We start from the raw sequence: 140,915 nt of genomic DNA, 5'->3' as shown, positions 1-140,915 counted from the left end.
CTGCCTGGACCCTTCTGGAAGTTGCCAGCACTCAGGGGCCCCTTCAGAGTGGCCGGGGCGGGCTCCTCAGACCAGCACCTGTGGAATGAGCTCCCCTTTTCTTCCCTCCTCACGCCCCTGGAGCCCTTCCTGGCTGCTTTCTGAGGGACCACGGTCCCCCCTGCTCTCCATTCAGAGCTGGGAAGCCTCCATGCTGCTCCTTGGCTTCTTCAGCAGCGGCTGAATGTCCTGGTGACTCAGATGCAAGGTCAGAGTGTGTTTCCATTCCTAGCGACGAGAAAGAAGCAAACCGTTGATTGAATATCCTGATTGCGTCCTCAAGGACAGAGCACCTACTGTGTGCAGGCCACCACTCGAAACAGACTCAGACGCTCACCCTTGGCAGAGCCTACAGTCCAAGAAAAGAAATAAGAGAACTGCCTGGCAGGCAGAGGACCACGGTGCTTGGAGAAAAATAAAGTTAAGAGTCGGGGTAGGGGGCTAGGGAGGGAAGAAGGGATGAAATATGCTATTTCAAAAGGTGGTCTGAGAATTTGACATTTGAACAACAAAGAGGGAGTGACTCATGGGACAGAGAGATGCCAGGCAGTGGCAGCGGTGGCGGAGGGTGGGGGATGCAAAGGCCCTGGGGTAGGGCTGCAATGCCCACAGTGCCCTCATCCCAGCAGCACCCTGGGGCTGGCAGCACGACGACACGGTCTTTACAGACAGAGACTCAGGGAGGCTGAAAACCAACCAAGTTCAGCGGACGAGACGCTAAGCCGGGATTTGAACTTGGGCTCTCCAGGTTTCGCTTGGTCGCCAAAGAAGTCTAGATTGGCCCCTCCTGCAGGTTAACAAGCATCCTCAAGGTAACCCCCCCAAGTCTTGCAGACTGTGGGGGAGGGAGGGACTGAGGGAAGTCCGGCTGTGGGGCGTGGGTGGGGGCCTTCCTTTCTTTCCCCACATTCCCCAGGGGACATCCTGGCATTTCTCCACCCAGATGCGTCCTTTGGGTGTCAGAGCTCCATCAGAAGGGGTGGGGGCAGGTGAGCCCCCAAGAAGGGACGACTCTCTTCTCTCAGCACCTCCTGCAGGCCGGCCTTCTGGTTGAACCGCATGGGAAGGAGGAGCCTTTGGGTTCTGAGGTTGCGCCTGGCCCCAGATGCCACCACACGCGGTGAGGAATGAACAGAAAATGCGTGACTGGCCCTCGGAACCGGCTCCCACTCCAGAAACCCCCAAGCCAGGGTGTCCTCAGGCTGCTCGGGCTGGAGGCACCTGGCCCAGGACCTCCACCTCAGAAGGGCGTCCCCATTGGCCCAGAATCCTGGACGGGTGGCATCTATGGGGAGGATGAGCAGGCCCCAAGCAGGCCCTGAGCCTGTCCTCCACCCACGCCGCACCTGGGCGTCACTCTGGAGGTAGAGGGGAGACCCCCAGCGTGGCAGCCCCAGACCCGCCTTGGCTGGCAGGCCCTCTGCCCCGACTCTGGGAAACGGGGAGAGAGCGGTCAGCCCAGAAATGCCAGTCCCTGTCACCAGCTCCACCCACCTGCCGTCAGACCAGAAGAGCTAACAGACGCCCACTCCAAATCCCCAGTGGGCATCTGGCCCATTGTGACTGTCGTGGAGCCGGGGCAGAGGAGGGGGCAGGGACAAGAAGGGGAGGGGAGAGAGGAGGAGTGGGGAGAAATGAGCTAAACGGAAAGGAGGGGGGAAGAAGGGAGGGGAGAGAGAGAGGAGGAGGAGGAAGCAGGGCTCCCTCCATCACCCCTGGGGATGCGGGCTCCTTGCCTGTCTCGGTTTCGGGGGCTGGTGGGGGGAGATCCCTAACGCAGCCTCCCCTTACAGAGCAGATGGCGGGAATGAAGCACCTGCCCCAGGGATGCTGAGGTCTCATTTGCATATGCAAAGAGGCTCCTGGTCCAGAGGCCAGGCCAGGCCAGGGTCTGGCAGCTGTTGGGAGGGTGGGCCAGGGATCATCCACCCCCACCCCTCCCCCAATGTTTGGCCTCACACTCAGCCTGGCCCTGACAGGCTGCTTGACCTTGAAGCCAGGCCCGCCCCCAGAGCCCCCTAAGGACAGAAGGGAGGAGGGAGCAGGGGCAGGAAGGAGAGATGAAGAGAAGAAGGCGTGGTGGCAGGAGGGCCAGGTGACATCAAAACCACTCAACAGGAGTTCTCGTCGTGGCGCAGTGGTTAACGAATCCGACTAGGAACCATGAGGTTGCGGGTTCGATCCCTGCCCTTGCTCAGTGGGTTAAGGATCCGGCATTGCCGAGAGCTGTGGTGTAGGTTGCAGACGCGGCTCGGATCTTGCGTTGCTATGGCTCTGGCGTAGGCTGGCAGCTACAGCTCCGATTAGACCCCTAGCCTGGGAACCTCCATATGCCGCAGGAGCGGCCCAAGAAATGGCAAAAAAGACAAAAAAAAAAAAAAAAAAACACTCAACAGTGAAGGGCAGGGACGCGGGGACCTGAGCATCCCCTGAGGGCTAGGCTCCACTAACCCCACCCTGCGCTCCCCCTCCGAGGCAGCATCTCCCAGGTCTACACGAGCACCTGTGAGGCAGGTCGCCGTACCCATTTCACAGATGGGGAAACTTCCTCCTGTGGGAGAAAGAAGACAGAGAACCCAGGAGGTGGACACCGAAGCCGAGAACACTCAGAAATCGGGCCACAGCCCACATGTGCATCTCAGGACAGTGCCAGCAGCCAGCGGGGCACCACATTGGCAAGACCAGTTGTCCATCCTAGGGCTCTGAGGCCACTCAGAGGCAGCGTGTTGAACTCAGCTGTTGCAGGAAGGGAATATGCAAAATCGAAGGCAGCTGAGACAGCCTGGTGGGGTTACAGTGCCAACCTTGATTAAATGTCCTTAAATTTGCTGGCTATAATTTATTTCTTTTTTTATTTTTTTGCTGTTTAGGGCTGCACCTGCAGCATGTGGAAGTTCCCACGCTAGGGATCTAATTGGAGCTGTAGCTGCCAGCCTACACCACAGTCACAGCCACGCTGGATCTGAGCCGCATCTGCAACCTACACCACAGCGCCAGGCAACACTGGATCCCTAACCTGCTGAGCGAGGCCAGGGATTGAACCCACATCCTCGTGGATACTAGCCAGGTTCATAACCTGCTGAACCACAACAGGAACTCCTGCTGGCAACATTTTTTTCAACAGAGAGAGAGATTTTGAGACACTGAGTTAATTTGAAGGGAGAGGCATTTCAACAGAAGGGAGAATCTTTCAGCTGGGATATGACAGGGTTTCTAAAGGGAGCTCACACCCCCCGCTGAACTTCTGGGCCGCCAGAGTTCTCACGTGTGAAATGAGAGCTTCAGCTGAACTATGCACCCCACCCCTGCCAGGGACCAAGTCAACCCAGGGCCACAATTAATTCAAATGCCTTCTGCGCCAGGCAGGTACAATGAGCGAGAGGCAGGAACTGCATTTTCATGGGAGCCTTGCCCATGCTTCTTACATAGTGGGCACTAATTTGCAATTTTTAGAAATGGTTCCATTTGGCAGAAGGTGCCGTCTGCAGCTGGATTTGCCCGTGGGCCTCCATCTCTGCACTCAGCTGCTCTGGGTTCCCTCTCATCCTTCCCGGAACAGTGTGTCTCTCCGAGGCTTTCCAGGACCCGAAATAGCCAGGAGCAGGCTATTTTTACAGGCCCCTGATAGCACAGGTCTGCAGCCTGCAGGGCCTGGCCAGTGCAGGGGGTGGATTCCTTTATCGGCCTGTATCGCCCAGCTCTGAGCCATTGGAGTAGCCCAGGAATGTTCCCACTGGCCGCGTCTCGGGAGAGTCCAGGCAGCACAGGGTGGTTATAAGTAGGACACCCATGCAGGTGGGGGCCCAGCCGGCAGGCCGCAGGGAAAAGCAGGTTTCTGCCCCCAACCATTCTCTCTCTTCCTCCGCCAGAGCCTCGGGGCCCATTTCCCTAATATTTGCATGGCGGTTGCCTAGGTCCTCAGTCAAAGTTCATATGCAAATCCAAGTTCCAGGCCAGCCTAACTCTTGATGGACACTGTTCCCAGGAGAGCCCTGGCCAAGATGCTGGCGGGGGCTGGGGGGCAGCTGGTCCTCTTTCAATCCCCAAATACACCCTAGGTCCCTACTCTGTGCAGGCATTGTGCCAGGGGCTGGGTACCAGAGTGGCCAGCCAGCCGGGCTCCCGTGGGGCTTCCCATCAATGGGGAGACAGCCCTCCAGACCTGTCGGATGCCTAATGGGATAACTGGGGATGGAGGTGAGGTGTGAGGGGGTGATGCCTAAAGCAGGATTGAGCGAGAATGTTCTTAGCAGCATTATTTAGAAGAGCCTCAAACCAGAAATAATCCAAGCCCATCAACAGGGGATAGAGAATGAAATATCTGACAGTGGATAGTCCAGATCCCTGAGCACAGACAGATGAGGCACCAGGCCCAGGAATGCCTCTCCATGTGAGAAAGGAGCCAGACCAGCAGAGCACGCTACGAGCTTCCATGCATACATCCGGGGCAGGAAGGGTCAGCGCACAGAGCTGAAAACGAGGACAGTGGTCAGCCCGGGGTGGGAGAGAGCCGAGCACAAGGGCACAAGCAAGCTTCTGGGGTCACCCTCGCTTCCTAGATCTGGTGCTGGTTACCGCTGGGTGTTCTCTTTGTCAAGATTCGTGCACCTGGTCAGTTAAGACGTGGGCCCTTTTCCATTTGTCTATTTCACACCTCAATAAAAAGTCGCCATCAAATAATAAAGGAAAGTAGGGGAGGGGCGGTCCAGGATGTCGGATTGCCGATAAAACACAGGACACCCAGTTAAATTTGAATTTCAGAAAAACAAGGAATCATTTTTTAGCAGAAGTATGTCCTGAATGTCGCCGGAGCCACTGGGCATGTTCCTGGGGACCACAGCCCCGGGAATGGGCTCCCTCTATCCCCGCCATGGCCTCATGAGGTTTGCAAATAGCACAACTGCTCCCCAATCCCAGGGCTCTGGGGACTCGCCCTTCCAGGGCAGCCCAGCTCTGCACCAAGACCTGGAATGGGGTCCGGGAGTGGAAAACACCAGCAACCCCCCCAACAAGGGCATCCATGCGTCCAAATGAAAACACAAATCGGGCAGAACTTCTGAGCTTTGGAGCCTGAGGGTGCCCTACATGTCCAGCATTAGGGGCCTCTGGTCTGGTGGGCAGCGGCACTGATTAATGCTTAATGTGTGCCCGCACGTGTGTGGGCGATGCCAGCACGAACCCAGAGGAGAGCCTTTTGCAAAGATGGTTAATCGAACCGAGCCCTTCTGTTGTCACAGCCATCCTCCTGGGGGCTGTCATGCCCCCCCGCCACCACTCAATGGGGCTTTGGAATCCTCCCCTCCCTCGTTCAGCCTCAGTTTCCCCCTCAGCAAAACTGAGAGGATGGTCGTGGCTGGCCTGCCAAGCAGGGGCTCAGCCTCGGCACTGCGGCCATTTGGTGGGATCATCTGCCCGCCCGTGGGGCTCAGCAGCACAGGGTCTGAGCTCCACCCTCCAGGTGCCAGCAGCTGCTGCTCCCATTTGTGACGCCAGTGTGCCTCCAGACATGGCCAAGTGACTTCTGGGGGACAGAATCACTGGGGGAAAGCCTCTGGGTTCTTGTGAAGATCAGGGAGATGAAGTCTGCCAAGGAATCAGCAGACCCCCAGCACTGCATCGTTGCCGTCCAACGGAAGAGCCAGAAGGTGCCAGGACGAGGAATGGAACTCGCGTGGGTCTGACCAAAAAGCCTGACTGTGCCCCCAGATGGCTGGAGGTCTTGCTGGGTGTAGACCAGATGCGGCAGGTCTGGGGCAGGCCCAACTGGTGGCCGTTGAGTGAGCGCATGTGCCCCTGGGACCCCCTTGACCTTGGGGACCCCCTTGACCTTGAGGCGCTTACTGTCCAGAGCGGGAGATAAAAAGGACACACAGCGCAGGGTTCTGTTGAATTTCCCTCTTTGACCTTTTGTGCCTGCTGGCGAGTTTACATAATAAAAACCCGCTGGTGGTGGGGAGGAAGCACACACATGAAGACTTGAATTTGAAAATTCAAATCGGTAAACTGTGGCCCACAGGCCTGCGTCTGTTTGTGTCAACAATGCTGCTTGGCCCTGGGGCCCAGCCTAGGGCGAGGCGAATGGGGCAGGAAGGTGCCCAGGCAGGACTGCAGTCTGTGTCAACCATTTCCATGTTCTGAACTTCATGGGTTTTTTGACATTGACTTTGACTTTTTACAATGCTGCTTTCTATTTATGTTGATGACTGTGCCCAGGGACATGCCTCAGTCATAACACCAGCCCTGCCTGAAGGGCCCAGAAGAGCTCCGTGTCACCAGATGGAACCAACGGGGGCTCAGACAGGACACTGCCCTGTGTCTACACCCTGCTCCTGTCCCCTGCTGGCTGTGTGGCCGTGGCCTGAGCTCCAGGGCCTCAGCTTCCCCCCTGGGACATAGATCCAGTGACACGCACACACCCCACCCACCTGGCAGGGATATTGCAGAAATTAAAGGAGCCAATACAGGCAGAAGCTTTTAAGAGGGCTGAAAAATACTCATCACTGCCAGCTCGAAAGCCAAGTCAAGGTCAAATCCACTCCGTGGAGGCCAAGAAGATCCAGGGAGACCCGTGAGGGGCTGAGCTAGGCCCTGACACGTGGCTCTGGAAATGGGTCTGGAAGAATAAGGAGAGTCTCAACCCAGAAAGACATTCAGGTGAGGGAACCCTCAGGGGATGAGGCTCAGAGGAAGGAGCCTTCCCGCCAGGCAGGACCAAAGGCCACGACGTGCAGCGGGCACCCAGAGCCTGGAGAGCTTGGCCTGTGTGCACATCAGTGGCAGAGGTCCATTCTCCATAACCAGGAGGAAGGGGCAGTGCCCGCCCGTGTGGATGGCAGAGGAGAGCAGTCACCACGCCAGCACCCACCATCCCACGTGCCAGAGCCCTGGCAAGCAGGCAAGCAGGCAAGCCCCTGCCCAGCACAATCTCCTTCGCCATGGATGCCAGGTGCCATTTGAAAGGTGAGAACACGTGCTTCCGCTGGTCCAGGCCTGGAGGGCGGGACACAGGGACCACGGGGACCTGGAGGCCGTGGGGTCCAACCTCAGAATTTCAGCTTCAGATGCGCTGAGTTTCTAGAACCATGCAGTCGCCGTATCAGAGAGACACAGGCTCTGCCAGCTTGGTCCCTGGACTGGAAAGCAGGAGATTCCGCAAGGGGAGGCAGAGCCGGGTCTGGGGGATTGTGTCCCAGCCTTCCCCACAGGTGGCCCCGGGAGGCGTCCCCTGAAGTCACCCAGGGTTGGGGCACCCAGGGTTGGGGCCTTCCCTTTGTGTCCATCGCGACAGGCTGCACAACCCCGGGGCACCAGCGTGAGGTGTCCCTTAGAATGTCGGTCTTATCTCCTTGGTCTGTGTTTCAAGACCTGCGTTACCCCCTTTGCAGCTGAACAGAGTGAGGCTTGGGGATGGGGTAGGATGAGCGGGTACAGGTGGAGGGGGATTCATGCCCAGCTCTCTCCTGTTCCAGAACAAATGCCTCTCCCCTGAGGACATAATTCTATCCAAATGGCCTCAAAAAAACACAAAATCTTCTCCTGTGCCCTCCAATTTCTCTGCATGGGAAGGAAGCCCCAGGACGTAAGCTTTCTTGAAATTGGAAGAAATTGCTTCCCCAGGACAACACACCTGAGCCTTCTCCGCGGCCTTGCACCTGCGCCTGCGGTCTTTCCAAAGAGCCTGTGGGGGAGGTGCCGCCTCCAGGAAGTGGGGGGGGGAGGTGTGGGGGTTCGGTGTTGTGACGAGGTCTGATTTCAGCAAGGAAGTTGGCCAAGTCAGGTTGCAGGACGTCCTAAAACTCATGTAGCAAGAGAGGTATCGAGGCGGGCGTGACGCCCTCCAGGGAGAGGCCGGGAAGGCCTGGGGGAGGGGATGCCTACCGACTCCGGATATTCATCCTCGGGCAGCTCCAGCCCAGGAATCCGCACATGACCTAAACCCAGACAGGGCTGCGAACTTGGGTCGAAGGACAAAGGAGAAGAGGAACTACAATCGCGGCAATTATAGCATCTGTATGCCCTTCCCTGTGTCTGCTGCTCGGATGTGCCACGAACGGGGTGACTTAAAACAACAGAAGTTTACTCTCTCCCAGTTCTGGGGGTCAGAGTCCAAAGTCAAGTTGGCAAAGCCTCTCTGAAGGCCCTGGGGGAGGGTCCCTCCTGACTCTTCCCGCCAGCTTCTGGTGGCCCCAGGCATTCTAGGCTTCTCCCTGGGTGTCCTCCCCCTTCTCTTCCAAGAACACTTGTCACTGGATTTGGGGACACACACACACACACCCCACCCCAGATGCAGGATGACTCAGTCTGAGATCCTAACTTGAGTATATCTGCAAAGATCCTTTTCCCAATAAGGTCACGGTCGTGGGCTCCGGGTGGACATAACTTTTGAGGGGCCACCCTCAACCTCCCGCAACGCTCTTCCCCTGTGCCAGGTGCCGAGCGGGCAGGGAAGGGCTTCGAGCAGAGTCTCACGTGAAAACATGAGCTTCCGATGGAACAGTGAGCTGGCTGGGAAGCTGCACCTTCTTCGGCCAAAGTCATTGCCTGGGGTTTCCTTGTCACCGAGTGAGAAGAGGAGGGAAGGGGAGCTTGCAAATGGCACAACCACTAACCCTTTTGAGATATTTTATATGCGAGGGAAAGGGCTGCACAACTCACACACATACATACGTGCACACACACACACAGGTTCAAAAGCTAAGCATCTGGTCATTTCACAGACGGGGAGAGCGAGGCTCGGCCGGCCGGAGGGAGGCTTGCGGGGTCAGGCAGCCGGCGGAGGAGCAGAGCGAGGGCCTCCGAGCCCAGGTGGGGTCGCTGACCCTGGGAGGCCCCCTTCAACCTGCCTTGAGCCTGGTCTCAAAAGGACATCCTCCAACAGCTCCCAGCACTTTGGCTGAGCGGCTTCCAAGAGAAAATCACACCTGAAGCCCTTTTCCTCACACGCCTGGGCTGAACCCGAGCAGCCGTCCCTCCTCGGAGCAGATCCAGGCCTGCTTCTCGGAGCAGAGCCGAGGCAGGCTCTCCGCACGTGTCTGTTTGCACTCCTGGAATAAGCTTATCTTGCAGAGATGAAATCCGCTCTCAGGGCTGAAGGAAAGATAGTTCCTAATGCCTAGCTGGCCTTCCAGAGCCCCGTGGGAGACAAAGTCCTTTACAATCCCTTCCCATGAACCCGCACTTGCCCCCAATCAAACAGCCACATCATCCAAGGCGGGGAGCACCTGAGGCCACCGGAGGAAAACCTGAGTTTTCTTTCGGTGGAAAGTTTGGCATCTCCGCTGCTGGGATTAAACTCCTGGCCCTGCTTCAGACTCCCTGAGGAGCACACGCTATTTTCACTCATTCATTCATCCATTTGTTCATCCAACAAGTATTTATTGAGTGCCTACTTCGCCCCGGGCTCTCCTGAATTCACCATTCAGAGGAAAGCGGACGTTAAGCAAAAAAACCACACAAATGACCACATGAGGTCAAGGAGGCTCGGGGTGCTGCAGGACGCGACCGGCAGATTTGACGGACCCTGTTGGGAGGGAGATGCTTCCTAGAGGAGATGCCACTTGAAAGGAACCTTTAAGGACAACTAGGACAGACTGGGGGGAAGCGGACCTGAGGAGGCAGGAGCCATCCAGACAGAGGAACAGCATATGCAAAGGCCCTGAGGTGGGCGGACACAGAGGTGGGAGGGCCTGAAAAAAGGCCACGGGGGTGGGGGATTGGGGACCACAGGTGACAACCCAGGTATGCGCTGGGGTGGGTGGGACCAGAGCGTGAAGGGGCTTGGATTTAATTCTGGACAATCGGAAGTCTCTGGAGCATTTATTTTGAATTAAACTTTTAATTTTGAGATAATTATAGATTCCGACGCTGTTCTAAGAAATAATGCAGCAGTTCCCATGGACTTTGACCTAAGTTTTCCCCAGTGATAACAGCTGGCAAACATGTAACATCACAACCCCGATATCACCACGGATACAAGCCACCCATTTTAGTCAGATTTCCCCCAGGCTGCTTGCACCTGTGTGTGTGTGTGAGCGTGTGTACATGTGTATGTACGTGTCACCTGCGCGTGTTTAGTTCCGTGCCGTGTGTAGATGCGTGTATCCAGCCCACAGCCCCACAGAGCACTGTCGGCAGATAAGAGTCAGCGGACCTGCCTGATAATTGGGAAAGATACAGAGATGCCAAGGGAGGCCCAAGAGCACGAGGAGATGGGCAAGGAGCCTGCGTGGTCCGCCAGGAGGAGAGGGAGGTGGCCTGGACCAAGGGGCCATGACAGCCATGGGAGAGCTGGGGACTCAGAAGGTTTAAGGGAACAATCCAGGGGCTGAGGGATGACCTCAGGTGGGAGAGAGGGAGTCAAGGATGTACCCAGGGTTCTGGGGTTTTTTCCTGGGCGGCTCTGAGTCCTGCTGGGATGAACGTCCGTTGCTACTTTCTTTCTCTCGCTCCTGCCCTGCCCCCTCTCCCCCGACCAGCAGCATCGACAGCACCAGCCCATCATGAGAGGAGCCTGGGGGTACCAGGGAGCTCATACAGTCCTGAGAGGTCAGCTGAGAGCATCTCCCCTCAGAAGGGACCCCAGTGAGAGGTGCCCAGGCCCACGTGACTCCAGAAGCCAAGCTGTGACTGGGCTCCAGGACGTTTGGGTCTCACGCTTCAGCCAGGCACTTAATTGGCATCGTCCTCTTTCTAGTCCAAGAAATGGCTTTTAAAAGCTCCTTAGAACCCCTCAGCCCTGGGAACCCTGGCTCGGTCCAGTGCTCACGTCCCCAGGGAGGCCAGTCTGCCAGCTCAGACGAGGCCCAGGCTGGCTCCTGGTACCAACTATATGTGGCCCCTACGGAGAGGTCCCGTGGTGGCTGCCCTCCACCCCAGTGATGCAGCCGCAGCCGCCGAGGATTTCAAACACCTACACCGTCTCCAGCACAGAGCAAGCGTGGAGGAGGGGACGCCGCAAGGGGGCAGGGAGGGTGTGGACGCTGGAAAACGCTGGAAGCGCGCCTCTCCCTCTGCCCTCTGGGGGCGGAGAGCGTCGGCTAAGGGTCTGGGCTCCACAGCCTGGCTTCAGCACAGTCTCAGCCTGTTGCAAGCCTCCCAGCCTCCCCGTCCCCACCTGTAAAGTGCATGGACCATCATTCGCATGGGCCGGCGGGAGGACTAAGTGAGACGGCGCAGGAAAAGAGGTCAGGCTGGCACCGGCTCAGAATCAATGAGTCTACTGCCGGAGAAAGGTCCAACATTAAAGAAAAAGCTAGCGGATCAAAAACGGGGCTCAGCCAGGCAGCTTGGAGGGGCCCTGAGCCAGAATGAATGGGCCACGAGGAGGAGCCGCCTCTCAGGAGGAAGCAGATGTTCCCGAATGTGTGTGGAAAACAGGCGCTTGTCCCCCGGGGGAGCAATTTCAGGGCCCCAACCAGCCCTATAATCCAAGGGCAGGGCCCGGTGAGAAATGGCAATTCGGAGCCCTTGTTCAAAAAGTGCTGAGAATTTCCAAAAGGTGACAGCAGAGCATTAAACCAAGCGGAGGGTCCTTGTGTGACTCGCCGGGTCACGTGCCCGTGAAGCCAGCCTTGCTCAGAGGTCTCTCTGCCTTGGGACAGTGAAATCCCCAGACCCTGTCAACAGATGCCTTTACCCAAGCAGCTGGCCCCTCCCACCTCCCTCGGTGGCTCCCTATTGGTCAAAGTGCACTTGGATCTGGAGGTCAGAGTGGCCCACGCCATTATCAAGAGGAGCAGTGGGAGGAGGGAGCGAGTCTCTGGGAAAAGTCAAATTGTCACCACGCAGCTCCTGCGAAGAAGCCAATCAGTGGCCAAGAGCCAGCAGCTGCCAGATATTTGCCACGATGCCAGCAATGGCACATCTTGGGTTCCTGCCGTCTTGGAAAAAAGTCTGATCACACACAGGGGACACCTGCTCCATTCCAGGCAGCGGGTGGGCTCCTTGAGCCTAAGCACACTGCAGGAGGCAGCCAGCATCCGATGGGACCGTGGAGCACAGGGACCACCTTCCCGGAGCATTCTTGGGGCGACTCTGGCCACTGGCAGCCAGGGGAACAGGCCTTGAACCTGCAGACTAGGGGAGTGCACTGGGGAAGAAGGTTCCTGCCTGGGGACCCTGGATCCGCTGGAGGCCTTCAGATTGGGGCACATGGGAGAGGGGGAGGAGGTGCACCCCTCAGAACAAGACAAAGGACACCGCAGAGGCGGTCAGGGCCCTGTGGGCAGGCGGCCGAGTGCCAGCAGGAGAGTCACGGGAGTGCAGGGGGGGGATTAATTCCTCACCTCACACCCGAGGCAGTGCCCGCAGAGGTGGCCACAGACAGAGACCAGGCCCTGTTCTCAGGGTGTCCAGACTCCGGGGTGATTACAGATGGACAGCTCGCCCCCACTCCAAGCAGGCCCCACACCCTGCAGAATTCTCCTGATAGACACAGTGACCAGCCACAGGGCCCAGCCCTGGGACCACCCCCAATGCTGCCCCACGTAGGCTCAACTAACCTGGCATTAACTAGGTCCTACAGAAGAGGAGCCTGAGGGTCGGAGAGGAACTGCCTCTCTGCGGTTACGCTGCTGATCGGTGGCAAAAGCGGTATTTAACCCAGATTTGAGTCACATTCGGGTTCTTCTGTCTTTGAAAGGAGGCTTTGGGCCAGCAAGGGCATCTGCCCCCTCTGCCACTGGCCAGCAGAGTCTGTCTCTCTTCTGCAGCCCAGAGAGGGCATGGGTCCAGGCAGAGTGCCTGGGGAGCAGGAAGCAATAGGGGTGATAGGAGGCATCGCTTGACTCAATTCTTTTAAGTCAAATAGAATTTGATTTTTGGAGGGAAATGCCAGGCCCCTCGCCCACTGCTGGGCAGTTCCATGGGTGGGTGAGGCCTGGCAACCACACAGCCCTGAGCTCAGAAGGGCTGCATTGGGTTTACTACTCGGCCCTTGGGGTTCCTGCTATGGCTCAGCAGTAATGAGCCTGACTAGTATCCGTGAAGATCTGGGTTTGATCCCCGGCCTTGATCAGTGGGTTAAGGATCTGGCGTTGCTGTGAGCTGCAGTGTAGGTCACAGACGCCGCTTGGATCCCACATTGCTATTGCTGTGGCGTAGGATGGAGGCTATAGCTCTGATTGGACCCCTAGCCTGGGAACCTCCATATGCCACAGGTGTGGCCCTAAAAAGCAAAAAAAAAAAAAAAAAAAAAAAAAGCTAAACACTATAGAATTTCAAAAGAGTAGAACACTCTCAAACACAGTGCCCAGGACTTGGGTTTTTGTTTTTGTTTGGCTCTTTAGAGCCACACCCGCAGCATATGTAGGTTCCCAGGCTCGGAGTCCAATCAGAGCTAGAGCTGCCAGCCTACACCGCAGCCACAGCAATGCAGGATCCGAGCGACGTCTGCGACCAACACCACAGCTCAGGCAACGCTGGATCCTTTTCTACTGAGAGAGGCCAGGATTGAACTCGCCTCCTCATGGATACTTGTCAGATTCGTTTCCACAGCACCACAACGGGAATGCTGTAACCCCCTAAGGAGGCAGATCTGCAGCCTCTGCTGGGCTGGAGCTGGGACTTGGCTGGAGCCAGGCCTCTTCAGGAGCCCCAAGGAGACAGATTCCCCCACCCCTGCTGAAGTCCTGCCGTGTACACCTCACCGCTGTGTACCCCCCTTCCCAGTCTTGGGAGGTCCCCCCTCCCCCAGGGACGGCTATGTCCCCTTTGGCCCTAGTCCTTCACTCACCTCTCAGGCAGGGCCCTTTAATTCACACACACCACACACACACACACACACACACACACACACACACACACACACTGGCCTTAGATGTTCCCCTTTGGTGGTGAGGGGTGGGAGTTGTTCACACCCCTCAGTTTCTGTCTCACCACGTGTGGAGACAACTATAGCTTCGCTGCCACTCTCTGTCCCTGCCCCCGCCCCCCAGGGTGCACTCCTACTGCTTCCAGAAACAGCACTTCGAATTTCTCACAGGATTCCCTATCGTACCCCATGCCTTATTGTTTGGGCAGGGGAAGCCCACTCCTGGAGTCCAAGGGTGGACGTGTGACTCAGGCCTGGCCCATCAGCTTATTGGTTCACAGATGGGAACATGGCCCAGATCTACCCAGTCTGAGTTAATTCTGTGAAACTATTGGAAAGAAACAACCCAAGTTTGTACTGGGAGGGGTGGTGGGAAGATAGAAATCTTGAGTTGCCAGGGGCTGACTGGAAAGGAAGAAAAAGCCAGAGATGGAGGGAAATCAAGCCCTGATGATCATCTCCTGGATCCAGCTGTGCCTGAAGCCACCCCCAGACCATTTCAGTTACATAAAAATGGTTATTCTTCAATCAGTTGAGCCAGGTTCTGTGCCACTCATGATGGAAAGAGACCTGAGCCATATCCTGTCTCTCTCTGCTATGAAGGACACAGCCACACAGGAGCAGAATCCACGCTTGGCTCTCAAACACAGTGCCCAGGTCTTGGAGAAACTCCCAAAGCTGGCAAAAGGAAAGCTTTGGAAAGGGGCCTGTGCGTCTTGCTGCCTTTTCTTTCTAAGACAGTTCAGCCGGGAGTCCTTCCCCAGAGTGATCTTCTCCCTTTACAGCACCGAAAAGCCTGCACCCCTTGCAAGAGGCAAAATTCTGCCCCCTGGTGCCAGCATCAGAATAATTCCCTTTCCTTGAATGTAGGCAGGACTGTGAATATGATGGAATATCACTCCCCCAAGGAAGTTACCAATTAATTGACCTGGAGTTTATCCAAAGGGAGATCACCTGGGGTGGGCCTGACCTAATCAGGTGCGCTCTTAAATCAGAGCTTGAAAATGGGAGAGGGCCTAAGGAGGGGGTCATAAGGTAAGGACCTAGGCATGGCCTCTAGAAGCTGAACGCAGTCCCCCGCCAGCAGGCAGTGGGACAATAGCATCTCAGTTCTGAGTTTGCCAACATCTTGAAAAAACATGGAGGTGGTCTTTGGCTGAACCTCCAGATGAGAACACAGCCCAGCTGACCCTGTGGCTGCAGCCTTGTCAGACCCCGAGCACAGAGCTCAGCTAAAATGTACCAACCCCAGCCCCATGGACATCCTGAGATAATAAGGGGGTCCTCTTTCAGCCGCTGAGTTTATGGCAATTTGTTACCCAGCGCTGAAGACCAACGAACCTCTCCTCCGCTTGGCTCACCCCTCTCTTCATTCAGGTCTTTGCTCAAATGTCACCTCCCTGGAGACCTTCCCTGACTGCCTTGTGGCAGGTAGACCCCTATCCCATCAGCCTCCAGGCTCTTATGCCCTTGAATGATCTTTACAGACCTTCCACCTGCCATAGCTGGACACGACATGCTTGCTGATTTATTACCAGTCTGCCCTTCAGACCCGGGACTCCAGGAGAGGGGCATGGCCTGACTGCTGCCCTGGGCCAAGAACCCGGCACAGCAGAAGGTCTCAGTCAACACGAGGTGAACAAACAAATGAGCGAGTGAGTGAATGAATGAACGAGCAAGGGAACGAAGAACCACCGACTTGAGCTGCTCAGGAGCCCTGCCGCGTTGAGCACTTGTGGGGAGCCGATAAGAATGTGGTTTCCAAAATTTCCCCTTGAGCAGCCGGGGCGCACCCCGTGAGCTCTGTGGCCGGGCTGAGAATCCCCTCCCCAGACACGTGCAGACACAGGGACCACAGCCTTCCTCCCAGAGCCCAGGGTGCTCCAGCCGCTGCTCCCAGGAGTGCGGGGCACTGTCAATGGAGCTCCTGTGCCTTGGTCTTCTTATCCATAAAATGGGTGCAAAAGTTTAGCTGGCTCCCAAGGCTTTTTGAGGATTAAATGAACTCTTACGTATCCGGGTTGAAAAACGGCCCTTCACTGGTGCCCAGTAAGCGTTAGCAGGTGTTATCATGGAAGCACATTTGCAGTGCTGCCCAGAAGGGCGGCCTTCCCTCAGGGCCCTCCACCCCTTTCCTGGGGCAGGCTGCAGGGATACTCAACCCTGCCGAGGGCATGGCCGAGCCAGAGCAGGGACCTGGCACTGTAAGGCCTCCAGGCCGTGGGTGGAGGGGCTGTGGTAGCTGTCGAAGGCGTCGGCTCACCAATGATGCCTCGCCTTTCAGACGGTCCCCAGGGAGGAGCCCGGTCCTCCCCTTTCCTGCCTGAGCAGACCCTGGGTCTCCCCACCCCCACTGCCAACTTCACTGAGCAGGAAACAGAAATGCCCGGGCCCCCAGCCAAGAAGTGAAAGAAACACAAGCCTTCGGGGAGGGTGAGGAGGCAAGTGCCAGGGACAGGGGGCTGCTGGCCCGGGGCTGCTGTGGCTGCGGGGGACCCTGGAGACAGGCAGACACCTGCCAGGCCCATCTCTGGGCTTGTGTCCCAGCAGGGACCACACCTTCCAGTGAAGGAGGCACGGCCGTGGGGTCCCGACCTCACACCAGGACAGAGAGGAGCCATGAGCTCTCCCTACAAATGGTGAAATGCGCCAGCCGCATCCCGTCTCTTGCTGGCTCCCACCCGGGCTCCTGCAGGCCACCGCGTCCTTCTTCCCTCCACTGGGTCGCAAGGCGCACACAGAACAGAAGCGTCCTGGAAACCGGATGTCAACAGCGCATTACCCCAACAGCCCGCGATGCCCTATCTCACCCTGGCTGCCAGGCCCAGCCCCCAGGGCATTTCATCACCTGCCCCACAAAGGGAGCTGCCCAGACTTCGGAAGCTGCGCTCAGCATCCTCCGAGGAAATAATTCCCAACGAACATGCCGGCAGATGGACCGCAGCCAAGCGAAACTCAGGAGCTGGCCACCTTTAAGTGACACCCAAGCAAGGGATGCCCTCCGGGGCGGCTTCCCCATGCAGGCCGGCTAATTGGCTGCAGGAAACCCAAGAGCCGGGCCACAGCCACAGAGAGTGAGGAAACAGAGGCCTGTGCGAGAGGAAGGCACGTGTGTCACCAGCCGCTGCCAGCCTGTTAAGCAAAGATAGCTGAGCGGGCTCCCATCCCTCTGTGTTACGTAACGCTCTCTCTGACCCTGCAGAGGGAGGCTCCCACCACAGCCCAACCTTAGAGTCACCTAGAGAGCCTTAGAAATGCAGATGCCTGGGTCCACGCCAGAGAGTCTAAGGTAATTGATCTGGGGCATGGTCTGGGCATCAAGAATTTGAAAGCCATTTGGATGATTCCAAAGCCAGCCAGGGCTGAGAACACAGAGCAGAGCCCTGGCCCACGGGCCTGAAGGCTGGACCTCACCCAACCGCAAGGACCACACAGTTTGAGGTGTTAGCCGAGCCCTGGAGTTGTGCGGTCCACAACCTGTGCAACTGAACACCGCAGTCTTGATGGAGTCAGGGGAGAAACCAAGCATCCAATCCTCTTTGTTGATAAGTAACAACATGGAAGTGCAGGTTCAAACTCTGGTCCTGCCATTTGTTCAGGGGATTTGTACTCAGTATCTCCAGCCCTCAGTCGTGGAGCTAATATTCTGGGGAGGAAAATGAAAAACAAAGAATCTCACAATAAACATATAATGACAAATCTGATAAATGCATGTGATGGGAGAGCTCAATTACATAACTGCAGGAGGTTACATTATTTTTTTATTTTTTTTAATTTTTTTATTTTTTTGTCTTTTTGCCATTTCTTGGGCCACTCCTGTGGCATATGGAGGTTCCCAGGCTAGGGGTCAAATCGGAGCCGTAGCTGCCAGCCTACGCCAGAGCCGCCAGCCTATGCCAGAGCCACAGCAACACGGGATCCGAGTCGCGTCTGCGACCTACACCACAGCTCACGGCAATGCCAGATCGTTAACCCACTGAGCAAGGGCAGGGATCGAACCCGAAACCTCATGGTTCCTAGTTGGATTCGTTAACCACTGCGCCACGACACAGGTTACATTATTGATGGTCCCCCAAAGACGTCCCATCCTCAATGCCCAGAATCTGTGAATATTAGGTTATTTGGCAAAAGGGAAATTAAAGGTATGGATGGAATGAGGTCATTCAGCAGCTGACCTTTTTTTCCTTCACATTTCACATTCGAGCTTTTTTTTTCTTTTAAATGTTAGATGTAATTGGTATATGTGACAATTTCACATGCACAGGTCGGAAGCTCTTAAAGCCATGTAGTCACTTAGACAGAGAACAAGATAAAAAGATGTATGAGAAATTAGAAAATGAATGAAAACATCCAGGCAAATTAGAATGGCACACTTCTAAAGGAACAAGTCAATGACTTTAAAAATTTCTACTAATTTTATGTTTCAGTTTACATTGAGAATATTGTTTTTATTTTTTAGTAATTAATTTGTATTGAGGAGTAATTGGCAAATATTATATTAGTTTCAGATTGTACAACATAAGGATTCAATATCTGTGAACACTGGGAAATGATTGCCACAATAACTAACATCTGTTCCTACACATAGTTATGGAAAAAAATTTTTTTCCTGCTGGTGAGGACTTCAAGCTAATCTACTCTCTTAGCAAATTTTGTGTGTTTTTTTTTTTTTTTTTTTCCTTTTTAGGGCCGCACCTGCAGCATAAGAAAGTTCCCAGGCTAGGGGTCACATCGGAGCTGCAGCTGCCAGCCTACGTCACAGACACAGCAACACTGGATCCAAGCCACATCTGGGACCTACGCCACAGCTTGGGGCAACACCAGATTCTCAACCCACTGAGCGAGGCCTGAAACCAAACCTGCATCCTCATGGATACTAGTCAGCTTCTTAACCCCCTGAGCCACAACAGGAACGCCTCTTATCAACTTCTAAATATGCAATTTAGTATTGTGAACTATAGCCACCACGCTGCACCTTCCAGCCCCATGATTTGTTTGGCTAAACGGCTGACCTTGAGATGAAGAGATTACACGGACAAACGTTATATGTCAATTACCCCTCAAGGGGAGCAAAATGGAAGAGACTTGAAAGAGAGAAGCAGAGAGAGAGCCGAGCAAGAAAGACCTGGCCTTGACATTGGAGGCAGGGGACCCCCAGCCAAGGCTCTCAATTCTGCCAGCAAGCCCAGTGAGCAGAAAACACGTGCTCCCCAGAGCCTCCAGGAAGGAGTGCAGCCGGCTGCCACACTGAGGGGGCTTTTGGAGACCCTGAACAGTGAGCAGGTGGAGCCCGCTGCACTTCTTTTGGGGGGGGGGCACACCCATAGCATATGGAAGTTCCCAGGCTAGGGTTCTCATCTGAGCTACAGCCACCAGCCTACCCACAGCCACAGCAATGCCACATCTACAAACTATGCCACAGCTTGAGGTAAACTTGCGATCCTTAACCCGCTGAGCAGGGTCAGGGATGGAACCTGCGTCCTCATGGGTGTTAGTCGGGTTCCTCACAACAGGACCTTCCCCACTGCACTTCCGACCTGTTCAAACTGAGCTATAAAGGCTGTTTTTTTTGTTTTGTTTTTTTTTTTTTTTGTCTTTTTGTCTTTTTTGTTGTTGTTGTTGTTGTTGTTGCTATTTCTTGGGCCGCTCCCGCGGCATATGGAGGTTCCCAGGCTAGGGGTTGAATCGGAGCTGGAGCCACCGGCCTACGCCAGAGCCACAGCAACGCGGGATCCGAGCCGCGTCTGCAACCTACACCACAGCTCACGGCAACGCCGGATCGTTAACCCACTGAGCAAGGGCAGGGACCGAACCCGCAACCTCATGGTTCCTAGTCGGATTCATTAACCACTGCGCCACGACGGGAACTCCTAAAGGCTGTTTATACGTCTGTGGTGATGGGTTACAGCAGCAGACAGAAAATCCACCCAGGTTGAGTCTGGATTGGGGGTCAGAGAGGCTTCCTAAAACAGCAGGCTTCTGAGGCGAGAGGGGAGACAGAGGGACTAGAAGGTGCGAGAGCCCTGAGGCAGGAGGAAACCAGGGACAAGTGAGGGGAGGAAGGAGGCCCAGGGTGACTGGCGGGAGGACCCCCCGGAGTGTCATCACACTCTCTGAGCCTCAGTTTCCCCCATTTTAGGGCAAAGTGGAAACCGGGTAGTGAGGGAGCTGGGAGGGTTGGGCTCTGCAGTCAGACCAAGCTGGGTTCGAACTCCAGGACGTCTGGCTCCCCCTGTGCAGCTGCAGCCCTCTCTGAGCCTGCGTTTCCACCTGCCAGATGAGAGCAGGCCAGGCATGAAGTCCCAGCTGTCCCCGTCCCGATCCCTGGGAGACTGGGACTCAGACGGGAAGGAACCGGCTCAGGGGCACACGGAGACCCAGCAGCTGCCCCTTCTCGCCCCAGAGTCCAGGTGGGGACAAAGCACGGGCCGCAGCCTCAGGTGCCCCCACGCCTCCACTCCGACCAGCACCAGCCCCGCTCACTCGCCAAGTGCGCTCAGTGCTGGCACAACGCACCCGAAGCTTCTACCGGAACATCTCAGCGGCTCGATGAAAACCAGCTGCGAGATTTTAAAATAGCCTCCGAGGCTTCCAGGGATGCCAGGTCCCTGGCCGGGGAGGAAAATCCACCCCCAAGACGGGGACACCGACTCCAGAGAGAATAACAGCCACCACGAGTCCAGACCTGGAGGCTTGTCGGAGAGAAGAGCTGAGCTGGCCCCTGGAGAGGCAGGGGGAGAGGAAACGAGGGAGGTTCCAGAAAGTCCCCCAAAGCAGGGCAGGTCTTCCCCTCGTCAGGTCCCCCTTCCCCCCACCCCACCTCTCCTCCCTCACCATCAGGCTGGGGAGGGACACAGCCCAGGCTCCACCCTCACGAGCCTGTGACTGTAAGCACGTGACTTGAGCCTCAGTTTCCTCATCTGTCAGCAGCATCTCGCTTCTCTGGGTGGTCCCGAGGGGCCACAGGACCGTGCGGAGAGGCAGGCTGGCCGGCAACAGACTCCCACCCTGGAGAAGGGTGATGGTGGTGATGACGCCATGTGCCCCACTTCTGCCCAGCCCGAGCCCTGCTCCCTAGGTCTCCTGACTGGCTCTGCTGCGCCCAGCTCTGGCTGGAAGAGGGACCAGGGCCAGGCCTGCATCCCCTTCAGCTCTCACAGTAGCATGGGGGCTGCTTGGTTCACGGCTGCATCCGAGCACCTGCACAGGTACATGGCACACAGTAGGTGCTCAATAAATATTTGTTGAGTGGCCGAGGAATGAGCAATGCTTTTACCCTCTCCATTTTGCAGGTAAGAAACAGGCTCCAAAATTCGGCCTGCATGTAGCCCAGTACAGCTCCCAGAGGTCGAGGGGACCCAGGTCTGGAGGGGAAAAGTCCTGCCAAAGTTCCCAGAGGCAGGATTTGAACCCAGTTCCACTGGCACCAAAACCAGAGTCTTAACCACCCAATGATACCCCATTTCCCCATCTCTTCTAGCCAACCTCTGCACGCTACTTCCTTGAAGGTCAAAACCTGCCATGAACATGCTGTGTGACCTTAGGTAACTCACACAGCCTCTCTGAGCCTCCATCTCTACATTTAAAGAACAGAAGACAGACTTCTCTGCCCCCAGGCAGAATTTCCTTCAGCTCATTTTTCCTCTGGGTTCTCAGCATCCAGCATTGGCTCTGGCACGCAGTCCACGCCCAATAAATCTTTGTTGATTAATTAATTGAAAGGACACGTTTACTTTAGAGCATTGAAGCCTGCCCAGAAGCTCTCTGGTTGGTTGCCTCTGTGAACACATTCCTGCTCTCTCCACTTTCCAAAGAAAGAGAAACTGCAAAAAAGCAGATGAATCGGCGTGTGGTTTATGCAAGAGAGACATGAGCTGTTGGCAGACCCCTCAGCCCCTTGGAGAAAAGACTTCTTCCTACATCAAAAAAATAAGCCAATGAATGTGAATCACCAGGCTTTCCATTAAAATAAAATGTCAAAGGATGCGATATCACCTTGGCTGTGATCCCAGCCTTAGAGGAGGATTTTGACGAACACCAGCGCCTGGTTCTGATGGCGTGGGCTCTGCTCTCCCTCCATGGGATGGTGCTGTGCCAGGCTCTGGGAGACCCCAGCGAACAGGCCAAGCCCAGTCCCGACCCGGAGGGACCTCAGAGCTCACTGCTGGGGGGCGGGGGAGGGCACCGTGAAGCTTCTGGGCAGAATCCGCAAGTTTTCCAGAGGGCACATTGAAGCACGGGGCGGGGGCTGCTTTCTGGAGATGGCACAGAACTTTCCGGGAGATGGGGAAACTCACTTCTCCAGCAGAGTGTAGCCCTCGGGCCAATGTCAAGCGGCAGCCGTCAGGGGAGCCCCAGATGGCAGCCTACGGTCCTCGTGCCAAGGAGGGACTCTGGGCTCTCAGGACATCCTGCCTGCCCCCAGGCCCCCAGGTCCAGGGCACCCCCGGCTCTGCCCCAGCTCCCGGTCCGACAGAGCCAATGAGTGTCCCCCTCGCAGACAGCCTCACCCACAGCATCCTGCCAGGCAGCTAAACGCAGGAGCTGCGCCAACTTGCTGGCCCCTGGTCCAGGGGACCACAGCTCACTGGACTTAAGCAGAAGGGTTGGGAGGGCGCTTCTCCCCCAGGGCTCCGGGGCCTGACCTGGATGCGGGCTGCTCCCATGATTGGGGCATGGTGGGGGCGGGGGGGGGGCGGCCCTTTTACAGACTTTACAGACCTCCCTTCTGATCCTGCCTCCACTGCTAGGCTAGAGCGACCACAGCCCAGCCCAGGTCACGCACACTCACACTGGCAGGGTGAGGGAGGGGACAGGGCCATGGCAGTCACACAAGGTCCCCACGCTCAGAAAGGCCCCACGCTTGGTTTAATGCTCTGCTGTTGCCACTTGAAAGATGTGGTAGTTTCTGAACAAGGGTTTGCATGTTTTTCTTTTGCACTGGGCCCCTAATTTCACAGCCAATCCAGGGAGGGGGGCTCTGGGGGGCCAGGAAGCGAGCCGCACCACCTTGAGATTCGCTTGTGAAAAGGGAATGGAAATCAACAGAAACCACAAATAGCCCCTGGCATCTGTGCACCCACCCTAGGGGTCCGAGCACCCACGTTCAGTCACACAGCTATGCTCAAGGGGGCTCGTGGGGGCCCCCACATTCTCACACACGAGGCATGTTCACACGTGAACAGAGGTGTCACCCCCAGCCACAGGCTTTCTGCTCTGGGAGTGGCTTCGGAGATCTCAAAATGCCACCCCCGCTTTCCTGGGCTACAGGGAAGGCAGTGAAGATCTTGGGGGGGGGGCGTCCTGGCTCCCCCATCTCCCAGGCAAGGAGGATCTTCTCCCTCACCCAGGACCCCACGTAATCCTCAAAGAGCTCTCCGCAGAGCTCCCACGCATTTTATCCTGTTGAATTCCCGCAGCCACCCCTGCAGCAGAGCATGTATCAGGCCCATTCTGTGGATGGCAAAACCAAGGTTCCAAGAAGTGAAGCTGCTGGCTGGATCCAAGGCAGGCAGACGGGGGAGCTCCACGCCCAAAGTGGCTCCTGAGACATGACAAGCCTCCCAGCACCCCCCCCACCCACGGCGGGCTCACCCCGTCTCTTCCCATTCTCCACCGGCAGGTGCTGAGTGCTGCTCAAGGTGGTTCACAGGGATACAGGCCTTCCACTTAACCAGTGCTCACACTCTGTCCTCACCACAGGCACAGGTCACTGCCCAGGACCTTCAGTTTGCTCTAGAGCCGCTCGCCCACTGCCCTAGCCCCCTGGCCAGCCTTGCCCTTTGACCCCACAGACCAGGGACCTGGAAAAGGTTGGCTGGAGTGATTAGTGACCCACAGAGAATGCCCATCAGCAGAACTCCATGGGGGCGTGCGGGCAGGTGTGGGCATGTGCATCGCATTGCGGGGGGGGGGGGCAGGTCACGACCCCTTTGGCCTAGTTTGGGGACCTGGGGCTGCAGCAGGAGTTCCAGGCATCTTTCTGCACCTTGACTTATCTGAGCTTCCAAATGGAACATTCCAAAAGCTCTAAATGCAGGCTTCTTTCCTGGGGATGCTGAACAGTCCCCTGGGGTTTCTTGGGGTGGGGCTGTCCTGAACCTCGGGGACAGCACTCTGCGGGGCCAGCTGGCTCCGTGCTCTGGACAGCGCAAGAGGAGGAAGAGGTAAAGCCGCAGGCCTGCTGCCTCCCGCCTCTCGGCCCAGAGTTTGAGCCTGTCCAGGCCCCGCAGCCCAGGCCTTATTTGGTAAGAGCCTGCGCTGCCAGCCACTCGGGCTGCAGGCTGATGGGGCACCAGGAGGCCCTGAGCACCGAGCTCTGCCGGGCCTGGCAGCCCGCTCCCCCCAACCTGGGCTCTGCCCCTGGCCCCTGGGCCAGAGGCTGGCGGATCTGGAGGTGCGAGATCCCGGGGTGCAGGCCAAGGCTGTGGCGGCCTCCCTCGGTCCAGTCCAGGGCCGGGAGAGGGATTCCCCGGCTTTTGCCTATATATGGCCGAGGAGAGGCGGTGCTCGCTAGGGACGGGCCCACAGGCCGCAGAGGTATTGTCTTAAGAGGGTGTTTGGCATCGGGCTATGAAGCCTTGGATTCTTGTAAAAACCTGGCAGGGACATTGTTTGACAGCTCCGACAGTGCGCTGGAATCTCCGCGGGAGCCTGCCTGGGGGCTGAGGGCATGTGACCGTCAGCTGCCTGCCCAGTCCTGGCAGGAGGGAGGCCAGGCCAGGCCACCAGGTTCCTGTTCGGGGGAAGGCAGGGGGCCCAGGGCTGCCCAGCTCGGGGTGACCAGACAGGGGCCCCTTCTGGGACTCAGTTTCCTGGCCTGAATGGTGGCACTGAGGACGCGGGGAGAAGGATGTGTGTGGATGCTTGTGGGCCATTGCAGGTGGAGCCACCAGTCCCTCTGTCCCACTCCACGCAGCCACAGCGGAGGACTGGTCCGTCTTTGTCACCGCACCCATGCTTCGCAAACCACGAGGGCTGGATGGCCCCCTCAGCCCTGCTGACAGACGCGGAAACTGAGGCTCGGAGAAGGAGAGAGATTTAAAATTCTGGACTCTTTCCCCAACCCACTGGGGACATTTATTTATCCTTTTTTTTTTTTTTTTTTTTTTTTTGGTCTTTTTTTTCTAGGGCCACACCACAGCATACGGAGGTTCCCGGGCTAGGGGTCTCATCAGAGCTGCATCTGCGACCTACACCCCAGCTCACGGCACCACCAGATCCTTAACCCACTGAGCGAGGCCAGGGATCGAACCCGCAACCTCATGGTTCCTAGGCGGATTCATTAACCACTGAGCCATGACCGGAACTCCCATTCATCCCTTTTTTAAAAAGTATTTTTTCTTAAAGGATAGTTGATTTACAATGCTGTGCCAATTTCTGCTGGACAGTACAGTGACCCAGTCATACATACATGTACATTCTTTTTTATATCCTCTTCCGTCGTGGTCTAGCCCAGGAGGCACAGTTCCCTGTGCGGTACAGTGGGACCTTGTGGGAAAATGGTCTGGGGTCCCTCAGAAAATTAAATATAGAACAACCATATGATCCAGCAATCCCACTCCCGGGCTTCTATCCGGACAAAAGTTCCATTGAGAAAGATGGATGCGCCCCCGTGTTCATAGCAGCACCATTCACAATAGCCAAGACATTCACGCTCCTGACCGAGGCGTCCTGAGCTCTGCACTGGGCCAGGCATCATCCGACGGCCTGAGGCGGCAGCAGTGAACCAGCCAAGAAACATTCTGTTCCCAAGGAGACAAACAGCCCTTCAAATGAGGGAGACAGGGAAGGCCTCTCGGTGGGACACCCCTTAATCCAAGGCCCAAAGATGAGAAGAAGCCAGTCCCAGGAGAGAGGGCGGTGGTACCTCGGGCACAGGAAACAGCACATGCAAAGGCCCTGAGGCAGAGAGGAGGGTGGGGCAGGTTTAAGCCACCCGGGAGGCCAGCACGACTGGAGCAGCCAATGCCAGGGGAGCAGAAGATGCGGTCAGAGGTCACGGGCAGATCACAGGAGCTTCAAAGGGCCATGGGTTGGGTTTTATTCCAAGAGTGGTGGGAAGCTGGGTTTCGAGCTGGCATCTAGTAACATAATCAGACATGCTCTCTCGTATCACATGTCGACACTCCGCTAAAGGCAGTTACGCTTGTTTTCTCATTTGTTGTCCCTGTGAGGGGAGGGGGAATCTTATCCCCATTTTACATACGAGGAAACTGAGGCTCCGAGGCCAAAACGACTGTCGAGTCCTCATTATGGGATGGGACAGGGAGTCATTCCTCACTCGGCTCTGCCTGATGTCAACGCCAGCCCCATACCCAAGCCTGCAGGCAGGAGGCCAGAGGGGAGCCAAGCAGTGTCCTTGGGGTGCCTGATCCTGTCCCTTGTCCACCTGCTAGCTGGCCCCCTGCCCCATCACCCAGGGCGGGTCCCAGTTGGCCAGGACGTGCCTGGCTTTAGCACTGAAAGTCCAGCTTCCCAGGAAACCCCTCTGTCCCAGGGAGACCAGGATGGTTGCTCACTCACCCTGCAGGTGGCCCAGCCTCCAGACACCACCAGGAACTTAGACAGAGAGGAGTGGGCTGTTAAGTCCTCCCCCCCCACCCCCGCACACCTGGCCCCATTCCCACCTCGCGGAGAGGAAAGCAAATAGCAACCTGCGTGTGGCCGCCTTCGCCTCCCTCGGGTGCCAGGGCAACCCGCCTGCCCCCGGGGCAGCAGAACAAAGGGAGGGCGGGGCAGGAAGCAGAGGACAAGGGCAGACCCAGGGACTGGCAAAGCGGGAAGGGCTCAGCCCCCAGGCAGACTCGAGTCCCAGAGGCCTTTGCATCCAGAGGCACTCTGACCTTGAGGCTCTTCCGGCCCCAGCGGCCTCATCTATAAAACGGGAGAGAGACCGTGGCCAGAGGTCTGTTTATTTTAAAAGGAAATTGTCTATCCCCAGTGCAAATGGAACACCAGTATCGCTTGCTGATAGATACTGAAATAAGTCTCCTTGGGGTGGCTGATCCTGTCCCATTTAATAGAGGATAACCAATACGAGTTCCCGCTGAGCTGCAGCAGAAATGTATCCAACTAGTATCCATGAGGAAGGGGGTTCAATCCCTGGCCTCACTCAGTGGGTGGGGAATTCGACGTTGCCGTGAGCTGTGGTGTACGTCGCAGACAGGGCTCGGATCTGACATTGCTGTGGCTGTGGTGCAGGCCGGCAGCTGCAGGTCTGATTCAGCCCCTAGCCTGGGAACCTCCATATGCCGCGGGTGCGGCCCTAAAAAGAAAAAGAAAAGAAAAGAAAACGAGTATAAGAGAACTCTGAAAGTGAGCACGGCGAAGGCAAATCGTGGTATTAAATACTGCTGCTGCTCTCTCTCTGTCTCTCTGCTACAAGTGGGGACAGGCAGGCGGTGGGCGGCCACGAGCAAGACCAAGCTGAACTGAGGACAGAACTTCTGGAAAGGGATAGCCTGCCCCCCTCCTGCCCCACACGGTGCATCCCACGGCCCACGCTGGGCCCACACTTTCAATACACTCGTGTGAGCCAGCCCCGCTTTTTAGAGATAGGAGGAGGACCCCAAGAATAGAAGCCACTGTTCCCTGAGAGTTCTCCGCATACCAACATGCACACCAGCCTCAGACGTGCCACGGGAGTGTCCCCTCCTATCCCCTTCTCTGGAGGCAAAGGATCCGAGCCCTGCCCTGGGCCAAGATCGTCTCCAAAATTTCATGGCCTCCTTGAAGCCTCAGGTGCCTGGAACTGTCACCATCCCTCCAGCCCCTCCAACCATGAGGCCACTGGCATTTCTGCCCAAGCGGGAAACACAGGGGTTGTGGCATCAGTTCAACTGCTCAGCATCTATCAAGGCAGCGTGAAGGGTGTTGGCTTGATTCCTTGGACAAACACACAGTGTGTGTGTTGGGTCTGTGGGCTGGGCCTGCTCCACTAACACCAGCCACCAACGGCAGGTCTCCGGGTGGCAGCTCACCAGCATTCCAGAACAAAAGGCCGGGGCACGCCTGCCAGGCAGAAGCAGAAAGAAGATCTTTTGTCTTCCGGTCGCACCCTGGCGACAGCATACCACACCCCCCGCCCCCATGGAGCCACACACGGCCGTCTCTTAAGTGGACAATTCTGCCTTCATGTTACAGAGCAATAGTGTGGGGTGGGATCCCCACGGTTCTGGTGCGGCAGCCAGGGTTCAAACCTCAGCTCTGCCGCCTACCACCTGAGTGAGCACAGAGGGACGGATGGACTCCCTGGCCCTCCGGGTCCTCACCTCCAAAATAGGGTTCACAAAACACACACCCCACGGAGCAGCTCTAGGGTTAAAGAGGTAATGCATGTTCAGCATCTCAAACAGTGCGAGCGCTCCAAAGACGTTAGCAGGGTGCATCTGGGTTTTTTGGCTTTTGTTTTTTTTTTCCATTTCCCACTTTTAAATAAGGCCACATTTTTCCAGAAGATGAAATGCTCGGTCAGAGCATGTGTGCAGTTTCTCAACACTTATTTCATGCAGACAGATTGATCTTCAAAATCTGAATCTGTTTACAGCAAAGCTGATGTGTCGCTTTCCCTGCATCCCTGCCAGCACTGGGCTTTATCATTTTATAATTGTTTTCTAATTGAATCAGCATGTCGCAGGGCTGTTGTTTGCATTTCTTTCTTGGCCTACAAGGCTACGTATTCTTCCGTGGATCAGCTGTCTATATTTCCTAGAGGATAACTGGTTTGTTCACCTCTTTTGAATGAGCGGCTCTGTGACATCCTTTGGAGGGTCCAAGAGCGAAGCATCTTCTGAGCAGGAAGGGCAGTGGGAGAGGCTGCAGCCTGACAGTGAGAGTCTCTGCCCCACCCACCCCATCTCCACCACCTTCCCTCCACCCGAGTGTCTTCAGCGCTTCCCCAGCTGAGGAAATCCTTCCCCAGGGCTGGGACTGCAGGCAGCTGGGCTGGGGAGGAAGAACCAGGGACCAAAGGAACTGGTTGCATTCTTGGAGCCACAAGCCAGCCAGTGAGGCAGAGGTGTAACAGGCACTGTTCCTGGCCCAGCAACCACCCCTTCTCACCCCAGGTCTCCCAGAGCCCCTAAGTATCAGGAAACTTTCCTTCCAAACAAATGACGTCAGAATAAACTCCTCCAAGGTATGATCCTGGGATGACTACATGTCTTTGTTCTTTAATCACTCAAGCTCCCAAGTGCTGTGTTAGCAAGATGCCCAGAACCTCCTTCTCTGGTCCTCTCACACCCTTGAATGGTCAAAGGACCCCAAGGTCATCGTCCACCCACAGTGGGGGTGGGGCCTATTCCCTGTTAAACTTCCCCGTGGCCATGGCGTCTTACCACCACATGAGGTCGCTGTTAAAGAGGAGTCTGGAACAGTCCTGTGGACACCTGTCCATTTTTCAATGATGCCCAGATTGGCTGGACCCTTGCCTGGGTCTTGTAAATCACTCAAACCTGGGACTCAAGGTTACAGCTCCCGTGGGTCATTCTTAAACACTTGGAGCAAAAGGACAAGTCACCTCCCCATCCTGTGTCCCAATACCCAGCACCTCACTGACAGCCCAGCAGCCCCCTGGGGGGAACAGATGGTAGCACTGCTCCTACCTAGAACTGGTGCCCCAAAGAGTAATTTTTCCAAAGTCACCTGGCCAGTGAGCACCCAATTCAAGCTGGAACCTAGCCTCTAGACTCCCGGTCCAGAGCTCTAGGCACCTATGCATTTAGAGGCTGCCAGTGAAACTCCTTTTTCTTAGCCTAGGAAGCTCTGCAGGAATGGACCCCTCCTTCATCTCACTTCCTCACCCAAATTCTAAGTCCCTTCCCACCAGTCTTTGCACCTGTCTCCCTCTTCCTACAAATCTCCCCCCAGATCTTCCAGACTATTGCTCCTCACTGCCTCCCAAAGGCCGTCCTCATGTCCCCTCTGTCGCGCCTTCAGAATACACCCCAAACCCTGCCCTCTCCCCTCCTCCACCCCAGCCTCCTGGTCACCACCTCCTCCTCCTCCCAACTTGGGCCACTGTCATAGCTGTGGTGGGGCCGTCCTGGGCTTGGTGGCCCGTGGGGCTGCTTCCCTGCCCCCACGCACTAGATTCCAGGAGCCCCCTCCCCAGCTGGGACCCTGACCCCCCGTGGAAAACCACTGTGCTAAGACTATGGCAAAACCTGTGTCTCGCATCCTAGAACTGGATCTTGTCTGCCCGCATGACTGTAGGGGGTGGGGGGAAGCCTGCTGGGGAAGCCAGAGGAGACCCCTTTCTGTGGGGCCTGAGCACCCCCTCCCACCCCACCCCCACCCCCACCCCACCCCACCCCACCACACCTCCACACACCCCCGGCCCACAGGCTCCTCGGGTTCCCGGGAAGCCGCGTGGAAGCCCCTCCCCGGGGCGGAAGCAGCCGCGGCCTGGCCACACCCGCGGGCCCGCCGGCCAGGTCTAATTATAGAGCAGGTTGCGAGAGGTCTTCTCTGGGCAGAGGAAGCTGCGCTCTGATGAACACTGAGGTTGGCTCACCCCGAGTTGAGACAGTCCCCACGGGGAGAGGAAGTGTGGGGAAGTGGATTCAGCCCTGGGGCCCCAGGGCGGCGCCCACAGGGCGGGCTCGGGCTCCTGGGCGGGGTGATGGCCCCACACCCGCCTCTGCAGCCCACGGCCAAGGCCGGAGGAAGCCGGCAGCTCTCTGGACCCTGGTTTTAAAAGAAAGGGGGCTGGGCCGGGTGTCTCCTGTCACAGGGCCCCGGCTCCCCGGAGTCAGGAGCTCTCTGAGCCTCAGTGTCCGCATCCACAGAATGGGTCGAGGAGAACCCCGCCTTTCACGGTCTTCGGAAGTTTTGTTGCGGTGGTCTGGGCTGCCCGCCAGCCTGGGGCAGTTCCTGGCACAGGGCGGGGACTCTATAGGTGTCCCACGCTGTCAGAACAGTGACATGATTGGCGGGGCCCAGTCAAAATGAAAATGCGGGCCCCTCATTCAAAGGTTACTAAGAATTTCGAGGCGGAGACAGCAAAGCATAAAACCTGGGGTGGGGCCCTTCTGAGCCCCACGTGGTTGCCGGGGTTGCAGGCCCATGAGGGGGTGGGGGTGGGGTGGATGCAGGGGGGTGGTGGCTGGGGGACAGCTCCTGACCAGGATGGATCGCCCTCCACCACAGGCATCAGGGGACTTCAAGGTGTAGCTGATTGGAAACCACAGAATCAGGGCACGGCCCGCTGTATGAGACCCGTCAGGGACAAGATGGTTAAAGGGCCCGCAGCCAGCAGTCCTGCTGACTGACTCCTCCTGATCCTGTGCCTGAAAGACCCCGCCTCCTGCTGCTCCTACTGGCACTGAGGTTGGCTGTGGGCTTGGGGTGGGAGTTACAGCAGAATTGATCTGTATTTGCAACATTTTATCTCTTTAAAAAAAAAAGAGGAGTTCCCTGGTGGCCTAACCCATCAAGGATCTGGGGTTGTCACTGCTGTGGCTTGGGTCACTGCTGTGTCGAGGGTTCAATCCCCGACCCAGAAACTTTGGCATGCTACAGGCTCAGCCAAAAAAAAAATTTTTTTTTTAATAAATAAAAGAGATTGGTGACAAATGTGACAAAATCTTCATGTCTCATTGTGTTTAATTCTGGGCAGTGGTAGTAGGGGCTTATTAGTCTCTGAAATTTTATGTAGATTTTCTTTTCTTTTTTCTTTCTTTTTTTTTTTTTTTTTTTTTTTTTTTTTTTTTTGCTCTTCTTAGGGACAGCACCTGTAGCATATAGAAGTTCCCAGGCTAGGAGTCAAATCAGAGCTGTAGCTGCTGGCCTACGCTACAGCCACAGCAACATGGGATCCAAGCTTCATCTGCGACCTACACCGAAGCTCAAGGCAATACTGGATCGTTAACCCACTGAGCAAGGGCAGGGATCAAACCCGAATCTTCATGGATAGTAGGCAGGTTCACAAGCGCTGAGCCACAGTGGGAAATCCTATGCAGATTTTCACTTTTAAAAAGCAGATTTCACTGCTTTAAAAAGCTTGAAGGCACTGGATTAGGAAAAAGCTGGTCTTTGGCAAATGATCCTAGGAGTAAGGTGCCCTCGAAATGCACAAGCATTGATTGAGCACCTACTACATGCCTGGCCCCGGGCTGGGTTCTAGGGAAATAAAAGTGAGCATTCTCCCTTCTGGAGCCCTGAGGCCAGCACAGGGGGCAGGAAGCAGGGACCCTCATGTATGACCCCCAATCCCAGCATGTGGGCTGCCACTCTGCTATTTTCACAGGAAAGCAGGACCTCAGGCATTTTTCCTTCCTCCTCCGAGGGGTGCCCGGAGCCTGGAGGGAGTCAGCTGGGGCTCCGAGGGCTGCGTGTCGGGTGCAGGGGGCGAGGATGGAGCAGAGGGCTATCGGCAGGCACACTCGGGCACCATGGAGGGTGCAGGGGAGCCCCTGGGGCTGGGCCAACCACCGCTGAGACCCTCGGAGAAACAGGAGACATCGCCCTGAATCGTCAGCAGCCTCTGCTGGCAGGCCTCGGGGTCTGCAGCCTTGGATGTGGAAGTGCTTCAGCCTGAGTGGGAGCTGGAGGCCTCCCTGGGGCATCAGCAGCCTCTTTGTCAGTAAAAGGCAGAGGACTCGACACCAGGCTCCGCCAGCCCAGGTATCTCCCTGTCCCGGGCAGCTCTCTGGTCATTTCTGTCTCTTTATTTGTTTTAACTCCTTAGTTTTGAAATAATTTTAGACTTTGAGAAAAAGCTCAAAGATAGTTTCCCATCCCCTTCACCCAGCGTCCCCATTAATCTCTTCCATAATCGTACAATGATCAAAAGTAAGAAGTTCACTTTAAGGCAATACTATGAACTAAACTATAGACTTTATTCGGATTTTCACCCCACGTCCTTTCTCGGTCCCCCCGAATTGGTCATTGCCTCTCCTTAATCTCCCGCTGGGGGGGTGGGTGGGGGATAGGGGTCCATGCTCTGTCCTTGTTCTTCCTGATCTCGCTGGATTTGCAGGGCATCAGTCTGTAGGCATTTTGTAGCTTGTCCATGTTTTCAAATGAGATGTAACTCACGTCCCATAAGACGCAACCTTGTACCCAATTCCGTGGCTTTTCATATACAAGGTTGTGCAACCATCACCACAATCTAATTCCAGAATGTTTCTGTCACCCCAAAAGGAAGCTCGGTGCCACCATCTCTCTCCCCTTCTGTCCCCAGCACGGCATCCCCCGCCCCCGCTGTCCCTGTCTCCATCTCTCTCTGGGACTCCGGTCCTGTTTTCTTTCAGTTTCTGTTTGCGTCTTTGCCTTCCATGTTCAGTTGCTTCTATTTCTGTCTCTCTCCCCATCAGCCTCTCCCTTTCTCTCTCTCCATCTGACTCTCTCCCTCATTTTCCCCCTCCTCGTTCTGTTTTACTCTATGTGGCATGTGCATCTTCCTTCCTCTTTCATTCTAAAAGAGACACAAGCAAACCCCCAGAAAACAAGAAAAGGCAGCCATACGGCTCCCTCCGAGCTCTGGAGAGAGATGGGGTGGAGACAGGGGCTATCCGAGGGCACCAGCTAGACGGGGACCTCTCTGAGGAGGTGACAAAGCAGCCAGCCCTGGAAGAGCTGCTGGGAGATGGCCAGGCAGCAGGGCAGCACGAGCAAAGGCCCTGGGGCAGGAGACAACTCTGGGCCAAGCCAGGGAGAGACGAGAGAGAAAGAGAGTGGCTGGGCCTCCCTGTGCCCAGGCCGAGAGCCCAGCCAGCTCAGGGCGAGCTTGTAGAGAATAAGTCGTGGCTGAACCTCTGAGAACGTTCCAGGACCCCCCACTGGGGACCAGGCCACCTGCTCAGCCCTGGGGAGCCTGAGCTGGACATGACCGCCCTCTGCTCTGGAAGGACCTGCAGCCGAAAATCACAGCCCAGGCTCAAAAAGAGTTTGGCTGTTAATTTATTACTTACTCCAGAAGCACTTCGTAAGCACCTGCTGTACACCACAGACAGGCACGGGCACTGGCCTGACCTCAGGATTCAGAGTCTAGAAAGAGAAACAGCCTGCCCACTCCCCCCGCCAATCCCCACACCAACCAAGCAGGGGAGAGAGGCTGAGGCTCAGATTCATCTGGCAGTTGTGTGTGCCCACTGCCTGGTGGACAAACACACATGACCCTCGAGGGGACGGTCCCTGTTCATAACGTTTCTAGAATGTTTAAGTCCAGCATTTCCGGCTATTAGCTGAGTGGCCTTGGACAAGTTGCTCACCCTCTCTGAGCCTCAGTTTCCTCCTCTGTAGACTGCGCTGCCGTGAGAGCTACAAGACAGAATGTCACAGGCAGAGCCTCTTGGCCGTAATTGTTCTTCCCAGCTGGCAGGGAGGGCTGGCGGCTCTGGAGGATCCCAAGCCTGTGGGGCGGGCAACCTCCCCCAGGGGCACAGTTTCGGGGGGGCGGGTAGAGCGGCGTGTGCGGCAGCTGGATCCTGGCTTGTGTCCTTAAGTCACCGGAGGCAGCACCAGGCAGGCTGGCTGGAGCCCAGCAGCCTGACCCAGGCTCATTTGTGATGCAAATGGCTGGCAGTGGCTTCGGGCCAGGGCACAGGGTCCCCAGCCAGGGCCCCCGAGCTTTATTCTGAGCAGAGCCTGGGGAGGGAGTGGGAAGAGCCTGGCCAGGCAGCCTCGAGGGACCTCTCTGGGTAGGTTAGGGGTAAGCAAGCACCCGAGGCAGGGAGACACATTCCTGGAGGGTGATGCGGTGGGGGAGGGGGAGGGCGCAGGCTCGGCCAGTGGCCGGAGTGGGAAAGCCTCGGCTGGCAGGGCTCCGTACTTGGGAGCACAGAGGTCCTCTCTGGGCTTTCTCCGGGGATCCCACAGAAACCAGGGCTCCGCGGGTCACACCCCATCACTTCCCAGCTGGTCCCCACCGGGTGTCCAGCCCTCCGGGGTCCCCTGCAGAGCTACAGCCCCACAGACCTTCTCTCCTTCCTCCCTGGCTCTTGGCCACCCTTGCTTGGCTTTTTCAGGAGCTGTTCTCTCTGCCTGGAATGCCTTTCCTTTGGCAACGCCAGTCTTTTTTTGATCACTGGCCCTAACTCTGTGCAGGTAGCCATATATTCTTTTTCTTAAAGATGGTGCCCCTGGGGAGTTCCCGTCGTGGCGCAGTGGTTAACGAATCCGACTAGGAACCATGGGGTTGTGGGTTCAATCCCTGGCCTTGCTTAGTGGGTTGAGGATCCGGTGTTGCCATGAGCTGTGGGGTGGGTCACAGACGTGGCTCAGATCCCACATTGCCATGGCTCTGGTGTAGGCCAGTGGCTACAGCTCCGATTGGACACCTAGCCTTGGGAATCTCCATATGCTGCGGGAGCGGTCCTAGAATAAGGCAAAAAGACAAAAAAAAAAAAAAAAAAAAAAAAGATGGTGCCCCGAATTGTATAAACTTCAGGCCCCATGAAACCTAAGCCTGTCCACAGTGTCGGGAACACACCTCCTGATACTGTCCTCCCCAGCAGCTGAAATGATGAGCAGGCATGGCTTTCATTGGGTCATTCATTCATCCCACAAATATTAACTGAGAAGCTACCGTGTGTATCAGACACCTTTCTAGGCACCAGGGATAGAGCAGTGAACCAGGCAGACTGAGGATCCACCAGGGATACAGGCAACAGACAAACGAGTAACTGATAATAAGTGGTGCCTACAGTAAATGAAGGTTTGAGGCGTGGTGAGAGCTGCAGAGAAAAATGAGCGGGCACGGGAGGGGGGCATGGTGAGTGAGGGGCTGTGGTTCTGTCCAGAGCAAGGTAGGAGGTGAGCCGTGTGGATATGTGGAAGATGAGTGGTCCAGCTAAAGGGAATAGCACGTGCAAAGGCCCTGCGGCAGGGGAATGCCTAGTAGGGCTTGGCACCTCACTGCAGTGTTTACCAGGCTGAAATTAAATAATTTTTCCAGGGATGAGTTAGGGTTTTTTTGGTTTTTTTTTTTGTTTTGTTTTGTTTTTTTGTCTTCCCCGCCAGGACATTGTATTTAGTAGTTATTTCATCAGTAAATGGAAGAAGAATTTATGCACTTACTTGGGAGAAGGGGTTGGTCCCGCCCCACCCCATGGCACTAGGTCAACTCACAGGCCAAAGTTCTGCAGGCACCTGCAGGCAGGGACCTGAACCTGGCACCCGTGTCTGGGAACAGGAGCACCAGGCAGACTTTTTTCAGGAGCATGGGAGTGGCAGGTATGGTGAAAACAAAGCCAGAAAAGAAGAGGAAGAGCCCAAGCTTGGTTGGGGGCACATGCAAGCCCTCTTGAGATGCCCACAAAATAACAGTGACACCATTTCAGAGACCAACTTCCCACCAGGTCACTGAACTTTGGAAAGAACTTAAAAAGTGTGGCTCTGGATTTCCCCTGTGGCTTGGCAGGTAAGAATCCCACTAGTATCCATGAGGATGCAGGTTCAATCCCTGGCCTCGCTCAGTGGGTTAAGGATCCGGCGTTGCCATGAGCTGTGGTGTAGGTCACAGACGCAGCTCGGATCTGGCATTGCTGTGGCTGTGGGGCAGGTCAGCAGCTGCAGCTCTGATTCCACCCCGAGCCTGGGAACTTCCATATGCCATAGGTGTGGCCCTAAAAAGATAAAAAAGTGTGGCCCTGAATAGTTATCTCCTATCGTGTGCCCTCCCAGCAGGGCAGTGCGAGGACTGAGCAAGGACCTGCAGGCATCGGGCAGCATGCGGCAGGTGCTCACAGACTAGACAATGGCAGGTGTGCCCGCGACTCCGTTCAGGGTGATTTCTTCTGCCTCTGCCTGAAACAGTGAAACTAGAAACAACTTCCCTCCAGCCCTGGCCTGAGCAATAGAGCACACCCTGCCCACCCTGTGGAATACTATACAACCAACAACAAGGCGAGAGCAGGCTATGAGGGGGCTAAGTGGGGGATCTTTGGGATGGATTTAAGGGAAAGGAGCCGGGTGCCTCATACAGCGAATGGCACATGCTCATTAGGGAGGGAAGAGTCAGACATAAGCGCAAAAAGCAACAGGTAGAACCTGGAGGCCCTGGGGATGCCTCGGGGGAAAGGAACCAGACGGGAGACAGGACGCGGGGACTTCCTGTCCCACACGCCCCTCGATGCCTGGTCAGTATATCGCTGGGCGATTATCCTGTATAAAAATGCCACCACTGTAGTAGCAGGAAGGTGACTGCTGACAGCTGGAGGCCGGAGAAACTACTAGGAGGGGGTGCAAAGGGGGGGTGCACCCCACAGCCGACCTGTCTGTCCCCCTTCTCCCTAAGCCAACCATCCCCGTCACCATCTCCCCAGCCAAGGACAGTAAGGAAGGAGAGGAGGACCCGGGGTGGCAGGTGCCAACCTCAATGAGGTGCCAAACGCTATTCTGAGCGGCCAGGCAGAAGCAGGGGCGGAAGGAAGTCACGCTGCTGACTGTCTCTGGCTCCGTGACGGCAAGTGTGGAGGTGCTGGGGGTGGGGTGCCCCGGGGAAGGAGAGGAAGATGCCAGGGAGGGCTCCCAGTCAGGCCCCCTGCTCCCCACCCCACCCCAGGAAACTGTTCCAAAGCCAGGCCAGTTTCCGTTGTGCAGGAAGCGGGGGTAGTTAAAGCATCCATCCTAACCTCGTGCCGCATCCACTCTGCCAGCCTTGACCGCCTTCTCGTGCCCCACCCCCACCATCACACTCTTGCCTCCTGGCCTCTGGCGGTTCCTCCACCTCGCCCAGCACGTCCAACCTCAGGGCATTTGCACAGGCTGTGAGCTCCCCTGCCGCCCCCCCCCCCCGCCCGCCATGCTCTTCCCACCCTCGTCTCCTTACGTGACTTCTCTCCAGAGACGTTTGCTGGACCCACATCTCACCTGGACCCTCCTGGTTCCTTTGTTACCTCGCCTGCTTCTTTCCTTCACAAATTTGTAACCCAATGATTTTTTTGCTTATGCTCCTGTCAAGGCAGTAGCCACAACACCCATCTTTTTAACTGCTGCCTGGCACAGAGAAGAAATTGGGCATTTGTAGAAGGAACAAAAGAAGAATTTTGAGGGCACTTTGTGCTAATCTAACCAAGGTGGGGAATTTTAAAGCAAAAATTAGACTGCCCTTCATCATAAAGGAGGTCGATTTTAAGATGGGCTGGGCTAATGTTAGGGACTAGTGGAGGGAGGTACATTTTCTTTCCTGTGGAATAGGAAAGGCTCCCAGAGGGTGGCAGCCAGCCACCATGGACCCTGAGCATGAAACCAACACGGGCTGAGAAATGAAGAGAACTTTGATCCTTAGAAAAGTGTTTGAGCTGCTGGATCCAACCATTCCTGAAGCCAGATATTCAGCTTCATGACCGAATCATGTCTACCTAATCGTTCTCCAGAAGGAGGCAAATCAGTCAAGATACTTTCCTTTGCAAATGACAGACAATCTAAGTCAGACCGATTGGAGGGCTGAATAATGCCCCTCCCTCCAAGAAATTTGTGTTCTAATCCTGGGAATTTATGAATGTATTGAGTTCGAACATATTAAGTTACATGCCAAAAGGGACTTTGCAGACAGGACCAAGGTTATGGATCTTTTAAAAGAGGGAGAGGATCCAGGTGGGTTCAATCTAATCACATGAGCCATTAATAGCAGAGAACCTCTCGGCGGGGGCAGAGAGAAGCACCAGAAGAGGAAGTTGGAGAGATCTGAACCGTGCGAGGGACTTGACACACTATTGCTGAAAGGAAAATGTGAGAAGAACGTAGGCAGCCTCTAGGAGCAGAGACCTCCCCCCAGCTGTCACCAGGCCACAAGGAACTGAATTCAACTAGAAATCTGAGTGAAGCTGGAAGAGGAGTCTTCCCCAGAGCCCCTAGTAAGGGTCACAGCTCTACTGAACCTTTGACTTCCACACTCTAAGCGGAGGACCCATTTGGGTCCTGCAGTATCTGGAGTTCGGACCACAAAAGTAGGACTTAATCTCCTATTATGTTTTAAGCCACTAAATTTGTAATAATTTGATACCGCATCAACAGAAAACTAAGATACTCATTTAATGAAAAAAGAGAACTGACAGGCTGTCCTAGCCTGACTTCAGGAATGGCTGGATCCAGCAGTTTAAAGACTGTCCTTGGGATTTAATTTCTCTGCTCCCTCTGTCCTGCTGCCTCCTGAGCTGGTTCATGCTCAGGCTCCATGGATCATGCTGGCAGCGCCCCCCAGCCACCCCCCAGGTTGAATCCACGGGGAAGGGGGCCTGCCTCTCCCAACTGTCTCATCACAATTCTCACTGTCTCGCATTGCCTATAACCAGACTATGTGCCCGTTCTTGAACCAGGCACTAAGGCCAGGGGCCTGCTGTGTTCTTTTCGGCCAGATCTGGGTCCCATGTCCACACAGTGGGGTGAGGGGTAGATCTGGAACCACCTGCGGAGCCGATGTAGGGGAGGGCTGGTTCCCAGGGGTAAACCTGGGCATAGTTAGGGGGCAAATGACCGCAGAAGCCCCCCCACAAGGGGGCAGTGGTGGGAGGTCTGAGCGCCCCGAAAACTGGCTTTGTTTTACTTTCTGTAGAGGAACCCCTGTAGGGTGACCTGGAGGGAGGAGCCCAAGCGGCTCCAGAAGAAGTGACTCAGAACCTCCAGGCAGCCCCCACCCCAGGGTCCCCGTTTCCAACATCTTGGGCTAGGCCACAGGGAAGCCTCATGTTCCTCAGAAGCGTGCTTGACTGGGACACAGAGTAAATAAAGCGGTATTTATACCGCAGCCCCACAGGGCGGCCACTTGACTCTGAGGCAAATATGGTCAAAACTGAATTTTGCGGCCCTCGGAGGAGACGGAGGCCGTCCCAAGGGGAGCCCGCAGGAGGCCTTGCACCCCACACTCCCACGGGCACCCCAGTCCTTCCTGGAGACCACTCACTTCGCTTCTGCTTGTTCCTCTCGCACCCAGGCCAGGGGCACCGCCCCCACCCCCAAGCCTGGATGCCTGCTGGCCCTCCCTAGGTTGCCCCCGACAGGAGTATCCACCCCCCAGGCCTCCTCCCCTGCAGACACAGCCCACACTGCCTCCGAGGGCTTCCCCTCTCCTCGGAAGACCACTCAGTTTGAATTCCTTAGAATGCGCATGATCAGTGAGTGCCTGGCATGGGCGCAGAGGCTGGGTACCACTTCGGATGGCTCCTGCCCCTCCCAGCTTACAGCCCAGGATGGGAGATGGGTATTAAATCAGCAAAGAAATAAATACACTGAGAAGTGCAAACATGATAAGTGCTCGAGAGGAGGCAGGCCAGCTGAACACAGAGTGAGGGGAGATGGCAAGGAGCTGGCCAAGGAGGGCGCTCTGCATGCCCATCTGCAGGAAGCGCACCCCAGGTGGCGGGAACGGCTCGTGCAAAGGCCCTGTGATCACCTGCTAATTCCTCCCCAGCCTCTGCCGACGCTGGCATGATCGTCCTCAACTGTTTCCTTCCCTCCTCGTAAACTGAAAGCCCCGTGAGGGCAGGAATTTGTCTGCTTGGTTCCTAGCCATCTCCGCAGGGCCTAGAACAGAGCCTGTGCACAGTACGTGCCAGTACAAATTAGCAGAGGTCGCTGGATGCAGAAATGCCATGTGGGCGGTGAGCTACGAAGGGAAGGGGACGAGCAAAGTGAAAAAGAGTGAGGTCTCATTTAAAATTCTTAGGACTATGTCGCTGCATCGCTACGGAAAAAATCTGGAGGACCACACACAGGTTACCTGGGATGAGAGTGCTTTATAGAAATTTCTAGCCGTCCAATGCTTTACTATGAGTGGGAATTTCTTTTCACTCTTTGTTTTTTATAATCAGAGAAGCAGTACACCTTTGTGGCACTGCATTCAAACAAAGATACGTATAAAGTAAAAAGTGAAATCCAAATTCGCCAGACAGCACCCCCGCAACTGGCTCTGAATTTCCCTTTCATCAGTCTCCCCCCCACCTCAAGTTACACCTGAGGTCCCCAAGTCCACCCCCAGACCCTAGAGGCAGAGGCCCAGGGTTGGGTGAGGGTGGGTGGCGGCCTCAGAGAGGCAAACCTGGGAGCCTCACCTCCCCACGTGACCCTGAGACTCGGCCCAGCACCTGCTCCTACTGGGGGGCCGTGCCTGCTCCTGAGTTTCCAACGGAGCAGAGGCTTTGGGTATAAACACTGAGAAGGATGAGGGCCCATCCCATGCATCACCCAAAATAGAAGTGATACTGAACAATAAATAAGTGTGAGCAGGGCCCAGAATTCTGCTTTTTCCCAGCTGAATTCGTAGCTCCCTTGGAATACACTTTCATCATCTTTGCTCACTTTTGTCAGAGCCACCGCCTGGCTGGTTTCCTAAGACCTGCTCAGTGAGGTGTGCCAGGCACACAGCCAGTCCCCCTCGGCCCCCCCGACCCCCCAGCCCCTAATTTACTCTCCATCGCTGTGGATTTGCCTCTTCTGGACATTTCATATGAGTTTGGAATCATACAAGATATGGTCTTTTGTGACGGGCTTCCGCCGGTTGGTGCCCTGTTTTCAAGGTTCTTCGCTGTTGGAGCATCTATCAGATTTTCCGTCCTATTATTCTTTGGGCGAGACATCATACTTTGTTTATCCGTTTTCAGCAGCGGCATTGAGGCTGTTTCCACTTTGGGCTGTTGGGAACGGGCCGCTAGAACATTCACGGACAAGGATTCTTGCGCAGGTGGCTTTCTGATTTGTCCTGTGTACCCCAGGTGTGGAATTTCTGGGTCACGTGGGCGCTCTGCCTTTAATCCTGGGAAACCTGCCGGACTATCTTCCTCTACATTCCTGCCGGCAGGGAGTGAGGATTCCGATTCCTTCCATCCCAACACGGGTTCTAGCCTGGCTTTTCCTTCGAATCATCCTAGCAGGTGTGCAGTGGCTTCTTTGCTTTGATTGCATTCAGTTCTATTCTTTTGGGGGGGGGCAGGGAACTTCTTTACTGTTATGGAAATATAGTTTGATTTACAAAGTTGTGTTAGTTTCAGGTGTACAGCAAAGTGATTCAGATATATATATATTTTTTAGATTCTTTTCCCCTTATAGGTTATTACAAAATGTATATATTTTTTGTCTTTTTAGGGCTGCACAGGTGACATATGGAGGTTCCCAGGCTAGGCATCCAATTGGAGCTGCAGCTGCCGGCCTACACCACAGCCACAGCAAGTCAGGATCCGAGCCGCATCTGCGACCTACCCCACAGCTCATGGCAACGCTGGATCCTTAACTCACTGAGCGACGCCAGGGATCGAACCTGCGTCCTCATCAATGCTAGTCAGATTTGTTTCCACTGAGCCACAAGGGGAACTCTGGTTATTACACAATATTGAATATAGTTACCTATACTATATAGAAGGTCCTTGTTGATTATCTAGTTAATATATAGCAGATACATATGTTAACCCCAAACTGCTCATTTCTCCTTTCCTCTTTGGTAAAACCATAAACTCGTTTTCCATGTCTATGAGTCTGTTTCTGTTTTCAAAATAAGTTCACCTGTATTTTTCTCTCTTTTTTAAAATTTTATGGCCGTATCCAAGGCATATGAAAGTTCCTGGGCCAAGGATTGAATCTGAGCCACAGTTGCAGCACTGCTGCCTCATTTTAACCCACTGCACTGGGCCGGGGATTGAACCTGCACCTCCATAGTGACCTGAGCCACTCCAGTCGGCTTCTTAACCCACTGTACTCCGCTCCCTAACTCCTTTGAGCCTCAGTTGCTGTGTCTGCAAAATGGGGAAGGTATACATGCATCTTGCAGGGGAAGGTTGCCAGCTGTCACAGGTGAGTGGAGGGCACAGGGTAGGTGCTCAGTAAATGCAGGACCCTGTCCTGCCCGCCCCACGAGGAAGAACACAGTGGCCCCATACCCCTTGTGACCTTAGAAGCGTTTATTAAGCCTCAGTCCAGACTCAGTATTGTGGCCTTTTTTTTGCAAGCCGTTCCCTCGTCCTGGGCCCAAGGAAGCCAAGAAGACTCACCATGCTCACCCCCTGGGCTGGGAGAGCTCAGCATGCGCAGAGACCGGGGCAGAGACCCCTGGCATAGGGGTGGGTGGGCGGGGGTGGTGGGAGGCCTTGGGTCAGGCAGGAGCGGGGCTGTCAGGGGAACGCAGCCCAGAGGAGCCGGTCAGCTCTCCCAGGAGGAGGAGGGAGAAGCAAGAGGCAGCTCAGACTCATCCCTAGGATGCTCTGAGGCCGGGCGCAGACTCCTGTCCTGGCTGATGGACAGCTGCCCCCAAAGGAGAGAAACATCAGCGAGAACGAGGAGAAGCAGCAGCTTAGACGAGGAGGTCCAGAGGGTACCTGGTGGTTAGGGAGCGGAGGTGACATCTGAGCTGACACCTGGGGACTTTTCACCGCGGGCTAGGGGACAAGAAGGAGCCAGCACAGGACGCCTGGGGGGAGAGCCAGTTTACACCAGCTGTGGAGACCATGGCAAAGGAACTAAGGTTTTATCCCAAGGCAACGGGAAGCCATAGACGCTTCTACGCCAGGAAACAGCGTGTTCTGAGTTACATTTTAGAAGCCCGAGTGCGTCACGGTAGACAAGAGGCAGGAGGACAAGGACAGCTGTGGACCCTGCCCAGCTCAGTCTCATCAGAGACACCCCGAAGATCAACGTAGGCCAGTCGACAGGTGCAGAAATAACCCTACCCTCTTAGTATGGGGAGTACCTGCGTGAACATAACGCCAACCAAACGCATCTCCAATTTTTATTGCTCAGGTGTAAATCGTACAGACCCCTCCTGCTGTGCTAGTACCATTAACAGCTAGTCTATTTCCTTCCTCCCGTTGTTATACATATTTGTAGATTATTTTAACAAATTTCCTTTATTTTGGAATTTCTTTGCCAATGGTGCTAATGTTATAATTTAGGGGGAAAAAATCCTCTTTTTAATTTCTCTAAAAATGTCCCCATCACAGGGCCAGGGAAGCCACCAGGAGGCACCCAGGACTCTCAAGTTGTTTCTAATGCACCAGGCTCAGCTGTCTGGTGGGCTGGGCTTGGGGGGGGTGGTGCCCCATTCTCCATCTCCAGGCTGCTGTGCACCCCGACGTGTATACGAGAGCAGGCAGCGGAACAGGGCTGATAAGTGGAGCCGGGCACTTATCGGCCCCGGCAGGAGGCCCAGGAGGTATCTGGAGGCCCAGGTGCCCACGCCACGCCATGCCCTGGGCAGACACCCAGACCCAGGGCACACTGGCCAGCTGCCCCTGTTATTCTTGCTGTATCTGGCTGGCCCCCAAGGGGGCTCCTGGGTTGGTGTTTACATCTTTGGGGATGAGCACAAGTGTGACTCAGCAGTCAGGGCTGGGACATGCGGGGCCGGGGGTGTGGGGGTAAGGAGAACTGGGCAGGGTTGGGGAGGCCAGAGCCCAGTGGGGAAGGGCAGCGTGTGGGCTCCAGATTTGAGGTTCTGGGGTCCAAATCACGGCTCTGCCACACCAGCTCTCTGGCCTTGGGCAAGCGGCTGAGTCTCCCCAGCCTTGGTTTTCCCATCTGGGAGCTGGGGACAGTCAACCTCCCACAGGCTGTGGGCAGGTGAGGGAAAGAATAGCAGTAAAGCCACAGGAAGTTCAGGTCTGCGAGTTCTGGCGCCGAGGGCAGCCTCAGGTCCAGGGGCCGCCTCATGTGGCTGGAAACACTGGGCCCTTCATCCAAGGGGACCCCGAGAGGCTGCGGGGGGCGGCTTTCGCAGGAATGAAGGTGGTTTTCTCACCTCCACTGCTTGCTCAGCTTTCCCACCAGCACGGGTGCCTACCCCACACCAGGCCAGCACCAAGCCCTTTACCTGTCACCCAATTTCATCCTAGTGGTGGCCCAGGGAGGGCGATCTCGGGGACCATCCTGTATGCGGGTGATGTAACCACGACCCAGCTATCGCCCAAGGACAGGCGGTGATGAGGAGCGGCAGAGCCAGAGGTGGCTGAGCATCTGGCCCTTTGCACGCACCATGTTGGCCTCGTGGGGGCTGCCTGCCTGGAGGAGGTGTGCAGGGCAGAGGGGAGGGTTGGAGCCCTGGCCAAGATGTTCCACCTTGAGCTCCCAGAGGCCAACAACACAGGCTTTGCAGTCAGAGAGACAAACCCAAGCCTGGACCAACCACGTCCAACCACGTAGCCCCTCTGAGCCTCAGTCTTTCCGGCTGTAAAATGGGAACTCTTATGGGAGGGTTCCGACCAGGAGGAAAAGAGGCAGCGCGACAGAGGACATCAAACGGTACCCCCCTGGCAACACCCAACCCAGCACCCACTCCCACTCAAGGACCCTAATATGAGAGCACCTTGGGCCTCAAGTTCTGCATGAGGGTGACAGGCCCCGGGGTGAATGTTCACCAAATCTGAACACACGATGAGGCAGAAGCTTCAGCTGCCATCTCGGAACTGCGCCTGGAGGGCCAGGGGACCTCGGGCAAGTTCTGTGAGCACTCTGAGCCCCGATTTCTCCATGTGCGAAAGGAGCATAATGACACAGACCCAGCTCACCTCGCTGGTGTGGAGGTCGAGAGAGAGACTGAGTCAGTAGCAGCGCCCACAAAGCCCCTGTGATGGGACATCAGCATCCTGGACTCACAGCAGCAACTGCTGGGAAGTCTGAGACAGAAACGGCACGATGGACCTCTCCACCTTCTCCCTCAGTAACAAAAAGCTTTCTGTATTCTAGGTGTATACCTGGCTAAATACCTGCATTACCCACCCCCTCTCACATAGGTGTGGTCACGTGACTAAGCTCTGGCCAGTGAGATGGAAGAGGAATGTGCAATTTCTGAGAAGGCTTCTTGGGAGACTTCAGTTTGAGGTATTCCTTTCACGTTCCACTCTTCTTCCTTCTGCTGCCTGGAACTTGGATGTGATGGCCGGTGTTCTGGCAGCCATCTTGTTCTACGAGGTGGTCTTAAGAAAGTAAACTGGGCACTAAAATAGGGCAATGGGAAGTTAGAATGAGCCCGAGTTCCTGATGACTGTGGTGCTCTCATTTAAACCCCGGACCTCCTGCTTCAGATTTCTTTTACATGAGAAAAAAAGAACGTGTAACAAGCTAAGAACCAGTGTTATTTTGGTGTGTGCGTGTGTGTGTGTGTGGTTTTTTTTAAATTGTATGTCACTCAGCCTAATTCTGAGTAATGCAGGCCATTCGAGATTGTATATCTCCAGATTCTTGATGCAAGGGTCAGAAAGAGCAAATTAAATAGGCTAGGCTTATGTAAAAAAAGAAATTTATTAGCAATTGTAATAGAAAAGTCCAGGGTCTAACTCAGGCATAGCTGGATCAAGGGGACCCAAAGATGTCACTAAGACCCTATCTTTTCTCCACACCTCAGTGCTCCTTTCCCTAGTTCTGGCTTCCTTCTCAGTCTCTCCACAAGCACAGATGGTCCCATCCCTCCACCCCACCTCTTCTCTACACCCCCCCCACCCTACCCCACCCCAGCAGCTCCAGGCTTATCTGCTCCCAGATTGGCTTCCCCAGCAGAAAGACAGCTTCCGTCCCCGTAAAGTCCCAGTAGAAATCCAGGACTAATGCTCATTGGCTCACAATGGGTTACATGTTTATTCCTGACCTAGGCACTGGGCCAGGGAGGAGAATGTGCCAGGCCCTGTTCCCTGAGGAAGGGGGTGGACACTGGCCCGGCAGTTTCCTGCAGGTGCCACCCAGGGCATCTCATCTGTGCAGAAAGAAACTGAGGCTCCGAGAAAATGAGGGCTAAGCAAGCGCTCTCCCCCAATCCCAGGGGAAAGGGGTAGAGCAGGCCTGGGGCGGCAGCGCGGAGGTGACACTGTGCGGCTTCTCGTGGACTTGGGTGGCCGTGCTCCCCGCCCACGCCCCAGCCCAGTCTTTTCAGAATCTCTCCCCAGAGGTGGAGCCACAGCCCTGCAACCTCAAAGGAGCCCTTCTTCTCCCTGGGCCTCAGGTGGCTCATCTGGAAAGTGGGATAAGGAGGCTCCAACCGGTAACGGAAGCACCTCTGTATGTTCTTGTCACCTGCCTCTGCCCCTCTCCAGCTGGCGGTCTCCAAATCAGTGTCCCGGGGACAGGGTCTCAGGACCCTCTGAGCCCCGTGTGCCTCCCCCAGCTGGAGTGCCAGGCAGACCCAGGCAGGAACGTATGCCCTGCGTCCATGGCCGTGGCCCAGGCTAACAGAGGTCCCGGCCCTGGGAACCCCGCCACCCCTCCCTCCCCGGCTGCCCCCACCACAAAGCTCCCTCCTCCGTCTCTTTGCCCCGCAGGCCTGGAACCGCCCCCCGGGAAGGCCCATTCACTCGTGGAAACTCTGCTCCTGCTGCCCCCTCACCCAGCGGGCCCTGCCACCGCCTCCTTCCTGCCCAGGCCGTCCCAGCCCACCAGGCGTCGCCTGCCTGGCGTCCCACCTCTCTTGTCCTGGAGAGTCAAAACTGTGACCCCTTCAAAACCGTGGCAGCTGCTGAGGCACGAGGCCCTTGCTCAGCGTGGGGCCCAGGCCGTGGCGGCGGCTCTGGGCTCGTCATGTAACAGGTGTGAGGGGATGTGTGTGTCTGAGCGCATAGATGTGTGCTGTGTCTGCATAGACGTGTTTATGTGTGTGTCCATGTGTGCGCAGGGGGTGTGTTTCTGCGTATTTATGGGTGTCAGGGTCCACGTGTAGAATACAGATGTACGTGTGCAGACGTCTGTGCACCTAGGAGCGCGTGTGAGGCTGAGTGTGTGTCCGTGTCTCTGCCTCCGTGAGCGTGGATGTCTGCGGGGCGGGGCACGGGCGTGTCTGTGTCTGTGTCCATATATGTGTCTGTATGTTGGGAGAGTGTGTGTTAATGTGTACACAGACGTGTACGTGTGTCTGTGCACACGTGTGTGCCTGGCCCTCTGGGAGTATGGGACCAAGACTCCCTGACACGGGGACTGGGGCTGACGAGAGAGGAGCTGGTGGTGCCCACAGCCCATCCTCACCAACCCGTGCCCATTCTCAGTACACTGTCTGCTGAGGACACAGCGGGGAAGGGACACAGCCCCAGCCCTAGAGGACGGTCACAGCCCCTTTCCCCGTGAGGCTCAGGGAGGTGGCGGCCTGGGGGGACCAGGGCCACGGGTCAGGCCAACGCCCTTCACCTCCACATCGATCCTGAGGCCCCGGGCAGTGGTGGCTCCACTCCCGTGTCTCAGTTTCCCCGTCTGTGCAAGGGGGACGCCCTCAAGGGTCCCTTCGTGGGTAAGTGACCGTCCACAAGAAGTGCTTGCACAGCCCTGATCCCCTAGGGTGCCGGCAGCCGTGCTCACTGCTGTCATTTACAATCATTACCGCCAGGACAAGTGGTCATGCGCCACGTGCACAGACCGCAGCACTGCCACCCCCGCTAGCTCCTGCCCCGACTCGGTGCCCGGACCGTGGAAGCCCTTTCCTGGGTTTGCCACAGTCCAGACCCTCAATCCTGGGCCCCAGGAGGATGTTTTTGAGGCCCCGGGCCTGTCCCAGAGGCTGCCACCGGCCGATAGCGACAGGAAACAGGCTGGCTGCAAGTGGCCCTCCAGATAACCCTGGCAGCACCCGCAACCCCCTCCCTGGCCCCCCGCCCTTATCAGCTGCAGCAAATGCCTCCTCCGGCCCGGGAGCCCCACGCTGACCTCTCTGACCTCTTGCCAGTGTTTGCCAACTAAGACCCAGCTAGAGGGAGGGGGCAGGGGACAAGGGGTGGGGCATTGGGGGCGTCCCTGGTAAAAAGGGGGACCCTGCCCGGCAGGATCTCACCTGACTTGACCCGGGAACCCTGCGCGTTCCCTGCGCAGAGGCCAGAGGCCTGGACCACAGACGGGTAACCAGCAAATCTGCAAGTCAGAGGGTCTGGGAAAGGCCGGAGGAGGTCCCCACAAGGACCTCAGGACAGGCTGAGGATGTGGCCCCAGCCCACCGGAGCCACCTCCCAGGACGGTGCCGAGGATGTGGCCCCCAGCTACCTGCGCCACCTCCCCACGCAGGGTGACCCTTCTCACTGCAAAGCCAAGGGCTGACCGTGTGGAGCTATCGGTGGACTCTGGGATCACAGCCAGCTGCCCAGCTCCATGCAGGGCTTGTTCCCCCTCAGCAACTTCTGTCCCGTTCCCTGCGGACACTGCAGCAGCTCTGGCCTCTAGCTGTCCCTCCCCCCAGCCTTCCGGCCCCGATCCGCCCAGCTCACTCCAGCCTGGACGGACGGTCCCCAAACTCCCGCTACTGTCCTCCACCAGAAACCTCTGATGCCCTTTCCCCGTCAAGTTCCAAATGCAGGGGGGCTGTTGCCCTGCGGGGCGGGGGACAGAGCAGGAACAAGGCAGATGGCCCTGCCCCCTGGAGTGGGCATGCCCATGCGGGGGGCGGGTAGGGGAGACACAGAAGAAGGGGGACAGGGCTCAGCTGCCTGGACCAAGACTGGGGTCAGAGGCGGCTGCGGGGACAAAGACACTTCTGAGCTGAGGGCTGGAGTCCAGCAGGTAAAAGCTGGAGGATTCCACCGCAAGAGCAAAGGTCCCGCAGCGGGCTGTGCCTGGTGTGGGCAGAGGTCTCACTGCCCGCAGGGACAGCTTGGGCTCTTTCCTCGAGGATGGCAGGGAGCCACAGAGGGCTCCGAGCTGGCAAGGGCCATGTTCCCACTGATGCCCAACAGGACCCTCTGGTTGCACATGGAGTGTGGACCGGAGCACGCAGGCAGAAGCAAGGGGCCGCAGCAAGGGTCCAGGAGAGAGGGGTGGTCCTGGACCGGGGCTGAGAACAGAGGAGGGGGTAGATTGGAAACAGGCTCAGCAGGAGTTTACAGGGAGGGTGAGGGAGGGGCCGGAGAAACTGGAGTCTGGCCGCCCCTGCACCCCCTGTGCAGGGGGTGGAGGGAGAAAGGGGCAGATGCATACGCCCTGGGGCCAAGCCCTGCTCTGCAGGTCAGGGGAGGACAAGCGTGGAGCCTCGACAGCAACTGTCCCAAAGCAGGCCAGCTCACGACCTCCAAGCCTTGCTCAGCCTGGCCTCCCCACCAGGGGTACCGAATCCACTCCCCCAGATCCCCAGGAGCCCCTCCACCCGGCTGCCCCCGTGCCTCCTCCCACGTGTGCGGTCCTGCCCTGCCCCCCGCACGGCATGGACCACACTGTGCTGAGCGTGCCACCCTGCCCGACTGCGCTCACAGCACGTCCCCCACGGAGGCTCTGCTGCCTCCCCAGCCCTGTCTCCCGCCCACGTCCCCCTCGTGCGGCTTCTTCAGCCACTCTGGCCTCCTTGTCCCATACCCCCCGTCCCCGGGCCTTTGCACCTGCTGTTCCCGCTGGCGAGCACCCGGTCATTCTCATCACCCGGTCACACGTCCTGACCCGTGTCTGAAAGGCCCCGCTTCCCTGTGCTGCCCCTCCCCCACCCGGTGGCATGCTGTGTGCCCACTGGATTGCTAAGCCCAGTGGGCAGGACTGTGGGTCTTGTTTACGACTGCCCCCAGTGCTTGGCATGTGACCCGACACAGGACGTTTCTTGGAATGAACGAATGAGGGAGCGCTTGCGGGAACGAGTGAGGAACCTCCCCTCCAGCCTTCATGCCCCCTCCGGGAGGCCCTCGGATGCCCCCAGCGCTGAGCGGTGGGAGAGGCCGGGACTCTCCCGCCTTGGAGCCCCTCACCCCCAGACCCAGACGGCCCTTTCTTACTCTGACCTCCAGCCTCGCCGGCAGCCAGCACCCAACGGCAGGCAGCCTGGACACCTGCTGCTCTGCCCTCTCTGCAGCTCCAACCAGCTTCTGCCCAGTTCCCCCGGTCCAGGGGGTTCTGATGGAGCCGCCAGTCACATAGGCCCTCCCCCAGCCGCCGCCCCCGGGGCCCTGCTCTGCACACAGGGGATGCTGAGAGGGGTCCGCCCTCCGCTGGGGGACCCTGACTCGGACGTGACTCGACCATGGTGGCCGGGGGGGTCGAGGCGTCCACTTCCAGGGAAAAACGCCAGGCTGACTTTTTCTTTAACGAAAACAAGTTTTATTTTTATAATCAGAACGTTCTAATAAAAATATTATAATATTAGCTACCTTTATTTTCTGGGCCTTGACTCTGCGCCAGGCGTGCCATGAAGCGCGTGCCCACATACGTCAGCCCTGAGGCCTCCCACTTCCCTGAGGTAGGTCTGAAGGAACACCCCAGCGCCCCCCAACCTTCTGGCCCGCCCCCCACCCCCAAACGCTCTCAGCCTGTCCCCTCTGCCAGGCCACCGCCCTCCTCTCACTCTCCCCCCGCTTCACAGTGTGTTGGCATTGTCACCTCCCCCTCCCCACCAGGCCCCCAAGGGAGGCAGATGTGTCTCAGCTCAATTCTGCGGCTCAGGCTGACAGGCAGCAGGGACACTGGGGGTGGGGGGGCCATCCTGCACCAAGGTCTGGCCCCGCAGCCAGCATCACGTCCGGGCTGTGCAGAGGGGGACAAGCTTGAGACAACTCACTCTCTGGAGATGCCCCCCCCCCCGCCGCCACCCCCCGGGGGCTTGGGCACCTGATCACAGAAGGACGGTCACTATCCCCTTGGGCGGAGCCATCGACAGAAGTGAGTCTCTCAACATCAAAAAACAGGTTTTGGATTCTCGGTGGTGGGAGTCTCCACTGAAAAAATAGACTGAAACTCTGAAATCATCTTAGTAGCAAAACAATGACGGTAAGAAAAAAGTCGCAGTGCTTTGACAGAAAGGACTTCGGCCGGCTGCCCTGGCGCAGGTCGCTGATGGCCGGTGGCCCCACGGGGGGTGGTCTGCAGGAAGCCGCCCCCAGGGCATCACGTAGAAAACGGGAATTCAGGAGGTGGCGTTTCCCCCTGACGCGGGTTCCCGGTTCCGCCGCGCAGGTGGAGTGACAGCGAGCCGCGCGCTTCTGGGCTCCCCTCCGAGCGGGAAAGGCCTCTCCGAGCGGGACAAAGTTTCTGCTCACCCCAAAGGGCGGCTGGGATCTGTGGGAGGTCTGGAAGGCCCGGCCGATGCGGGGGGACCGCCCCGGGGCTCCCGGGGGGCGCAAGGGCGGGGACGGTGAAGGGAGAGGCCGGCGGCGTGTGCGCGTTCTGGCCGATGTTCAACTAGCTCGCGGGCATTCTTTCCTCTCGAAGTCCTCTCTCCAGACACGACGGTCCTGGGTGTAAAGAGAAGTGGTCTCTGGGCGTTCGGGGTGCAGGCGGGGCCCCGCGGGGTCTCCCGAGGCACAGGTGCAGGCGTGCACCCCGGGGCTCGGCCAGCGCCCGCCCAGCACATGGTGACGGGGCTGCGGTGGCCGGAGCGGCCCTCACTGCATCCTGTCCGGCTGCAGCTGCGGAGGCTGGTACTGCACGAAGGCGGTGCCCGCGGGGGCTGCCGCCGAGAGGGCCTGGGGCACGGCGGCCGGGTAGCCGTAGCTCACGAAGCTGGCGGCTGTGGCGGGCGAGGCGGCGTATGGGTACTGGTCATAGGTGGCCGGCGGGTACTGGGCGTAGGCCGGGCTGGCCGGCGTGTACTCGATGTAGGGCGAGGACAGCGACGGGACCGGGGCGGCCGGGATCACCACGCTGGGCTGGACGATGGCTTGTGGGTAGATGTAGTGGGGGGTGAGCCTGCGGGGCCAAGCAGAGGGTCAGGGTCAGGGTCAGGGCGGGAAACACAGCCGGCCCTGGAGGGAGCAGAGAGCTGGGTGCTGCCCTGCGTCTCTCCTTCCTCATCTGTACAGTGGGTGCAACTACAACAAAGACGGTGTCCCCTGAACACACCAGAGGGGCTTCTACTGCGGGGCCTCTGCACTGGCCGTGCGCACGACCTGCACCGCCCTCTCCCCGGTGACCCACAGGCCTCCCACCGCCCTCTGCAGTCCGTACCCACCCCCCACAGGACCAATGACATGCTTTGTGGGGGGGAGGGGGACACGTTTACAGCTGATTAACAAGGAGTTCCCACTGTGCCGCAGTGGGTTAAGGGTCCAGTGTCACTGCAGCTATGGCACAGGTCGCAGATGCAGCTTGGATCTGATCCCTGGCCTGGGAACGTCCAAGGCCGCAGGTGCGGCCGCAGAAGAATGAAGGAAGGAAGGAAGGAAGGAGTAAATGGATCTAACAACCTCAGCACCTGAGCCTCAAATCCAGCACAGGCCCTTCTGAGCACAGGTCCCTGGGTGACTACCCCAGTGCCACGGCCACGAGGACAGCCTTGTCCACGTCCCCGTTCATCTTCCCAGCATCTGCCACCTGCCAAGTGACACCCAGTACAATTGACTTATTTACCCACTAGAATGCTGGCCCTCCCTCAGCTGCCAGCACAGACCCCGGCCCACAGGGCGGCTCGCTTGCTGCGTGAACAAAGACAGCGCGGGGGTAAAGCGTAACCACACAGAGGCGGCAAGAGCAAAGACGCCGAGATGACAGCCAGAGCCTCAGGAACGAGGCTCGACAGTTCTGTGGCCATGTGGGCTGGAAACGCCTCACACATAGTTAAGGGGTCAAATCTACCCTCAGGCTGGCCTTTACCTAATTATCTCATTTTACCAGAGAAACACTGGGCTTGGAAGCCCCTCGCTCAAGGCCCCGGGGAATCAGCCTGGGAGCTGGGACCTGCACCCCTGCCCTGGTCCCACCCTGGGGCTGAGGGCGCCGCTCCTGCAAGCAGCACACCCAGCCCTCCACGGGCAGACGAGGAGACGGAGGCTTGGGAAGGCAGGGTCGGCATGTGCCTGTCCCACGGCCAGTCACAGCGGCAGCGTGACGCCCTCGGTGTTGGGTCAGAGCGACGTCGAGAGGGCAGGCGGTGTGGCCACCAGCACCTTCACCACCTCCTCTGATGCCAGCATGAGTCACACAGGATGGTGGTGACAAGGGACCCCCCCCCCCACTTCCTGCCACACCTATAAGACAGACACCAGAGCCCTGCCACCCTTCCACTCCAAAGAGAAGCTGCTTTGAAAGAAAAAGGGAAACGTCCCCTCCCAGCGCTCCCACAGGCTTGGCAGGGGCAGGAACTGGGGCAGCTTTCTGGAGAGCCGGTGGATGGAGAGCTGGCCTCTGCAAGCGGGGGCTCCCTGCCCCGCAGCCAGGCCCCCGGCCTCCAGGAGCAGTCCTTGCTCCGGAAGAGAGAGAGGCGCTCCGTGGCTCCCAGGGGCACCTGCGGGAACAATGAGCCAGCGAGAGACCTGGGCATCATACCTGGGGTCGGAGCAGTGGCCATCGCCCCCCAGACCATCACACGTGGCGGCAGGACGAGGGGGTCCCCGCTCAGCCAGGCCTCTCCTGAGGGAGGAAAGCCAAGCAGCAGAACAGAGGCGCCGCTTATGCAAAGCTGAGATATTTATACTGAATGGTGATAACTCTGTTCACGCTAAAAACCCCGTGTATTTATACCCCAGCTAAGGATGGGTGAGGTGGAACCGTAGGAAACTGCCATTTTTACGGGTCCGAGGGGCGACTGATGACAGCTCCGTGGTACAGTGCTGCGAATGCATGGGAAAGGGCAGGAAGTAGCCGCCCGGGCTTACGCGTGGGTTTGAGCAGCCCTGCAAGGCGAAGGGATCCAGGCGCGTGATTAGGGACGAGGAGCGCTGGTCGCAACAGCCAAAAAGGAGAAGCACCCCAAGCGTCCACCCACATCCACGCCAAGGAACACTATTCAGCCATGAAAAGGAATGGTGTCCTGACACATGCCTCCACACGGGTGCACCCTGGGGACAGGACGCTGAGTGAAAGACGCCGGACACCACAGGCCACAGACTTTGATTCCATTCACGTGAAACCTCCCCTAAGGCCAGTCCAAGGAGAACGTGCTTAAACCGTGGAGGTCTCAGAAAGAGGGGGACGCGAGGAGTCTGGAGGGCTTCTTGGAGGAGGGGGAGGCTGCTGGGAGCCCAAGCTCCTGGCCTGTTTTCCCCACTGGCCCTCACGAGAGTGGGCAGGGCTCTGCCCTGAGCCTGGACGCCCTGCACAGGGCCCGGCAGTGTTGGGTGCTGGGCACGGAGTGCAGACACACAGCCAGCAGGCACAGGCCCCTCGGAGAAAGACCAGGGCTCTGGGCATCCAGAGACCTCCCAACACAGAGCCAATAAAGACAGGCTGGCACGTGCCCTGGTACAGCGCCCACCAGGCCGTCCCGGACACCATCGGTACCCCCACGACATGAGCCCCATGCGGCTCCCGGAACCTCAGAACATTCTTCAGTGTGAGGCTATGGGAGCTCTGAGCCCAGAACTTCCACCAACATGCGGGCAGGTGCACCCGCGCCTCAGGGAACACTTGCTAAAAACATGGAGCCCACGGAGCCACATGTCTGCACCTGACAGTCCCCTGGGGCTTCGGGGTCACACCCAGACTGCAGAACCACTGCCTGGACCAAAGCTCACACTGTCCACACAGCAGAAGTACCTGGGGCTTGAAACCTCACATCCAGGTTTCTGGCCACACCCGCCTCAAGGCTGCAGTCAGCTGTCACATTTCTGACACTCTTTGTGGCCGGGACCAGGCTCCACTCTGGCCACCATGGAGCTGCCCTGCGGGGGACGCTCAGACACGGGGAGTGGACGTTTCAGGCCAGGAGGACGGGGCTCCCCTGCGTCCTGACCTAGGGGAACACAGTGCATCTGTGCCTGTCCACCTGTTGTCCTCAAGTGCCCTGTCCCCATGTCCGACTCTGAATGTGTAAAGCCCAAGACAATTCATGAAGCATTTCATAGCCACAAAATAAGTGCTACTGTCACCCCATTTCCCAGAGAGGGAAATCGAGGTGCAAGGAGGCTCAAGTGACCAGCGCAGTCACACAGCCAGGGAGTGGCAAAGCAGGACTGGCTGGGCCTGTGATCCCGGGCCCACCTTGGGGGCCAGCGTGGGCCTCTAGGAGGCCCCTCAGAGGGGAGGGCAGCCCCAGGTACTGTGGGTGCTGGCTCAAGGCCCGGCAGCCCCCAGGGGCTCTGTCCCCGGCGAGGAGCTCAGCGTACCCAAGACCGGACCCCGGACAGGTGTTGTGCCCCAGACCCAGATTGAAAAGAAAAGAACAGTGGTGGGCAGCGGTTCTGGTGCTCGGTAAGCACTGCCGAGTCCGGGGGGGAGGAAGCTGCAAGGCACCCCCTCCAGACAGACCCAAGCCTGCAACCACCCTGCCCCCAGCTCTGCACTCCAGAGCTGCTGGGAGTCTGTTTTCCCGTCTGCAAGGGGCTCTGGCAGAGGCTGACCTCAGGCTTGAAAACAGAGACCCTCCATCAGAGCAGCGTTTCTCAACCACAGCTGCTCCACCCCCAGGGGACACTGGGCTCCATCTGGGGCCTTCCTGACTGTCACACTGGGGGCTGCCCCGGCGTCCAGTGGGCGGAAGCGAGGGATGCTGCTAAGTAAGAGTCCACAGTGCGCAGGACGGCCCCTCATGCTCATGAAGAATCTCTAGCATCACGCCAACGTCGAGACCCTGAGGTCAACTCCAAGGTGAAAGGCAAATACAAGGACTTCTTACTGTCATGACCACAGACACCCACATGAGGGGCTGGGAAGGAGGTGAGGTGGGGATCAAGGGGCCGAGCTGGCACAAGCGCACGCGTGTGCACGCGCGCACCCCCCCTCCCCACCCGTGGGGCTCTTCAGTGATACCACACCCCAACTAAACCACAGCTGGCCCCGTCTGAGCACAGCCCCCACACCCCAGCCCAGGCCCACCAGGGAGGTCCCCAACGCCTGGCACTGAGGACCCGTCTGTGTGCATCCAGCGGCCTCCTCGGTGCCCCTCCTGCCCCCCACGGGCCTCCACACGCCTGGCCTGGCCTGCAGGGGGTAGGCCTCAGGGATGCCCCTGCCCACCCCCCAGCCCCCCAACTCCCCCTGTTCTCCACCCTCCTCCCACAGCACCAAGCCTGCATCCACCCAAACCCCACAGGCCTGCTGTCCCACCCCCACCCCAAGGTCAGGGTCGGTCTTAAAAATAGCCAGGAGACCACGCCACTCCCTGGCACAGACCCCCAGGGGCCTCCCCTCCTGCCCAAACCCAAACTGTGCCCACCCGTCACAGCCTCCCTCCCAACCAGCCTCAGACGACCTCCCCGCCTCATCTCCACCCCACTGTCCCCCTCCGGCCACCCAGAGCTCCCCTCTGGCCCCCCAACACTGGACATGCTTCTCCTAGCACAAGGCCTCTGCACCTGCTGTTCCTGCTGCTGGCAGGCGTCACCCCGCCACTCAAACCTCACGGCCGCAGAGGTTGTCCCCGACCTCGGCCGGCCTTCCTTCCTTCCTAAAACAGTAACCACCTTGTCACCCGCCATCTGCCGTCTTTCCCACGAGAACACGAGCCTCACAAGGGCAGGACCGCTGGGTCCCCAGTGCCTAGCCAGCACCTGTTGAGTCGCAGCCCAGGGAAGGCAGAGGATGCAGCCCTGAATAGACCAGCCTCTGCTGCCGGCACAGCTCTGCCTGGCAACTTAGAGCTGGGGGGCCGGGGCAGGGTGGCGGGCAGGACTTGAGGCTCTGCACCTGCCAGCCTTGGCCCTGCCTCTGCGGGGCCCCTGCGAGGATTTCACACTCTCACTCTGCACACCCCCGAGGACTCGGCCGCACCAATGACCCCCTTCTTGGCCTGAGGGAGGGCAGGAACAGCCCCCACCTGGCCAGGACGGAGAGAAGGCCCTCCCTCTCACGGTCCATCCAGGGACGCGGAGGGCAGCCCAGGAGCCCTGGAGAGAACAACAAACTGGCCAGCAGGACAGTCAGGTCTGGGGTACAGCCTAAAGGTCAGGTGACCCAATGCCAGGGACAAACCCTAGTGGGAGGGAGCTGCAGCCGGCCAGACTCCCTCGAAAGGGAGTGCGGCACCCCTGCTGAGAGGGTGACAGGCTGAGACCCCTGCCCGACCCACACGCCCAGGTAAGCAGCTCATGGCCAGGAACACCCAAGAGACTCGGCCCGAAGGAGACCAGGGGCCCGCGGGGAGAGCCCGTGCACGGATCCGGCCGTGCCCGACCAAGTCCCTCGGCCTCTCTGGCCTCAGTTTCCCCACCTGTAAGCTGAGGGTCCGACAGAGCTCCCCCAGGATCCCTGAAGGCAGAGGTCTGGGGGCCTGGGCAGCAGGGTCTGCCAAGCCCCGGCCCGGCGAGGGGGGCTGACAGCAGCGGGGGGCAGCTGGTGCCCAGAAGACACCACCCTGCCGCCCACACGCTCAGAGCAAAACTCACAGTGAGAGAGGATCGGCCACAGCCCCAACACTCATTTTCTGAAAGCACAGCCACCCCCAAAAATAACAACAGAAAAGGCAAATGAGCCCATTTCACTTTTTCTGCTCTCTGGAGGTTTCGCCTGACGGGCCAGAGAAGCTGGCGGCCACTGGGGCACAACCTCGGGATTCTCAGGCCACGGAGGGGCTTCCCGGGACCCCGCGGAGGGGGCGGTCCGGGCTCTCTGGGGCCATCGGACCCTGGCAAGGGTGGGGGCAGCGGGCCACCGAGCAGCATCTCCACTGGAACCTGGCCAGTCCCGGAGGCCTGTTCCCCCCGCCACTGCAGCCACACCAGTCTCTCTCACTGCCAAGGCCAGCCGACCTGCCACTAGCTCAGCCCCAGGTTCTGGAGGCTTCTTAGGCTCCTTCCTCTCACACATTCCTGAAATGTATTCAGAAGTCCTCAGCTCCTCACCTCAGTGCTGGTCCAGGCGGCCACCACGGCCACTGCGCGGTCCCCTCGTGGGCCCTTCCCCCTGGCCTCGGCGGTCCAGGCCCAGCAGCAGCCAGAGGGATGCTTTCAGGATGCAGGAGGCCAGCCGTCACCTCCGCAGGGCCCACACCAGCCCCCATCACTCAGAGTAAAATGCAAACGCTCCGTGGGCGGCGAGCTGAGGCCACCCTGCTGGGTCCCTGATCTCCCCAACCCCCCCACGTTCTCCCACCACTCCCACCAGCCTCCCGCCTGGCGCACCCTTCCCGCCCAGAGCACCTGTCACCACCTGAGCCATGGCAGCTCTGCCGCAGAAGCTCCGGGATCACAAGCAGGACCAGGGCTCCCTGCGTCCCCACGGAGCCCCCAGCCTGCCACAAAGCCAGCAAATGTCCTCCGAGCAAACTGGCCGGACGAAAGCACAGCGTCCTCCTTTCACCCACGAGGGAGGGTCGAGAGAATGATCCAGAGCCCCCCCACACTGCCGTGCACTCGTCACGTCCACGTGGCAGGCGGGGAAACTGAGGCTCGAGGGTGAAAAGTCACGAGAACAAGGACCCCAGACGAATTGTGGAGCCTCCAGACACCCATGCAGCCCCCTTGCGCCGCAGCACCAAGGCCCGGGCCGCCCCCCGGCGCCCTTGTCCCCGCTCCTGCTCTGGGACGCACCCTGGGGCCGAGTCAGACGCCCGTGTCAGCCTGAGTGTGGTCCGGCCTCTCCCCTGGGGCCCGAGGCTTCCGGGCGAGGCCCTGGGCACGGGGGGCCCCTCCTGCCAGGGCCAGCGGGGCCGGGCCAGCAGCTCATCCTTGGACAGGAGCCCAAGAACCGCCCCAGAGGCTGGTTTCTGTTGCAGCCGACGGGGACAAACAACAGGTGTGCACGGGCCGCCCGCCGGGCAGGGCCACACGCGGGCCCACGCCTCGCTCCAGCGAGTGCCAAACAGGAAGCGACTGTGGGGGGGGAGGGGGGCAAGGGCCACCCCAGACACCCTGAAAGTAAAAACAAACCACGTGATGGCACGCGGGGAGGGCACCGCAGCCCCACGGCCTCCAGCTCTGACCTCACTTCCTGCCCCTCCCCCGAAGGTGCCGCCCCACCCCCACGGCGCCGACCCCCGTTCAGGGCTCTGTGATGTCCTGGCTTTACTGACGTCGTAGTAGGAAATGATGATAAAATTCCCAGAAAGTGCAAATACAGTACAGGGACCCCACGTGCCCTGCCACGGTGTCCCCAGGGGTGACATCTCATAACCCAATGTGTTTTCCAGTCCAGGAGCCCCACACTCCACCTTGCTATGAGCTGGGACCCAGGCCGTGGCTGAATATTGCACCGTTTTTCGGCGTGTCAGTCTGCCTCTCACACGCAAATCCTCCACCTCCCGCGACGATCTCAAGGCAGGTCCGCGGGCCCCATCTGGCCCTCCCTCCGCCAGCAGCCCCCGCGCCCGCCTCGGGCCCTCACGTGCACAGATGGACTTTCAACAGCCTAGCTTCCCCGTCAGAAGTGAGATGGAGACCCGGCCATGTCTCTCTTATTCAGAGTTCCCCGGGCACAAGGCCTGGCATACAGCAGGCACTCAATAAGTACACAACTTGATGAATGAAAGTGTCTAGAAACAGCTCTCTCCATTCACCGAGCCCCATGTGCTCCGTGCTTTGGGCAAACTGACGCGTCCTGTCACCCTCTAGCCCCCCTCCCGCCCTGGGGACACAGGCGCTGCACTCAGACCCCTCGGCCTGAGTAACACAAGGGCAGCGGGTCCCAACCTGACGCTGGGGACTTTCACACAGAGGGTGCAGGGATCTCTGAAACTGGAGGCCACGTGGGGCTGCACGCGATCAGGCCCTGGTCAGTCCCGGGGGTGCTGATCTGCCTAAGAGCTGGTCAGAGCGAGGGTGCGGGGGGCCTCGGGGAAGGGAGGAGGGTGTCAGAATCCCCTGCTGAGCCCTCGCCCGGTGCCGGCACAGGAGCAGGGGCGACAGACCATGTCAAGGGGCTGGGAAATGAGTCACGGGTACACCGCTCTCTTCTCGAGGGCCAGGCCCCCATTGACCACCTCTGCACACAGGCATGCACTGTCCCTGGGCAGGCCAAAGAGGTGGCACCAACATGGTCCCCACCACGCGGACAGGGAGATGAGCCCAGAGAGCAGGTCCGGGACTGGCCGCAAGCCCAGGCAGGCCCCTGGGTCTCTGCTCCAGCACAAGGCCTGCCTACCACCCCGCAGTCCAGGAGCCCGTCCTGCCCTCTGGACCCCCAGGGCCTGGCCCCATGCCTGGCCCAGAGCGAGGCTTGTGGTAAATGGGTGTGGAGCCCCCAGCAAGGCCCCCTTAAGAACAGGATCAGGGAAGCTGTGCCCAGAGGCAGCTGTCCCTTCAAAAATAACCCCAGGTGGGGCTCTGAGAGCAGCCAGGCCCAGGACAGACCCCAGCTCCTGGCAGGGGAGAGACAGCCCGGACACCAGGACACACCTTGCAAGCCAGACCCAACGCTCTGCCTGGAACGCGCCTTTCTCTCCTGCCTGCAGGCTGCCGACTGTCCCGCCCCATCAGCCAAGGACGTCTGTGTCGTCCGTCCCCTGTGATAAAGCCCCCTGCCACCTGCCAAGGAAGCCTTCTCACACCCAGACCTCAGCCCACGTTCAGTTACATGAGAGAAACACCCCGGTCCGGTCAGCTTCTGAGAGATGGCTGGGGCCAGGGAATCTGAGCCAAAAGCAGGCAGCATAAAGCTTCTTCGGCAAACCTTTCCACGCCGACACCTATGACCCAGCCAGGTGAGGACTCCGCAGTAGCCTTGCCCCAAAGCGGGGCTGTGGAATCTTTAGAGCTGTCCAAGGCGCGTATCGGGGCCAGAAAGTCTGGGGAAAGTTCCGCCAGGCAAGAGAGAGTTAACGGGTTTGCAAACCCTGAGCCACCAGGGCCAGCTCCCTCCGTGCCCTCAGCCAGCCACCGGCCGGCCGGGCCTCGCTGCCAGCCCGGAGCTGACAAAACTGACCGCTGAGTCAGGCCTGCCGAGCTCCCGGCCCAATTGTTTGCAAAGACAAAAGGGACGCTGACGGCCCAGCTCTCGGGCCAGGCAGGTGGGCGCGGGGAGGAGGCTGAGCCTGGCTGCCTGGCTCTGCACCCGTCTCAGCGATGCCTGGGGGGAGGTGGCACGACCCTGATGGGCTGCAGTGCCCCAGCCCCCAGAAACGAGGAGGGGACAGTCCCTCTGACCCCTTGCCCTTGTTTGGGTCTCCACCCCCTGGCAACGCACAGAGCCGGAGCCTCTTCATCGTCACAGGTATAAAACAGCCAGACAGCACACCCAGTTACAAAACACTGGCACCCGAAGTCAGGAGCACACGGCAGGAAAATCTGTGACCGACACCCGACTATCCTCACGCGGGGCTCTGAGGACCACGAGGGGCACCCTTCCTCCTTGCCCACCCGGGAAGCAGTGCTGTGTGTGCGTTCCTGAGCCAGCCTGCGTGGGTTCAAATCCCGTCACTTCAGCTGCCTGGACAGGTTGTTAACGTTTTTTTTAAACCTTTGCCAGTTTCGCCATCTATGAAGCAGGACTGACTTCAGTCCCAACCTGAGGATGGCTGTGAGGACAGCAGAGAGTGCAGGGGGGCCCCCCTGCGCATCGGCACTGCCTTAGGCAGTATTATTCCCATTTTCCAGATGAGGAAACTGGAGGCTCGGGAAGAGGATGTCTCTAGCCAAGATGGAGTCACTGGTAAGTGACAGCCAAGACTTGAACCCAGGTCTGCAGGCTCCAGAGGCCACGGGCTGATAGTCACCAAGTCCCAGAGGCAGCTGTTTTGGGTCAGAAAGGAGCTCAAGCTGGAACGGGAAGGTACTGTCGCACTTCAAGCAGGAAAGAGCTACATGTGCTCACACCTGCAGTCGGGGCCAGCCCTGCCCCAGCCCCTGGGAGAGAGCCACGGCTGCCCATAGCATGGAACACCCTCCTTGCGAGGCCTGAACTCAAAGAGGAAGAATCTGGGTGCCGGCAGGAAGACGGAGGTGTCCCCAAACACCTTCTAAGATGCCTGCAGGCTCGGAAGAAGCGGATCCCAGAGCAAGAAGGAAACACAGAACCACCTGCTCCCGGCTGCCCTCCAGGCTTCTTCCCAGGACAGGAAGGAGCTGGGCTCACGCACATCCTGCGATCCAGGCAGAAGCCACGGTGCAGCCACAGAAGCCGCCTGTCACGGGGAGCAGCCCCGAAGCGCTGACCTGCCTGGTCCACCCGAGCCCAGCTCCCAACCTGCTCCAGCTCCCCGGGGAGCTGGGTGCCCGCATACCGCCCCTTGCTGGAATAGGCGCTCACGCACACACATGTACCCCCAACTTTCAGCACAAAACACAGGGCTGGGGATTTGGTCTCTAATGGCTTAAGAAGCTCTAACACTTTAGAAGGGCGGCCTGATTTATAACTGCCCCCATCCCAGCAACAAACCCCGACCCCCGTCAGCATGCTCCCTGCACTGGGCACACAGTAGGTACATCAATCATGGGGCTGGGAAGGTAAATGGTGTCTCAGGCTCCTTTGTGCCCCTGAAGTTTCTGTCCTCTCCCAGGCAGCAGGTCTTACTAGATGTTTTATTAAAAAAAAAAAAAAAAAAAAAAAAGCCCTTGCGGTCAGAGGAGGGTGAGACCCGCTGCTCAAAGCACATCAGACAAAAGGCCCACAGGCTGGGCCTACTTAGGGCGGGGACATCTGGCCGTGATCCCATCTCACCTGCTACAGCTTCACAAACATCAGCCGGGTAGGCAGTGACCTGCTGCCGCCATGTGTCGGTCACTGGAGCAGGTCAGAGGGGCGCCCTCGGAAGGGCCTGCACCATCCCATTTCACAGATGAGGAAACTGAGGCACCAGGGGCCGTGTGAGCAGAGGTCACACAACTAGTGAGGGGAGGCAGGGATTTGAACCCAGGCCCCAGAGTTCTTGCGCCCCGTCTCCCTGTGGTACGGCCTTCTCCGGGAGCAGAGAACTGCGATCCGCCTTCCGGCCCTTCTCCCAGCTCGTCCCTCTCCCACTCCCTAAACGCAATCCTGCTTCTGAAACGTCGGAGCAACGGATGGTTCTGAGACACACGAAGGTGGCTGCAAACAGCACAACCGGTGCCATGGGGTTGGCGGTCCCAGGGTGAGAGACTCCCTGATGATGGGCACCTACAGACGGAGACCCAGGAAGCCCCTGCCCTGGTCTCCAAGCTCCCCCTGTGCTCCCCGTCCCCGGCCAGCCACGTCCGCTCACCCGTAAGTCCGCTGGATCAAGGTGGGGTGCAGCTGCTGCACGCCGATGGCAAAGCCTAAAATGAGAGACTGGTTAGGGGCCTGGCCGCACCCAGGAAAGACCCACACAGCTGCCCACCTCTAATCCAAAGGGACAATCGGCTTCCCCTCCCCTCCCAGGCCACCTCCAGGAAAGAACCACACAGCTGCCCACCTCTAATCCAAAGGGACAATCGGCTTCCCCTCCCCTCCCAGGCCCCTCCCAGGCCACCTCCAACCCCAAACTCCCAGCTGAAGGGGGCCAAGGACCTGAGGGGCAGCAACCTCTAGGTGTCTCTCCTCCCAACTTCCAGCCCGGGGGAACCAACTTCCTCCCTCTAGCAAGGACAGCTGACAACGAGGTGACATGCCCTCCTGTCCCACTGGCACACGTGGCTAGAAGAAGGGGTTCAGCTTCCAAGCTGGGGGATGACTGCCCTGTGACGGCTGTCTCTGGGAGCACATGACAGCCTACTGCCACTCCTGGAGCAGGGCGGGGGAGGGGGTGGCTGGGGGGGGTGGCTCTTCTACCCGACAGATACCGTCGCTGAATATAGCAACCAGAAGCGCCAAGGAAGGCAAACACAAGCTCTCACCCGTCTGGAGGCTCCGCGGCTTGGCACCCAGATAGGCCAGGTTCACGTTGGCCTTGCGGCCGTCGATGTTGGGGTTAGGGTCTTTGCAAGCCCTCTCAGCTGCCGCCCGGTCTGCCATAGTCACCTGGAGGAACAGGGACTTAGTCACCTGGAGGGGTTTCCCTAGCCGGTGGGGGGAGCAGAGAGCAGGCTCTGCCCTGGCACCAGGCACTCACTTCCCCCCACCCCGGGTGCCTGTTACCCAAGGCTCCAGGCCCAGTCCCCTCTGACCCCAGACTGGGACCCTCCCACGGAGCTGCCCCCTGGATCCCAACTCCTCCCTCCAAGTTCAAGTGCTAAGAAACGTTGCCTTCAAGAACAGAAACAATCCCAAGAGAGACAGGGCAATGCCAAGGGAGGCAAAGGACCCGGCCTGGCCTATCGCACCAGTGGGGGCCACAAATTTCCTCATGGGAGGTTTGGGGACACTGTAGTTAGAAGGTAAGTAGGAGACCGTGTCTCAGAGCCGTTTTTCACTTAGATTTTTAGGGTTTCTGCGAGGGCTGTTGGAAAAAAAAACGGGGTTTGCTTAAAGGCTCCTAAGCGCCCTGGGGTGAGGCCCTGCAACTCGGTCGCTTGTTGCTCCAGGAAGTCCCAAGGGTAAGTGTCTGTCCCCCAAACCTCTCCACAAACTTAGGAGTCCGAATTGAACACAGCGGCTCTCCCTTTCAAAGCCGGCGTGGGGTGGGGGCAGGGAGATGGGGCCCAGGGGGCGGGGGCAGGACCTGCTGGAGCCCGAGAGGGGGCAGCAGGTGCGGACGCCGGCGGGAGGCGCCCCGGGCTGGCGTGCGCCCGCCGGTTGACTCAGCGCTCCGGCCGCGATAAGTGCGGGGCGGGGTGCACCCGGCCGCGGGGCCACTTACGAAGCCGTAGCCGCGGGACTTGCCCGTCTGGCGGTCGGTGATGACCACGGCCTCTTCGATGTCCCCGAAGCCCTCGAAGTACTTCCTGAGCGAGGCGTCGGTGGTGTGGTAGGGCAGGCCGCCCACGAAGATCTTGGTGAACGTGGTGTCCTTCTGCGAGCCGTGCATGGCGCCGGGGGCGGCCGGGGGCCGCGGGAAGCCCGCGCTTGGGGCGCACGGCGCGGGCTGCAGCAGCATGGAGGGCGCCCAGCCGCCTACGGACCTGGGCCGCGTGGGGCTGCGCTCATTGGGGGCGGCGGGGAGCGAGCGGGGCAGCAGAGGCGCCGGTCCAACCGCCGGGCCCGTCCACTCGCGGGTCGCTCCCGCCGTGCGCGCCGCGCTGCGCTGCGCCGCGCCGCGTTTCAGCCGGCGCTGCGGGCACTCTGCGCCCGAGCGCCCGCCCCTGGGCTTTGTAGTCCGCCCCGCCCCCGGTCCGCTTCAGGCCCCGCCCCGACCGTAGGCCCCGCCCCCAGCCTTAGCCCCGCCCGAGCCCCCCGGGCGCGCAGGGGCCGCCGGGAAGCGTAGTCCGGGGCCCGCCCCGCCGTCCTCCGCGTGTCACAGGGGAAGCCGAGGGGCGGTGTGCCCATCCGACAAGGAGGCGCTTCCAGGTATTTCCCTGGAGACATACTACGTGCTCACCAGGTTCTAGGACCCTGTCCTCGCCGAGCACAGAGCCTAGCGAATCCGGTGTACATGATTCAGATCTCGTTTAGTGAGTGGGCATTTCTCCCAGAGCTACTTAGGGTACAGCAATATACATTAAAGGTGAAATAATTTTTGTTTTTAAGGCATAAATGTAATTCTCTCCACGGATATTTATCAGGGTTTGGGGGGAGGCAGAATGCACAAAACACACTCTAGCCTCACCAGGCGTCTATGAACAAGACAATCATACAGGTATACATACTACCCAGAAAAATAAATCAGAGTTCACCCTTCCAGCAGGAGCCAGCGTGGTTCCAGAGGCCCCACTGAGGAGGTGACTGGCTGGGGAGTAGTTCTGGCCTCCTCGAAAGTCGTCCCCCCCCCCCACGGATCCCTCCATCTCTGTGTGCGACCTTGGGGGAAGGCAAGCAGAGGGCGGCCCAGTTCCCTCTGTCCCCTTCCCCAGGCACAGAAACCCCCGGCCCCAGTCTCTAAAGGTCAGGATACAGGTAACTGAGCAGGGCCAATGGGAGAAAACCACATCTTTCTGGACCCCGCGTCGGGACCCTCCCATCTTTAAGAAATTAAAAACCCCTAAAGGACAATAGAGGAAGGGGGGGCTCTTCTCCCCCCCTCTCAGCCTGTCCTGGGAGCTATTTGCTTTTCTTTAATACTTTGCTTGCTTGCTGCCTGTGTATTCACGGAGTTCATTCTTCGACTGCCGTGAACAAGAACCTGGATTCCGGTGCCATCCTTCTTTGAACAAGGACAGGCCCCTTGTTCAAAGCTGGTGGGAATTTCACGTCTGACAGGAGAGCACTGAGCCCTGGCCCTGGCCTGCCTCACTCCCGGGTCACAGGGCCATGCACAGCCAGGCCCGGAGGGCCTCAATGCCCCCGCACATCCAGGCACCTCCACTGTGATGTCCTGTGCCGTCGGCAGTCTGCTGTGGATGAGACGGATATTGTGGCCATCAAGCCATCAGCCACTGCAGCCACCCCGCCAGTGCACCCCGGGGGGATTTAGGATGGAAGAACCGGGATCCTGCCCCCGGATGGTTAAGGTGCATATCAAAGGAATGATTCAAGGAGCCCAGACTCTTGTATCTTCCAATACAAGAAAAACACTACATTCATTAACGGAGAAATACGGTTTTTCTTTAATTAACTGTAATCTCCTGATGTACCAACTACCTGGTTTTTGTTGCAAAAACTCCTACATATACTGGCTCCTCCCTTCTCTCTGCAGAGCCATCCCACAGAGCTCAGAGTCTGCCTTCAGGGCTTGAGTCCTCAGAGAGGCCGCCAAATAAAACATAATTCTCAGCTTTTAGAGTGTGTTGAGATTTTAGCACTTTAGCAATTTAGATCGTGTGGAGTCCATTTTAAATTGACATTGCTCTAAGTGTTGCTGACCCCAGCTCCTGGTGGGCTGAGGGAGAGGGTGTCTTTCAAGCGTTTATCCAGCACTGAAGCGCCTGAACTGCCTGACCCCACTCTGATCACCCCTTCTCCCAAATCTCTGCCCCAGCCCCCTCGCTGGAACTGGAACCCCGAGTCTTCATGGAGTCCTCCAGGGACACATTTTTCTGTCTCCCCTCAGGTCCCCTGGTCTTGTCCCCAACTCCCCAGGCCCGCTCCTGCCCCAGGGCTGGGCTTCCTCAATCACCCTTTATCCTGCCTTCTTTTCCTTCAATGTACTTTTCACTTCCCCAGGGCCTGTTTACCCAATCACCGAATTTAAAGTCTCTCTCCCCTGCAAGGTGGGGCCTTGGGGGTTCTGCTCAAGCTATAGGGCCTGGCAAGGAGAGGACACTCCAAGGAGGGGAATGTTTGTTGAGTGAATGCACGATGTTAGTAAGGAGACCGGGCTCTACACCAGCCAAGGAACACTCAGCGTGCCCTTGGAAAACTTTGATAAAATGTGACCTACACTTGCTGGGCCAGGGAAGGTGGCCACTGTGCCGCCGCGTGAACTTGGGCAAGCTGGCCTCAGTTTCCCCCTCGGCGACAGACCAGCGCTCTAGGGGCGGGCAGGGTGGGCCGGGCACTGGGCTCACCCCTCTGCGCAGGTGGCCCAGGCTAGGCGCCTACAAGTCCCAGCGGCTCCGGGGCCCGCCCCGCCCCGCCCCGCCCCTCCCGTCCCCTCCCCGCCCCGCCCCTCCCGTCCCTCCCCTCCCCTCCCCTCCCCTCCAGGGATGAGGCCGCGCCGGGAGGGGCGCCCTCGGGGAGTGCGGCTGCGCGGCCGGCGGCGGCGGGCGTTTGCCGAGCACGTGCTGACGCCGGGGGTGGGCAAAGGGTCCTGTTCTGGGGCTGCCGCTGAGAGCAGAGACCTTGGGATCAGAAGAGGGTTAACGCTCTGGACCTGGGCAGGCAGGTCGTCTGCCCCGGGACGACAGGCTCGTTAGGCGCACCTCGCGCTCGCGCCCGGAAGAGGGCAGGGCGGCATCAGTGTTTTAAAAAGCAGCTGCGCAGCTATAGTTCCTTCACTTGTTCATCCCCTAGCCCCTAGGTTTCTGGGTCACCCATCTCTCCGCCTTCCGGGTGACCCCACGTGTTACCACCTTCTGCCCGAGCATCAGCCATTCACCCGACACATACTTATTAATGATTCATCCGATGTCAGGTCAAGGTTCTAGTCTTCCCCCCCCCCCCGCAGTACTGCAAGTAGGAAATAAGAAGGTACTCCCCAGCCGACAAACGCCCCCATACCAGTTTACATTTTAGGAGGAATAGACACAAAATGAATATATACTTAGGTAAATTTTTCCGTCAGGTGCTGACAATAGCTAAGAGTCACAGGTGTGTGTTTAGAGTTAGGTAATTGGAAAGAGCCAGAGCTATTGGTACACCTGGAACAGCACAGGGAACGGAATGCAAAAGCTCAGAGGCTGGAGATCCAGCCACCATCACTGACGGAATATCCTTTGAGTGCTGGGCACTTTCATATGACTAATGCTCCCAGACCACTAATAATAATAAAGGTCAGTAGTTTTAACATGTTTGAACTTACATATATTAGGTGATTTAACCTTAAAAAAACCCTTTGTCACAGGTAGGAACTATTAGCCCAACTTTGAGAAGAAAGGAACTGAGGCATGGAGTGACCTCTCCAAGGATGCAAAGAGCTGGTAAATGACTGGCCAGTCCATGATCCCATTTTGTCCTCCCCACAGCCTTTAGAGAGGGCTTGTCTTTCTGCTTTGAGGGCTGGGCAGGCGAGACCTCAGAGAGTTTAAGTGAAGTGAGAACCACGTGGACATCTGTTGGGCTTACACTTTTCTGCTAAGAGAAACTATGGTATCTGGTACTAGCCTTCATTGTTATTTGCTCTCTGAATATGAGTGGGATGTTTGGTGCTGTGGCAGCTGTCTTATGACCATGAGGCAAAATGCGATTCACAGATACTAGTCCTGATACTACTAGGGTACACTGGCAAGTGTCTGGAGACATTTTTGGTTGTTGCAGCTTGAGAAAGGGATGGTACTGGCATCTAGAATGTGGAAGCCAGGGAAGCTGCTAAATATTCTATAGTGCACAGGCCAGCCCCCCCACCCCCGCAAAAGGAAGAACTATCCAGCCCAAAATGTCAGTAGTGCTGAAACTGAGAAAACTTGTGCTAAACCAACGCCAACAACCAGACTTCTCATTGTGTAAGAAAAACAGATCCAACATGTTTAAGCCACTGTAGCTGAGTTTTCCATGATGACAACCAGAAGCATTCCCAAATGAAGCAGGTGCATTCTGACGACTACTACTGAAGGGGCCAGCGTGGTCTGGACAAGGGCCATTGGTCCCTGCCTCCCTCAGTCCATGTGGTCTGGCAGGTTGAGAGGTCAGCCTAGAGGTTGATCTTGGTCCCATCAGGTTGGGCCTTTGGGACGGAGCTCCTCCCTCTAAAGTCCCGACCCCTTCATTACGAGGGACACAGCTGACATGGGCGGGGAGAGTGGGCTTGCTGCACGCACCTTGCACGTGAAGACACACAAGGAGAAGGCCCGTGACCCTGGAGGCAGAGGTTGGAGCCATGCCTCTCCAAGCCAAGGAGCACCCTGATGGCAGGTGACCCCAGAGGTAAGAGGGAAAGGCACACATGGAATCGCGTCTCCTCTCTTAGCACCTTTCGAGGGAGCACACCTGCTGATGGTCGAGTTTGGACTTTTGGCCTCCAGAGCCGCGAGAGAGCAAGTTTCTGTTGTCCTAAGCCGTCCAGTTCGTGGTCAGATGCTGTGGCAGCCCCGATGGACTAACGAGGTTGGAGGGGAGAGGAAGACAGGGCCTGCACGGGTCAATCTCGTGGTTTGCAACCACCTTCAGAGCCACTCGAGGGCCCTGCGACTCCTTGGGGTCAGTCTAGGACTTGGGGCCTGAGAAGCACCCCTGTCCTTCTCAGGGCTTTGGCTGCTCCGAAAAGCGGGGGTCTGAGTAAGGATCCTGTCGCTTCAAATGTCCCCGATTTATGTCCAGTCCCGTCCTTGCCTGCCCAGCCCCCACAGGGAACAGAACCCACGCCCACCCTCCCTGTCCCCCTCCTGGCCATCTCCTCAGTCTGAGCCCTTTCACCCCACAAGCAGCCAGGCTAGGACCCCGCCATCCCCACCCGCGTCTCAGAGGCAGCATCTGGCTGCAGCCCCAGGACCGACACAGAGCCTCTGCTCTCAGCCCATCCTGGAAGGGGGCCGACCTGGTGTTTGGATCAGCTGTCGCCAATCTGGATGCTCCCAGGGCCTGGGACTCAGGCTCCATCCAGGCCTCTTCTCCAGGATCCCTCAAGAGCTCATGTCCTGCCTGACCCTACCTCCCACATCTGCTTCTGTATGGACCGCCTTCCCCCTGGAGGCCAGTGCCAGGAGGAGGGCTGCTGGCAGCTTTGGTCACTGCCGGGTCCCGGGGCCTGGCCCATGGGAAGCGCTCGTAAAGATATGAAGGAACAAGTCTTCAACTGAATGCAATCCAGAAGACTGAGATTGGGGATGTGGAGGGATCCCCAAAGCCTCTTTATCTCTCACTTTTTATTTAATGGCCGGACTTGCTACATATGGGAGTTCCGGGCCAGGGACTGCATCCAAGCCACAGCTGGGACCTACTCAGCAGCTAGGGCAATGCCAGATCCTTAACCCACTGCACCAGACCAGGGATCGAACCTGCACCTCCGAAGCGACCTGAGCCGCTGCATTAGATTTTTAACTCGCTGTGCCACAGCAGGAACTCCCAAAGCCTGCTTATCTTAACAGAGATGTGAGCCCACAGCGTGCCTATGGAGTCAAGCTGGGGTACGTAGCCCCTTCTTCACTGCAGAGCTGGGCTGCAGCGGGGGGCGTGCAGACCCCTGCACCCACCTCCACCCAAGCCAGAGGCCCGGGGAGCCTTAAAACCGTGACATGGCAAAAACCAAAAGAGGACACGTGAAAGGCTTTCACCTGCTGTCTCAGCTTGGAGAGTGCCCCGCCCCCTGGGCCCTCCCAGTGACATCACCCTCCCTTCTTAGGCAGCGCTGGGGTGGCAGCGGTGGAGAGCAGAGGGCGAGGTGTGCTTGTGTTCTGATCAGGGGTCTAATCAGAGCTACAGCTGCCGGCCTGCACCACAGCCACAGCCACGCCAGATCCGAGGCGCATCTGGGACCCACACCACAGCTCACCATAATACCGGATCATTAACCCACTGAGCAAGGCCAGGGATCAAACCCATATCCCCATGTATGCTAGTCAGGTTCATTACTTCTGAGCCACGATGGGAACTCCCATCCCTCCCCACTTTTAAAGGCCGTTGTGACTCCCTGGGCACCAATAATCCAGCAGTCTCCCATCTCAAGGCCCAGGGCTGTGGACTCATCTGCAAAGGCCCCTCTACCGCGTCGGGAGGCAGGGGACTCGGTGGGTGCCTTGGGGATGGATGATGGGACACCAGAAGAGCGGCTGATGCTGGTGTGACAACGTGGATTAAATTCGCCAGTCTCACCTGGAAGAAAGGTGACACAGGCCTTAGTTTTGGGTGCTCTGCAGGCCAGCAGGGGTGCGGGGGAGCGTCCTGCCCATGAAGCCCCCTCTCCCAGGGTCGGGCTCCGCTACTTCCCCAGCGGAGAGAGGTCCATGAGAACCAAGGCTAGGGTCAGGGCCAGTCTGTCCCTGCAGGGGGGATGGGGCATGTCTGCCAGTGACAGGGGTCTTCCTGGTGAGCTCTGGCCGGAGACCCCCAGCAGGTGCAGCCTAGCAGGTGACTCAGACCACCTGCCCCAGAATCCTGGGAGCGTGTGTGTGAAGGTCCCTGTAGGTGACGCATGAACACATGAATGAGGTCTATTCCAGGGGCGACACCTGTCACACAGCCCAAAGCCACATGGCCCCCTGGGAACACTTAGCTCAGGCTGCCATGACAAAGCACCACAGACCCCACATTTCCTCACGGTTCTGGAGGTCAGAAGCCCAAGATCGGAGTTCCCGCTGTGGCCCAGCAGTAAGGAACCTGACTAGTGTCGATGAGAATGCAGGTTCGATCCCTGGCCTTGCTCAGTTGGTTAAGGATCTGGTGTTGCCATGAGCTGTGGTGTGGGTCCCAGATGCGCCTCGGATCTGGCGTGGCTGTGGCTGTGGTGTAGGCCGGCAGCTGTAGCTCTGATTAGTCCCCTAGCCTGGGAACCTCCATATGCCACGCGTGTGGTCCTAAAAAGATGAAAAGATTTAAAAAAAAAAAGAAGTCCAAGGTCAAGGTATGGGCAGGCTGAGCCCTCTCTCCTTGGCTCACGGATGGCCGTCTCCTTCCTGCGCCCTCACAGGGGCGTCCCTCCGAGGGTCTGTGTCCTGATCTCCTCTTGTAAGGACAGTCCTGTTGGATTAGGGCCCATTGTAATGACCCCTTTAAAGACCCTTTCTCCGTAACAGTCACTTCCTGAGGTCCTGGGGCTAGGGACTTCCCCACACAAATTTTGGGGACACCATTCAGTCTGACAAATACCTCCTTTGCATCTGCAGGTACCTCGACTTGGTCACTGGACTTGCGCTCAGCGCCTTCCGCGCTGGTCAAGGGCCCTCATGCAGGGTCCCGCTGATGCGGCCAAGGGGCGGGTCGTCTTACCCAAAGCCTGGCAGCTGAAGCACCTTGGGCAGGTCCCTGGCACCAGGAGAGGTGCCGTAATCTGAGGACAAGGGAAGGACCGTCTCCAAGGCTTCTCTCTGAGAAATCAGCCTCCACTGCGCTTCTGAGTTCAGAGCCAGCCCCAGAGCCAGAGGCCTCCTGAGAGTGGACACAATGGCAGATGTGGCACGCGAGGAGGCACCTGGGGGCTGGGAGGGCCAGGGTTCAACTGCACTGCACGCAGCGAGTCCTGGCCAGAGGCCCAGGGCAGGGCGAGTAACGGCCAGCCCCTCCCAGCCCCCTGGCAGCCGGGTGAAATCTGGCGAGTGACCGACACGCATGGACTCACCTGGAGCGGTGCCGACATGGTACCAAGGGGCTGTGGCCACATCTCAATTCAAGTCTCAAAAGCAGAGGCAGAGAGGGCTCCGCATTCTTTATTTGTTTACAGCTGCACCTGTGAAATATGAAAGTTCCCAGGCTAGGGGTGGAATCGGAGCGGTAGCTGCCAACCGGCACCACAGCCACAGCAATGCCAGATCCTCAACCCACTGAGTGAGGCCAGGAATCGAACCCGCATCCTCATGGACACTATGTTGGGCTCTTAACCCACTGAGCCACAACGGGAACTCCTGAGGGCTCCACTGCTGACGGGTGAGAGGAAGAGACACTGACGATGCGGGGTCACCCAGCACTGCCAGTGGCTGTGATGACCCAGTGGGCAGGGTGGATCGGGCCCCATGGTGCTGGCGACTGAGAGCGGCTTCTTGTGTCCCCTCCCTCTCCCCACGTCCCCACCCCTGGGGAAGCCACAGGAATAAGAATGCACACAAGCTACATTTTAGGGGCTGCCTCCCCACTTAAGCTGGGGGTGTAACAGGGTTTTCTTATTTGCTTTGGAAAGGGCCCCTCACCTTAAAGACTGTTTCTCAACATATCGATGCAGAAGTCACCATAGACTCACAACAGGTTACGCAATTATTGACTCTGCTTCTATATGCCTTGTGCTGACTTAGCACCTGTTGGGGTAAAAACTCTCAAAGCTGCGGCCGCATGGTGTTGCCGCCCTCTCCCGCCTCCTGCTGAAGAAGGTCCGTGAAATCCAGGTAATCTCACGGCAGGAATCCTGCGGAGCCCTGAAGCCCTCGCAGTCTCGGGGTGTCAGCCCAGCACCTCTCAAGGAAACAGGACCCTTGTATTGAAACTGCCTTTCCTAAACCCTGCAGGCCTGGAGATTTCCCATCAGCTGCTCTGGACCCAAGGTCTGGGGCTTCCTGGGCTTGTTCAAGGGCCTAAAGACTACAGGTGTCTGGGGGGCAGGGGGTGGGAACAATGGGGGATTGGCTTCAAAATATAAAAACCACCCCAAATTGATGTTTCATTAAGTGTCTAAAAATGTGATATTCTTGACCTGTTTAGTGTTCCAAGAATTTGTCAGAACACACGCGAGTTTGAGAAATTTCCTGGTATATATTCACGATGATGGTTAAGAAGTCATTACCACGTGTGAATGAGAGACTGCCAAACGATTTCAGAAGTAAAACATGAAAAAAACATTTTTAAAAAGTGTGCAGCAAAAGGATGTGTTTTTAAGGTGGGATGGGGCTGCACTGCAACATGTGCTGTGGGGAGAATGCCCAACGAGGCGGAGGGCCTGGGGCCACACGGTCCCGGGAAAATACACTGCGACGAGTAGATTTTCATTTCTGGTAGCCACATGCACAGAAAGTGTGATCAGGTGAAATGAATCTGCTCAACCAGAATATTATTTCAACAGGTAACTGTTATAAAAGCTTCATGAGAAATTTATATTTGTTTTTGAAATCTGCTGTGCCAAATTTTGCACTTGTGGCGCAATTCCGACGAGTCACACAGCAGCCTAGAGCACCCAAGGAAACTAAAACGCATCTCAAGGAGGTTCCTGTCGTGGCTGAGTGGCAACGAATCTGACTAGTATCCATGAGGACGTGGGTTCGATCCCTGGCCTTGCTGGATGGGTTAAGGATTGGGTGTTTGCATGAGCTGTTGTGTAGGTCGCAGACATGGCTCAGATCTGGCATTGCTGTGACTGTGGTGTAGGCCGGCAGCTGCAGCTCTGATTCGACCACTAGCCTGGGAATGTCCATATGCCGCGGGTGTGGCCCTAAAAAAAAAAAGGGAAAAAAAACCAAAACAGAACTCATCTTAAAACAGCCTGTTTGCCACCAATAGCCACTTGTGATGGAGATGTGTTTCCTAATCTTTCCTTCCCAAACCAGGGCTGGGTGCTAAAGGCTGAACGGGTGCTCAGGTCCCCTGCACCGCACACAACAAAGCTTCAGTGTCTCAGGAGGAACCCAATGGGGACATTAAATTTTAAGGAGAACAATCAGGAATCTGACCTCTGAAAAATTGTCACCTTCAGTATTTCCTAAAGAGGCCATCAATCTTCCAAAAAGTAGTAAAGAACGATCTCCTAGCAGTAGAAATAACCCTTCGACTCCACTTTTCAACTATTTTACAAGCTCAGTAACAGCAGCAAACAGAGAACCCACATGCCATGTCTTTTAATCCGCTGAAGTGGGTGAAATCGAATCCAGAACCTGGTCCCCAGACCCAGCACTGGAGTCACTGGCGCCATCTGCTGGCCACACACTGAAACACAGCCTCCCCCCAGGATCCTCTCAGGAAGGTTGTCCCAGCCGCCTCCATGGACAGGAAACGGCCCACAGACCCCATCCGCTCTGGAAGTTACAGGTGCAGCAGCTAACACTTCAGCATTTATTACACGCCAGCCACGGAAGCACTTCATGTGCACTAACTCACTGAATACTCACACTAACCTTTGGCGATGGCTACTCGTAACAGCTCCCGTTTTACAGGCGAGGCCACTGAGGCTCAGAGTTGAACTCACACGCTCAAGGTGGTGGAGTTGGTAAGTGACCAACCTGGGAAGTGAAGGCAGGCAATCCAGTTCCAAGCACTTGTTCTTTTTTTTTGTTTTTGTTTTTTTGCCTTTTCTAGGGCCGTTTCCCGCAGTATATGGAGGTTCCCAGGCCAGGGGTCCAATCGGAGCTGCAGCCACCAGCCGACGCCACAGCCACAGCAACACGGGATCCGAGCTGTGTCTGCGACCTACACCACAGCTCATGGCAACGCCGGATCCTTAACCCACTGAGCAAGGCCAGGGATAGAACCTGCGACCTCATGGTTCCTAGTTGGATTCATTAAACACTGTGCCACTATGGGAACTCCCTAAGCGCTTGTTCTTAACTACAGTGGTATACAGGTGTTTCAAATGTCGTACTGGAATCAAGATAATAATTACTCGTCTTGTTTTGGGGAGAATGGAAGACACGGTAGCTATGACTGGTCCCCATGACGTACTATTTGAGGTTATTGAACATCGAGAACTCACCCTAAACCATATAAAAAGTAACAGGGAGAGAGGAAAATCCCCATCCAGGATATTATTAAAATATATAGGAGCTCCTGTTGTGGCTTAGGGGGTTAAGAAGCCCACTAGTGGAAGTTCCCATCGTGGCTTAGTGGTAACCAGCTCAGACTAACATCCATGAGGACTCGGGTTCGATCCCTGCCTGGCCTTGCTCGGTGTGTCAAGGATCTGGCATTGCCGTGAGCTGTGGTATGGGTCTCAGACGTGTCTCAGATCCTGTGTTGCTGTAGCTGTGGTGCGGGCCAGCATCTGTAGCTCCGATTCAACCTCTAGCCAGGGAACTTCCATCTGCCGTGGGTGCATCCCTAAAAAGCAAAAAAAAAAAGAAAGAAAAAAAAGAACCCAACTAGTATCCATGAGGATGTGGATTCAAACCCTGGCCTCGCTCAGTGGGTCAGTGGGTTAAGGATCCAGTGTTGATGCAAGCTGTGGTGTAGGTCACAGAGGCAGCTCGCATCTGGTGTTGGTGTGGCTGTGGCGTAGGCCCCAGTGGCAGTTCTAACTCGACCCCTAGCCTGAGAACTTCCATATGCCACAGGTGCAGCCATAAAAACAAGAAAACCATACACGCGTGGACTCACGTATACACACGTAATGGCAGCAGACCATGCAAAACAATACTTTCCATTATTACTGTAACATCCTGGAGTGTGTCGTCATCTTTAAAAAACGCTATAACTGCAGTCACTGTACCACCTACGAACGGGTCACGATTTCATTTGGAAAGTGCTGGTTTAGATGTTTCTGTGTGTGTTCAAGGACACGTGTTTGGTTCATTTCTTACGGAGCCCTCCCTTCAAAGGACAGCCATATTTTGAATAAAAAGTATCCTTCCACTCAATTCACAGAATGAGGTCACCTTCATGGAATTTTCCAGGGATGTTATGTTTGCACCTTGGAGATGATGTTCAGGTGGTACAATTTAACTTCATTATATTATTTTGTGTCATTTTTTCCCCCACTTTTTCTTTCTTCCTTTTTTTTTTTTTTTTTTTTTTTTTGGTCTTTTCGCCTTTTCTAGGGCCGCTCCCACAGGCATATGGAGGTTCCCAGGCTAGGGGTCGAATCGGAGCTGTAGCCGCCGGCCTGCACCACAGCCACAGCAACGCCAGATCCCAGCCGCGTCTGCGACCCACACCACAGCTCATGGCAACGCTGGATCCTTAACCCACTGAGCAAGGCCAGGGATCTATCTAACCTGCAACCTCATGGTTCCTAGTCGGATTCGTTAACCACTGAGCCACGACGGGCACTCCCCTCTTTTTCAAAGTTTTACTGAAATGTAGTTGATTTCGTTGTGATAATTTCTGCTGTACAACGAAGTGCTTCGGGTATACCTACGCACACATTTGCGTTCAGACTCTTTGCCCGTAGAGTGCTTTGTGCTCTCCAGCAGGTCCCCGTTGGCCAGTCATTCCATACACCGAAGTGTCCATGTGCCAATCATTTTCATTGTATTATCTTTTATGGTCCCTCCCTACTTTGGGGAAATGGTTTGTTTTCCATATACCAAAACCTTTTCTCTAAATTTATGGCAGCAACAATTTTACTCTTGAAAGGCAACTATGGGAGTTCCTGTTGTGGCGCAGTGGAGTCCAACTAGCATCCATGAGGATGTGGGTTCGATCCCTGGCCTTGCTCAGTGGGTCAGGGAATCTGGCGTTCTCTCCCATGAGCCGTGGTGTAGGTAGCAGGCGTGGCTCGGATTCTGTATTGGCTCGGATCCTGTAATACTGTGGCTGTGGTGTAGGCCAGCAGCCAATTTGACCCCTAGCCTGGGTGCAGCCCTAAAAAGCCAAAAAAAAAAAAAAAAAAAAAAAAAAAGAAAAGAAAGGCAACTATGTTTTCAACAGGTAGGTCGAGTTAAAGAAAAATAAGAGTGGAAGCCGTGGCTGGCCGTGCCTGGGAAGCGGTCCTGTCACCCGCCCTTTGGCGCAGCTTCTCTCCCGGTGACTCGCCATTTCCCTCCAAGGACAGCAATCCTTTCGCTGTTGGCACACGGTGTTCCAGCCACCGCCTCCCCAGCTCCTCCCGTGAAGGGCCCGTGGCAGATGAAGCCACCCCAAAGCAGCTTCAGGGGCTTGCAGGGCCGGGCCCCTCGATGGAAAAGGGCCTCTCACGGCAGGCCGACACCCAAATGCCCACCATCGCCTGGGCTTGCAGACTGTGCACGCGCTCCAGGCACCACGGCTCCATGCACTTCCAGAGTCCACCCCTCAGAACACAGCGTCAGACCAAACACGAGGCGAACGGAGAAATGGGCCTCGCTGTAAACACCTCCCAAACCTAAGGGCACCTAACTTCAGCAGCATCTTAATACATGGTCCTTGCCCCAGATTGTATCTGCAATTAACCAAGAAAGTAACGCTACAAATAGGGATGAGAAAAGGCCTAAGGAGTTCCCACTGTGGCTTAGCAGGTTAAGAACCCAACTAGTATCCATGAGGATGCAGGCTGGATCCCTGGCCCTGCTCAGTGGGTTAAGGATCTGGTGTTGCTGTGAGCTGTGTGTAGGTCACAGGTACGGCTGGGATCTGGTGTTGCTGTGCTGGTGGTGTAGGCTGGCAGCGGCAGCTCCAATTTGACCCCTAGCCTGGGAACTTCCATATGCTGTGGCCCTAAAAAGAAAAAAGGAAGAAAAAGCTGGGGGATCGGGTGGCGCGGGGGGGGGGGGGGGGAGGGCTGATAAAACCAAGTGGAAAAATTGAATGGAAGCAAAGTGGTAACTGTAGAATCTAGGTGGTAGGTACACAGTCACTATAAAACTCCTTCAATGCCTCTGTATGTTTGAAAGTTCTCATAATAAAATATTGGGGAAAAAATAAGCAAACAATAAAACTTGTTCTCTCCATGAGGTTTGTATGATCCACCTTCAGTGAAAGCAGGAACTCTAATGGGGTGTACATTTTTAACGGCAGAATGACGTCACACACATTAAACAGTCGATAATACACTTGTCTCTTTCCAAACTAGAAGATGCCATCAAATTTATGACGACCTATCGAGCACCTGCTGTATGCGATTTTCAGAACTGTGCCTGCCGCAGCGATGAGGAGGTCTAAGGGGCAGACTTCCTCAAAGACTCCACACACCTTTGAGGAAACACGAAGACAGATATCTTAGCAAGTTTAATGATTTCAACACGTATTTTATAGGCTCATCAGCCAACGTACAACACGCTTTTATGTTCTGGCTTCTAGGCCGAGAAATGAGTCTGCCAGGATCCACATTCTGGGAGCAGCAAGGAGCTGGCTTGCTCCTGGTTCCTTGGCAGCCCCAAATCCAACCTCAGCCTTAAGCAAATGTCTTAAATGTGCCCATGAGAAAAAACTCTCCCCTCGGTGATGGGACAAAGCCAGTCTTGGAGAAGGAGACGCTCTGACTGGCTCATGACTTAAGATTCACTCCTTTGTGGTCATGTTCAAGCAGAGCCGGTCACGCCTTGGAAAAAAGAATGGACCTGCAGCTACACTCCAAGTGGTACAGCTCTTCCTCCCTCCTGAGATGACGGGCTTGGCTCTGTCCTCACAGCAGCCCCTCCTGCCTGCTTTATCTGCTCGCACACACAGGCCACGGGCTGCAGGGCTGATTCAGAAAGGGAAGGAAAAGAACTGTATGACAGTTAACTTGAAAACGAAGACTTTTTCTAGTACACCTGTCCTTTTCGCTCTCAAACTCCCCCACCCCCAAAACAAAAAAAAAAGCAAAACTTTTCACACTAAGAGTTATGATGGTTTGAATTCATCTGTGATCTGACTACCAAAGAATTTAAACCACTGAGTGCAGGCAATCTCTTGCAGTAGAAAACTTTATTTTGTCTTTTATGAGTAGGGAAACATCTTACAGCACTATCAACACCAGATTGCCACACTCGGCAAGTCAGCTTACATATCAGCCCCAAAGAGTCACGCAAAAGAAGCATTTGGAACCACAGGGTCAAAGACAAAAGATTGTCATTATGGACACTCCTCAGAAATTCTGAATTCCACAAAATCACAAAGCTACACCCCTGAACTATGGTGGGGGGCGGGGTGGGAGGAAAGGGCTTCTACTTGGGGTTCTAACCTGAAGGCCACATGAGTGTCCCTCACCGGGCTTTGCTCCCAGAGGCCTGTCCCTCAGAGCAGGGACACTCTGTTCTGGCCACCAGGACATCCGCCCAGCAGAGCTGAACAGATGGGGAGGTCAAAAACGGGAACGCAGAGAGCAAAGGCAAGACACGCTCAAACTCTGCCCCCCACTGCTCCAGGGCCGCGGCCCAGCCGGGGACCCCGCTCTCCCGGCCGGAGCGGGGGTGGGGGGAAAGACCCCTGCACGTGCAAAGGGCCTCTGCAACCACCAGTCAAAGCCCAAAATGACACCGAGCAGGACCGCCACTCAGAGCTTCGGGGGGGGGGGGGGGGGCGGAGCAGAGGAGACGCACAAAGGGAGCTTAGGTGATCTTCAAAATACTTTATTATAAAATACAGTACAGGCTCTCAGGACGCTGCCCAGTGTTCCCCAACACACACACTGCTGAGCGAAGACCGCAAAATCCCTGGCGGCTGCCCACATGAACCTAAGAACTTCCGTGATAATCTGTCCCTTCCAGCGACAGAGGACGCTGCAGCCGGCAGTGGAGACGGGCAGTCCCTGCAGCTGCTGGGCTCCTGACTGCTGGACGACGACACTGTTTCCTCCAGGGGTTGAAATCCACATTCATGGCTGACAACCCACCGAAGCTGGGACCCAAGTTCACACACAGACGAAGCAGAGTGGAGAGAACACTCTGGACGACCCACAGGGCTCCAGCCACTATTTCTTATTCCGGGGTTTTAGCTCCTCAGCTGCGTTACGCAGGAAAATGTAATTTTTCTTCTGGGGATTATAAAATTCATGTCCCTACAGGGAAAAAAACACGGATCTTAAAAATCGATCAAACGGTAAACAAAAAGCCAATGCCTCTGGCAAGAGCTCCATGACCTGGCGCTGCCACCCTCCAGCCTGGCACAGGGCCGGAAAGCTCCATCACCTGGCACTGCCACCCTCCAGCCTGGCGCCACGCCCCAAAGCTCCATGGCATGCGCTGCCACCCTCCAGCCGGGCACGGCACTGCCCTCCCACTCTCTCCCAATGTCCGCGGGCATCGCTGACCAAGCACTTGACAGGCACGTTTGAGGCAAAGGCTGAGAGGGAGGCCCTGCCATTTCCCCGCGCAAATGCTCAGCCTGCGACGCCAGGCCTTCCAACTCCAGAGCCTGGCTCTGCTGCTGAGGGTGCCCACGAGGGCCTGGAATGCTCACCTTTGACCAGTCGTAGCTGGAAGCGTAGGCAAATATGTTTCCGTTGTGATTGAAGCAGCAAGCCGATATTGGCTGGTCTAACTGCTCCGAAGTTTTGAGTTTTGTTCTGGCATCTTTGTCCCAGAAGCTGAATCTACCATCAGACCCCACGGTTGCAAGGGTGCCGTGAACAGGATGGAATGCGATCCCGTTTACCTACAAGGGATCGAGACTTACAACGAGGCAGGGGAAGGAGAAGAGAGCAGCTTTTCCCGACGCACACTTCCCGGCTGAGTCAGGAAATGAAACGAGCGGTCATCTCACTGGGCTGGCCGCCGCTTGTCCCAGGAGAACTGGCCACGCTTTCGGAACCGACTGGCAGCCCAGACTGGATCTTTTGATAAATACACAAGTCAGCAGAAGTTACCAAGCCTGCAGCTCGTGCCACCAAGGAGCGAACCTCAGGAAAACGCCTCTTTCTTTTCTAGCAAACAGCCACGTCTGGGTTTTAGCTGAGGGCATCAACGATCTACCGGCGCCCACAGGGTGGGGGCGCGCCCCATCGCCCAAGCTCGCATTCGCGGCGGAGAGAGAACAAAAACAGTCACCGTGTTCATGCAAACAGCAACCTGATCCCCTGCCTCCGCTGCTGATGTGCGCACACGAGCACACACACTGCCGGCGAGCTTCTGTGATCCCCGAATGACTCAGCCACCCACTTCCAGGTCTGGTTTCTAGACACATTCTCAGGGCCCAAGTTTCTGAAAACATACCGCGTAGATGTCCTGCGGAGCGGACGTGTTGGTCCCGTTAGAGCGATGACACTTGAAGGTGAAGTTATCTTTGGCGCTGAAAAACAAAGGCCCGGCTTAGTCTTCCTTCAATGAGCATCTCAAGCGAGAATGTCGGCGGCTGGGGCCTCACTTACGGGTTCGGAGGGTTGATGTAGTGAATGGCGACTCTCCCCTCGATGCTCCCCAGGGCGAAACCGGTCGGCTTGTTCTGTTTGTCTTTAAAAATGGCCACACACCGATGCTACAGTTTGGGGGGAAAAAGACATCACCACGACGAAAAGCGCAGGACTCCACAGCTAAGGTGAAGGGAGACGCCTTTACCCTTGGAGGTTTTCAAAGAACCGGGGCCATGTCTCAAACGGGGTGAAGAAGGGTTTTCTGTTCCTCCCGTCAGCACGACTCTCTTTTTATTCAGCCACGTGATTCTGTCAACAGACGGAGGAGCACGTGCTCCCATCTAGGGGCGGTCACTGCAGCAGGACACCGGCCCCCGGCCCCCTGCTGGGGTGGGAGGATGCTGCCGCTCAGATTCGCAGGCCACCGCTGACCCAGCAGGCGCCTTCCGGCAAGTCACCCACCATCCCCGAGCTTCTGCGTCCCCAGCTGGAGAAGGGACGTAGCGTGTGCCCGACGTGCCCAGGGGAACGAGGGTCCCGGGTACAGTGGGTGCAGCCAGAACCGTCTAAAGGTGAATGTGCTATGCCAGACACCGCACCTGATCCAACCCCGAGTCTGAGGGGCCCAGGAGGGTCTCCTGCACTCTGGGAGAGAAGATCCCACCGCAGAGCCGGCAGCCCAGCCTGGGGCAGGGGAGCAAGGGCTGGAGCCCCCGCGGTCCTCACTTCCTCCTTCCGGTGGTGACAGCCCGGCCAAACCAAGGGACCGGCCACCCTGGACAGTACAGCATCTGAGCTGAGCGGCACTGGGGCGGGGTCAGCACACGCTGGGGGGAAAGGGCGCCTGTCACTGTGACACCTGCAGGGCAGGCACATTCCCTGAGTGAAGGGAAAGCACAAGTACCTCAATTTCTGTGCCACTTACGGAACAGAAAAACAACAATGAAAAACACCTGTTACTTTCATAAATGGAAGAACAATTACTGAAGAGACACGTTTGTAAGGGACGGGAGGGCCAACGGCTGGTCAAGCTGTCCACCCCCCCGCTGGGCTCAGCACACAGTCCAGGAAATACCCAAGACAGGGGGCACCGGGCACAGAGCCCTACACAAAGGCTGTGGCCACCCAGACAGGAGGTAAAGCCAGACCAGACCCGGTCCCGTCCCGAAGTCTGGGGCCTGACCGAGGGAAGCGAGCAGTCCAGTGCGGGGTCTCAGGCAGGTACGGTGGGGCACGTGTGCTGGGGGGGACGGATGAAGGCGGGCACAGACCCGCACTCCCGGCATCATCGGAAGCCATGTGTTCCACGAGGAAGGTGGGGAGGAGGGAAACGAGCAGATTCAAAACCACGTGCAGGGCAGCAGTGAGCCTGGCGGCCAGTGACTGGGAGCGGAGCAGAGCACAAGCGTGGGTCGAGGACCCGAGACCCCTGCGTAGACAACCGGGGTGGAGGGCCATCAGTGAGGCGCGGGCGCACGGGGACAGCACAAGAGGCGGGGGGGTTGTTTGTTCGCTCAGCAAACGTTACAGAATGCCTCCCACGTCAGGCCTGGCTCCAGGGGCTGCCCTGCCTCTACGGCCTAGTCAGCAAATAAGACAAGTGAAACACATATGTGTGTGTGTGTGAGACATACATCCGTACACCTGCACAGACCGCGCGCAGGGAGCTACCAAAAGCAGCCCTGGGGCTGGCGTGGGCTGCTGCTGGGCTTGGACAGGGAGCCAAGGAAGGGAGCTGGTCAGACAGTGGGCATCCTTGCCAGGAGGACAGAGGCGAGGTCCGTGGGGTCCCTGCCTCCAGCCCACGAGGTGCGCCAAGGCCACGGCAGGGGGCGGCACGTGGGGAAGGCGGGAGCCAAGGGCAGACGCCTGGGGAACCTCAATGTGCAGCGAGGACAGCAAAGCAGTGACAGAGGCAGTGGTGAGGGGGCGTCACAGAACCCAGGTCGGGTGAGAACATGGACTAAGAAGAGCAGGGAATGCTGCTGCCGTGGCGCCGTGACGGTGGCCCGGTGTCCACTGGAGTTCCCGATTAGTAAGCCACCAGTGGCAGCGCCAAAAACAGCTTCAGTGCAGCAATGCAGGCAGAAGTCTCAAAGGAGCAGGGTGAGAAATGAGTGGGTGGAAAGGGGACTACGAAGGCTCACATAAGACACTTGGCTTCAAAGGGAAAAAGGAACCGAGGGGGCAGAGGCTGCGGGGGTCAAAAGAGGTGTGTTTTCCAGGCTTAGACTGAGCATGGTCCAGCGCCAAAGGAGCGGTACGGGGGCGGGCGAGAGGCGGGAGGGAGGTGGCCGCAGGGCAGGCTGGCCTTTGGAGAGCGTGGACCCCACCAAGCAGGTGGGGAAGGCGGGGAAGATGCAGGGGCGTGGAGGTCTAATTCAGCAGCAGGAAGATGCGGGTGTTCACAACCGCCCTGAAGCAGAGGCCGGCGTGATCTGCCGAGACAAAGGCTAAAGGATCTGAAGAGAGAGAAGGGCCAGGAACCTCGGCAAGGAAGACGGAGCTGGAGACGAAGCTGTGGGTTTTCGGCGGACCCGAGCCACTGGACGTGCGTCCACTGAGCAGCAGCCAGCTACCCAGGGGGGCCCCAGGGGGCCTTTGGAGAGGATGGGACTGACTCGCTCAATATTTGTGCTCATATCCAAAACGTCCCCCTTCTGAAGGTCTCAAAGTACAGCCATCTCCGTACGTGGCACAAGCTGCCCAGACAGGTGCCAGATACCAGCTTCCCGATTTGACTTGTGACTCACCTGGTGTTTCAGCGGCGATTCTATCCTCCTGAATTCAGAGGGCTGATTCTCCAGCTGATAGACAATCAGGCCCCTCTCTGCAGTTGCCACCACGGCCATAGGGTATATCTGAGAAAAGCAGGAAGCAGGGACACACTGAAAGTGGGGTGTGCTTTTGACAGCAAAGAATTTTTTGAGAGTTGCAAATGTAAGTGAATTTTTTTAGTTTAACAATCCAATGATATTAACACATTTCAAGAAAACCTAGAGAAATCCTATTTGAAAGTTGAACACTGGTATCTTTTTCAGAGACTCATCTTTTAAACTATAGAATACACAACTATTTAGAAAATGTACGGAGGAACAGAGAATTCAGTCACCTCTACCACCCTTCAAACGCTAACGTCACAGTGTGTTTCCTCCTGTCTTTTCTGAACATCATGCACGTGTCTACACGTTTGTTTCTGTATAATTTGCATCCTTTACTCAAAGCCTGTTCTCAAGTACAGCCCCGTGCATTTCCCCAGGAACCCCATCGATGGCCCTACCATCCCCTCAAAGGATGGCTGGCTGGCCCCGGGGCCACTGCCAACGTTTCACTAGGTCATGAAGACAAGGAACACCTGCATCCTTACTTTTCTCCTAAGACAATCCTAAAAGGAAAACTACTGGGGAAGTTGGTACAAAACTTGAAGACTCGCTGCTAAACCAAAAGAGAAAGTTCTCTTTTTGGGGGTCTTTTTAGGGCCGCACCTGAGGCACATAAAATTCCCAAGCTGGGGGTCGAATTGGAGCCGTAGCCGCCGGCCCATGCCTCAGCCCCGGCAACACCAGATCCGAGCCGCGTCTGTGACCCACACCACTGCTCATGGCAACGCCGGGTCCTTAACCCACTGAGCAAGGCCAGGGATGGAACCCACATCCTCATGCATACTAGGTCAGGTTCCTAACCCGGGGCTGAGCCACAGTGGGAACTCCAAGAAAGCGCTTCAGTTTCTATCCCTCTCAGAGCCAGTCACCAAGGACCTGGTACCACACTGCAAGGTCACTGCCAGTTTCCCACACTTCGCATGTGGCTGTGTACATCCACACAAGTGACTAAAAAATGTGACACCTGGTTTTAGTAATTCTGCAACAAATGCAGCACAAAACCCTACAGATTTAAGATGACTGAGGCAGTCCACACTACATCCCACATCTATCATTAAAGCTCGAGGGGTCTTGAGATTACCCACGAATTGCAAGACACCGAAAGGTAAGAAGTGCCTTTTTTAAAAATTTTTTTGTCTTTGTGCCTTTTCTTGGGCCGCTCCTGCAGCATATGGAGGTTCCCAGGCTAGGGGTCTAATAGGAGCTGTAGCCACCGGCCTACGCCAGAGCCACAGCAACGTGGGATCCGAGCTGTGTCTGCGACCCACACCACAGCTCACGGCAATGCTGGATCCTTAACCCACTGAGCAAGGCCAGGGATTGAACCGCAACCTCATGGTTCCTGGTCGGAGTCGTTAACCACTGCGCCACGACAGGAACTACAGAAGTGCCTTTTTTTTAAGGACACACATATGAAGTTAGAAATTCCTTACCACGTCAGCACAGTAACACCTTTCAGGGAGCTGCAAAACCATCATAGGATTTGATGACCGTGTATCCCAAAACTAAAAGACCAAAACAAAAACAAAACAAGCCCGTAAGTGACCATCCAGAGCTCAGAAGACGCGTCCATCTTGCTCAGGCCATGCGCCCCTCAGCCGTATCTCATACCTTCAACGTCTTATCCCAGCTCCCCGTCATCACACAGCTGTAGTTTGGTGCTTTGATCCAATGTATGGTTTTAACAGGAGCATCATGCTTTCAACAAGACAAAAACCAAAACCGATCAAGATAAATGTAATAATATGCTACACAGCTTCGGTCCTGGAAAGTCAAAGCGAAGAAACCTTAAATACTGTGGTCATACCAAACAACAACCAAAGACTGTTCCGCCCGGCCTGAGGACCAAGACATTCAATGCAACACGGAGAGCACGTGTCTACCTCCTATTCTAACAAAATCTGATTTGCTTTTAACCATAATGAACTAGTTTGTGAACGTAAGCCCTTCCTTAGGTGGGGATACTCAGAAGTGACTCGTCGGGAACCCCGCCACAACTGTATTGCTTAGATGACACGAATCAGGAGATCAGGAGACGCTTGTGGCACAGGGCACTGCGAGCTCAGGCTACGCAACCTTCCTGCAAACGTCTCAGTGTACGGAGGCTGTTGCTCACCAGGCCAGACCCCCGGTCCCAGGTGCTCTCATCTTTGTCACTCCTGCTTTTCTCAGCAGTCTTCGCACGAGACGCCAAGGACTGCGAAAGCTCCAGGGCACGTGGACGCGTCCCTCCTACTCACTGCTGTGTCTCTACTCCTAAGGTCAGTGCCTGGCGCTTGTCCCATGAACAAGTGGCCAAAGGATGATGGCACGAGCAAAGCCACACCCAGGGGCTGGAATGTCAAACATGTGACACTGGGGAGCAGCTGTAATACCTTCTTTTCCAGACGTTAACGTCACCAGCTCCTCTGATGCCACCCTCACCTACACGGATGCGGAGGACCCGCGACAGAACACTTTGTGAAATACCAGTAAGAAAGAGAATGGTTATGACCGGTGTCGTTTTTTGTGGTAAAGAGGTTTTTGGCATCTTTAGGTCTGATTTGGTATAGTCCAACTGCATTTTCCCTATAACAGAGAATTACTATAATTAAACAATCACTGCAACCCTGGGCCCCGTCCTGCCCAGCCTTTCTGCAGAGAGTGTGGTTTTTTTTTTTGTTTTGTTTTATTTTGTTTTTGTCTTTTCTAGGGCCGATCCGGCGGCATATGGAGGTTTCCAGGCTAGGGGTCCAATGGGAGCTGTAGCCGCCACCTACACCACAGCCACAGCAACACGGGATCCGAGCCGCGTCTACGACCTACACCACAGCTCACGGCAACACTGGATCCTTAACCCACTGAGTGAGGCCAGGGATCAAACCCGCAACCTCAAGGTTCCTAGTCAGATTCGTTAACCACTGCGCCACGACGGGAACTCCACGCAGAGGGTGTTTTTATTACCTGTGCAATCTGTATCGCCTGGTTACTGTTGAGGTCCCACATTTTGGCAGTTTTATCACATGATGCTGTAAATACTTTGCTCCCATCCTAAAATAAAACAAAAAATCCAGCATCCTAAGAAAAATAAAGCCTCTACTTGTACATTTAGATATTAGGTTGAACATACGGAGGCAGATCGCATTTTTCCAACTACTTGGGGGCCAGTGTATTGCAAACTACCCTGTCATATACAAAACACATTTTTAGCTCTAATCATTAAATTTTTTCCCCCAAGAGATAGGTAAATAGGATTTAAACAATTAAAAGGCATTTAGAGTTTCACAGCAAAACTGAAGGCTTTCTCCTGCCCCTGACCGTCTCAGAGGCAGCCAGGCCACTGGCATGTCCTCTGGGACTAGCCCCTGTGTATCATGGATTAAAGTGTACTATCTTCCAGGAGTCACTTAACTTCTTATTCTTCTTTTCTTCAATTTCAAGCCTTCACAATAGTTGCAAGAATAATACAACAAATCCTCACAAACCTCCCATGCAGATTTGCCAACGCAGATATTCTGCACGTTCACGCCTCTCCCTCTCCTCCCACTCCCCCTCCACACATGCGTACGACCATTGCTTCTGTTCAGCTCAGTATCTAATAGCATGTACAGCAAATGCAATAAAACTACACCAATTTACAACAATCAGTGGTCCAATGTTAGCTTCAAAAACTACTGGTCACTGTGTAATGGTTTTTAAAATATTCACAAACGGAACTCATAAAGTAGGCCAGTCGGTTTTGAAGCACAAGGTAATTTAAAAAGAAAAAACGGTACCGAGTTGGAAATCTAGACTAGTCGTCAACAAATTTCCTTCTTACAGGGCCATACAGTAAATATTTCAGTCTTTGCAGGTCAAAACGTCTCTGTTGCACCTCTTTTAACTGGGCTGCTGTACCCGAAAGCCATACACATTACGTAAATGAATGTGTGTTTCAAGAAAACATCACTTACGAAACAGGCAGCGGGCCAGATGTGGTCCGTGGGCCATAGTTCGCTGACCCCACAGCTACCCTGCTAGTTTCTGGTTCCGCTCTCCTCCCTGAGCAAAAACGTCTTCTCCTTTGAGTCACTAGCTCTCCATTGGAAAGGAGAGAGAAAAGCTTCTACTGCACTAATGAACTGTAGGGATAACTCCACAAACCCTCGCAACGATGCTGACATAGGGAGCAGGCCCTCAGGCTGAGTGAGCCGCCGGCCTCTCCGTCTCGTAACAAGCCCATCCTACCGGCTGCAGGATGCCAGACCCCAGCGGACACATCCACGCGGAGGCCGATCCATCAAAAGGCTGGAGCAGAGGAGTGAGACTCTGGCGTGCTCTCAACTGGCTCCTCTGAGGTCCACCCGCCGTGGCCACACGGCGAGCCTCGTCCTCAATTGCTCTCACCGAGTTTGCAGTTGATGCCTCAAGGGTCGGTCTGGTTCTTCGTGCATTTTAGACCTGCCTTCCTCCCCAGCATGCCCTTCGCCGCTCCCAGGCCAGCTCTCTTCCTTCCTGTCAGCCCCAAAAGGGAGGCCGTCAAGGGCATGGGCCCTGGAGCCAAGAAGGTCCCGCTTTGGGCTCAGCCTTTTGGTCACTAGGTTCCCTCAAGCACATCTATGAACCCATTCCCACAGAGGCCATGCTAGTCGCTTTACGTGACCGAATCCAGCCGCCACCGTCTAGGATCTGAAACCCTTCCTGCTCCTCTAGGTCTGCCCTAAGAGAGCACGAGTTCCACGGGCACAGGAGTTTCCGACCTTACCTGCCTCAACCTGCACTATTTCCCAAGTGCCTGCATGAACAGTTGCATGGCAATTACTTGAATTAAATAACGTTATTCCCTGTCGTAAATATTCGTTTCATCTTATAAGTGAGGAAACACGTTTAAAGAGATTAAGTTTAACTTAATCTTAAGAGAAGACAGAGCCAAAATTTGAATCTAGGTCTGGACTGGATGAGGTGATGCCCATAAAGCTGCAAGCAGACGGTTTACTCTTAAGATTCAGCTCAATTCTTGCTGTGAGGCATTCACAGCACCCCCAAAATTTACAGCTGCTTTCTGGGCTCCCTCCACCCAGCACCAGGGCATCCTGCCTCTCAGAGCTTAGCTCAGAGTTAGAAGAGCACACCTACGTTTTCGATTCCTCCACCAGATGGCGCACAACTCCGCTGGAGACGGAGGGAGGATGCACACATTCTCGTAAATGGCAACAACCAGCTCGAGTTGAGCAACACAACTCCTGAGTCAGTTAACTCTACTGCTTATCATACTTTATACGAAACTTACAACTCTCATCTGTTACCTGATCAGTAAAGAAAGTCAGGAAAAATAAATCACAAATACCTAACCATCCCTGATGGGTTTCGTTCCTTTTTTTTTTTTTTTTGCTTTTTTTTTTAGGGCCACACCCACTGCACATGGAGGTTCCCAGGCTAGGGGTCCAATCGGAACTACAGCTGCTGGCCTACACCACTGCCAGAGCAAAGGCAACATCAGACCCGAGCCATGTCTGCGACTTACACCATAGCTCACAACAATGCCGGATCCTTAACCCAATGAACGAGGCCAAGGATCAAACTCGTGTCCTCATGGATACTAGTTGGGTTTGTTAACTGCTGAGCCAAGACAGGAACTCCAAATTCCTACTTTAAAACAACACAATCTCAGGGCACACCTAGAGATAGGAAATGCTTCAAAAAATTGTCTCAGGAATTGCTCAAGGAAAATGTGTCAATGACCTAATGGGTTTTTTAGTGCAAGAAAAGCTTTCAGAGCGATTAACTAACTAAAGCTAACATGACTAAAGTCAACTGACTACATTATATCAAAAAAATGATTACATTTACATTCAGAAAACAGCATTCCTACAATGCGCAATTTGTGTTTCAGGTTATAAAACACACACACACACACACACACACACACACACACACATTCTAAATTACGCTGTACTTTCTGTCGAGGAAAACAGGAAAAACGGAATGAAACTTACATCACTCCAGCAGACATCAAGCACGGGCCCAGTGTGCATCTGCTGAGCTTTTGGAATAGTCTGTCCACTATCCTGAACTTCCCAACAGCGAACCTACAGTCATAAAACAAACGAATGCAAATGCAGCAAGTAATGATCTATTACATGCTTTACCCCCGCGCTCCCAACCATAACCACATAAATGCAAATTCACACAACAGATGCTTTTGTGGGGGGGGGGGCTGCAATGGTGGCATACAGAAGTTCTAGGGTCAGGGATCGAACCTGTGCCACCACAGTAACCCGAGCTGCTGCAGTGACAATGCTGGATCCTTAACCTGCTGTGCCACAAGAGAAATCCCACATGATAGACACTCTTTCCCTATCAAATTAACACAAATAAAATGAGTAACACTCGGCACCACCAAGGACATGCTGAAACTTGTACTGCTGGTAGAGGGATAAACTGGTACGGCTCTGCCGGAGGATGTCATTAGAAACCCTGAAGCTTGTGCTGTGCCTCAGCCATCCCGCTTCGGAGATATGAGCGCCTCCCGTGATGTACTTGATGTGCGTGATGTGCATTAATGTCTGCAACAGCTCAACCCTGGGAACTGACTGCCATCGCCATCCTGAAGCAGCACATGAGGCTCAGGGAAGATAACTGGCCCAGGTCCCTCATCTGGGTGAGGGGCGAAGCCACCATGCATTCGTCTGAGGGTGGTCGAAGGGTTCCCGTTCACTCCAACAGGCCACGTGCCTGTTTTTCCAAAGTGCTTCTCAACATCCTTTGCCTGTTTTTCTAGCAGAGCTTTTGTATGTTATGATACATTTTTTGGTAAGTGTAGCATCAGTGCAAGACTTGCGGTGTAGCTAAAGAACATTTTCAGGATGCCCAGGAGGGAAATCTAAGTACACCAGCACGGACGACGCTTACTCGCAACGAAGGCGACACCTGACTTGGGGATACACTTCATGATACTGCACTAGAGTAGGAATTTTTGAAGGCTGCATGTGATCCTGCTTTTTTTTGTCTTTTTGCTATTTCTTTGGGCCGCTCCCGCGGCATACGGAGGTTCCCAGGCTAGGGGTCCAATCGGAGCTGTAGCTGCCAGCCTACGCCAGAGCCACAGCAACTCGGGATCCGAGCCGCGTCTGCAACCTACACCACAGCTCATGGCAATGCCGGATCGTTAACCCACTGAGCAAGGGCAGGGACCGAACCTGCAACCTCATGGTTCCCAGTCGGATTCATTAACCACCGCGCCACAACGGGAGCTCCTGATCCTGCTTTCTTAACAAAAACTGGTGCAACAAGTGAAGTCTGCCACACGGAAAGGTTCACGCTCTCTAAACTCACTTCTTTAAAGAGGCCATGAATAAGCCGTAACTCTGCTTCATTCATTTGGAAGGGGGACAAAAAGCAAAAACCGTGGCCATCCAACAAAGAAAAGTGACAGAACATGCACTTGAGGAGCACTTACATCGTTAGCCCACGATCCTGCAATGAGAAAGTTCCCCGGCAAGGTGGGTGGGCTAAAAGATAGACAACCAATGCTATCGTCAGGAGAGGATGTTACTTCAATATCCTGGGGTGGAAGAAGTCCATGTTAAAACATACGCATCACCAAAATTTAATTCAAAATTACTTTCTTTCCCACTAAACACCTAATGGTGCTCAAGGACTGACTGAATGAGACCATCCTTACTTTGTTAATAAAAAGGGGGGGGTGTAAATAAGCCAGTGAAAATACTGGCCCCGCTGGGACCGTAAGCAGCACTCTCAAAGGCAGGCCCACACCTGTGGCTAGCCCCCCAGTTCACACCTGCGCCCCTTCCTCCACCCCTCTTCCAAAGAAATCCTGACGCAACAGTTGTGGGCTGGGTCCTGGGAACCTGCAGTTTTAACGAGCACCTCAAGTGATTCCGGGGATCGGGGCTATCAGGGGGAACAGGACATCAGTCCAGGGCACACACAGTGCCTGCGCTCTGGCATCTGAGAAGGCAGGCTAGACAAACTCCCAGAGTTTTCACCCTGAAGGAAGTTCCCAAACCACCTGGGCTCTCCCGCTGTCACAGACATGGGAAACCTGGCCTGCATAGGTGCTGCAAGCCCCATGAAGCTTTACGAGGTACCTTCATAGGGTTGTGATTATCTGTGGTTGTGCTGCCAAACATGCTAGTCCCACTGGTTCCAAAACCCGAGGTTGTTCCAAACAGACTCATTTTGGCCCTAAAAAATAATGGAAAAAGTTAAGGTTCTTTCTCAGGTAATAAATATCATTGAGAAGCAATATAAAGATAATTAGGTTATAAAAGGGGAATAAAAAGTAAATAAATAAATGTCTTCTTGATATCAGCCTTCTCGTTTTTTTTTTTTTTTTTTTTGTCTTTTTGTCTTTTGTTGTTGCTATTTCTTGGGCCGCTCCCGCGGCATATGGAGGTTCCCAGGCTAGGGGTCCAATCGGAGCTGTAGCCACCAGCCTACGCCAGAGCCACAGCAACTCGGGATCCGAGCCGCGTCTGCAACCTACACCACAGCTCACGGCAACGCCGGATCGTTAACCCACTGAGCAAGGGCAGGGACCGAACCCGCAACCTCATGGTTCCTAGTCGGATTCGTTAACCACTGCGCCACAACGGGAACTCCCAGCCTTCTCGTTTTTGAAAAGATCTAAATATGCAGTAAGTAGACTCCCTTTAAAAAATAAACTTAGAATGGGTTTTTTGGTAGAAAATTCCAAAGATTCCATACACCCCACATCCAGCTTTCTTCTTACAACTGTCATCATGAATTAACCACTGCTGATACATCACAGCAGAGTATTTTTCGATCACCAGCTGTGAAATAAATCCACTCATTCCATCTAGTCAGAGACACCGTGCTGAGCGCCCAGATATAACAGTAAAGCAGCAGAAGGCGCCACTCTTCCCGTTCTCACTTGTGACAGTTCACGTGCTTCTCACCAACTTCCACACTCTGGTTCAGGTCAGTGTCTCTGCATGAAGTTACTTAGAAAAGCCACCAGTCCTGGTAGCAATTGTGTAGAAGGTTTTAAAAGTAATCCACTTTGTCCTCCTTAGGCACTGAAAGGTTTGGCATTATGCCTTGGACATCTGACCTGCAAGAATCCCCCCACTTGGAGTTTTTTCCTGGGCACCACAGTCTAGAAGGGGTAGAATCATGCCTCTGCCACTTACCACAGCTGGGACCCTAGTCTCATCAAGCCCCATTTCCCCTATTCTGCAAACACGGAGCATATTAACACCTTCTCCAGGGTTGCTCTGAAGATAAATCACATTACACACAGCAAGTGCAGTGTCTAGTGCATAGTGGGTCATAAACAGCTTTCCCTTTTTTCCTTCCAGGAAGAAAGTCTATGTCTTCTTTAATTTTACTATTATTTTTTTTTTCTTGTTAGGGCCGCATTCTCAGCATATGAAGGTTCCCAGGCTGGAGGTCCAATGAGAGCTACAGCTGCCAGCCTATGCCACAGCCACAGCAACGTCAAATCCAAGCCATGTCTGCAACCTACACCACAGCTCACGGCAATGCCGATCCTTAACCCAGTGAGTGGGGCCAGGGATTGAACCCGCAACCTCATGGTTCCTAGTTGGATTCTTTTCCGCTGAGCCACGACAGGAACTTGGAAAGACTATGTACTATATAGAACTCTGATGACTCACATACACTGAGGCCACACTTCAATTCTGTCATTGTTCTCAAATTTTCACACTGTGTCTGTAACCTCCCCCAAAGGAGCCTAGTAGCTGAGAGACATACGACAGGAGTGGTATCTGTTAAGACCACACAAATGGGAAAACTGTGACAGATGTGGGGAAGGTGTTTGAGTTTCCCAAGCTACACCCCATGAAAGACAATCAGGTGTAGCCCCACTAGGTCTATGAATGCATTAGCAACTCAGCAACTCTGTACAAGGATGTGGTGGTGCTGGTCACCTCTGCCTCCTACCCTAAGACATGGATCTGAAACAGCAAACAAAAGAATGACAAGGCTTCTGCAAACACCAAGGAACTAAAAAACACATGGCTTTGAGCAAACTATTTAGCCTCGATTTTCTCATTTTTAAAAATAAACCCTAATATCTACTTCATGGAGCTATGAAAACCACGTGAGCTCATACATACAGTGTTTGAAACTTCTGTTCCTCCCTTCTCCTCAACCCAGAAGGTGGGAGAGAGCATTTCTGCAATGAGGGGTGAATGAGGGGAAAAGAGCAACAGTCACTAAGCATTAATCAGCCTATATGGACCAGAGGCTACCCTCAAGAAGGTCGGAAGACACGCGTTTACCTCCAACTGGCCTGATCTTGCTCGCTCCCTCCGTGCGACGCCCCCGCCCCGCCCGCTGACGGCTTCCTGCCTGTGCACACAGCAAACTCCTCCGGCCTGGGAGGATTCCTATGAGCTGCTCCTTCAGCCTGGGATGATCTGCCCTCTCCCAGACCCCCAGTTGTCTCAGTGTGAATCTTAGGGTCCCAATCCAAACGAATGCCTCCTGTGAGCTCTCTGGGGTGATGGAAATAGTCTAAAACTGCACCGCGGCGATGTGTACCCAACTGTACCCTTTAAATGGGTTACAGTCTGCGCCGCTTCCATAAAGCTGCTACAAGCATCTTTTTTAACAAAGTCACCTCCTCCGAGGCTTGCCTGCCTTCTTCCCAAAGCAAGATCTCCACCCCTCCACACACCCCCGCCTTCTTCCCAGTAGTACCGGTTACCACCCGGAATTTGTTTCAACCAATCCCCTCCCGAGGAGAACGCCAGAGAGCTGCCTGGATGCTTCCCCAATATACACCAGGCCCAAAGCGGCTGGCGTTTCCCAGATACCTGCCTGGGCGCAGTGTGTGTGCACGTGAATATAACACACACTTGGCGGAGGAAGACAGAAACAAACAGACTTAGTTTCAGAGTGGTAAGTGCAACAAAGGAGATCAAGCGGGTTGACGTGGCAGAGACTAGAAAGGGACGCCCTTGTGTAGCAGGACCTGGGAAGATCTCCGAGGCGGTAGCTTGTGTCGGATGAGAAGCCAGACAAGTAACGAGGAAGAGCAAAGGCGGCAAGGGCTGCCGTCAATTCTGTGACCCTTCCCGGAGCCTCAGTTTCCCCCCCCCACACACACAAAAATCACAAAAAACAAAACAAAAAAAACGAGAGGCTTAGACTTGAGGTGACCCGTCCAGCCCCGACGTCCCTCCCAGCGGCCACTAATGAAACCCGCTAACAGCCCGGCTCGTGCCCCAGCACCCCGTGGCGGGGCGCACTCCGCCGGGGGGCCGGCCTACCGCGCCATGGCGGCGGGGAACGAGGGGAAGCAGCACAGGGCCTACCTGAGAGTCGCGCCGCGGAGGGAAGCCGACGACGGGGAGCAGAAAGAGCTCAGGAGCCTGTGACCCGGCTCGGGCGTGGACGAGGCGAAGGCAAGGCGGCAGCGACAGTTATCTTCCGACCTCGAGGTCTCACGCTGGCCTAAAAACTGCCCTATTTACCGTGGGGGCCGCTGCGCATGCACCCACGAGGCACTTCCGGTGTCATCCGGAAGGAAGGGGAAGCTCCGCCCCCTCAAGGTAATTACACATGCGCAGAAGTGCTAATGACGCCAAGAAGAAGTCCCTGTGCCAGCAGTTTGCAGATTGGTCCAAAGCTGGTGTAGCCAACTCGGTTGCCCAGCGACCACTCAGATCAATCCACAGCCGGGGCTGGTTAAGGGTAGTTAGAATTTTCTCTTGTGAATTACAAGTGGAGCAGAATCCTGGTTGCGGTCAATCTTCCAGAGGCTGATGGGACGCTGCTTGGTCTACTCTGGCCTCCATAACTGCGGCTGGGGTATCTTGAGCCGTCCAGGCTCTTTGGACCTCAGTTTCAGCCGTAAAATGGGGATAATGATGCTTAATTTCCAGGGCTATTCTTAATTAGGTTCAAGTGAAGAAACACACAAGAAGGACTTTTGCTAAGTGTAAGGTCCACGGGAATGATAAGGGGCTGTTAGGATGCACACGTGCCAACTCAATATTTCAGTTGGTTGCTTTTTCCTCCTTTAGGAAGGAAAAATAGGAATTTCCTAAGGTTACCGTTCAACACACTGAACCTTCTTTACTACTTAGTGTGGCCTGCATACCAAAAGCCTTGATATCTGCAGGGAGCCTTAGGATCCACGGGACCTTGTTATTAAATGCAGATTCAGAAGGTTCAGTGTGGGCCTGAGAACCAACATTTCAAGCAAATTCCCAGCTGAAGTTCCAGGCTATGGACCGCAGTTAAACACCAAGGATCTAGACGAGGTGTTTGGAATCACTTGGGGAAGCTTTTAAAAAATGGTAATGCCTAGGTCTCATCTTCAGAGATTCTGATTTAGTTGGTCTGGGGTGGAACTAAGAGAATATTTCTAAAAAGCTCTCAGAGTTCCTGCTGTGGCTCAGCAGGTTATTAACCCGACTAGTATCCATGAGGATGCGGGTTTGATCCCTGGCCTCGTTCAGTGGTTTGCCACAAGCTGTGGTGTAGGTCACAGATGCAGCTCAAGTCTAGTGTTTCTGTGGTTGCTATGACCCAGAGGCTGGCAGCTGCAGCTTAGCTCTGATTCAACCCCCAGCCTGGGAATTTCCATAGGCCTCAGGTGCAGCCCTAAAAAGAACGTTTCTTTCTTTTTTTTTTTTTTTTGCCTTTTTAGGGCCACCCTTGCAGCATATGGAGGTTCCCAGGCTAGGGGTTGAATGGAAGTTGCAGCTGAGGGCCTGTACCACAGCCACAGCAATGCCAGATCTGAGCAGCATCTGCGACCGACACCACAGCTCATGGCAGCCCCGGATCCTTAACCCATTGAGTGAGGCCTGGGATTGAACCTGCGTTCTCATGGATGGTAGTCAGATTTGTTTCCACTGAGCCGAAATGGGAACTCTGAAAAAAAAAATTGTTAACTAAAAAAATAAAAACGCTTCAAGTGATTCTAAGATACAGCCAAGGTTCAGAACCTCTAGTCTAAACAAGGATAATAATAATAGCTTGTTTAAGCACTGGCTGCTCCCTCTCCTGTAATTTTCTGAGCAGTCCTCTGGGGTAGGTTTCCTAATGTCCATTTTATAGAAAAGGAAACTGAGGCTGAGGGAGGTAACTCGACCTGCCAGACATCACACAGCTGTTAAGCAGTAGAGCCGGTGAAGTCTGTCCTCTACCGACTTTCCTACCAGCAAAATCTTGGAATCATCTCTGACAGGTCCTCCCTCCTCAGTGACACCTTTCCTCATTCCGTCCCCAATGGATCCTCTTATACCATCTCTCTTGCAATCTCCCCAAACTCTCTCAGTGCATATATACTGTTTCATAAGATTGTGTGTATTTGCCTTGTCTAGTTTCCTAGATTTTGAACTTTGTGTCTTACGCCCATGTATACAGCACCAAGCACAGCCTTACATATGTTGGTGTTTGATATCTGTTGAATTATATTTTCCATGCAGAAGGAATCTTCCAGAAGCCTCTCTTATGGTACAGATTCTTGTATAATACTGCTTAATCAGTATACTAAAAAAAAATCTTTCTGCTGTTTAGGGATATATAATCGACAAGCTGCTTTTGCACACGCCATCAGTGGAAGAAAAGTAGCAGCATGTGTACCCAAGCCTAACACTAATATTCCCTGACTTTTTCTAAGGGATGTTATTCACACACACTTGTCCTCACAATGACACTATAGGGCAGGTACCATTGCTGTTGTTATCCCCGTTTTGGGATGCAGGAGGCCTGCCCTTCAGACCGTGACTTTACACTTCCACAGTTGGCAGACTGTGGTGTCACCTCACTCCCCTCCCCCCCCGGAAACAAGAAGGGGGATCAAAACAATCTGTTTCCATGGGTATGATGATTGAGCCATAAAGTAAAGGTGAAAATTAAAAATAAAAAGCAATTAAAATTAAATTCTGGTCATGACTATCGTTCACATTAGTGAACCCTTCTGCAGTTTTTATACAAGGAAATATTTATTTATTTATTTATTATTTTTTGTCTTTTTATCCTTTTTTAGGGCCGCGCCCACAGCATATGGAGGTTCCCAGGCTAGGGGGCCAGTCGGAACTGTTGCCACCGGCCTACACCGCAGCCACAGCCACGCCAGATCCGAGCCGTGTCTGTGACCCAAACCACAGCTCACGGCAACGCCGGATCCTCAACCCACTGAGTGAGGCCAGGGATCAAACCCGCAACCTTATGGTTCCCAGCTGGATTTGTTCCATGATGGGAACTCCAACACAAGGAAATACTTATGAATGACTACAGTTTGTATTCCATTTCTGGATGCATTGAAACTAATATGTTTATAATCAATTATTTTTCATTTGAAGTCATCTCTAATTCTGTTCTTAAAAAAAAAAATCCCAATATGTTATCTTAAGGTTTTGTAAACAGCTCGGATGCAACAAAGCACACGTTAAGTGTAGCTGTACAAGGAACGGGGGGCATCCAAAGCTGATGGTACAAAACGGGTTCCTGTCTGAAAATACTCCGCTTCGCCCAGAAAGCCTCATGGTTCTCCCAGCCTTTTGCTGTATCTCAGACTCTTCCACCCCCTTCTTGAAAACAAGGACTTGAAAATATCTTTAAAGCAATGCCCACCACCCGATGGAGTGAAAGGATGTGAAAGAGCAGCAGAGCTTCTGCCAGCAGAGGGAGACCTTGGCTTGTTGTTACAAGATTGTTTTCTCGCATACATAACCTTTAATGGTGAACAGCAGTCCAAGCCGAAGTAACATTTCTCCATCGTTACTACAAAAACATCTCGTTGTTCAAATATGTTCAAATATACGTATACACCTAGCTTAGCTTTGACAGCTTCTGTTCTTTTCACCACCACTGAGCAGGTATCTACATCAAATAGCTCCAAGAAGACCTAAGGAAGAGATATATGAAAATCCTGGAGTGTTTTTTGCCTTCTTTGTTGAAGGTGCAATTTTTTTTCCCCAAGAAATCATGACTTCTGAAATCAATTAGCATCATCAATGACGACAGTTAAATTTCCCAGAAACCTGGGGATATTGTAAGAGTTTTATTTTGAGGGTGATTATGAGCCCTTAAGGAAAACGCAAGATTCTCTGAAATCTTTTTTTGTTTGCACCAGTTTTTGTTCACTTTAATTATAAACAGATTCCAATATAAATGTTCTTTCTTGATTAAAATTATGGAAATATTAAAAATAAATACAGATGAAAGAGGGGATGTCTGTGGTCGGTTGCCATTTTAAAGAGCTGCCTATTTTACAGTAATCCTTTTTAGAAACAAATCTTAAGAATCAGAATTCTAGATGGGTCCCAAATAGCTACTAACATGAACTTTTCGTCTGCATCTAATAAAGATGGGGAGTGAAGCCAAAGGCCAGTACGTTTTGCTCTCCTATTTTCATTTCTCAAATAAATGAAAATTATTTTAAGTAAACTTCTATTTTTTTTGTCTTTTTTGCTATTTCTTTGGGCCGCACCGTGGCATATGGAGGTTCCCAGGCTAGGGGTCCAATCGGAGCTGTAGCTGCCAGCCTACGCCAGAGCCACAGCAACGCGGGATCCAAGCCACGTCTGCAACCTACACCACAGCTCACGGCAACACCGGATCCTTAACCCACTGAGCGAGGCCAGGGATTGAACCCGCAACCTCATGGTTTCTAGTCGGATTCGTTAACCACTGCGCCACGACAGGAACTCCTAAGTAAACTTCTAATCATAAACTGGAAATGAATTTAATTATCCGAGCTGAATGTATCTGCAAGCCTTTTTCAAATTTGCTTTCAGATTTCAATGACTTTTGTATATTTTGTTATTCTTTCCCACTTTGACAGTATATCCCAGTCCAGACATTCTGTGGCTTAACCCTATCTTTCTAAGTTAGTATTTTTTTCATTTACAAAACTTGTCAAAGTTCAATGAGTATTAGTTGTTAAGGGAAGAAGTTATGGTATAAATTCAAAGAAAACCTCGTAATTTATAAAGACATTTTTAGAATTTTCAATAGTCTCACAAGTAAGTCAAATTAACAGTGTGCCCCAGTGTTCTTAAAATGAGCTATTTGGTGCTGATGTGACTGGGGAATATGACATCCCAGGCTTGACATCAGGGAGCCTTGATCTGACCCCTAGCCAACAGCAGGAATCAGAGACCTTTCTTGGGCGGTGTATGTGCCCAGCCACACGTGAGGCACTTTGCATGTACCAGTATCGTGATTAAAACATGAACTTTGGAGTCAGACTCTCTGGGATTTTCGGTTCTAGCTCCACTGCTTGGTAGTTACGTGACCTTGGGAAAGTTACTTCCCCTCTCTGCATGTTTGTTACCTCATCTGTAAAATGCGGATGATAAGAAAAGTACCTAGCGCCCAGGGTTCCTGTGAAAATGAAATTAATGTTCACAAAGCACCTAGGAAAACACCAGCCATGTAATAAGTGCTAGACAAGTATTTTCTTTTATTCTTATATTTGACTTTATTTACCTCCTGAGTAGGGCCAGCTTCATGTGTGTGCCCCCTGTGGGGTCACACTGGGCCCTGTACTAAGAGGGCCCCGTACTTGCTCTAATTCTCTGTTGCTGTCATCTTGAAATTATTATTATTATTATTTTTTAATTAATTTTTTTTTTAGGGCGGCATATGGAGGTTCCCAGGCTAGGGGTCCAAACGAAGCTGTAGCTGCCGGTCCACAGCCACAGCAACATGGGATCCAAGCTGCCCGTCTGCAACCTACATTACAGTTCATGGCAACGCTTGATCCTTAACACCCTGAGTGAGGCCAGGGATCAAACCCACATCCTCATGGATGCTAGTTGGGTTTGCTAACCGCTGAGCCATGACAGGAACGGCCATCTTGAAATTCTTATGACTCTTGAAATTCATATAACTCTTGCCTTTTGCACGGGGCCCTGGGTGTTCAGTACCTGGTCCTGGTCCCAGCCTATAGATAGTGCTACTGGCCCCCTTCTGCTGCGTCTGGCTATGGGCTGTGGACAAGCAGCATCCTCAGTGTTCTCACCTGTATAAGCGTAACTACTGACCTGACAAGGCTGCTGGGAGAATTAAATAAGATAATGTATAAGCAGTGACTGGCACATAGCAGCTCTCAGAAATGGTATCTATTATTATTAGGAACATTTACATTGATAAAAAAAAACTAACCCAACATTTCTTTACTTCTCCTATAAATACATTTTCTTGCTTACAATTAAAAGATACTTTCCAGTGCAGTTAGAAGTTTATTAAAAGTACAGAATAAAATCATAAAACTCATCTCTGGAAAAATTAAGATAGGTTTATGAGGGGAAAAGCTCATCTCTTTATGTTATAGAAGGGCCTTGTTAAAATCTGAGGCTTCTACAAATCCTGAAAGTGGACAAGTTCTTTGCTCTAGAAACCTAGACTAAAGGAGAATTCAAATGACTTGAATTTGGGTGAGAACTGATAAAACCCTGGGAAAATTTTTTCAAATATGTATGTTATTAATAAAAAGTATGCTCAAAATAAAAATAAAGCACTGAAGACGACATCAGCCCAAATATTTATTCATAATAAACATTACTGATTGTCTCGGTGAGTGAATGTGGTATGACCCCGATACTACGAAGGCAAAGAAAAATGTAGTAAAGAAGAAACTGCTGCAATGGTTGAAATTAAGAAGACACTATGGAGTTCCCGTCGTGGCGCAGTGGTTAACGAATCCGACTAGGAACCATGAGGTTGCGGGTTCGATCCCTGCCCTTGCTCAGTGGGTTAACGATCCGGCGTTGCCGTGAGCTGTGGTGTAGGTTGCAGATGCGGCTCGGATCCCACGTTGCTGTGCCTCTGGCACAGGCTGGCAGCTACAGCTCCGATTGGACCCCTAGCCTGGGAACCTCCATATGCTGCGGGAGCAGCCCAAGAAATGGCAAAAAGACAAAAAAAAAAAAAAAAAAAAAAAAAAAAAGACACTATAATTCATTTGCAACCTGTCAAGTTTAGGCTATCATTTTTTTGTTATTAATAAGATACTTCATGCCTTAACATTAATTGTATGTAGAAAGTAGATAAAATATATCTGTAGACTTTGATGACGTGTAGAATAATTTTCTAAAATACAATGTAAAAGTCAAAATTACACACACTCTTCTACGATTAACTTTAGAACATGGGATAGAAGCAACTCTCTACAAAGAGGGATAAAATAAAGCCTTCTAAAGAAAGTTAGAGTACAACATTTAAAAAAATACAATGGAAAATTATTTTATTTTCTCTCTATAAAATTAAGCATACACATTCTTTCCACAACAGTATCTACTGCTGCAAACAAAACTCATGGAAAGCCTCTTGCAATCACAAGATATAGTCTGATATATTTTTATATCCAACCTCCAAATTTTAATTTGTTGGGTAAGTACACTCTGGAAAGATAATCTGATGAGAGGAAGGTCAAAGCTTGAATCTCTGCCTTCATTTTAGAGTCTGCCATGATTTCCATCTGTCAATAAAAGTAAATACAATCATCCCAGAGCCCTTTGCTATAGTTGTGTCAACTCAAACTGGTAAATCTAGATTTGTTTTAGTCTCCAAAACTGGGCACTGAACTTTAGGTCAGCCAGAATATTCTAGAGCTGCTACAGCTAAAAATAACAGTTCGGATGTGTTTAATCATTAGGAACGGTCTGGGTTCTTAAGAATTTCCTTCTCTTCTTTTTCCCCATGAACTATGACACAGCCATAGACAATGGGTACAGAACTATGATGAGGGTAAAACTAGCTCAGCTCTACCCGGCTGATTTTATTATCATTCACAGTTCAATGTTTCAACAACCATTTGCTGCCAAAAAATACACACATTAGTTGCTGTTTATATAAAAACTCAAGAAGGATAGTTTCAAAATATTATATAAATAGCCACTCCTGAAGGAAAAGGCAATAAAACACGTAACATTTGAATTTTAAAAAGAACCATACTTCTTTTCTCCAAAATGGTTGGCAAGCAACATAAGGTCTCTTTAGAATGCTGTCAAGTTTCATTTGGTCTCGTTTTGTCAGTGGAATTAAAGTACCTTTTGGTATATTTAGTCTAAAAAAAAAAAAAGGATGAAAAGAAGTCAGTAAAAACAAAGTGCTCCTATAACTTTAAGGTCACACACTTTTCATTTGTATTTATTGTACTTTTTCAAGAAACTCAGAAATAACAAATGAGAAAAGTAGAACAGGTCCACGTTCAGACACAGAATTTGGGGGATCTGGCCTGTCCTAGACCAGCACGTGTTCGAGATCACAGTGTAAGTCTGTTTTCACTTGTTTTCTTTCATGGCACCTCATGGGATGCTGACAGGAAGACAGACGTTGGTTATAAGACCAATGCCCACCGGACTAACATTGCATGTATCAACACCGAGGCAGCCTTCGGAGCTCCACAGCCTGAAAGTGGTGAGTGCCAGTCTGTGTGGCCAACAGCAAGATTCACTGTGGGATTTTAGATTCCACCGAGTACTGAATTCTTTGTCATTCATTGAGAACTTCCTGGGCCAAAGAAGTCAGTCTGTCACTTTTCATTTAGACACTCGTGTGTGCACGCACACACACATCCCATGTATCTCGTTTTGAATTTTAAAAAGTAGATTGTAATTTTATCTTGGTCTGTGTTTTAAAAATAGAACACGAGAGGCCTGGATTTACATTGCAGACTGCTTTTTGAAGTCACAAATCCCAGATTTCCCAGGAGAGCTCCAGTTTCAAATAATCTTTTTCAATGTCCCCATAATTATGACCATTTGCCAGTGGCAGCTCCTGGATAGGGTGACAATTTGATTGAAAGGGAGGCCTAGAGGATATCCCTTGAAGCCATGTTTGTGTAGCTATCGCACTGTCTTTTCTTTGATTGTACATTTACTTAGAGTGGCTTTGGAGGGCACTGATGGAATTTATGAGCTACAGCTAGAGTTTCCTCAGGTTTCCCACCTTAATAATCACATCCTCTGTCCTAATTTGTGTTAATACAAACAGATCACCCCAAGGGATTTTGACCATGACACATGCACTAAATTGAACAAAACTCGATTCACTAGAGTGTAAACATTCAAAAACTGAAAACTGAATGTTTTCTCTTGTGCCTTCACTTTGTAAGCGGCAGTGATCACCTAAAGCCAGTTCATAGCCCATATTTAGAAAATAAGCACCTGTCACCAACGTTTGCTCCCTGCTTCAAGAAATCCAATAAATATCTTTAATTTCATTCTCGCAGGCCAATGAAAACAACAAAGTATTTTAAAATGTCACATTAGCAGAGATGAATAAAGTGATAATGTCCTGTGCTGAGGCACAGGTAGGCTCTTACTCTCCAGGGAAAGCAAAATAATTAATTTATCCAGAGGGCAGTCAAAGCCTTAAAAATGTGCATACCCTTTGACCCAGCTATTCTGGGAATTCCACCTATGAACTAATTAAGGATGCGGGCACAGATTTAGTTACAGGAGGGTCCATCGAAGCACAATCTATCAGAACAGAGATTTGGAAGCACCCGAATGTCCAAGAGGCCGCTGAATAAACATATCCGGAACTGGAATTCAGTAGTAGAAGACATTCAAATGAATTCACAGGAGTGTATTTTGTGACAAGGAAAAGTGATCACATTGTGTTGTGTGAGAAAACCCGGCTGCAAAGTAAAGTATTATCCCATTATTTTGGAAAAAGTTATGGCAATGAACAGCAAATAATTTACAAGGATAATGCTGTTCATTTATTTGTAGGTGACTTTTAATGATTTTTTTTCTATAACGAACATATATATATTAAAATCAACAAAATTTAGGTTCCCCAACTATAAGTAATCTCAAAATGAGGTTTTTTTTTAAATGAAATTAAAAATTTAAACCTATGATAAAACTGATTCACATGACAAATTGTGTCCTCAATGATTTGAGTTAACTAGATTCAATGTCTGATTACTTTGTAAGTATAAAAAATTACTGAATACTTTAAAAGTAAAACAAAAAATATCTCCTAGTTTAATTCACCAAATATATTTAAGTGTTTTAGTGGTTGGAATGGAAACACTGATGAGTTTAATTCATAATTATATAGTCCTGAGTCACAGTGAACAATATAAGCAAAAAACATTGAGTTTTCCCTGGTAGTGGCTTTTTAGGCTAATTGTTACACATTACAATGAGTCATCATTTAAAATACCTTAATTCTGCTGTCTAACCTTTTGATATCAGAAGGGAGGAGACCAAGCCATCTAATAGCTGGAACTGTGAGATTATGTGCTTCAAAAGACATAGCCTAAAATAAAAAGCAGAAGTATGTTAGCTAAGGCTTTTGCGGAGAACTAGCAAAATTGTTTTTGCAGCAAAAAAAAAAATTTTTTTTGGTCTTTTTAGGGCCACACCCATGGCATATGAAGTTTCCAGGCTAGGGGTCGAAAGGGAGCTGCAACTGCTGGCCTACACCACAGCCACAGCAATGCCAGATCCGAGCCACATCTGTGACCTACACTACAGCTCATGGCAGCGCTGGATCCTTAACCTCCTGAGCAAGGCCAGGAATCAAACCCGTGTCCTCATGGATACTAGCTGGGTTCACTACCACTGAGCCACAGCAGGAACCTCTGCAGAAAAAAATTTAACTTATTAAGGACTGATACCAGAGACGTCAAACCCCCAAAGCACACAGAAGTAAGAAAGTCACCAGGAGCTCAGCTAAACTGGACTTTCAATGAAGGTTTTAAAACAGCTCCATAGTATTTCTATATTGATTTTCTACACAGCAAAACTACAAACAGCCCGCTCTGACCTGCATTCACTGCGGTTTGTGATGTCAGACAGCCTAACACCTTGCTTTCTCCTCCTTTTCATCTGCTCTAAACAAATACATCAGGGACATGCAGGGTGTATACCAGCGGTCCCCAAACTTCACCGTGCGTCAGCATCACCTGGAGGCGCCACCCTTAGAAATTCGCACTCAGGAGGCCTGGATGAGGATTGAGATCTGCCCTTCCAGCAAGTTCCCAGGTGACGCTGATGCTGCCGGTCTGGGACCACAGTTTAGGAACCCTCCGTGTATGGTAGCTGCAGTCTCTAGTGGCGAAATTTGGTGGTCTTTTCGTTTCTTCTCAGGGTTGGCATTGTGAAAGTCAGAACTCAAGGCTGTTACAATTTGCAGGGGATACTTGGTGATTAGACAATGTTATTATTAGGCTGAGGGCCCACAGTTAGGTCAGCAGGCCGGGAGAGTGGAGGATAATTAATACCTCTTGTCTGCAGGCGACCCACTCTGCACCTGCAGGCACACTGGTCACTCTGAAAGCTGGAATTACAGCCTCTGAAACAGGCTGGCCCTAAACTAATGCAGTAGCTTCCCTACTGGCACATTTTGGGGGCTCTCAGCTTACCAGGGGCTGATAAATGAAAGCAGAAGCCACGCCAATGAATATAAAATATCTCGATAGTGAAAAAGGAAAAATGTTTTTCTCTACTTACCATGGAGCCATACTTATAGATGCACATTATTTCTATGCCTGTTAAAAGAAAGTTAACTTTCAAATGACCTTCTTTCGCGTTATAGGTTAGATCATTATATCCACCATCTGCAATTTGTATGTCTGTGGGCACGAGCAATGAAAAATTTACCGTCCAGCTTAATACAGCAAAAGCAGCAATACATTGCCTCAAATGATTAGTCATCAGTTTTAATCTAATTAGACTTTTAAAATAAAAAAACCTCTAATCATACTTTCAAAATATTTTATGAAAGTGTTCCATAAGCAGAAAAACACAATTCAAACATGATTTAACTATGACTACTGTTTCAATAGCCCAACAATAAATTACCGTGTGGATCAGCATCGACAAGAGTGAACACAGGAATGTGAAATGTGTCCCAAAGCTTCTTGACTAAAAGTCTTGTGTTCAGATCAGGTACTCCCTTTCCCTAAGAGCAGGATCGAAATCATGCATTTTAATTTTAGTGGAGTGAAACTGATAAAACGATATCCTTAATTTATGAATAACTGAAAAGCCAGACACCCTCACCTTAAATGTCAGGTAGTGGAAGACTGATGTCGACTGCCAAGAAAACATACAACATGGCCAAAAAGCCCACATACCTTTATAATTTTGACTCAATCATCCAGTCCTAGGAAACAACCCTAAGGAAATATTTCGGCAGAAACAAAAATAAAAATCCGACATACATAAAGATGGCCACTGCAGGGTTATTTAAAAGGACAGAAACTACTGTAAATAGCCCAAATATCTGACAGCAGGGACAACAGAGAGGCAGCACGGCCCAGATGTGACGTGCACCAGCACTGGGGCCCCACAGCCGGGGCTGGCATCTGCCACGTCTAAGCAGCACGAACCTGAAGGAGGCACAAAAACTCTCTGAGTTTGGGGCTTTGCAGCACCTTATAAGATTATTATGGGAATTCAATTATTTAATAAAATATTTAGAAGAGTTTCTGGTTTAAGTTTAGGATTTAATAAACCTAAGTGGTGGAATAATATCATGAAGTCAATAAAGCAATAATTATGTAGGAAATCATGTAAAGAGCATTACAATAGTCTTAAGAGAAAAAAAAGCAGAAAACCAGTGAAACGTGGAGCAGACAGGAAGCGAGTAGAGATAAGAACGAGCTTTCGATGGGACAGCTCTGAGTTTGAATTCCCTCTCTGCCAACCACCAGTGGGTGATGCTGGGCTAGTTTCTTAGTTTCAATAGGCTGTGGCTTTATTTATGTATTTACTGCTTTTTAGGGCCGCTCCCATGGCACATGGAGATCCCCAGGCTAGGGGCTGAAATGGAGCTGCAACTGCCGGCCTACACCACAGCCACAGCGAGGCCAGATTCTAGCCACATCTTCGACCTACACCACAGCTCACAGCAACGCTGGATCTTTAACCCACCGACTGAGGCCAGGGACTGAACCTGCAACCTCTGGATACTAGTTGAGTTCGTTAACCCCTGAGCCACAAAGGGAACTCCCAAGTGTGGCTGTATTTATCACGTCAGCATAAATATGCCTGCCACACAGAGTTATGGCAGCACAGCAATGTGGAGATGAGCCATCTGAATCCAAGTCCTAGTTCTGACCAGCCTTAAGACTGCAGTTAAGCACCTTCCTGTGAACCAATGTTCTTGTGTTAAAATTGAGATGGTAGTACCTAGCGCCTAAGATTGGGGAGACTTTACAGGTTGATACATGAGAAATCACAGTAAATGTGAACCCTTATTAGGTAAAGTGCTTGGCAGCTTCCTGACTTTTCATGAGCACATAGCCAACAGCGCTGCATTTCGACTTTCCCTTTGGGAAAAGATGGCACACGTATGGTGGTGGAAGGGTCAGTACCAAAGGACATCCGGTGAAAAATGGCCCCTTTCTGCCTGGCCCTTGATGCTCCGCTCTTCAGAGGCAGCTACTCCAGGTCAGCTTCTCGCGGGCGTTTCACCGTAGTTAATAACAGCGATTATCAGTGGACACCGTGGCAGCAGCAAGACATGGGAAAGCTAGGGCTAGAAGGCAGCACTCGAGAGGAAAGTCAAGGGAGAAAAAGAAACACGACAGAGCCTTGCTTTATGCGCCTCTCCAAAGTGCCGGTACCAGATGTGATTCCAATGCCAAGGGTTGAACGGGCCAGGGCCACCGCAGCTTTCTTTGCCGCAATGGCTTGGCTTCCTATCAGCCCAGCAGGCATGTGCCCTCAGCATGGAGGTTGAAAGGAGAGGAGGACTGAACCCAAGAGTGAGCCACAGGACGCCCCCAGAGAGAGATCACTTCAGGGGTGCAGGTGTGATGCAGGGGAGCAGGTATGGCCTTTATTACTTATGAGGTCTCAGTCTGTGTTTTTCATCTCAACTGTTGTCCCCTCACTTCAGACTGGGCAGACGTCACCAGGAGGTCCCACTATCACCTCAAACTCATATTTCTAAAACAGCACTCAACATCTTCCTTCCACGGAGAACTGAGTCTTCCTGCCACTCGTTGTGGAGTATCGAAGGTGATGCCGTGGTTAGGTGCCACACACCAGAGTCATTTTTGTATCATTCCTCTCCTCTCGTGGTCACTGAGTCCTTTTCAGCTGGACGTGGACCTGTCCCTGCCTTGAGTCCTTTCTCTGTAATCCTTCCTCTGGCATCCTGCCACCAAGGTACCCACCTGAGAGCCTCCGGACCGGCTCCCTGAATCCACTGTCTCCCTCTCCACCTGATGACGCTGCTGCTATGCTAATCCTGTTATTTCCTTTCTCACCAATCCAAAAACCTCTTAGCGCCTGATATTTGCCCTAAACCAGAATGCCTCCCGGGCGTGGCCAGGCCCTCCAAGACTCCTAACAGCTGCCTAACACCCTGCTTCTCCTGAGGCTTCCACAAGCACATCTCACGAAAATCATAGTGATTGTTAATCCAATAAGCCGGAAGAATTGTAAGTAGATGAGTTTTTTTATTATTATTATTCGAAGGACTAGGTTTTCATACAGATCTGAAAAAGTGGAAGCAGGCCTGGATGGGGGAGAGGACCCTGACGCATTCTGCTGGCATCATCATGTCATCATTCCCCCGTCCCATGCCTCGAGCCTCCTTTAGTCCCACCGCTTTCTTTCCCAGTCCACCAGATGTCATCAGTCACCCCAGTTTTGCAAACTTCTCCCATATACCCTGCTGCTTGAGGCTTGTTGCCGGGAACTCCCGTGATGGCTCAGTGGGTTGAGAATCTGACTAGTATCCATGAAGATGAGGGTTCGCTCCCTGGCGTTGCTTGGGGGTTAAGAATCCGGTGTTGCCACAAGTTGCAGCACAGGTGGCAGACATGGCTCGGATCCTGCGTTGCTGTGGCTGTGGTGTAGGCCAGCAGCTGCAGCTCCAACTTGACCCCTAGCCTGGGAACTTCCATATGCTGTGCGTGCGGCCCTACAAAAGAAAATAAAAGCTTACTCGTTGCTAAAACACCTGTACTTCCCTGTGTGTTATCTCAACATATGCTTCTGGGTTCTTTGCTATTCTTTGAACATTTATACTGTGTGTGTATCTGGTATGCCAACCTCTGTGAGGAAGAGCAAGGAGCAGCTCTCCCTCATTCAATCCTGCCCAAAGCTCCCGTGTGGCTGTGGTTTACTCCAGACAAGTAGTCCCTGCGGGAATGGTGTGAGGGTGACACCGAGAGCCTGCGTAAACTCACCGTGGTATTAGAGAATCACTGGTATTTAAGAATCAGGACCATCAACCTTGATTTTAGCCAAATTTGAGTACATGTACATAAACACCTTAGGAATTCTTGTTCTAGATCCTGTATCTCTAAGGATGCTTCGTATTGATAACAGAGTGCTGTCCAAGGTTATGGGTGATATTAGAAACCCCTCTTATCAATCACCAAAGGATATGTTAGTCTTGGAATTGAGGTAAAGGTGGATAATATACCGTAACCATGATGCACGGAGACATTTTGTTGCAAAAATTGTCATCCAGGAGTCTCTGAAATGTCGCATCTTTTTCTACAATTAACAGAAATTTCGCATCTGTAATTAAATCTGTGAAGTTAAGGCTGACAAATTTAAAGCATGAGTATTTCTGTTAAACACTGACTAATGAATGGTGCCATACAGAGCAATTCAAAAGCAGCTATAGATACAAGATGTTATTTTTACTTTAAAAAATTTGAAAGTACACAGATATATATTCAGACAGAGTAGTTAATATCTATCTCTTCTAGATGGTAAGCTCCTAAAAGAATCCTAAAAAAGGGACCATGGTGTGTTCTTTCTGACCACTACAGGGTTTGGTTTGTTGGTTATATAGTATGAAGGCTTGATTTATCAATGTAATGAATACATGAACATTTTAGAAGCTTAAATAGTTTTTTCACTCAAAGGATACTCCAAATTCCTTGAATATTGGATGGCACAGCAACAGCCTATGTTAACAAAACAAGGCAGTTTTTATTTTAAATAAAAAGCAAGTATAACTACATTTAAAAATTTATCACAAAATTCTATGTTTTCATTTTTTAAAAATACGCCTGTTATCTGAGGCCTGTGCCTCAGTAAAGCAAAACAGTAGGACGTAGGTTTACTCTTCAGCAAGAAAACACACGACCCAAACTACTTCCCAGCTTCCCAGCACATGGGAATTCCTTGGAAACGTTATAGACACGTGTCTTCACAAGCAGAAGCTGATGCAGGAGAGACTCACTCTCACAGGGGTCATCCTCCTCTTTCCTAAATGGTAAGCTGCCCCTTCCCAATTTCTGCGCTACTTTCGTCTTGTAGGCTTTGTATGTACCAGAGCCCAGCAAAGAGTTTAATATTAATTTCTGAGCTAGAACATTTTATGAAGATGGCATAAATAACCATGCTAAAATGGTCAGGCCATATTCCTCCGGAAAATAAGAGTACGTTTAAAAAAAGGAACGTGTATGTTTATTTCCATACGACATTTGACAATTGGCCTGTTTTGAAACTAGGTAATGCACAACCCTTAAGGCGTATACCTATCCATTTTCCAATTTTATTTTAAAATGCTAAGCTCCAAACTACATAATAAGGCAGTAAAATACAATGCGTTTTAAAACCAAAGGATCCGAAACGGAGTTAAAGCACTGAAAACGTCAACGATGCTTACGGTTGCACATGCACAATTCACCTTGGTGCCGTCTTCCTCTATATACCTTAAGTTGCCAGCAATTAAACCTTTTGATGTAGAGAACTGTAAAAATAACAGACATGTTTGAAAACGTTTTCTCAAGCATATATGATGCTTCTAAGGCCCTTCTCATGTTCACTTGCTAAAGTATACATATTTTAGCTCAGATTGGAAGTTAAGAATAAAAGGGGAAAATCTGTAAGAGTATTTAGGAATGAAAAATATTTGCTACTGCATATGCTTTGGTTCATTAGCCACGGGAATACGCTGATAACCAGTTATTTAAATTCAGAGTGAGAAACATACAGCATCATCAAAAGTATGAAAAGAAGGCACAGATTAAATTTGTTCTTTTATTATAATTTTTATATGTTTTGTCTTAAAACATTTGTATTAAATGCTACTTACTATGTGTAGACTCCTCCTCGGCACTTTCAACATACAGGAAACATCATTGATGATATTGTCCACAACAGTCTGGTTACCAAAGAGTTGGCTGTCAGTGTAATATATGTCTCTAAGAAAAAGTTGTAAATATAGATTTTAATTCACCATATTCTCTTTAACTATGGTACGTAGATGAAAACAACATATAAACAAAATGATTTATCACCCATAGTCTAGTTTTATGTAACTTTTCAAAATACATAATGAAAGTTAATCCCACTAAATCTCACACTGCCTTTTAAAGAGTAATTCATTAGAATAACGTATTTACCTTTTGGTTGCGTAAGTGTTGCTCTGTACTAATTTATATATCATGGACAATATTTTAAGAATTAGTGCTGGAAAATAAGATGCAATAAACAAGTTACTCATCATTTCTCTTACTAATTCAAAACATACTGCCGTCAAGGATTTTAACTGTCGCCAGTTACTTTCTGCATTACAAAAATTCTTTCCAAAGTAGAAGTGTTAAGTCCAGAATAATAATTGCCTGAAGAATCAGATAAAATTAATTGTTCTATGTACAGAAAATTTGACAGGCTATTTTTCCACTGAGTCATGTACCTTGAAAATTTATTTTGGAATAATAATTTACTTCCATGGTTGTTGACAATGCAAAATTCTATAAAATTATTTCAAGTACAGGATGGCCTATGAAAGAACAAGTGAAGTTATTTCACTAGGAACAACTAAAACCCAGACGGTAACCAAAATGATTTATTTTACTACAAAAAGCTAAGAAAGATGAATTTACCAAAATTTTTAACTGATTTTGGTGAATCACTTTTGATTTTTCTTGTGGTACAATGAGATACCATGTGAAGGCCCACAGAATCTTCAAATCTTCAAAGCAAGGGAATCAAATGAAAAAAAAGAGAAAAAAAGATTAACTCTGAACACCAAACGATATACATTCAATATCTTCTTCTGAACATCATTTAAATCTACATTTCTTCTCAACGTAAGCACTGAAGTTTTAGAATAACCTCATTTGTAAGCTTAGATGATTCCAGGTGGTAATTAGGTAATTAGCTTTGCAACACACAGAGGAACTAAAAGAAAGTACTTAAAACACATGAATTTAATACCTTTGATTATGTGTGTGTGGGGGCATGTGGGTGTGTATATTTTTCCTAAGAAAATATTTAGGGAATGTGAAGTATTTTCAAATATTTCACAACTTTATTAGCATTTTGCTCATTTTACATACTTATTTAATGATTTTATTCAGTTTAATAATGTTTGGGAATATTTTATTAAATTTACCCCCAAAGTTACATTAAATAAAACTACAATTTACACTAGGTTGTTAAATTGAACCGCCAAGCCTGTCCTAAGGGGGCAGAAGGCATCAGGCAAATAGCTCAGGTGGTGGCTGCCTCAAGGCTTGGTGAGATATGTCTTGCACACTATGATTCAAAAGTTTGTGGAGTTCCCACTGTGGCTCAGTGGCTAGCGAATCCGACTAGGAACCATGAGGTTGCGGGTTCGATCCCTGGCCTTGGTCAGTGGGTTGGGGATCCGGTGTTGCCGTGAGCTGTGTCGTGGGTTGCAGACGCGACTTAGATCCCATCCCACGGTGCTATGGCTGTGGTGTAGGCCAGTGGCTACAGCTCCGATTTGACCCCTAGCCTGGGAACTTCCATATGCCGTGGGAGCGGCCCTAGAAAAGGCAAAAAGACAAAAAAAGACAAAAAAAGTTTGCAATTACATCAATTCCATTGATCATAAAAGAATGCTTAGTGACTACAGAGCCTCAAAGTTCCTCTGTTTCTGTAACTCTCACGGAGGACCATCGTAGGGTCTTTCCTTATTTAGTGGAAAATATCTACAGGCTGAGGACCAGAAAGCAACAAACTGTACTGGGTTTGAGGACGTCGACAGAGCTGTTAGCTGACTTCCTGCTCTTGGACTCAGGACTTAGGAAGAGGGAGATCTGCTAGAAGCAAGAGCCATTGAAACGTGCTCTCCGTTCAGGATACATTTATATACGTCCATTTATATATTTATAGGTCTCAATATCAAGATTAGCTGTAGCTCCCCTGAGCAAGTGGTTTGCTTGTGCAGTGTGGATGAGAATTCCATTGATGATAGTTCCCTCTTTGAGTGCTAGAAAGCTTAGATCCAAGCCTGGAGCCTATTTTTAGCAGGGCTGTGAGACTTCATCATATGCATTCGGAATTCTAACCTCTGTTGGTGCTCCATTTTTTTGTGCCTAGCATTGTTTTCCCTTTGCCTTATCTTTCACACCTACTTCTAGTTTATATAACCTGCCTGCATGGTATGTATTTTGTAAACTTCCTTGAACCCCTTTTGGCAGGGTAAAGGCAGTAAAAAGAATTAAATCCAACTAGAGCTCTAACTTGGATAAATTCAAATAGTGACACAGAGACTGCATTTAAAAATTAAAAATATAAAATGCCCACTTTATATTTTCCCAGCTTGATCTATTTTCTATTGTGAATGCAGGAGCTTCATTTCTTGCCAAGCTTGTGATTACGTCTTGGATGATATTTTCTATAGAAGAAAGCACCTCAGAACTGAAACAACAAACATACCGTGATTCAATCTTAATTCTAAATTAGAACTTTACAATATGTAACATTTTTCTAGATCAATATTAAGTTAATTTTTTGTTTCATCAGTTGTTTTTTAAGACTAGGCAATCCATGTCAATAATTCTCTCCCAGTAAATTTTGACATCAGTGATGCATGAAAACAACAACTGTATTTATACTGGTTGCTTACAAAAACATTTCATTTGCTTGGATTTTACTTCTCAAATAATTACCAATTTAAGTAATATTTCCCTTTTAGATTAATTACTAGACATTATATTTTACCTACTCTTCACATCAACCTACATAAAATACAAATTCATTGGCTTGAATTACTACTGATAAATGTTTTAATTCAAATTGATGTACTACTGGCTTTGAACTTATTTCCCCCAAATGCAATGCAAAAACATTTCAAAAGACACTTCTGTAGCACATTACCCTAACTGATCTCATGCCTTCAATCAGCCCTTCTGAATTTCAGTGATACAAAAAGAAAAGTTTAATCACTACCATAAAAAGACTTGGCAGCTACACCACTTTACAAAAAATTATTAAGACTTAGCCCAGTTTTCTGTCAGCTGACTTTTAATTTCACAAGCCATCAGCTTCAAAAAATGTTGTTCAGTTATAAATACCATAAGAATATTGCCTTGGAAGGGAAATCACATTAAATCTAGAAAACGCACAAAACGTACGGTTCTAATTTCCACAGAAATTTCAGAGTTTTCGTTGAAAACACGTGTATCAGAAAATACATTTTGAAACTTCAACTTAATTTTATTTCAAAAAAATAAATTTTGAAAGCTTAACACTTTCCAATATCGGGAGGCAAACACTGATTCAAATATCTTATTCATTTTTTTCAGTTTGGAAAAAAATTTACAGTAAGACTGTGACCAACTTTAAAACAATCTGATTTACATCTGAACTGTAAACAAGGAACTCCCACTCTCTTCTTTCCTTTACCCTCCTACCTTCTCCTTCCAACTAAATCCTTCCGTAAAAATTTTTTTGTGGTTTTTTTTGGGGGGTTTTGATAGTTGGTTTGGGCTTAAAGTAAAAGATACTCATTTGTTTAAGTGAAAAACTTTGCTGATAAATCAGAAAAGCAGATCAAGAGAGCAGTATTTTAAGTAAAAGTGGTGAATACTGTCAAACCTAATTTCTGTAGTTAACTCCAGGTCAGGGAGCTGGAGAATCTCTGTAATTGATTTTATCAGCACCGCACTAACTGAGCAAACCTCCAACTGCTTTAATTGATTTTAAAAGTACATTCGCTTCACTTCCAAGTCAAAAAACCAATTATTTTATGATAAACCACTTAAAATGTGTTGACTTCCTCGATCATTTTGATAAAACACAATTTTGATAACTCTCACTATCCATTTCCCACCACTTTCTCTTCAAAAAAAAAAAAGCCTGAAAGCTTAAGTTTTACGCACACACACACACACACACACAATTTTTTTAAAAGAAACTTAAGGCCAACATGTGCCCCAAATTCCCCAAACTGTCAGGATCTCAGGAAACCTGAGAACAACTGTGGCGATGCTCCGTGAACATTCTAGAGGGGGAACATTCTAGAAGACACTGGGGGTGGGGGTCACCAGGCTTCTCGAACTGAAAATAAGAGTTAGCATCAGAAAGACGGAGCCCTTCTCGGGGTTCAGGGCTGTTGGGCCAAATTGGCCCTCAAGTGGCCTCTGCCCCGGGGGGTGGCCTTGCACCCCGGGACCGAGGAGGCGGGAAGCAGTCCCCGCAGAGCGCCTCGCGCCAGGGCAGCCAAGGGGACGGTCTCGCTAACTCCGGGCCGTGCACCCCACAAGGGCCGCTATACCTAGAGGCCAGGCGTGTCCCCCCGCCCGCCGGCTCCCCTCCGCCTCTCCTCAGGGAGGCCAGCAGGGAAGCCCGGTGCTGGTCCAACACATCGAAGAACGAGGCCTTAGGCCCCCTGGGCGCAAAGGCCATGACGACCAACTGCGAAAACAATCTCCACGAACACAACTACGGCCAGTCCCTGCCTGCACACAGCGCGCGTCCGTGTAGGGTCCAAGGCGTCTTTCCCGCGTTTTTTCTGGAGGGGGCGGGGCGGCGCGCCTGCACGTCTCACTTCCGGAGGCGGGGCTGACGTTCGCGTGCGCATAACACGTCCACTGAGGGAGGCGAGCATGCGCAGAACTCTCTCCTGTGCAAGCCCCCCGGGAAGCAAAGTGGGCGAAGCAAAGGCACCGGCTCTGTCAGCACTGGGGACCAGCGGCAGGGACCAGCAGGGTATGCTCGGGATGTGGACCTAGATTGGGGACCTCAAAATAGTTTTATGTCATTTGGGGGGCTACTTAGGAATCTGTCAGAATTTTGTGGGGGTTTCTCTGGTGATGGAATTTACCCCTCCAGCCTCAGTTTTCTCATCTTTCAGATGCAGGCTTTGTAGCAGGTGGGTTCTCAGTGAGAAACAAACAAAAGGCCTTTGAAAGGAGAGGCCAGGTCAGTGACACCGTTGAGGCTTGTTTATTGGGAGGTGCCTCTCTTCTGGGACCATCTGTCCGCTTGTCTCCTTCTCTCAGGAGGACAGACCCTTCTTCTTTCTTTTTTTTTTTTTCTCTTTTGGTCTTGTGTCTTTTTAGGGCCGCACCGGCGGCATATGGAGGTTCCCAAGCTAGGGGTGGAATTGGAGCTACAGCTGCCAGTCTACGCCACAGCCACGGCCACGCGGGATCCAAGCCGCATCTGCGACCTACACCACAGCTCACGGCAACACTGGATCCTTAACCCACTGAGCGAGGCCAGGGATCGAACCTGCATCCTCATGGATGCCAGTTGGGCTCGTTAACCACTGAGCCAGGACGAGAACTCTCAAGGACAGACGTATCAGGCAAGTAGCGCTCTATTTCTGCCCCCCGGGCTGGGGGCCAGCAGCCTGATAGACCTGACAAGAAATGTAAGGTCCTGAGCTGGGCGGGGGCCCAGGGAGGGGATCAAAACAGGGAAGGGAACAAACCCATCATAAAGCTGGCATTCCAGCAGGGAGATGCCGCAAGGTGTGGACTTGAAAGGCTTCGCCTGGGCTCCCACCACCCAGACCAAGGGGGAGGCGTGTGTCCCCCTTCCAGGCAGCAGCAGCAGCCCAGGTCCCCCCCCTCGCTCAGGTAACCTGCACGCACGCCTGCGCCTCCTCCACATCAAAGTGAACCATCCCAGCCCTGGGCTGAGAGGAGACCAGAAAAACATTTTCCACCCCTAGCAACACATTGCAGAGGGAACTGGCAGATGCCACTTGGCAGGGCAGTCCCGGTACCAAGTTCATTCTTCCTTCTGGCCAGGTGCGATCGGCACAGGGATGGGACGGGGGAAGGGGGAGGAGACGGTGTCTCGAAGCTGTGTTCAAGCTACACTGGGGAAAATGAAAAGCTTTTTCCCAAGCCTTACTAGTGGGTCTTCCCTCTGAGCCAGCCTGTCACTCAGAGACTTGTCTGAGGGCCAGAGCGTCCATGCACTTTGGAAAGAGCATCGTTTAAATCAGGTGCAATTATCTTTTCTATGTCTAACACACCAGAAAAAGGAGAAGTAGGGAAAGCTGGGGAGGCCCTTCCAGCTAACCAGACAGGAGAGATGCCTGCCTACAGTGCTGGGCTTGTTACATTTAAACAAACAAACAAAAAAACATTTTTAAAGCAAGTGTGCATGAATTTTAACATATTATAGATTCTTGAGAGGAAAAGAGCAGAGAAAATGCTAAATAATTTCTTTATTTCTTGGGGCTTTATCAAGTGTTTTTCCTTTGTGTGTTTTTTTAACTTTTAGAAAATTATAAGAGTGATACATGCTTCCAAAAATATTTGTGTCATTCAGAAGGTATGAGTCAAAATGAAAGGCACCACCTCCCCTCCACAGCCACTCTGTGCTGCCCCATCTCCATTTGTTCCCTTGGGACTCTGTGATCCTTCCGACCCTGGAATTACTCCTTCTTGCCCTGAGGGCCTTTGCACTTACTCTTCTCTTAACAGCTTGGAATGCTCTGTCCTTTTTTCTGTCCCTCCCGAAATCCAGCCTGGCTGATTCATTCTTCTATGTCCTCAGATCTGTCTGGACCTCTCCCTGCACTCTGCCCCTAAGTCTTGACCCTTGGTTTGCCCTGTCCCGACATGCCTGCCTTTCTTTACCCAGGAGAGTGGGGGCTGAGCTTAGCCAGTGCCCCGATGTGCCTGGCAGAGGGAAGGTCCTTGGTTGTGTTTGTTGAATGAATGAATGACTCCCTGGGATTATCTCTGTCATCTCTTTGTAGTAATTCATCCCAGTCGTCTTTCTACAGATCCCTGAATAAGTGTAATTTTTAGATATTCTCTGCATTCTTCTGGTATTGCTGCCACTGCTCATAAAAGTCACTGCAGTTTTCTGACAGACACTGGGCCAAGCCCTCCACACAAAATCTTGTTGACTCTTTCCCATTTTACAGGGGAGAAAGTTGAGGCTCCAAGGTTTCCTGGAGATGCAAATGTCACAGACAGAAATAGTTTTTTCTCTGCCCTCAGCCACTATATGATACGGCCTCAAAGTCAAGGTTAATTAATTAATATATTTATTTTTGCTTTTTTTTTTTTTTTAGGGCTGCACCTGCAGCATATGGAAGTTCCCAGGCCAGAGGTAAAAATCTGACTTACAGCTGCAGGCCTACGCCACAGTCACAGCAATTCCAGATCCAAGCCGTGTCTGTGACCTACACCACAGCTCACGGCAATGCTGGATCCCTGACCCACTGAGCGAGGCCAGGGATTGAACTCATGTCCTCATGGATGCTAGTCAGGTTCGTAACCTCTGAGCCATAGCAGGATTCATTTCTACTGTGCCACAACAGGAACTCTCCAAGTCAAGATAATTTAATATTGATGAATTAATCAGTCCTTTTTCATAGCCAGTGATTACCTACCTGGATAAATGAGGTAAAAGCAGCTCAATAAAAGAAAGTTAAATTGGATTTTAGTAAGAGCACCACAATATTTGTAAACCTGTAGGTCATCTGATTGATGAAGTCATGTTGTTTGTTTTTGGGGCGAGTGTGCTGTCATCCACTACCACAGATCCAACGGCAGCTGCCGGGTGATGTGTCTTTCACCGCCAAACTTTTCCCATCTGCATCCTCCCCTTCCTCACCCTCATTCTAGATTATTTAGAAGCAAATCCTAGGTATCATGTTATTTCATCTACAAGTATTTGGACAAATGTTTGTTAAAAAAAAAATAAGGATCCTTTAAAAATTAACCATAATCCCATTATCATTCCAGAACTTGAATTTGCAGTTACTTTTAATATCACCAACTATTCCATCACTGTTGAAATTTCTTCAAGTGTTTCACAAATTGTTTCAGAGCTTGTTCTTGTCAAAGTGCAAACAGGGTTGAGATGTCTCTTAAGACTCCTTAATTCTATAGGATTCCCTCTTTTCTTTCCTTGCCGTTTATTTACTGAAGACCCCTAGTCATTTGTCCCAGAGGGTCTGTGCCATTGAGAGTCTGTGGATTGCGTCCCTGTGGTGTGGCTGAACATGTTTTTCTGTCCCTGGTAGTTCTTGTCAGTTGGTGGTTAGATTTAGGGACTTGACTGTTTCCGGTCTTATTTATTTATTTTTTTAAATAGAAGTACTTAATAAACAGGTCGTCAGAAATGTTTAGCACCTCTGGTATATTCTTCCAGGGCCTCTGTGGCTGAGGCCTCCAGGTCAAGACATTCCAACAAGCCTGAGCCTCCCAGTAACAGGAGGAGAAGCCAAGGCCAGGAGGCTTAATGGTGCTTTTAGCAAGATCCCTGCAGAGTTCAGAATCCCTTCACAGGAGACCACCCCTGGGAGGGAGGCTGGGAGAGCTTTAGAGCTGCAAGGTCCTCCCACTGCACCCAGTCCTCCTGTGGATTTGCTAGGATGGTTCCTCAAGCTGCCCTCTCTCTGCTGGCACCCAGGGTGGCGCAGAGCCCAGCCTGACTCATCCTCTCTGCCTTCTCTTAGCTCCTTCCTCTCACCCCCAAGTGTTCTGCTCATCGCTCTCCTCCTCCCCCACCCCGTGGTCTGAAATGCCGAAGCCCTGGTCCAGGGACGCCCCCCCTCGGCCGCTTCCCCGACTTGCTCCACCGTCTTGTCCCCGCGTTACCTGAAAAATCAGCCCATGCTAAGCAGAGACGTGGTCTGATTTAAGAAGACTTTTCCTTTTTTTAAAGTAATTCTAATTTTCCTCCTCTGCTATTTCTTTTCCTTCTTTTATTGCTTGTTTTCCATTTTAAAGACTTCCTGGCCACCGGTTTCAATAGAAAGAGATGTTTTACAAAAGACCAAAAGGCATGTTCATTCGGGCCTGCAGCCAAGGTGAGGTGTTTTCCCCTCCAGTGGCCAGTCGTGACTGTGCCCAGGCACGTGCCGCAAAGGCTTCGCATTTACCTGCTGACGGGTTGGTGATTCACCCAGTGCACGGAGGCGGGCAGCTGCCTGGTACCCAGCTCTTCCGGGCCCGGGAGAGTCAATGAACAATGCCATCACCAGGTGTCCACGTGCACACTGCCGGCGTTGTGGTGAGGAAGATGGATTATAAGGAAAAAACCAAAAACATGGCATAAGTGCAATAATGGTGTGTTATAAGAAAACGAACCTGGGTGCCAGGTGAATGAGAGACTGGGTAGAAAACAGCAAGGGAGGTAGGCAGAGAAAACCTGAATAATGATAAGAATGAGCCACAGGATGGAGGGAGGAGCACGTACAAAGGGCCTGAGGAGAGACGAGCTTGGAGAGTTTAAAGATCAGAGAGCAGAGCCCTGTTGCTGGAGGTGGGGGGCAGTGGGCATGGGTACTGGAAGGTGGCAGGAGAGAGGCTGGGCAAAGCCACACTATCAGGGGCCTCTCAGCTGGGGCGAGGCATTGGAACTTTATTTGAAGGCAGCCATTGCCACCTGGGCCATTTGCCTCTATGAGCATCCTGGCTGTTGACCCTGGGGAGAGAGCGCTATTGACCTCTGATGGGAAGAGGCCAAGGAGGCTGTTAAGCCCCCTACACGGCACAGGGCAGCGCCCAGAGCAGAGAGTGAGCCAGTCCCAAAGGATAATAGCACTGCGGTTGAGAAAGCCTGGTCTAAAGGCTGCAGGAGGACCCTGGGACACTGGGAGAGGCAGTGCACTGGGAGAAAGAGATGTACTCCTGGACCAGGGTGTCGACCTTGACACTGGAGAGAAGGCACATGTTGGCGATGCTTTTTATCAAAGTAAGCCGTGCTCAGACACGTTTTGGAAAGGCTGTATACTACATCAAGATCCATAGCCCAGCGTGAATCTCAGAGCAAGACTCGCTGGGTTCAAATCCTCGCTTTGTCAGTTGCTGCCTGTGTGATCTTGGGCAAGATGTTCAACCTCTCTGGGCCTCATTTGTGAGGGTTAGTGGGAAGAGTAGATTAGTTCATATGCATAAATGAGTTAGCATACGTCTGGCACGTTGTGAAAACTCAAAAAGTGCTATCTGTTATTAGATCACGTTCCTCTCAGGACTGTCCCTGTGCATATCTACGAATTGAAGGCTCTGAGAAGTGAAAGTCTTACTGAACTCGTTCAACCTGCATTTGCCACACTTCTTGTCTTCACGACCATTCCCCACAAATAGTCAGAAAGCCGGAGATCCTTAGAACACATTTTAAAAACAGCTCTCCTGAGATAATTTACACATCACAAAATTCACCCTTTAAAGATTCAGCGGGCTTTCGTATATTCACCGAATTGCACAACCACCATCACAATCTAATTTTAGAACCTTTTCGCGTCCCTCTCGAAAGAAACCTTGTCCCTTTTAGCAGTCATTTCTCATTCTTCCCATCCCCAAGCTCCTACAAGCGCTGATCTCCTTGCTGTCTTTGTGGATTTGTCTGTTCTGGACAATTCACATAAATGGAACCATATACTTTTGCCCTTGGAGATTGGCTGCTTTCATTGAGCATCGTGGTTTCAAGGTTTGTCCTCATTGTAGCATGTACCTGTGCTCATCCTTTTTTGTGGCCAAATAGTATTCCACCATATGATAGACCACATTTTATTTCTCCATTTATTAGTTGCTGGACACTTAGGTTGTTTCCACTTTTATGAATAACGGTGCTGTGAACATGCCTGTGGATGAACGTTGTGTGGTGTCTTTGGGCAGATCCCTGGGAGTGAAATGGCTGTGTCCTGTGGCAGCTCTGTTTGGCATTTTGCAGAAGAGGCACTCTTTGAGCTGTGTGGGTGCTGTCATTTGTCTGCTCTGCCATTTTCCTTCTTCTTCCTCCCCTCATTCCCGTCCCGCCCCATCCTGCTTCTAAGGCGCAGGTCTGTCTGAGCACTGCTGCTTCCTGGCTGTGTGTGGTCTTGAGCATTTACGTTTCTCTGAGCCTCCATGTTCCTATTTGCAAAATGGAGATGAAGAGGAAATGAGGTTATGTACTGTTCTTGCTCTAGTGTCTGTAGAGAATCAACAGCTGTGTTCTTTTTTTTTTTTTTTTTTTTTTTTTCTTTTTAGGGCTGCACCTGCAGCATATGGAAGTTCCCAGGCCAGGGTTCGAATCGGAGCTACAGCTGCAGCAACGTGGGGTTCGAGCCACATCTGCGACCTATACCGCAGCTGACAGTAATACTGGATCCCCGACCCACTGATTGAGGCCAGCGTTGGAGCTGGTATCCTCACGGATACTAGTCGGACTTGTTTCCACTGTGCCACGGCGGGAACTCCCTGTGGTTGTATCCTTGCTAGTAGCATCCGTGAGTGTGCTTGGTGAGATCCTAGTGGTATAAGCGTTATATGTTGGTAGATGTGACAGCAGACGGTGTCATGACAGGGGTCCCATGCTTGCTCATCTTCGCGTCCGCTAGATTCTGCCAAGTGAGTCTCTGAAGTGATGGCATCGAGGAGTACTCCCAGTGCGAGTCTCTGTCACGCCCTTCCTTGCCAAGCCTCGATGACGTCGGCATTGTTTACCTTTTGCTTCTCTGAGGGTATGAAACCGTGTCACCTTATGGTTTTGATTTGGGTACAGGCACCTTACCCGGACGACCTCATTGAGCACCTGCAGACACCCTTAGAGGCACATGTTAATATTCTCCCCGTGTTGCAGGTGAGGAAACCAGCTTTGAGAGGCCAAGGGACCGGCTCTTTTTTTTTTTTTTTTTTTTTTTTTTTTTGTCTTTTTGCCATTTCTTGGGCTGCTCCCACAGCATATGGAGGTTCCCAGGCTAGGGGTCGAATCGGAGCTGTAGCCACCGGCCTACGCCAGAGCCACAGCAACGCGGGATCCGAGCCGCGTCTGCAACCTACACCACAGCTCACGGCAACGCCGGATCGTTAACCCACTGAGCAAGGGCAGGGACCGAACCCGCAACCTCATGGTTCCTAGTCGGATTCGTTAACCACTGCGCCACGACGGGAACTCCGGGACCGGCTCTTAAGACATGAAGAACTCAGGCAGTCTGGCCCTGGGGCCGGGGCTCTCAGTCTTAGCTCTCCTCTGCTTCCCGTGGAGCCAGGGCTGGTAGATAAACATGAGAATGGCCTCAGGGTGACTCCTTAAGACCGTTAAGAAATTTAAGAAACATGTTCTTCCTTTCACTCAGCAAATATTTATTGAGCATCTGCTCTGTGCCAGACTCTGCAAACAAAATTAAGTCCCTGTCCCCAGGGCTCAGGGTCTAGCAGGGAGACAGGGCACACAAATCTGCAAGAGCACAGAAGTTCTAGGGAGAAAAGCGTGGCAGAGTCAAGGGGCTGCAGAGCCAGGTGTGAGGGTTCTGGGGCTTCCGAGGGAGGTGGCGTTTGTACCAAGCCCTGAATGAAGTGAGGGCCGGCCATGTGGCCACCTGCAGGGAGAGCTTTCTTGGAGGAGGTAGCAGAAGTGCGAGGCCTCCATGGGGAGCTTGGCTGAGATGTTCGAGGAACAAGGACGCTGTGGCAAGCAGGGTTCTGATGCCAGCTGCCCACGACGCCCATCCTCTGGTTATTCGAGCTAACACGAACCCAGCTACTGCTGTGAAGGGGCTTTGTGTTTGTGATTAAGGTCCAAGTCAGTTGACCTTGAGATGCTGAGACCAGGTAGGCCTCCTCTAATCCGTTGAGCCCTTTAAGAGTGGAGCGTTTTCTCTGGCTCCGGGCAGGAGATGTCAGGAGGTTTTGAAGCACAGGAAAGATTCAGTCTGCTCTTGTGGGTGGAAGGCGGAGGGAGCCACATAACAAGGTGGCCTCTGGGACCTGAGGGCTGCCCCTGGCTGAAAACCATGAAGGAAATGAGAACTGCAGTCCTACAACCACAGGAGCCGAGTTCTGCCAGTTACAGGCAGGAGCTCGGAAGAGAACCCTCAGCTGCAGACAAGAACGCAGCTGGCTGACACCTGGACTTCAGCCCCCGTGAAGGCCCGGCCAATCCTGCTGGACCCCAGCCCCAGAACTGCGAGCTGATGAATAGTGTTGCTTTGAGCTGCTGACTCTAGGGGTAATTGGTCACCCAGCAGGGAAAATGGACACAGAGGCCGTGTGGTTAGAATGGAGGGCAGGAGAGGGAGAGAGAGGAGCTGAGGCCCAAGAGGTAACGGGCCAGATGGCGCTGGGCCGCGTGGGCGGTGGTGAGGACTTCAGCATCTGCGCCGAGGGACACAGAGAACCCCCGCAGGCACGCAGCCTGCAGCCCTTCTGGCCCTCTGGTCCCGCGCTTGCCTTCTCTCATTTTCCATCCTGCAGAGTGTTACCCCCACTGCGCCCCCCTCCCCGCGGTGATGTCCGTCTTCCGTGTGTGCACATGAATCGGTCAGGGCGCTCTTGACTGAGGGTCACAGGAAGCTGGCACCCATGACTTAACCTCAGACCGAGGGACTTGAGGCTCAGCCGGATCCAGAGCTCGGATGTTGCTCTCTCCGCTTGGTTTCTCCTCTGTCTTGGTTCGCAGGCAGGCTCTCCCCACATGGTGGCTCCGAGGCTTATCAGCGGCTGTGATCTCTCCTCCTGCCTGTTGTCAGTCCAAACAGAAAGATGCTGTCTTTTGCATCCCGTTCCCCTAAGAGTCCTGGGATGACCCGTGAGGGCCTGGCTTGGGTCACATGACCACAGCAGAGCCAGTCACGAAGGCCAGGGGCGGGGTGGGCACAAGAGGTTCAGTGCCCTGGCCTCTGCCCTGTGCCTGTCCCCAGATGCGGTGCATAGGGAGGGCAGGGGCAGGGGTCGTTAGACCTACCTTGAAGCCCCCTGGACGAGAAGGGACGGTCCTTTGGGGCCTTGTAGGGGGTCACTGGGTGCCGTGAGCAGCAAAAGAGGGTGTGGATGCTGGGGGTGGGGGGCAAAGTCAGCAGACGTCCACCAGAGCGGCCAGTTGTGTCCATGCCTGCGGCGGACATGGCTTCTGCCTGGAGATTCCGGAGCCTCACACTGTGTTCTGCTCAGATCACGGGGCCCACATTTCTCCCCTCGTTATCTCTGCATCCTATTAGGTCTTGGCACAGGCGTCGGGAGCTGTGGAAATGCCACGGAACCCTGCCTTTGTCCCGCTTGTTTACTGGAGAAGTAAATAGAGAAAGAGACTCAGCTGAACAGATGCTGGGACCAGCAGAGCCGCCCTGGGAGGCTCGTGCCATAGCGAGTCAGCGTTGTAAACAGGCGCTGAGAGGAGCAGCTTGGCAGGTCTGTCCAAGCCCCAAACAAACGAGGACCTGTGGCCAAACGTGAGGCCAGCTGGGCGGTCCCTAGTCAGGGAGGAGGAGAGCCCTCGGGCTGGGGGAGGGCCCACAGGATGCTCCAGCCCCCTGCCTGCGGGGAGGGCACGGTGGGCACTAGTGGCTGCATCTTCCCCATGACTTTTTTTTTGGCTTTTTAGGGCCACACCTGCGGCATATGGAGGTTCCCAGGCCAGGGGTCTAATCACAGCTGTAGCTGCCGGCCTACACCAGAGCCACAGCAATGCCATACCCGAGCCGTGTCTGTGACCTACACCACAGCTCACAGCAATGCTGGATCCTTAACCCACTGAGCGAGGCCAGGGATCAAACCCGCAACCTCGTGGTTCCTAGTCAGATTCGTTAACCGCTGAGCCACAACGGCAACTCCCCCCCCATAACTTTTTAAAGGCAGTCTTGGAAATGGTCCTGGAAGGACCCATGTGCCGGCTGGTTTGGAGAGCTGCCCTTCCCCAGACCCACGGAGTCGTTGTAGCTGGTCTTACAGTGACCTAGAAGGGCTGTGTCAGCCCCTGGGTCCCCAGCCACTCTGCTGCTGCTGCTGCTGGACCTGCACCAGCCATGCCAGCCACGCCAGCCTCCGTGCTCCTGGAATACACCAGCACGCTCCTGTCTTGGGTCCTTTACCCCTGCCGTTCCCGCTGCCCGCACCACTGCCTGCATGGAGTCCGGGCTTGCCCCCCAACTCCTCTAGGCTCCTGCTCGAGTGCCCCCATACAACACAGGACTTTTAGATCAGGCTCCATTTGCTGAGGGAACAAAAGCCCCCCAGTTGTCTGTGTCCAGGCCCCGCAGATGTTCATCTGTCACACACACTGTGCATGAAGTGTCATTATCAGGCCTGGTGGTCACTCAGAGCCCCAGGCTGACATGCTGCATCTCTGCTTGTATTTTCCTGGTCCTGGTGGCAGTGGACAGGAGTGTGGGAACCCCACGGTGGCTCTCAGTTCCCCTGGGTCAGGACACCTACCATGTGTGCTCACATTCCATTGGCCGAAGCAGGTCACACATGTCCAGAAGGAGAACCCCTGAAATTCAGTGAACAGTGCATCGTCACCCCTCTTCATCACCCCACATCCGCTGGCCCCGCCCTGCTTTAATGCCCTTCGCTGCACTGCTCCCTGCCCGGCCTTACATTATATTTAATTGTTGGTTGTCTCTTCCCTGAAACCTCAGCTCAATGAGGGCAGGGTTTGTTGGGTTTTGTTCATTGCAGCACTTAGAACACTGCCTGATATACAGAAGGCACTCAAATGACTTTTATTCAAATAGGTCAGTAGTCAGTCTATCCAGTGCTTGCTTCTCGCCCCGCACTGTTCCTGCATTAACTCATTTGATCCTCATTTCAATCCTGTGGGGGATGGAGGTCTATTATGACTGCCGTTTTCCATACAAGGAAATGGAAGCTCAGAGAGGTTTAGACGCTTGCTCAAAGTCACACAGCCAGTTAGTGGGCAGAGCCAGCCTCGTGACTCCTGAGAGGTCCTGCTTGGCCCAGCCACTTATGACCAAGGAGCAGAATCACAACATCCAGGCACGGTGACCGAGTGTCCGTCACGTGTGGGGATGGGGTCTGGGAGCACATGTGGAAGACAGAGTGACAAGGGCAAAGAGAAATAGAAGTGTCGTCAGTTGTTAGGTGCCAGGTACTGTGCTCTGGGAGGCATGTCTTATTTCATGCTTATGAAAATCACAGTGCTGTTTGAATCCCCTCTGAGCCGAGGAGGTGACCGAGGTAGTGATGGGACTTTCTAGGGCACTGCTCGTCTCGAAGCGACTCCAGGACTTTGGCCATGGTCACCCAGATGTGGAGGCTGGAGACCTAACCACACGGCTGTCCCACTTCCCAGCCACCCTGTGCACATGGGCCATCGAGAATTTACGTCCATCGAAGCTGCATCTTTGGCCCCTCGGCAAGCAGCTGGACCAGCCCTCCTTGCCCGACTTTCCGAAGCCCCATGACGGAAATATAATGCAAGATGTTGCCTTACTGCTTGGTTCAGAAAAGTAATGTTCACGTTTTCCTTCCACACGTGCTTCGGCCTCTGCCTGCCTCGGTGGGTGCTGTCTCCCAGACCCAACCCGTCCTTACCCTCCCCACACCCGTGGGGCTGCATGGTTGCAATACTCAGAGGTGTTAAGTGCATGCAGGCTTTTGGTCCCAGCCCTGCCCCTTACCAGACCTGTGACTCCGAGCCTGTTTCTTAGCCTCGCTGAGCCTCCGTTGGCTCATCTGTCACGTGAGGCTGGCCAGCCGACCTCTCTCAGCAGGTGGTGAGGATTAAAACGCTTTCTCAGTGCAGTAAGTGCTCAATGAATGGGAGCGATCGCTACTTCTAAGGGCTCAAGTGGCAGCCAGTGTCTCTACTAAAACTTTCGGGGTCTATAAAAATCGTCAGTGTATTTCCTTGCATCCTTTGCATTGTTTGGAAATGCAAAAAACGTGCAAACATGCAGATATTCTCCCCGGCAAGATTGACTCAGTGTTTTCCGTTTACACAGTGGAAAGCTCTGCAAGCTGATAACTGGGCTGACAGCATCCTGCCTGGGGACACTTTGGGTGAAACGGCCAGCTGTGTCCCATCACCCCGCTTTGGTAGATTGGATGTGGGGGGGGACTTCACCTTCTGTATTGTATATGTCTGAAGTGTTTGAATTGTTTTATAAAGTAGGGATGATTTTCTCATGAGGGAAAATGGAAAGAAACACGAGTCTCACGTAAAGAAAGTCAACAAGGATCTTTGTGTGTCTGTGACTTTGTTTCCTTCCTTCCCTGACTTGGCTCCAAAGAGTTTTGGGTTCTTAAAAGAGAAATCCCTGTTCCTGGGGGCTGTTTTCGGGAACTGCTTTGCTGCTGAACGTGAGCAGAGGCAGCGGGTCTTGTCACTGTGACGGTGATCTGCTCCAAGGGCGTCGCTTGTTTCTCCCCCCGGCTCCATGCCATTGCTCAGCCCCTTGGGCATAGTTTGGTGCCCCCTTATTTTGTGGCTCTAGTGGGAGTTGTGCCATTGCCCCCTCTGCGGAGGTGGCTGCAGAGGAGACTGTATCCTCTCTACCTTGTATGCGTCTTCCCGCTGCCTTGGAAACCATACCTCCAGGCTTTGAAACTGTTTTATTTGACCTACAGGTGGAGGCGGTGCCGATGGCTGGACAGCCCTTGAACCAGGAGAACCATAGTTTATCCCAGTGCTGCTCGGCACCCCCATGTGGTCCTGTCACTCAGGTTTATTCAACAGGGCCGTGCTTCTACCGAGCAAGTGGGTTTCATTAAGAAACACGACCGTGGAGTTCCCACCATGGCGCAGCAGAAATGAAGCCGACTGGGAACCATGGGGTTGCGGGTTCTGTCCCTGCCTCGCTCATTGGGTTGGGGAATCTCGCGTTGCTGTGAGCTGTGGTGTGGGTCACAGACATGGCTCGGCTCCCGTGTGGCTGTGGCTGGCAGCTGTAGCTCTGATTCTCCCCCTAGCCTGGGAACCTCCATATACTGCAGGTACAGCCCTAAAGAGCCAAAAAAAAGGGGGGGGGGAGAAAAAAGAAACACTACCAGCAAGAGACCTTCTCGGCTAACTCATTAGCATGTTGTCTAGACAAGGTAAATTCTGGAAGGAAGGAGCAAGGAGGCAGGCAGAGGGGAGCAGTCACCAAATCTGTGGCTGTCCCCACATCACAGGGCAGCTGATAACCAATGGCTTCTATTTCTACCGAATTGGATGGGGACCCAGTTTGGTATCTCTTTCAAAAGACTGGTTCAAGGCTCAGCAGTCAGGACCAGGAGCAAGAACCTCCCTGCGAGCAGCCCGGCTTCCCAGCTGCAGGTGCCATGCACCTTGGTTTCCGTGGTGGCCAACAGTGTGCGGTCTGTGGCCAGAATTCCTGGGGTTCACACCAGAGTTCTGCCAGTAATTAGCTGTGTGACCTCGGGCAAATTACCGGTCTCTCTGGGCCTCACTTGCCCTATCTTTAAGATGGAGATGGTAAAGTACTTGCCTCATAGGTTGTCAGGATGATTAAATGAATTAATTACGTGTAAAGAGCTTGGAATGGGGCCTGGCACATAGTAAGTGCTCAGTAAAAATTAAGCATCGTTATCACAAACACTACCGTTATTACTAGTAGCAGCAATAGTATAGTAGTATTGTCTTTTAGTTGTGATGAAAATGTAGTTCAGTATAAGCATGTACTTAACACTCTGCCGAGTCCATTTCCATCACTGTGATCCTAAGTCTGTCATTATCTGGACCCCTTCCTGGAGTTTGCTACCTGTAACAGCAGCTTCACGTCCCTCGCATTTGGGAGTCTCACCCCTTTACATCTCTCCAGCTGGCGCCTTCATCTCCCATACCGTGCTGTTTCAGCCTCCTCCTCCTCCCGTCGGTGTGCCCCCCTCCTGGGGACAGTCCCCGCCCCAGAGTCTTTCTCTCCTCTGCCCACTCTGTCTCTCGAAGCTTCTTATCCCTGCAGCTCCCAAGTCTGCGAGTGCTCACATAGAGTCTTCTACGGTGACCCAGCCTCCTGTTCAGACTCTGGTGCCTGAGAGGGCTGGATACATGGCTGCCCTTCAGCCCGTGGAGCCCGGAAGCCCTTCAGCACTGCAGCCACAGTAAAGCTAACGGGCCCTCTGAGGCCCCCACGGAGCACGCACAATGGTCAAGGCTCTGCTTAGCGTTCGTGTGCACTGAGTCTGTATAAAGGTCATTTGAGGTTAGTGCTCCTACTCTGTTCATTTTACAGATTGGGAAACTGAGGCTCCGAGAGGTGAAGGAAAATCCCAGCTGGAAAGTGATGGAGCCGGGGTTTGGATCCAGGGCTGCCTTCCGAATTCCGGAGCTTGTCCACAGAGCTGGACTGTCGTCCCCCCCCGCCCTCCTGCCCGGGGCAGGAGCCCTGCCAGTTCCCATCCCAGGTGGAAGCACTTTTGAGCCATCAACAAGTCCCGCAGAGGGAGGTGGCCCTCCACTCTCGGCCACCCAGCTCAGGCCTCCGGTCACGTCTCCTCTCTTCCCCGTGTCACGGCTGGTCCTGACATGCTCCCCGGAGAGGCAGGGAAGAGCCAAGACCCGCCCGGCTCAGATGCTCCCTAATAGAATTAGAATGTTCTTGTCAAGATGGATTTCTTTTGGGGCTAGCCAAGCAAGCCACGTACTCAGCTGCCAGAGGCGAAGGACAAACACGATGTGTCCTCACAGCTGACACTTTGTCTGCAGGGCTGGGAGGGCAAAGGGGCCTCCTATTTGCACTCTAAGTCCAATTTCACTGGAGGACTTTCGGTCATTTCTGACAGCTTTGGGCTATCATTTCTCCCCTTCCTCTGAGGCCACTCTCAGTGTCAGCCTGCAAGAGCCCTGTCGCTGGGACCTGGCCTGGGGGTGGTCCTTACCCTCTTTTGGGTCTGATCTGCCCATGATTGGGCGAGGGAGGTGCTGACGTAGGGGAGGCCCCCCTTGATAGTCTCCCTGGACCATCTTAGCATCACCTGCGTCATGGAATCCCACAGACCATGGGGAGCGCTGGGTCAGAATTGCTCTTTCTGTTGGCCTTTCAATTCCGCCCCTGGCTGTCTTTGTGGATTTCCTTGGCCAACGTCAACCTGGACACGGCACAGCGGACTCCCTCTGGAGCGCTAGGACAGGATGCTAATGAGGTCACTGCCAAGCTTCCAGGGACTTCAAAGAGAGGGGAGAAGCGGGAGGCAGCGGCTGAATTCCACCAGCCGAGGCTGCAGTGTGCAGATCCCCGCCTCCTGCGCACCCGTGACCCAGCACGGGGGGACAATTGCATATAAATCCGAGTTCTTTTTCTCCTTGTCCAGTGCTCTGCAGCCTCTCAAATATCCACCCCATTTTGCAGCCAGGAAAGTTGTCCACACTGTCCTGGGCCTGCGAGTTCCCGTCTCCATCAGCTATTTACTTGTCCTGCTGCTGCTGCTGCTTGAGCGTTTTACTGAGCCTGCTGAACCGTCCACCCCTGAGGTCACCAGGGTTAATGGTCACCAGCAAAGGGCATCCTCTCTTACCCAGGGCTGAGCTTTTCGCCACTCACCCAAAAGCAGGCAAAATACAGGATGCCGGAGGCCCCCTCCCAGGTGGGCTAAGTGGGCTGGGGAGGTGTGTGTGGATGAGTGTGGACGCCGTGTGCCGGGGCGAGGCCTGTCTCCACCGTGCCATAAGGAGTCCACCTCCAGCTCAGCCTCAGCAGCCAGCCCTCTCTGCGGCTGTTTCAGAGCCCCCGTTAGAGCTTTCACTGCTGTGTGGTGGCATTCATTTGACCACAGGCGACAGCGTCACAAATATATTCCCTTTGGGACTCTTCTCCCTGCCCCTCTCATTCCAAAAATTCCTCATTTTCAAACTAATTATAAATTATTTCTCTTCGTGCTCCTGTCCATCTCTTTGCCTTTGCCCTGCTTGATTTTTCCTCCCATCGCAGCTGACATCATGTCACCTCTAACACTGCATCTAGCTGCCTGTCTCCTCCCGCTGGACGGGCAGCATCAGGTCAGAGGTCTAGCCGGTCTTTTGGCTGCTCCATTCTCTGTGTCTGGAATAGCACCCTGGGCCCGGCAGGAGCACAGCCAGGATTTCACGACCCCTTGCGAGGATCCATTCACTCAACATCCATCAGTGGAGGTCTCTCGATGTGTGTGGGGTCCTGTGGAGATGGGAACATCAGTGAAATGCAACACTCTGGAAGCTGGGTCAGATGCTATGCCGTGTGTGTTTCTCATCCATCGACGTGTTGGACAGGGGAACGGTGGGGCCTGTGGTCGGAAAGACAGGCTGCACTGTCTGAAGGCCTGAGTTCGGGTCTGGCCCCAGCACTTGCTAGATCTGTGACCTTGGGAAGGTTGCTCAGGCTTCCTCTGCATCTGTTTCCTTCTCTGCAAACCCCCTTCCACTGGGGACAGCATTAGTACCTGTCTCACCAGGATGTCACCAAGATTAGATGAGACAACGTGTGGAACACACTTAGGAAGATGCCCAGGCTGCCGATATAGGCTCAGCCAGGCAGCCATCAGTAACCCTACAGCAGCCTGACCAAGCTGGAACCATGAGCAGATTTAGGAAGCTAAGCAAGCTGGTAAGAAGACAGAGCCAAACCAGCCCACCCTGACCCTCAGGAGCCTGCAGTTAGGGGAGCAGAGGAGACAGCTGTCAGATGCAGCAAGGACACTTCATTTCTACCCTCAGATCCCAGTCCTTGCAGAAGGACCGACTCCAAAGCCTACACCCAGCTCACACCACGATACTCCATGACTTCCAGAACGCCTTGGACTGACCGATCTGTGTCATTTCGAGAGAATCCCAGTTATGCAAGGACACTTGGGGTGTGACCTCAGTGTCATGTGGTGGTAAGCATCTTACACAAATAGCAGGCTGTCTGAAGAGTGCTCTGTGACTGGAGAAAGCTGCAGGAATACAAACCACAGCCCAGGAGCAGCCCCAGTGATGGGCAGGGTGGGCCTGCTGCTCCAGGTCATCTGCAGGCCAAGTTCGGTGATGGCTTTCCTGGCATCCTCCAGCCGGGGTCCGCCCCTAGACTGTGTTCCGTCTCTGCTCTAAGAGCGTTTAGCTCTGGGACAGGGAGGGCAGGCAGCGTGGTCCTCACGTGCTTCTTGTTCATTAAGCCTGGGCGAAGCGCTAGCAAACGGCCTCACCCAGGAGAAGCTCCGGGCCGTGCCTGGCAAGCTGGAACCCGCCTTCGACTAAGCGCCCGTGAGGGGTAGTCATTACCCAACCCTGGCCTTTGAATCTTGCCGGTGGTGGTGTTTAGATTGTTAAAACCTGGCTGAGCAGGCAGGCATTTCGCTGGGGTGGGCCTCATTGGAAGAGTTAAGTCATCAGCTAGCAGTGCCTGCAGATGACTTCATGGAGACGGCCCGGGAGAAGGCCTAGGGCCGATCTCCTCTAGACCTCAGGGTCACCAGTGGTCACGGGCATTAGCGGGCCATGGACTGGAGAGAGGCGGTTAAGGTTAATAACGGCAGTCAGCATGGATGCGTACTTCCTATGGGCTGTGCATTGTGCGTGGCATATTTGTAAGATTGATGAAGGGGAAGTATTGCCCTCATTTTTACAGAAAAGCAAAGCGAATCTCAGAGAGGTTAAGCAGTCTGCCTAGGTCACACAGCTGAGGTGCTTGAGATCTGATTCCAAATTCCATGCTCAGCCTTAACTGCTCCCCAATTCGTCCTCTTCGGAAAGCAGGAGAGAGGATGGCCTCTGATGAGGGAAGAGGAAGAAGAGACGGGATCAGGGGAAGGAAGGGTTTCAGGTGTTGGGTGAGGTTGGGTGACCTTGATGATTGGCTCCAAGCCTCCCAGAGGAGCCCGAGCCTGTTGGGCAGGAGTGTCAGCTGGCAGCCAGCTGCAGAACTCCGAGGGCGAATCACGGAGGTGTGGCGCTGAAGCAACTTAAAAAGCCACTTTGTGTGTCCTGTCTCAGGATCAGCAGGACTCCCTAGGTTGTAAGTGACAGAAAACCTAATCAAACCGGCGTAACAGTAGAATAAATATGGGCTCACTTACCTTAAAAGTGCAGCCAGTGGGAGTTCTCTTTGTGGCTTAGCAGTTAACGAACCTGACTAGGATCCATGAGGATTTGGGTTCCATCCCTGGCCTTTCTCAGTGGGTTAAGGATCCACAATTGCCATGAGCTGTGGTGTAGGTCTCAGACACAGCTTGGATCCTGAGTTGCTGTGGCTGTGGTGTACGCCAGAGGCTGCAGCTCCGATTTGACCCCTAGCCTGGGAACCTCTATGTGCTGAGGGTGCAGCCCTAAAAAGAAAAAAAAAAAAAAGGAGCAGTCGATGGCTTCAGGCAAGGCTGTGTCCAGGTGCTCCAACAATGCTTTTCTCTGTGCTGTCTCCTTTTCCAGGTAGGCATTTTCCAAAAAAAGATAGTGGTCAGCAGCCCCAGGCTCAGGTGACCTTAGGCGTCACCAGTGGAAAGAAGTGCATCTCACAAGGGTTCCAGTGGCCCCTTGAGGACTGAGTGGCATTGATGCCGACTACCCTACCCTGGGTCCATCTGCAAGCTCAGGACAGGCCAGCCATGTTCCAGAGCCTTACTTGTCCTGGTCCAGCACATCCTTCTTGGCTCAGCGAGGTAAATGTTCTTATTCCCATTTTACAGAGGGGAGAAAGAGGCTTAGGGAAACTACGGGAGGACCTTGCCCTTGATCACCCAGCCAGAGCCGCAGAGCTGGGACCTGTAGGCTCTGGAGGAGACCACACACAGTGGCTGCAACGTGCTGCCCGCCGGCTGCATCTCCCACATGTCTCCTCAAGTACTCCTGCTCCTCATGGCTGAAGATGAGGACTTTTCATACAACGTGGGCCCTAATCCCAGGGCCCTGAGCGAGCTGGGGCTCCGTGGACCACACGGTGTCTTGTCCACCACCAGCGGAGCATCTGGCTGTACTGGACTCTGGAGAGGCGGCAAATTGGGTCTTCACCATTGTAAGTTCCACAGAGATTTTTTAAAATAGTTTTTGTCCGTTTGTTTAAAAATTGAGGTGAAGCGTTTTTGAGCACAAGCCACCATTCTTCTTGCTTGCCATAACCCTTTCTCAGCTCCAAAAAAATTCACATGAAATTCATATGATGTAATTAACTGTTTGGTTTTGTTTTTGTTTTTGTTTTTTTGAGGGCTGCACCTGCGGCACATGGAGGTGCCCAGGCTAGGGATCAAATCAGAGCTATAGCCGCTGGCCTACGCCACACGGGATCCGAGCCATGTCTGCAACCTAAACCACAGCTCATGGCAACGCTGGATCTTTAACCCACTGAATGAGGCCAGGAATTGAAGCCACATCCTCAAGGATTCTAATCGGGTTCATTAACCACTAAGCCATGACAGGAACTCTGATATAATTAACTCTTTTCCAGTGAAAAGTTCGGTGGCCTTTAATACAGCCACAGTGTTGTGAGTCCATCACCGCTATTCATCACTCCAGGTAGAAACCCCACACCTGCAAGCAGTCTCTCCCTGTTTCCCCTCTTCCTCCAGCCTTTGGCAACCGCAGTTCTACTCTCTGTCTTTATAGATTTGCCAGTTCTGGATATTTCATAATGGAGTCACATAGCATGTGATCTTTTGTGTCTGGCTTCTCTCAGCATATTATTTTCAAAGTTCATCCGTGTTTAGCATGTATCAGGACTTCCCTCCTGTTTATGGCTGAATAATAGTCCATGGTATGGCTGTTCCACGATTTGTTTATGTATTCATCAGTGGATGGACATTTGGGTTGTTTCCACTGTTGGGCTATTGTGAGTGGTGCTACTCTGAACATCTGTGTTCTGTGGGTTTTGGGGGGGTTTCAAATTGAATTTGTTTTCAGTTCTTTCATGTCCATAGCTATGGATGGAATTGGTGGCTCATACGGTGATTCTATGTTTAGCTTTTTGAGGACTTGCCGTACGGTCCCGGAGGACTTTAATTTTAGTTGAGTTACAACTTTTACATCGGGGCGCAGGCTGATGCCTTTGTCCATGTGTGGGGACCGTTTCCGTCCCCTGAGGGTGCTTCCTCAGTTGAATTCCCAGGTGCTGCTCTCCCCGCCCCCAGCTTCACCACGAATCAGCTCTGGGACTTCACGTAAACAGGACCTCCCAGCACATTCTCTTTTGGCATCTCTTTCTCTGCCCAGTGTCCACGAAGTTCGTCAGTGTCATGTACTAGTTTATTTTGTATTGCCATTTAGTATTCTACTGTGTGAACGTGCCCTAATTTACCCATCCATCCTCTTTTTTTTTTTTTTTTTTTTTTTTGTCTTTTGTCTTTCTAGGGCCGCACCCGAGGCATATGGAGGTTCCCAGGCTAGGGGTCGAATCGGAGCTGTAGCCGCTGGCTACGCCACAGCCATAGCAATGCCAGATCCTTAACCCACAGAGCGAGGGATCAAACCTGCAACCTCGTGGTTCCTAGTTGGATTCGTTTCTGCTGCGCCACAAGGGGAGCTCCCATCCTCTTTTTGATGGACATTTGGGTTGTTTCCAGTTCTTGGCTCTTAGGAACAAAGCTGCTTTAAGCCGTCCTGTGCTTGTCTTTTGCGGGGTTTTGCTCACGTTCTCCTGCACAAGCCACCAGGAGAGTGGCCAACACAGGGAGGCACGGGCTTCGCTTTAGCAGATGCTGCACAAAGGCTTCCAAAGTGCACAGCTTTCTGGCCAGCAATGCATGAGCTTTCCAGTTGCTCCATATTCTCACTGACACTTGATCTTTTAAGTGTTTGGTTTTTTTAAAGCTATCTCAAAAGAATTTCAAGAGTAATTAAAAATTGCTGAACACTTTGCATAGCTATGATACTCACAGTGTTTAAAATTCAAAAGCTATATAAATGTAAACAAGTCTTTCTCCCGCCCAAGCCTCTGTCTACCCAATTCTCATTCCAACAGGAAAATCCTGTTAGTATTTCATTGTTCATCCTTCCAGATATTTCTATAGATAAAAGCCAATGCGAATATGTATCTCCCCCAATTTTAACACAAAAGGTTGACTATTATGCATACTTTCTTCATCTTGCTTTTTCCTTCTAATAACCATCTCCTAAAAATCTTATTTTAATCCATGAAGAAATTCACTAAGTGGATGCGTCATCACTAGTCCCGCCCCCGCACACCCCCCCCCCCCGTTAGTTAGATTTAGATTCTGGTTGATCTTTTGCTGCTAAAAGAGAACTGCATTTAATAATCTGATACGAAAAATGATCTTTTGCTCCTGTGCAAGAGGAGATCTCTAGGATTAGCTCCGAGCGGTGGGGTGGCTGGGTATGTGAACTGGGCTTTGATAGCTCTTGCCAAATCACCCTCCAGAGGAAGTGTGTCACCAGGAACACCTGGGAGCCTCACCAGCACAGTGTTTCGGCCCATCCTGGGTCTCCCTGGTGAGGAGGAGGAGGGGCAGGGGCAGAGGGCATCTTCCAGTAGAGCTGGTCCTCTTCAAAATCTCTCCTGGGAGTTCCCTGGTGGCTCAGCAGGTTAAGGATCGAGTGTTGTCACTGCTGTGTCTCTGGTCACTGCTGTGGTGTAGGGTCAGTCCCTGCCCTAGGAACTTCCACAAGCCTTGGGCGCAGCAAGATAATAATAACAGTAATAATAGAGAAGGTTTTCATGTGTCCTGCTGCTCCCAGTCGCTGGCCCTAAGAGGAGGGACTTTCCCAGCCCTGTTGTCCCCACTGAGCATCCGAGGCTGCCAGCAGCTCTGGGACAGGCAAGACCTGTGCCCAAGTCTCCACCATTGAATCACCCCCCCACCCCCCGGCAGTGAAATGCAAAGGGCTGACCAAGTCTCCACCAGTGGAGCAATTCATTTCTTCACGGGGAAGTTTGCATCTGGCTTTACCCTGCCAGGCGGATTTTCCTCATTTTCCTTTCACGTGCTCTTTTGAGTCACAAGATCAAATCTAGACATTATAATCAGTTGGCTCCCTAAGAAACAGACCTCAGCAGGAGTAATTACAGGAACACTCCTTAAGATGCTGCTCTTTAAGGAAGTCCAAGTTTCCTTTTTATGGGAAAATTTTCAAAGATAGAAAAGTGGAAAAATTGCATAGCAAATACCCTTATCTTCATAGCCTAAGTGTCACAATTAACCTTTTTACTCAACTCGCTTTTTCTCCCTGTCTGTCCGACTCCCCATCCCTCTCTCCACCCATCATCCCTGTCTGATTTTTTTGGAATCATTTCAAAGTGAGTTGCAGACATTAGTCTAAGGAAGTTTCAGTTTTAATAGTTATTGTGAAAAGTTTTAGATAAATGCTGACATTTAATAGGTTGAGGTGTTGCAGGATGAGGGTGGATGGAGAGTTCTTTTACTCACTTGTTTTTTACATTTTGGAACTCTGTGTTGTCATAGTCTTCTGAGACAAAGCCTGTCTCTCTCCCAGCTCCTCCAGAGGGTACAGCTACCAGATTTTTGACCCAGGAATTTTAGAGTTTTCGGTGTTAAACGTGTGAGCTAAAAATTGCCATTCACATCATCCATTCATTCATTCATTCACTTCATTTATTCATTCAAAAACACAGGTTAAGGTCCTTTTAGGAGTGAGGCTCTGTTCAAAGTAGTCGCAGGCATCTCAAGACTAGAACAGGTGAGCAGTGTGTTGTATGTGGAAGACGCTCCATCGGTATTTGTTGGGCAATGAAATGAATCTCTAAAGAGCTTTGTAGCCATGCCGTTCTCGGATGTTGGTTGGTTGATTTATTGGGGGATGTGTGTGATAGTTTCAACATATAATGATGAGTTTAAATTCCA

General features: G+C 53.2%; 3 protein-coding genes across 9 annotated transcripts; all 3 read right to left on the bottom strand.

Moving 5' to 3' along the window:
• Nucleotides 46,230-65,569, bottom strand: RBM38 (RNA binding motif protein 38). Of its 4 annotated transcripts, NM_001105312.1 has the most exon segments (4): nucleotides 50,730-52,336; nucleotides 63,633-63,687; nucleotides 64,246-64,369; nucleotides 65,148-65,569. In NM_001105312.1, coding segments are annotated over 4 exon segments (720 nt in total). In that variant the 5' UTR covers nucleotides 65,385-65,569; the 3' UTR covers nucleotides 50,730-52,032.
• On the bottom strand, nucleotides 80,131-96,867 carry RAE1 (ribonucleic acid export 1). Of its 2 annotated transcripts, none has more exons than XM_005673037.3 (12): nucleotides 96,676-96,867; nucleotides 93,460-93,556; nucleotides 92,808-92,912; nucleotides 91,345-91,437; nucleotides 88,334-88,420; nucleotides 87,002-87,088; nucleotides 86,824-86,895; nucleotides 85,262-85,369; nucleotides 82,527-82,633; nucleotides 82,372-82,447; nucleotides 81,620-81,814; nucleotides 80,131-81,218 (listed from the first exon to the last, which is right to left on the bottom strand). In XM_005673037.3, the coding sequence occupies exons 2-12, from the start codon at nucleotides 93,547-93,549 to the stop codon at nucleotides 81,132-81,134; spliced, it is 1,107 nt and encodes a 368-aa protein (XP_005673094.1). In that variant the 5' UTR covers nucleotides 93,550-93,556; nucleotides 96,676-96,867; the 3' UTR covers nucleotides 80,131-81,131.
• On the bottom strand, nucleotides 102,850-118,049 carry SPO11 (SPO11, initiator of meiotic double stranded breaks). 3 transcript variants are annotated; one of them, XM_005673040.2, is made up of 13 exons: nucleotides 117,794-118,049; nucleotides 115,822-115,935; nucleotides 114,150-114,238; nucleotides 113,667-113,733; nucleotides 113,357-113,465; nucleotides 112,928-113,011; nucleotides 112,184-112,220; nucleotides 111,728-111,837; nucleotides 108,145-108,244; nucleotides 107,794-107,831; nucleotides 106,521-106,597; nucleotides 104,279-104,390; nucleotides 103,552-103,802 (listed from the first exon to the last, which is right to left on the bottom strand). In XM_005673040.2, exons 1-13 carry the CDS (start codon nucleotides 117,922-117,924, stop codon nucleotides 103,683-103,685), a joined length of 1,188 nt encoding a protein of 395 aa, XP_005673097.1. In that variant the 5' UTR covers nucleotides 117,925-118,049; the 3' UTR covers nucleotides 103,552-103,682. The 3 variants fall into 3 exon arrangements, with proteins under 3 accessions (NP_001098783.1, XP_005673097.1, XP_020932836.1); NM_001105313.1 differs by lacking the exon at nucleotides 115,822-115,935 and having other exon boundaries at nucleotides 102,850-103,802; nucleotides 117,794-117,976; XM_021077177.1 differs by lacking the exons at nucleotides 107,794-107,831; nucleotides 108,145-108,244.

The sequence above is a fragment of the Sus scrofa genome, chromosome 17 (genome assembly GCF_000003025.6).
Source record: "Sus scrofa isolate TJ Tabasco breed Duroc chromosome 17, Sscrofa11.1, whole genome shotgun sequence".
NCBI lineage: Eukaryota > Metazoa > Chordata > Mammalia > Artiodactyla > Suidae > Sus > Sus scrofa.
The sequence above is the reverse complement of the archived record's forward strand: the minus strand, read 5'-3'. Positions and strand labels throughout refer to the sequence as shown.

What these genes read in the sequence shown, in the direction of transcription:
- RBM38 (XM_013985483.2), bottom strand. Translation starts at nt 59,624, where the DNA reads ATGTCACCCCTGGGGACACCGTGGCAGGGCACGTGGGGTCCCTGTACT. An exon ending in GCGTCTGACTCGGCCCCAGG is followed by an intron (nt 52,337 to 59,049) that starts GTGCGTCCCAGA and finishes TTGGCCCCGCAG; the next exon opens with GCTCACCCCCCACTACATCT.
- RAE1 (XM_005673037.3), bottom strand. Translation starts at nt 93,549, where the DNA reads ATGAGTCTGTTTGGAACAACCTCGGGTTTTGGAACCAGTGGGACTAGC. An exon ending in CAGGATCGTGGGCTAACGAT is followed by an intron (nt 91,438 to 92,807) that starts GTAAGTGCTCCT and finishes TTATGACTGTAG; the next exon opens with GTTCGCTGTTGGGAAGTTCA. An exon ending in GGTGTTACTGTGCTGACGTG is followed by an intron (nt 85,370 to 86,823) that starts GTAAGGAATTTC and finishes TGCTTTTCTCAG; the next exon opens with ATATACCCTATGGCCGTGGT.
- SPO11 (XM_005673040.2), bottom strand. Translation starts at nt 117,924, where the DNA reads ATGGCCTTTGCGCCCAGGGGGCCTAAGGCCTCGTTCTTCGATGTGTTG. An exon ending in TCAAGCTGGGAAAATATAAA is followed by an intron (nt 114,239 to 115,821) that starts GTGGGCATTTTA and finishes CTTGCTTTGAAG; the next exon opens with ATTTGAAGATTCTGTGGGCC. An exon ending in TGTCGATGCTGATCCACACG is followed by an intron (nt 107,832 to 108,144) that starts GTAATTTATTGT and finishes TTCTTTTAACAG; the next exon opens with GCATAGAAATAATGTGCATC.